We start from the raw sequence: 113,129 nt of genomic DNA on the forward strand, positions 1-113,129 counted from the left end.
CTCTTCATGGCTGGGTAGCAGTTCTAGACAAAACCTATTGAATAAGAAGCAAGGATGGATAGGCATAGCAGCACGCTCCCATGCTCCCTGCATGTATTTTAAGTGGGTCCCGATCATCTAGGTATAATTCAAAGATAATTGAACTCTCCAAGAGCAACTTGTCAAGAAACACCTCACTCACTTGTGGATACCATAACTAACACTGTCAAAACTTACGCCACATCAAGAAGCAGACCTCAACATATTCAGCAAATCTTACCAGAAAAACCTGAGCTGCGCAGATCAGCAAGTGAGGAGTAGGACTGCAAGGGTCTAGCCTTGAGGAGCAGGTGCCCACAGGATCATTTAGATGCCAAAGTGCTTCACAGTTCTGTCCCAGCAAACTGCTTTTGAGATCTCATTCCCTTTCTGCACAATCACAACTGCACCGACTGGAAGTGTAAACTGAAGGAATGGCCATGATATCTACCTTTCCATTCTTATCTAGAGAAATGCATCACATGTAACACTTGGCAAGCTTCCACACTGAAGGAAAGTTACAAGACCAGCTTACTTTAATATGATCTCCATTTGAGCTTTGGCTAAATTGTATCTCCAGTTACCTGGAGCACTCCTGCAGAAGGTGATTTAGTTAGCTTATTTCTTGCTTGGTATAACAGCTTAGATGTTAATTCACACAGAATATTTTGATTGTACAAGGGTATTTTCTTATAGTAATACCAGCTTGAGGCTGTTTTAAGTACAATTTAATCTTGGGCCTAATTTATATGAAGATTTAATTCTGCAACAGCTGACTGGTTACTATTTTTCTACCTGCCTCCATTTCTCAAGGTCTGCTGCTTCTTAGAAAATATAGTCCCAAGCCAAATCTTGGAAGCACACTGTCAAGTTCACACTCATAAACAAGCCAAACGCAGAGGCTGAAAGGTCTGCATACCAAAAACCCCACTGATACAGTAGTGAGCCAGCAAGGCATTACAGACGTGCAGCATCACCTGTAACATGAATTGCCCAGTAATATTGCCTTTAAGCATTAGTGTTCTGCAAGTTGAATTACTCTGATAACTTTTAGCCTACTTGGAAAAAAACACATAGATCAATATGCTCAGCTCCTTGAAGAATTCTGACTTTAAAAACATGCTGTCCCATTCAACAAAACTATCAGTATGCAGGTGAAATACATCAGGTTTACAAAACCTATCATTATGTTGTTTTTGTTTCCCAGGACGTACTTACCTACATAGTGAGAAAACAATAATTTACAGATTGCAAAACCATCACTTGCATATTCACATTTAAATATCCCAAGCATCGATACACAAGGCAGGTATGTGGCATGCAGCCACACGGTGACACGTTGGGGTCACCCCGGCAGGACACCCTGACCAAAGCCAGGCTTCCCGCCCGGTTCTGCTCCCATTTATCCCCACGCACACCCCGAGGCGGCCTCGATCGGCACCGGGATGCCCGCGCTGCAGCGGTTCTCCTGGAGCTAGAGCCCAACGGGACGCTCTGGAGGAGCGAAAAAAATAACCCACCGCCCGCCGGGACCCCCTGCCTTCCCCCTGCCTCCTCGCCGTGCCCCCAGCCGGGTCCCTCTCCTCTCCTCTCCCCTCCCCTCCCCTCTCCGCCGCTCACCTCCCGCCGGGCTCCCCGCGCCCTGCCCGCACCTGCCGCCGCGCTGCCTGCGCCGCCTTCTCCGAGCCCGGGCGGTGGCTGCGGCCCAGCCTGCAGGGGGCGGCCCCCGCTCCCCGCTCCCCCGCTCCCCGCTCCCCGCCCCGGCCCGGCCCTCGCGGCCGTCCCGGTGAGGGCCCAGGGCGCTCCCGTGTCGCGGAGCTGGAGTTCCCCCGCCGGCCGCTCCCCGCCTCAGCGGGACGGGTTTCTCTCCGAGCGGCCGCCGGGTGCCCGTGCTTGTCGCTCGCTGGGCCGTTACGCTGGCAAAGGCGGTGCCAACGCTGTCCCTCGCTTCGCTAAAGCAACATCGGGCCTATGCTTCAGCGAGAAAAGTCATTTTTAAAATGTATATTCTTCTAGCAAATGGCATTGCCAGCTGGGATGTCGATCCCTGTCAAGTTAGGCTTTACACAAGCACACGAGGGAAAGCCCCTGCCACAGCCTGCACAGCCTGCAGGGCAACTTACTGGTCACACGGGGTGGGTTGGCTCAGAAATTGCCCCAGGAATTTCTGGTGCAGAAATCTCCCTGCAGGAAGCAAAGGTTTTGTGAGACTCAGGTGGTTTTGCCTGGCCTCTCCTCTCGAGGCAGGTGTGAGCAGGAAGCAGGGCTGCATTTGTAGGGGAAAAAAAAGGTGTTTTTCCTCCAGTCAATTTTGAATGCTTCAAGGTGCTTTAAAATTACAAGTCAGTTAGTGAGGCGTTGGGATGGTCATCCTAACTGCTCTTGAACTCCAGCCTTTTGGGGATTCCCCATCCCCCAAGAGTGCAGTTTTTCTACAATGACATGTTTTTATTTTCAATTTAACAGCACCATGGGCCTGATGCTAAGAGTTTCGTGCCTGTCATCATGCAGCATAACACAACTACTTGAAACCCCAGAGTCACTGTGAGGAGAGAGCCTTCGCCAAAAGCACAGGCTCAGAATATTTGAACTAACAACGAGTCTCTGTTAGTCTCTGTACAGAGCCAGCAGTACCGCACTGGGATATCACATAGCAGCGCAGTTCTGATTCCTGTTAAGGGAGCTGATGAGATTATGTGTGGTCACTCCTATAAAGCAATTCAAGTAACCTGGTAAGCTTCCAAAATTATCTGAGTTTTTTTGAGGCATACATTAAGCACACATTTCAAGGCATCTCATTGAATTCACTTACGTGAATAAATTACGTGAACAACTTTCTTCCACTGTTCATAAAAGCATGTTGTTTAACTACTGATACAGTCCCTGTATGCAGCTCGCCACTATCAGATTATGTGAACATTTTCAAGCTCAAGGGTTTTTCAGGCTCTCCAGTGATTTCCAGTCCTGCCTGAGTGGCTCTCCAGCTGCTGGAGTTGGCAGCGTGGGAGCAGCCAGCCTTCAGGAATGCAGATCATGTCTCTGATGAAGGAAGGGACATAATAAAGGGTATTTCTGACAAGGAAGTTATAGGGGAAAAAAAATTTGCAAGTCTACCTTCCTTCTTTCTCAAAGCACAGGAAGGGTCATCCTCCACAATTTGAGGGGGCTTCTTCTCACATTCCTGTTTGTGTTTTTTTTTTTTGATGGTTCGGGACACACCTTCCATTCTCCTTTCAGCTGCTTGAAAATTGGATGGTTTGTTTCAATAAACACAAAGTTCAGCTGCACATGGGATGTGGCTGACCTATTTTGCATGGAGGGACAGAACATTATTGTGCTATTTTTTTATTATTACTATTTTTTTAGCTGGGATGGGAACTATAACTCCCATCTCCCTTGGAAGATTTTTGTCCCAATCAAATTAAGCATGAAGATCAGCAATGAAACCAATTTACCACTGTTCTTTGCTGCCTAGACCTCTCTGCCAACTGCAGATACATTCCTCCTTCCTTGCCTGCCTCCTGCCAGTATATAGAGCGCCCCATGCTCTGCTTGAGTCATTGTGAATTTTTCTGTAACTAAAGTTCACTTGAGAAACCCGGTGATGTTCTCATGCTTTACTGATACCTGCTCTCAGCCCTTCTCCTCCATGCCCATCCCAGGACCATCACTGCAACGGCTCATCCTTCCTAGTTTCAGGGGGCTCTGCAGCTGCTCTTGCCCTCTCATGCTGCCTCCAGCCAGGGCACCCCGTTGCTAAGATTGAACAAATAAATTGGGCTGGTTTGGGCTGGCTGAGCCAAACCACAGTGCTCTGAGCTCCAGAAGTGCAGGGCTGAGATTACTTGAGCAGCCCCGGCAGAGCCAGCAGGGAGAATTTATTAGTCTGGGCTACACTTCTCGTCTCATATTCTCCAGCAAGGCCCTTCCCATCTGTTTTGAACCTCTGCACAGCACACTTTTCACTTGTTGCTGAGTCTGTTTAATGCTATTGAATTACAAATTCTCAGTATTGTTTGTTTGTTTGTTTGTTTGTTTTCTTGGTGAAAGAGGAGAAGCCAGAAGAGAAGACCAGAGAAAGGAGCTACAGGCAGGAGAGCATTTTATCCTTCTTTCCTCCTTGGCCCTCATACCTTTCGGAAGTAGACCTGAAACAATAAAAACCCCATGTATAAATACCGACACAAGTGTTCTTGAGTAATTCTCTATGCAAAAGCTTCCAAACAGACTATAACCCTTTTTCTTCACTTTGCACAAGTATGCCAGTGAACAAATTTGTAAGCAGGAATGCTCACAAAGGCTGCTGATTTGCATCAGTCAAGCCTGATAAACTCTCCCTAGTGCTCCTCTGCATCAGAAACCAGATCCCACCACTTGTGTACACTTACTGAATCATGCCAGCTTGATTTTAAATCTCAAGCAGTTCCAAGTTTGCACATCATGTTTGCCCAGAGCACACTGAAAGCTTTCAAGCAGAAAAGTGCATGTCTGTGGAAAACATTATTGCTTAGTAGTTCTTGCCTAGTTTGAAACATATCAAATGCAATTATGCAGTTGAGAGTCCTTTAGAGCAAGTAAGCATCTAACTCTACTGTGTCCAAAGTATTTTCAGAAATTAACATGAAGTGATGTATGATGTACTTATGATTGGATTTAAAATGTAGTGTATACAGTAATACCCAAGTGATGAGCTCAGCTGTCCGGACATTAAAGTAGGGCGTTATCAAGACAAGTCCAGCACACAGCATACAGTGTCTCACAGCCAAACTCCCTGTGTAGCCACTAAATGAAGTTTTCATATGCAGAGGATTTGTGAGAGAGAAAAAAAAGGATTCTGCAACTCAGATTTCAGTGAAATGTCAGAGTCCTTTTCAGCTGAAGTCTAGAAGTGGTTAATACACCTTTGTTATAAACAACTTCTGCAGCCAGAGACTTTTACTACCATGGAAGTTTTTGCAGCAGTAATCTTTATCCCCTGAGGTTTTGCTGGGAGAAACATGAAACTGTATTTCTCATCCTCCCTGTCCTACTCTCGGCTGGAGACTGGCTTTTTCCATTCCCATTACAACCTTTGAGTTTAACTGACACCTTCCCTCCTCTACCACAGATGCTGGGTGGGGTCCACACACTTTGTTACAGAAAGCTGCTATAATTCAGTTGGTGACTATTGTTTTTTGTTTTCTCCTTTTTTCAAATGTACGTTTAATGTCATGCTTTCCTGACATAACCTGTTGTAATTCTGTCCACCATCTGAGATTGCAGCCAGTTGCTTCCTCCCACAGTGCTGTAGAAGAGCAGTTTTATTGCAGCATGTCCAGCATCTTTTGAAAGTGTTGCTAGGATGCCTAAAGGAAAAATTACATGAAGATATTTTGTCGTCCAAATTAAGCCCTCTTTCTCTCATTTAGATTTGATGTACTGTAGATTTGAAAAGAGATTTACTGGCCTGGTTTATCTTGTCTCATGCTATAAGGCAGATTTTCATTGTGCACAAACACATCATTAATACATTTGGTAAATAAGTCCGAGGTGGGCTCATCCTTCATGCACCAGAACACTTTGGTCCTGTATCTCCACAGACAGTCCCTCAGATGTTTGGCTGTGGCATCTGTGCAGGCTGCAACAATTGCTTCTCAGCTACTTGGCAGTCTTCATGTCATAAATAGCCGTCAGCCCAAAACTAGCACAAAGCAAGGTGAGGTTCCTGGCTGGCTAACCGCTGATGGAGGGGGTCTGTGCTAGATCTAAACTGGAGTTTTCGTGCCATCAGCTTCAGCCTGCAGTGACAAACAGGACTGCATGTTTATGCAGGAGCAAAAGGTTCGGTTTCCTTCTCAGGAGACATTTCTTGATGTTGCTACTGTCTAGGAATCCAAGATGATGAATCCAATAAACTCAGGAGACTTTATAAACCTTAATGTACAGCTGACAATAGAACAAAGCAGAGCCAAGCCATGTTCCTGTGAGTGTTTTCCAATTGCGTCTTTTTCTTGTCTGGCTTCATTAAGAGCCAGCTGCTCTTCATACAGGAAATGGTCCCACACAGGTTTGTGAGGACGTTGTCATGTCTGCTGAAAAAAAGATGATAGAATTACATTATCAACACACTGACACCTTCAGAGATTTTCTAGAGCTCTTGCACCTGAAGGCTGTGGGTGGGTGGTACTACCTCAGCTTTAAAATGAACATCTTACATGCAAAAATCTCTTCGATCTGCCATTTGAATCCAAACAATCCCAATAGTTTCATAGTAAATTTGGTGCTTTAAGCTGATATATTTAGCATTTGTTTGGATCCATACAATCTGTTGTTTGAAAACTGAATTTTTAGGGTAAAGGATAAAAGAGAAAGGAAGAACATTATCTGCAGCCGATTTCAGGAAAGGTTTGAAATCTGAGCTATCTTTAACTTCCTGTCTACCTCTCAATGCAGCAGTTGAACTCAATTCAATAACAGGTTTTCAAATTGTTCCCAAAACTTCATTGTTAAGGGACAAAAACAAAACAGGAAAGACCTGTTTCAGGAAGGACTGTTGTATCACTGAAAAAGGCTCTGCAGAGCACCTGACTCTGAAATAAGCTTATTTATTATAAATAATTTCCATGGCGTCACATTAACAAACATAAAAGGTCACGAACTCATGTATTTGAAGCAAATGTGTTTGACATCTGGGATCTGGCAGAGGTTCCTCCTGTGGGATAGACTGTTTGTGCAGAGCTTTATTGAAGAATAATATTAAGAATGAATTACGAAATATTAGTGTAACCTAGTAAGAAAGTATTGTATTTTACAAGCCAGAGACATAATAGATCTCACAGAACTATTTTTGTTCCTCCGATTCAAAAGCATGTCAAAGAGTGATAGCTGTGACCAGCTACAAGTGGAAACCTGTGGTTTTTCAGCACTGCACTTGGAAATAGGTTGGACAGAAAGGTCCAAACACAGGCAAGTGCTTAATTGCACTTACGTATTTGTATTTTCGCTACACCCCCGCTTGCAAGGGGAGGAGGAGGGAGCTGGCAGGGAGCATGGCCGCCAGGCAGCCAGGGGCTGAGGGAGAGCCAGGCCATCCCCACACAGCCCCATGCGAGGACTCGGGCAGCCCCATGCATCAGGCACCTTTGTGGGGACAGGGATGGGACAGGCACTGGGGCCATGGGGAGCTGGAAACAGTCACTCCTACAGTCTGTCCTTCTCACTGCTCTCTGGCCCAGGCCAGTGGAAACCTCGAAGGAGCAGCCATTTCCCAATACCAATACTGACGCAGGGCTATTTGCGAGGCCCTCTCGCCCCAGGCTGGGATAGTATGACCTGCTGGGGTGCTTTGGGGTGACTCCTCAAACACTGTTCCAGGCCTATTGGCTTATCACACTGTCCCAAACCACCTCTTTCAGTGTGGAAAAGGGGACGAGATGCAGCCCTCTGGGTCCTCCAGGTCTCCGCCAGGCCAGGGTACTGGCCAGCCCAAGCAAATGGCGGAGCAGGCAGCCGACCCAGGGGCAGGAGATGTCCAAACGCCTGCCAGCTCCATGCCTCCCCTCCTTTTTCTGGGACCTGGAGGCCAGGTGCCACTGCCCTGCCCGGCGTTTTTTCCGCCATCATCTCACTAGGGCCTGATCAGTGCCTCAGAGCTGGCCTCTCTCCAAAAAAAAAAGACACAGGCCTGTCTGAGGACAAGCAGATGTTCTTCTCCCTGGGACACTGGGGCCAGCCATGTGTCACCTGCGCACTGGAGCACGGGAAGCACACACAAGGTCCTTCCTGAAAGGCACCAAGTCAACAAACAAGTTGTAAAACTTTTTTTTTCCCCCCTCTGTTTTCAGGTGAAAACAAACTTCATTCACCTCACTTAAAAGGGCTGAGGACAAAAAGCCACCCCAGAAATCACACCACTTTAAAGCCTGCCAGCACCATGGAAATAAGGAAGTCTGAGGGGATATCAATGCAGGCCAGTAACAGGTCACCCACAGAAACTGGAAGGCTGCTTCTACAACTAAAATTACTCAGTTCAGTGTGAGAGCACACACTGACCTTCTAGCTAGAGCTTCGGCCACATCATTCAGCGGGAGGCAAGGAGATAAAAACAGGACAGTCTGGCTTAAAACACATAAGCAATAACACAAGCAGAACCAGAGGTTACCATCAGACTTTACCCTAGTTTTAAAGCTTTAACCCAGCTGCAGAGAGTTCAGCCATGTTCCCAGACAAGCACACCAATGCACGGCACCCTTAAGTTACAAGAAATAAGGCAAAGCCAACCTGCTGCCTATCTTCCTGGTAGTTACTTTGCAGGTCCTCTTGCAGCATTCACTGCACCTCACCCAGCAAGCTCCAAGGCATGGGAAAGCAAACGTGCCACAGTCAAAACCTTCACCTATATCACTACTGATTTTAGTGCATGAATAAGGATAGCCTTATATGACCCCTCTCCCCAAGGCAGAGGATTCTGCGTATTTAATTTGTTTGGTTTTATGCATAAACGTTCAGTGAGATTAGAACATGCAGCTCCTTCAGTATCTGCTGTAATGACCAGACTTAAGTGGGTTGTACCTTCTCGGTACATCTTGATCTTACATGCAAGCTGAATGCCACAGGTGTCATGAACCTGTGTTTTAACAGAAGGTTTAATAGCTGCAAACTGCAGGATGTCTGTTCTTCAAAGTATTTTCTAGAAAGATTACTTTCAAGAATCCTGAGTCAGCAGTAATAGCTGTAGGTACAAATATTTATTTGCAGGACATAGTAGCTGTGCCATGTTCCTTACCTGTGCTCCCCAAGACAAAAACATATATGTATGACTAAAGCCTTCCATAATGAACAAATATCCACTCAACTCAAGCATTTGCAGCTGTCACTATTGCTTTAACTTTTAGCTCCATAAGAACTAGATCGTATGGTAGCAAGGAATTCAAGGGTGAAGGGTTAATCATTTCACTGCAGCTCAGGGATTAACTTCACATTAAAAACACGTGCATTTGTATCCAAGTGACATAATGAAAAATGTGGTGGGACATGAAAGGTGCACTCATTCAAGCTAGTAAGGATTTATTGAACTTGTTCTTCAAGATCTTAGAAAACCTAATCAAACATTTCTCAGCTAGTGCACTGGTTGCCACAAACTGCTTGTCCTCCGCTAACCTGATACAGCGATCCTATGCCTGACAAAGAGTTTTATTAGCAGACAGAAGGAGGATGTGTTTCACAACTGTTTTTAAGGGGCCTTGGTGATCATTCTGTAATGATATGTTGACTAAACTGTGCAAAAGTCCAGGAAAAGAAGAATAACACTTGCTAGAGAGAAAAAAAAATGACATTTAACAGCATGAAAATGCTGTTAAAGCACAAAAAATGCTGTTAAAGATCAGCATATCAGCTTGTATTTGGGAGAGTCCTTATGAAGAGTGGTACAGACTATGAACCCTTGCAGTGGAATGAATGAGACACGGATCGTGCATGCTGTCCTAATGAGTTACTAGTGCAAGAAAGTGCTTGTATGAAAATACTCACCTGTATGGGATGTGGAGCTACCATCTGGCTCCCTGGAACAACCATACAGGACTCATTTTTTCTGTCACCAGTGTGGTGATGGCTACATGCTGGCTGACATGGAGGACAGTTTAACAGCATTCAGCAACACCTGTGGGCCCAAGGAGTAACCAGTGCCACCAAAAACAGAGAGGGGAGAAGAAGGCAGAAGCTCTGGTGCACAGAATACAGTCTATGGGACTTCTCAAGGAAACACGGTTCATATCTTACCCTTAAGGAAGTGCAGCAGGAGTTTAAATCCCTGCAGGATATTAGTTTTACAGCCCAGCCAAGCCCTGTTTCTCCAGCAGCACAGTGTCCTTTACCATCTGGCTAGATGGCACTGACAGAAAAGAAAGTGCAAACTGCTTTTCCCGTCCACACTTGCAAGTCATCTCCAGAGGTACCATTACCGCAGAGCTCTGATTTGCACCCCGTGGGAGCTTTTGCTGAGTGGAGGTATCCTTGTCTGCAGGGGCAGTGTAGGAGCAGATTATTCTTGTGTTGTGAAAAGAGCAAAAATAGAGGAAGGAGTGACACTATTCAATCCCACATGCAACCACATCTAAGACAAACACAACAGCACGTGTAATGAAAGCAACCTGTAAAGCAGACTGGAAGCATCTAGAGAGAGAAGGATACAGTGAATTAAGTCTGAAAACCTCAAATTAGGTCACTGGAGCCTTATGCTAACGGTGAAATCTAGGTAGCTTTGTTTCCTAGTGGCCATTTTCTCTCAAGGTGAGCAGAAGACTAGCAGCTCAGGAGCTTGCCTGGTCAGCCCACTTCTACCAAGGCACCCTGCTGGGGATTGAACACCCAGAAAGCTTTGGTCATGGGTCACAGACCTGTTTTCTTATTTCTTTGAGCAGCTCTAGAGACTCAGTTGCTTCTTGGTTGAATTGTTTCAGCCCAGAGTTCCTGCACTCAGCCTCTCATCTTTTGCTTTGCGTATTAGCCGGCTTCCTTTCAGCATAGTATTTCTTGAGCATGTGATGCAGAATTAATGTGTTTGCAGGGCAGTGAAGGGAACTGAAGTGTCCTTGTGAAACTGCAAGTGAGCAGCAGCAGTTCATTTGAGTTCAAAACAGCTATAGAGATCTTTATCAGCTGAGTGCCTTGTAAAACATCAAACACCCAGCGCATGTCGTATTACCTACCTCATCTCTGCAGTGAATTGTGTGATGAGAATGAGAGAGAGCAGCTGTGTGACATAAGTTTATTCACTTCCCACAAAACAAACCAGATCCAGCCTCCTCTGCCCTGGCAATTTGCTGAAATAAGAACATTCCGCCTGTGAAGTATAAACCCAACCAACGAGCACCAAAACTCCATTAGGCATGGGTCATTGAATAGTGTGTGGGTGGAAAAACCTTTCTTGTACTGAAATCACAAGCTATGCAGTGCAGGTGGGAGTGAGAACTAGCTACTAGTTAATGATTTATGTATAAGGAAACCAGTTCAGCCCAAATTACCTTATATTAATGCTACTTGTTAAGGAGACTAACTTATTCTGCAGAGCTAAGCCAAATTCTGCTCATAGGCTCATGCTCACTGCACAGATCCCTGTCTACACTGGTCCAGGCTGATTCTGACAAGAACGCTTACAATGATGCTCTGTGATCACCATTAAACCAGGAAATAATCAAAACAAGCCATAATTCAATTATATTTTTGTTATCAATAATTTTTAATTAAAAAAACAAAGCTTTAAGATAGTCCTTGCTGGCATATTCAATATAAATTGTTCACAAGTCATAAAACAATACAAGAGTTGAAAGCTCATTTTCTGCTGCAAAGAAAAAAAATGGCTGTAGGTTAAAGTGGCAGGATGAGGGTCATAGAAACCGTTCATTTTAAATTACAATATTTCTCTTTTGAAAATAATTATGACTGCAAAATATAACATGCTTATTAATTTGGACAGCCTGCAAGCAGGGATTAGGGAAATGAGTGTTTAAGCAGAAGCAGAAATTCTGTGGAGCATTTGTCAAGCTGGGCAGTGAATCCTTCTCTCTGCACGTGTACTGTTTGCAGGAGGAACTGGTGGTATAAGGTGGTACTGAATGTGCTATACCTTAAATTATACTTATAGGCTTGCAGTGTCCAGTGCATCTCATTGGGTGACAGGTTGGCCAGGCAGCATGGCTTTTTTGAAAACTGATGCTCCATTTAAACAGATGAAAGCTACCTTCCTTTTTTTTTTTATTGAAATGACTGTGAGCAGTTTTCTGTCTTTCAAAGGTCTGAACAAAATTAAAATGCTTCAAGTGCAGCAGGAGAGAGAAGACTTTTCTCAGAGACCCTGCATACTAAGACCATTCCTTAGTGCTTCTACATGATCTTGGTTTATACTTTCCTTGTCTCTGGTCATGCCTGCCTCTTCTGTAGTCCATATGTCAGCCAGCCATTTCATTTGTACATTGGTAAGGCTCATCTCTGCTTAATCCTGCTGGTAGGAGACAAGGATGCTGGATTTCTAGGAGTTAATTCTTCCTTTAGGATAGGATATCTTCCTTTAGGATAGGATGTAGGATATCTTCATTCCAGAGCTATTTATAGGCTACTTGGATGCTTATCTTTCTAAAGACATAATCTCCTGTTTGGTATTTTGGGTTTCTGATTCATTATTTTTGTCCCCAGCAATGATATCATAACCAAAGCACTGAAAGTTAACTAAAGACAAAGCTCTTTTTTTGTTGACTTTCTGGTTCAGTTGCAATTTTATCCCTCACTAATTCTAATTTTTTAATCTATGGGAATGACTGCTGTCACACTGTTGTAACTCACACTGAATGGCAGAGGGTTACGCTAGAGCTCGCTGCAGGTAGTATGCGTGTGGTTGGCCACAGCTTGGGAATGTCACTTAAAATTTTCTGTATACATATAAACACAATGAGAAATTTTATACACGCTAGTAGGTAAATGTCCATTTGGCATCATTAAGAAGTCAATGAAGATCTCTTTCCTCCAGCTAAGGACCGATCTCTACCGGTTTTTTGCCTCATTTACTGACCTGGGGTGCTGGCTAGGGCTGGCAGCTCTTTCTGCTTGCTGTAGGAGTCCCAGGATCTCTGTGGAGCAGCTCCTTTAGGGAGCAGCTGGTTTTTCTGTCCCCCCTTCACTACCCGGATGACATCAGATGTCAAAGTCCAAAGAAATCTTTTAAAATGATTAACTAGATGCAGGTTTGGGGATACTGATTTGAACAACAAATCTGTGTAATCTTGGCATGCCTTCTACCTCTTTGTTTGTATTTCAAATAATCTACAGAATGAGTTTATTGGGTGAAATATTTCTTAAGAACAATGATTTATTATGCATACTGGAGAACTCTGGTGGTGGACTTTTGAATTGTGTTTGTATTATACAGAGGCAGACAGGAAAAACTCCCACCACCATATGTTTTGAGGATTTTGTCAAAACTAACCTTTGTAGCTATGATTTCACTTGTTGAATACAGAACATTTGCAGCAAGTTGTGGATGAACAGTCTCCAGACTGAGGTTCTCATCTTGAAAAACACATGTGCACGCACCACGAACAGTCTTGAGGAAGTCAACGTGATCCCTTACAAACTACAGAGATAACTCAAGGAACAATTTCTATGAACGAGGTATGAGCCATGACTCTGCAAAGGCTTGCGTGTAGATTGATAGTTTGAAAATGTGTAGTCAAGTGTCTGGGTTGACCTTTGAAGACTAGGGGTGAGGAATCATTCATGGAAACACATCAGTGTGTGGCCTGAATACCAGAGAGAATCTTCAAGTGCCAAAGGTTGTCTCAGAAAATCTTGAAGTACCCAAAGATAGTTCCCACAGAGAGATAGTGCAGTCATACTACTATTTATTTACTAGAAACAATCTTTCAACTCTACTGTCAAAATAATACATATCTGTTTACATTTATACCACTGACACTGAGATTCAAGACTTAAAATAAAACTGGGCTAGATCCAGACCTGATGTGAGGTGCTTAGCAATCACTGACTTCAGCACAGTCGTGACCACATTGCACTCTGTCTGGCCAATTACTCCTTGGAAACAGGGAAAACCCCATCCGGAGTGTGAAGATCATTGCATAAACATAGCCTTATCAGGCTTCTTAGAAAGCCATGTGACTGTCAAGACAGCATGATGCAGACCCAATTTCAGGAGAAAAGTGATTCATCAGGACCTAAGAGAGCAGCTGGTACCTTCAGAGTGGGAGGGAAGCATTGTTTATTTTTAAATCCTCTTCATGAAACCAGGCTCTGGCAGCAGGCTGGGCAATCCTTTCAACCATCAGACCTAGTGCTTTGCTGGAAGGGTGCCTGGTGGCATTGCAAAGAGAGGGTACAGAAGCAGCAGGTGGGCCACCATGGTGCCTGCCTTTCCAGCAAAACACTTGAAGAACTTTTACAGATGATGGGTGCAGAGGAACCTTGCAGGGAAATAAAGAATCTGCCTTGGCTGTGAGAAAAGCAACAGAGGTCAGTCAGAGACCAAGAGAGACACATAACCTACAAATGGTCTCCAAAAAGCAAAGTGAAAAATGTTAGGTAGTGCTAGAGAAGAGGTGGGGTGCACACAGCATGTGCTTGCAGTGCATGACCATAATGAGATCACTTGTCCAGGACAAACTCAAAAGGGAGAGAGAGTGATACTGGGACCCTGTAGGGAGTTGAAGGAGATTGAATATTTGGGAAGTTTTTGGTGGCTGAAGTGTTTTCTAAAGATCCCTTTTCTACCCAGCTACATTCCTCAGTTCTTACATCAAGGTTATTGCATCGTTATTCACTTAGCCATGGAAGTGTGTCTGCCTGGTACCCAAACGCTCCCTCATGTGACTTCACTGATACTCCTTGAGTACACAAGGATCAGTTTGGCCAGTGGAAATCACTACAGGGATCTCAGAAGCTTGAACTAATAAAATCTGCAGTGGGTGAGATGTCCACCCCTGATGTGCACACTTACAAACATCAGATGCACTCTGCACTGAAACAGGTGAGGAAAACAACTGCAGGGTCAGAGACAGCCCCGCACAAGTACTCTGGACCATTACACTCCCTACTGTACTGCCTCTTCAGCACAGGTCGCCCTTCTGGGCAGGCTTTCTGCAGAAGGTCTAATGATAACCATCAGCTTCAATTTTCATGCATGGCACCTGCTTTTGGGTTGAGCTAGTCAGAATTGGTTCAAAGATCTAAAACAACAGAATGTGACCGGTTTAAAACACTTATAAGTGCTCATGTCAGATGAAAACACAATTTTCTTGTATCATACTACCTTAAAACGTTTTAACTTCCAAATGCAGAGCCACATTACCACTAGTTTTAGCTTACGTCAATTCTTCGTGTGTACAGAAACATCCACAGTGCTTTACACGCACGCAGGGCAGAGCCTCAGTATACTTTTTATCCTTCCATTGAAAAGCAGCAGTCATGCAAATTAACACCAGCTGAGGGTTTTTCCATCCAGATTTATTTCAACAATGGTACCTTTCAGGCTTAAATAACATTAGGGCATACTTTTATTTCTTTTTTATTCTTGAAACAACCTTGTACTATGGAATTTTCATGAGGTTATAATACAGCTACATGCTACAGAAAAGATTCAGTAGCAAATTTTGTGAATAAGCCAGATTGGAAAACTCGAATGACCACAGACTGTATCGATCCTATTGCTCTGCTTGTTCTAGGTAGAGAGAAATGAATACGTAAGTTGTGCTGATGCAAATACCACATTTCTGAGCCAATGAAAGCTGACTCTTGCAAAGGTTGGGCCAATAGAAGGCAAATATGGCTACAGGCTCCCCAGCTGAAAAAGGGAGAGCCCTACAGGAATGGCAATGAATGCTACCTCGGTGACAGTGGGTGACCAGGCACTCCAAGAAACTTAGCTATTCACACCAAAATTATTGCTATCAGAGAAGCACAAGTTGAAAAGTGATTCTGTGGAATCCAGCAAACTCTTAAAATAATAAACTCTGAAATAATATTCTGTTGTCTGCATTAAAAACTAGCCAGTCCCCTAGAAATATTTCAAAGACAAATATGCTAGGTAGGACCCATCCAACTGTACAGCACTGGGTCATTTGTCTCTTGCCATTCTTCTCCCCCTGGCACCTAGCCCAAATAGCATGAATCACTTGGCTCCTTTCTTGGAATATGGTCTCCCTCCCAGTCGCTGTGATCTGTATCAAGGATTTCTGTCATTTCTGCTCTTATTTACTTTTATTCCAATTATTGCGTTGGCAATAGGTGCTGTACAAACACATACTGAGAGGCAATCCCTTTGCTGAGGACCTGTGTTTACACAGATGTGATGGCCAAGAGGCAGGCGAGGAAGAAAGCCATCCCTCCCCTGCTCTGCCATGGCCCCGTCACCCTGAACTGCACGTACCCAGGCCCAGGTTGGTGCACCTCATCTGGTGTTGGCCAGAACATTGTCTGTGAACCATGTGGTAACATGCCTCATGGTAGAAAATCCTCTAATGGGAATAAACAATCACTTTCTGATGGGACCTGAAGCTGGGATTCTATCTATTTGTAGGGTGGCCCAGCCTTCAAGGAGAACATGTATGCACACAGCAGTTGCAAGCTTGCATTTTTAACTTTAATCCTGTAAAAACCTTACATGCATATTCTTTTTTTTTTTTTTTTTATTTGGTGAGAATTGCTGTAATATATGAGCCTGCGATGGTCTATTGAAAACAGACCCTTGAATAGGAAATGGAGAGTTTAGAGGTTATAAACTGCTAGTAATTTATTATTCTGAGATTGGCATATATTTTGGCGAAGTTAAAGTTGGCTGGAGTGATAGTGAGTGATGAAAGATGTTATGGCAGTTGAGAAGTGGCTGAATTCCTTTGTTTCCAGACTTTTCACTTTTTTTTTTAAAGCACAGAATGTTTATATAGAAAGTGTAATATTGTTTTATGAGTATTTGCTGGACCCTGCTAAAACCAGGCATTCAAGCTTTACTCTTTCAACAAAGTGTTTTGTTATAGAATTCCTCTGTGTTCTTTTTTTTAATGTTTCTGAATTAGGGTTAAACCAGGTTGGTATGTGGGGGCCATGGGAGAACAGCCCAGAAGTGAGGAACTGTCTGATATCTAACGGAGTGCACTTCGTCTCCAGGAGGCGATGTGATGGCAGGAGAGAGGACTCCTCCACTAGACACAAAGAAGCGATAACATGGGCACAAAGCAGGAGAAGAAAGGCTTTTAAGCACTGGGAAAACCCTCAGCACATTGAGAGTTTAATGCCCCTAGTTTAAGATCCTGCCTGCCCCACATCTGCTTTCTGGGCCACCAGAGCCTGCTTGTTTCCCATGTCTCTGTTCCTTCACCTGGGACCCATGCACAGCTTTAGCCCGTGGTTATAAACTGCCATTCCTCCTTCTTGGTTATCTCTATTTTCTCCTCCAAGACAGCGGTGTATGATGAACCTGGACACACTCAGGAAGCACATTGCTGTTTCTGATGTTCCTCTGCACATTTCCTCTACATTTATCTCCTCCAGGTTGGCTTCTCACAAAACTTGTTGGTTTCCTGCTCCTCGCTTGGCCCACTAAAGTCAGTCTCAAGCTGTTTTGTTTTTATAATAAAGGGCAGCCTGTGTACAGAGCTCTGAGCCACAGGACCCTGGGATGTTGCATCAGCAAGGAGGAAACTTTATTAAGGAATGGAAGCTGCTAAAGCACACTCAATTTAGCATTTTGTTGTTGTGGGCCATTGCATCAGGGCTTCCTTCAAGCTAAGTACCAGTAAAAAGAGCAGTCACTTCTACAGCTAGACGAAAAACAACCCCAGGCTAACTTTTAAGCTTTTTGGGAACAAGAGAGTCATTTTTCTGATCGTGCCATGCAGCCTGTGTTGTGATAACTTTCTGAGTCTGTATACTCCCATTTAATACTCCCACTTTAATGAAGACCTCACATAATGCTTCTACTCTGCTCCAGCCTATTCTCATTATAATCTACATAACTCCCTTTCCCAAGTAGCATTAAGAACTTTCAGTCCTCAAAAAGACCAAGCAAAGGATATCTTTCTTGTCCTAGCAATGCTGGAGAGCAAATAAGCCAATAAGGAAAAAGTAGGGGAAAAAAGCAAAAGCCGTTGCTTCAGAGAAATTTAATAACAAAGTATAGGAACCCTTGTTCTCACAAAATAAAACACTGACCTGCCAATGGCTTCAACAAGGTGAGGATTATACCTCCAAACTATACAATTATTTTTATTTTTATTTTCAAACTCCTAAATATCTATATATATATATATTTAGCTTAGCACTGTGAGGCCTCAGCTGGAATACTTTTCACAGTTTTGGGCACTGCGCTTTGAGAAAGATGTGAACCAACTGGAGAGAATCCAGATGAGAGCAACAAGAATGATCAAAGGTCCAGAAAATGTGATGTATGAGGAAAGACCAAAAGAATTGGATTTGTTTAGACTAGAGAGGAACAGTCTGAGGGGAGACATGACAACAGTCTTCAGACATGTTAAAGACTGTTGCATGGGGAAGATAAACTGTTCTCTGTTTCTACTGGAAGTAGGCTGAAAAGAATAGATTTAAATTACAACAGGGGAGATTCAGATTAGACTTTAGGAAAAACTTTCTGTTGGTTACAGCAGTTATACCTGAGAAGCCATTACCTATGGAAAACTGTGGGATCCCATCACTCGAGGTCTGGGTACTGGTATAGCTGGGCCTGCTTTGTGGCAGAGGCATGAACAATACAACCATTCCAAGTCTTTTCCAGCTTGCTTTCCCCAATGTTAGGAATGTAGGAGAAAGACTCTGTGTGAACAGAACATTTTTTTTTTCTCTGAAGGAATTTGGACCTGTCTGAGCCAAGGGATCTTTGAACAGGTCGGCTGCACCCTTAACTACAAAGTTAGTACTGTTACCTTATAACCATTACAAACTGTTTGCAATTATTCCACTGAAAACCAGGTGAAAGTTCTAATTCTCATCTGCTCTGAAGCCCCTGGACACTATTCTGGCAGTGGAGGCCTGGGCCAAAGAATCTGGCTGTAACAAAGCGTAACACCCTAAACATTGTAAAACATGCCATCCAGTGATAGATTTCTATGAACTCTGTTATATAGAAAGATTTAATACAGAAAGGAACCCAAAGATGTGACACTTTGTTAGAAAGTAGAAGATTACATAGTACAACATGTATTTTGGATTGAATTTACAATGAATTTTAAGTATAAAATAGAATCAAAGAAAAACAGGTGAAAGTAAGACAAATGCAGGGTGAATTAAGACAAAGTGCCGGACTGATAATTTCAAAGATAACTGGGAATGTAAATTAGCACTTCTAAGATCCTTTGTTTCAACAGGTGACTTTTTGGGGGGGTGAGGGGAAGGTTCTACTTGTTTGTCTGCTTTCCATTTATAATGAAAAAAAAAAACAAAACAACAAAACGGGCGAGATTGCAAAAGCCAGCTTTTTCCTCAGTTTCTTTGGTGCTTTTTGCTAAGCAGCCTTGGAGCTACGAAGGTTCACAGTCTTTGAAACGTAGACTCATACCCTAGAAGTGTTTACAATGGAAAAATGAGTCCTTAAAATACATGACCGCATAGAGAATCATATGGGATCTGCTGCCGATACACCTCCAGAGGACTGCATCCTGGTAGGGGCTGTGCATGAAGAGGCTCCCTCCTCAGACAGGCATAGGTCGCTGGGTCTGTGGAAATACTGACTTGGTTTTGAGCTGCTATACGTACTGGCTTCTGAGGAGAGAGTTCTGCAGAGGAGGAACCGTGTCTTTTGTTTTAATGTTTACAGGGCACCAACTCAAGGGTTAGAACGAGTACTGTGATACGTATATCCTCAGCCGGATGACAGAGCTTCCCCTGAAGTTGATGACGGTGTTAACAGTGATCATTTCCAAGTCCAACTGAATAGTACGGGGCCCTTTCACGGGACGGGTCATCACCAGGGTAGCACTGATTGGTCCCGTTTGCTGTACGCAAAACAAGAGGAAGCAGGTGAGATTTCCAAAAACAGTTCATGAAAGCTATCATCTCAGGTGAGACCACGTTATGTCCACAGTCCTCGAGCAGCCAAAATAACACTATTTTCTGTTGCATTGTTAGAAGCTACTGCAATTCACAGGAGAGAGAGCTTCATTTCAGCGTTTGGCTCCACCTCAGTGTTTTGTATGAACTATCACCTTCTACAGTTTTTAAAGCCTTTGGGAGCTCTGCACATAAAAGAAGCTATTGTGCATAGAAATTTGCTATTGTCTGAGTAGAAAAAGATGAAAACATGGTTTTGGAGTATGTACAAATAATATCACATTTTTTTGGTCAGATATTATTTGATTTGATACAAAATCTATTATTACTTTGAAGCAGCAGCAAACCCCAAGAAGGGGTTATGTTACCAGAGCTTTGAGAACAGATGTTTCTCTATGAGTGGAATCAGGGTTGGTTGTACAACTGCGTATGTTAACGTTGCAAAACCTCACCCTCTGCAGAGAGCTTTAAATATGTGAAGGCACGTCAGAAAATCTGTCCTTTAGTAAGTGGAAGCAGAGCTTTGAAATATCTGGCCAGAACAGTGGATTATGAGAATTTAAAAATTAGAGTTTCTGAGGTTAAAACCAAATGTAATTTGGTTTCCAACAGAAGCTTATGTACATAAAGTGGGACCTGTTTTACCATGAAAAGGAGCATTTATGTTGTATTTGATAATAGAAACCCAAGAAAATGGTGAGGAGGAACTGACCGGGCTGTCCAGGGCCAGGCTGTGGCCTCGGTACCGCAGCCCACCATGCAGCAGCCGGGGGGCCCTGTGATTCCCAGTGCCCCTTCCCTCTCTGCCTGCTCCTGCTGTTCTCAAAACAAGGAATAGGCACCACCTGCTGGCTACAAACCTGACACACGAACGTGTTGCCAGTGAAGCAGAAGGACGGCTTGTGCAAGCAAAGTAGTCTAGGTGACAAATGAATGGGTATGTGGTAAATAAATACAAAAAAAAAAAAAAGCAGACTTGAGTGGTGAAGCTCATCAGTGGAGTCTTAGGAAGTGCCAGGTCAGCCCAGACAAGGGGAGGTCAGTGGGATCAGTAATGGCTTTACAACAGGAAAGAACTTGTGAGATGTGCATGATCATTCCTGGATCACTTGTCATTTTGGGAATTCCAAAACATTTTTTATTTATATATATGTAGTTTTAACATTGAAAATTTTATACTGAGGCCCGCATGAGGAACATGTTTTGAGATCTATTGAAATCTGTCATGCAACCATTTTCTGTGAAGCATGGGAGCCATCAGTAGCCACCAAACATCACTTAAGGTGAATATCAAAGCCAGACCAGCACAATGACCTGCATGTCTGCATGTAAAAATGCCTCATACTGAAGGTTTGAATGGTATTCAGTGAAAGAAGAGTTCTGCTGTCAGAAAGAAATTCAGCTAACAAGAAGACACTCCAGGTTTTCTCCCAGCCAGCACCAGACTTACCCGCATGTAGAATTCCCTGCCCTCGTTCCCTGATTTGATTTGGAAGATGTAATAGGCTCCAGGGTAGCGAGTTGTTGCTTGCATCTGAAAGATGTCAGAAGGCACTGACCGCCCAGACACAATATCCATGACTCTGTACAAGATGGTGAATGGCTGATCTCGGCAGCCAGGGTTTTCAGCTGGACACATGCAGCGGCTAAAAGGGAGAGAGGATTGTCATCAGTGGTTACAAATTCCTGTATTAATTCATTCTTTACATGCTGATACAGCTGCAAAGAACAATCAATCAATCAATCAAGTTGTCAAACAGCTAAAAGAATCAATGAAAATGTAATGAATTTGCTTATTTTTAGTATCCTCTGTGCTACTCCAGTCTGCTTATATCCCTGCCTTCTTTTTCTTGTCTTCCAGGCTTTGCCAAAATATCTTGGCATCCCATGTCTCCTTAGCTCACTTGAAAATCAGTACTGTCTTTAAGGCAGCTCTGCAGGTGTAGAATACCTTTTACATGTTTGTTCTGATAGTAATTTAAACTGAACTGTCCCCAGAATTAATTATTGGCTCATTTCACTGAAAGTGCTACATAAATATTATATTAGCTGTTTAAGAATCTTTTATATAGTACACGAAAACATACAAGGAGACATCCTGGGTCAAACCAAAGCTCTAGCATCAAATCCAGAGCCCTAAGGAAGAATAGCAAATCAAGCATATGATGCTTCCACCCCAACAGCCTCCAATCATTTGTGACTCAGGAAACTCAGAACGGGTTGCCCAGGGAAGTGGTGGCGTCACTGTTCCTGGGGGTGTTCAAGGAAAGGTTGGATGTGGTGCTTAGGGACATGGGTTAGAGGGTGACATTAGTAGTAGGGTGATGGTTGGACCAGGTGATCTTGAAGGTCTCTTCCAACCTTAATGACTCTACGATTCTATGATTCTATATTGTTAGCCCACAATGCATTTCTTATCCATCAACTTGTCCATCTTCCCTTTGCACCCCCAGGAACATTTGGCATCCGTGGTACCGTGTGGCTCCACAGCCCCTGGCAAGCAGTGCACGGCCCCTTGCTGACTTTGATGCCCTCAGCTCTTGGGAGCAGACCGTCAATCCCTGCTTATACTCCACATGCAACTCAGGTTTTTGTATTTGATCCTGTCATGGCTGAAGAGTCCTAACTTAGTTGCTTCTCACAAGGAATATATTCCATGATTTTGACCATCTTTGTGGCTCTTTATGAACCTTTGTCCAGTTACATTACATTGCTCTTGAAAGGAGGGGATGGAACTGCATGGTCTTGAAGATATGGGTACACAATGGCACGTGTTCTAAGGATATTCCATACCTCAATTTCAGATTGCTTTTCTGACCTCTACTGAGTATGGCGGCCTATGCAACTACCTATAACAGTCCTCAAACCTCACTTGGACTATGATCAGATCAGTGCTCTTCATTTACACAGAATCACACAGAATCGTCTAGGTTGGAAGAGACCTCCAAGATCATCTAGTCCAACCTCTGTCCTAACACTAACAAGACCTCCACTAAACCATATCACTAAGGACTACATCTAAATGTCTTTTAAAGACCTCCAGGGATGGCGACTCAACCACTTCCCTGGGCAGCCCATTCCAATACCTAACAACCCTTTCAGTAAAGAAGTTCTTCCTAATATCCAACCTAAACCTCCCCTGGCGCAACTTGAGCCCATTCCCCCTCGTCCTGTCACCAGGCACGTGGGAGAATAGACCAACCCCCACCTCTCTACAGCCTCCTTTGAAGTTGGCAGTCTTTTTACTTTACATTATTCTGCATTGAATTTCATCTGCCATTTTTGTTGCAGTCATTGAGGCTTTTTCCGCAATTCTCTTCTTATCTTTCAACCTCTTATTCATCTGTGCCAGGGGCTGCTCACTTACTTATGGCTACTTAATTTCCATAGAAGCCTAAAGTAGGGTTCTTTTCAGAAGCCTTTGAAAACCCAAGCAGACCGTATCAGCCTATGCCCTTTAGCCATAAGCTGCTGAATTCTTCAGAGAACTCCAATAAAGTTGTGAGGCAGGATGTCCCTTTATAAAATCCATGTTAGGGAATTTACTGGATGGAAACTAGTTGCTTTTTTTCCCCCCTATTTCTTCTATAACCTCCACTATTGACACCAACTTCAGACAATTCCTCTGGCAAATCCTCCATACAAAAGTTCCTGGCATTACAAACACCCAATCCCTTCCACAGAGAACACAGATGCAAAGAATTTGCTTGTCTTTTATACTGACCACTTCTAGACATATGCCACAAATTAAATGCAGTCACATCTAGATATGAGCCAAAGCCACCAAATACAAAGCTCAGAGATCAAGAGTTTTGGTGGAAGACGATTTGTAAGTACTCCGCAGTTGGGCTCTGAGGAATTTAGATACATAGACTTTAAACATTTCAGCTTCTGGTTTAAGATTCTACCACCTCTGAAGATAGGTAGAGCCAGAACTGGCAGAACAGAACTTGTTCATTCCTCAGCTGTCCTAGTTCAGAAAGCAATGTAAAGACATTAATTCATTGTCATGGGAAGCAGTGGATTCTTCATCTCTTGCTTATCTATAAAATACATTAGGCTACCAAGTAATCCTAAGTAATTGGGTTTAGTGCAAACACTATGGATGAAATTCTATGGCCTGCAATGCTTAGAGACCTAGCTGGAGCTGAAACATTTTGAGCCCCAGGCAGGTACATACAAAAATGTGAAAGAATCAGGCAACTTTTAGAAATGTGCTGCCTTCCCCCTGATTTGTTTGCCCAAATAGTTCCATATTTAAACAGGAACAGTGCTAATAGCCCCATTCAGATATACCCAATTTGCAGACAATGCTAATCAGTCTGTGGACTTTTCAGCACATTTAGCCTTTAAGCAGCAGGAAACTACTTGGACCCTGCGATAAGTAGCATCTAATGTTTTTAAAGTACTTCCTGAACATGAGCTAGTTAATATTTACAGGAAATACTCATATTAACAAATGGGCTGCATTTGAGCATATATGAAGTCAATTAGTAATGTAAGTAAATGTCTCATTACTTTACAAACCTTGCTAGTTTTTCTACTCACTGATAAGTGTTTTTCCAGTCTAACTTCCCACACATCTGAGTATCATATCATATCCCACCTGGTGACCTGGTAAGGAATTGCAATTTCTTATTTGTATAAAGCTTACTAATGGTAAATGCAGCAACAGCACATATCTATAGCTCTTTAGGTACACTTCATGGTTGTGTTGCAAAAATGCAGCTTATTAGGTTCACTAGATATGCTTCACACAGACAGAATTTGCTTTTGTGGCTGTGGGTATGTTACTCACTTCTCGTTAATCTGGATATAAGGATCCTCGCATCTTACTGGGTCTAAACATTTATATTCTCCTGGGATATTGAAACACGTTTGCTGTGGAGTGCAGGTGAAGTTTCTAGTTTCACATTCATTGATATCTAAAACACAAGAAACAAGAGAAAGACAAGCAGGGAAGTATATGCAAGACACAGCTCTTCTACTACTATGTCCATCGTAAGGAATTGCCCCCAAATTCGTAATGCTCTTGCACCATGAGAAGTGGCTTTTTGATAACCGGCCCCTCTTTTAAGACCAGTTTTTACTCCATTCATTTCTCGTTACTGGAGTGATTCCATATGCTAAGTGCTGCAAAAATAAGAAAGAAATTGGCTGCTCAAGCTTTCTGACCTTACAGAATGTGAAAACTAAAGAGAGATGTACAGCAGAGAGGAAAGCATCTGAGGGCTTTACTGTGTAGCTGTTCCTTAGGCAGTAAAGCCTTCCTTACACCAATTGACCTCAGTGGGACTGCTCGTGTGATGGTGTTCTCACCAGAATCACATAATTGGCCCCTACGAGTACGTCACTTATGCAATGCCAAGACCAAGCATCTCAGTCCTTGAAAACCTCTTTCCAGACACAGGACCTATTTTCTAGTCCCTCTGGGTGCTGGAATGTTCTTACCTTGGCAGCTTCTGCTATCATCAAGCAGGTTATAGCCCGAAGGACAGATACAGTAGTAAGAACCAGGCCCGTTCACACATTCGTGCTGGCAGAGGAACTCTGAGAAGCTGCATTCATCCATGTCTGCAATGGTAAAACACAGTTTAGAGTATTTGGCTTCACAGTCAAAAGAGCAGTCCCACAAGCAGGGGCCATCCAGACTACGTGCCTATCACCCCAGCTGGAGTTTGGCACCTTCCAACTCCTTAGAGCTCTGAGGCAGCCTGGCAAAATACTGTTAAACAGGTTCTTGGCTAAACCTCTTTTTTTTTTGTCCTAGGGAAACCAAGGCCGCTGCTCAACACAGTGCATGGCTCTTTTATATTTATTTTTCTTTTTGAATACCTGTCACCAGTTGGCTGGGTTTTCAGTTCTGTTTTACGTCAGAGATAGTGGTACTCCAACAACAAATCCGCAACTGTAATTTGTACGGAGAGACTTGCTGGTGCTTTTCTTTCTTTTTTTTTTTTTTTTTTTTCATTTTCTTTCTTTTTTTTTCTTTTTCTGGAGAGCAAACTTCCCTTTCCCAGGGCCACATGGGTCCCAGCAGAAATCCTGCAGCCAGCCCTGGCTGTTTTATGTTTCTTAGCCTCTAGCCAGTTACTTGCAAGGCATTCCAAGCAAGACTTCAGACCTCATCCCAGCTTGGGTCAGACCTACTGGAAGGCCCAGAGATCTCCCAGATACCCAGGAAGCTAAACAGGCTGTCCAACCTCTGATTAAAAGCAGAAAATGATCTCTTTTCCCCTTTTACTCATGAATTGATCAGTCATCATATTCTGCAGAACTGTGCTCAAGTGAGAAAGATGAACTTCTGAGCTGCACACGGAGGCATGGCTGACTGAGGAGAAAACACATGCAAAGGCGCTAGACTGAGGGAGGCTGCTGTTAATCATTTCCTTATTTCTCCGTTCAGGGGAAGTAAGAAACAAAAGCCAGAGTCCCAGCCAGGAACTCCCAAGTTCGTATTCCCAGCTCTGACATGTTGACTCTCCCAGGCAAATCACTTTTACTCCTCAGACTGAATTTCCCTTTCTTTAAATTGGGCTTAGACCATTTATACACTTCTGTTGTTTTGTACAGATGCACTTGAGAAAGTATTTGAAGTCCAAATATGCTTAAGTGGCTTTATGTCTGCAACCACATAATCAAAAGAGAGATGAAGGGAACTCTACACCTACACAGTCCTGTTAGTGTGTGGCTTGCTCCAGCGAGTTCACTGAGAAAAGCACTCCATAAGGGGACTGGGATATTGTCCACCCCCTCTAGGTTTCCCAGCCCAGCCCTCCGGCACCATCACATTCAAGTAACCTGTGAGTAGCCGCTGTCAAGTGCTGGAGGTACATAAAGCCCCAAGGCCTCACATTGCTGCTGCTGAACCACACGGGCCAGACACATCCAAACCCTTCTGCAGTGCTTCTGGCTACTGCATCTGCAGGGGCCATTCCCTTTGCAAGCCTCAGTGATGTCCAGTGATTGCTTGTGAAGTGAAAGAAGCTCATTCAGAGGAATCTCACCCACTTCCAACAAGTGTTTGCTTGTGCAGAAGGGTCAAGAGATGGTTTTCTGCCCTAAATCTGAGTGGTGGAAAATCCCTTTTGCAGGCTTAACTCTCAGCCACAAATGAGGTTTAAGCATAACCTCTCCTGGCACCATTTTGTAATGGCAATGTTTGTGTGGTATTGCACTCAACTTAGCTGACTCAGGTCCCCGGCTAGCTCAGGAGCATGTAAAAAGGCAGAGAAGTCTAATTTAGAAGCAGAAATTCTACTGGAAAGCAGAACTCTTAAGTTAGGTGTTGCAGCTCTATATGTTAAGACCCTTTAGAGATTTAGGTCTTTGTACTCTCCCTCGTAATAAGGAGATTTGCATGGAGGAACAACTTCAGAAACACTGATCTATATACAGACTGCATATCACATGTCTTCTCTTTCAGAAACAGCATGTTACATCTGTTTACTGTAAATTAAAAAACAAGTATTTTCCAGTGTGTTTTTCCTTCCAAGAAATATTGGCTGGATTCTCTAATTTTATCAGGCTGTGGGAACATTAAGCACAGAAATAAGTTTGGCCTTCAATTAAAATAAAGCAATAAAATAAAAACAAAAACAAGAGAGGGAAAAGTAGAGTGACATAAGCACAGTTTCATCTGCTATGAACTGAACATATCAGCTCTGCTAAGAAACCATATATTACTTCTGAAGTGCAGCCAGAACCATCCAGGGGAAAAGAGGGAATGTTTCAGACAGAAGTGTGCAGTTGTAAGAGCAAGAGGAATACATGCCTTCTACTGGCAAATGGAAAAGTGCTTTATGCATGACTATTTCTTTAATCAGAGAAGAATGTTCTAGGACCGTCCCTAGTTTACTTGCTTTAATAAGGCTCCCATTTATCACTAGAAAGCGTTTTGTATGTTTTGCTGTTATCTTGGAGCTTTTTAATATTTAGCTCTTTTCTTTAAAACTATTTGCAGCCATCCTCCATCGTGCTTTTCTGGGCATTTGCTGTGCAGTTTAACTGGAAGAATCAGATTAGCAGCTATCCTGCTGCTAACCATAGACCAAAGCAGAAGACTTGTAAAAAAGCATGTACAAAACAATACTTCGGGAAAGGAATAGAATTAAAGAAACCAGACCCAATAAATAACTGAAGACAGTTACCACTGCAGTTAACTCCGTCAGCTTCCAGTTCATAGCCAGGTTCACAACGGCAGAGAAAAGAGCCATAGGTATTGACGCAGGACTGAGTGCAAGGGTTTTCGCCTGTGCATTCGTTCACATCTGCGGGAAACCAATGCTCATTGCATCAATGACTTCTCCCCAAACTCTATTTTCAATTCATTACTGTAAAGCATTTGAAAGAGATTATCTGTACAGTAAAAATGGTTTGTTCTGAAAAACATAACCAAGTCAGTAATGTTTATTTTGATTCAAGATGATGTTTGGAAAGAGCATGTTGGAAACACAACATGCATGGAAGTGAAGGATTTGGGGAACATCTTCATTCAAAAGAGTAACATGGAAGATGGAGTGAAAATTTTATTACAAAGACTTCTCTCTTTATCCTGTAATTTTAAAATTGTTGAACTGATTTTGTCATAACAGACCTGAGACAAAATGCAGGAGCATATACCTGAGGAATTAAATGCAATGAGGAATGGTCCTTATGGAAACCTAGGGCTATGACAAAGCCTTTTTTTTTTTTTTTTTTTTCCCTTTTAGGACATTAGCAGCTTCTGGAAGGTCCTCACATAATTAGCACAGACCATTTCCTGGAGAATGTGGGAAGATGCTCTGCATTGCTGCTTAGCTAAGGAGAGGCTTCATGGAGAGGTTGTGTCAGCTTGGATTCAGGTAGCACATCACAGCAAAAGGTGGTCAGGTGCTCAGGACCCTCATGTGGAGCTTGGGAGCCTTGGATCTAATTTTTTCATCTGACAGAGATTCCCTGTCTCAGGTGCGTCACACAGCCTCAGATTTTAAAAATACTTCAGTGCCTAAATCTCAGTAATTTCAGTGAGTGTCTTTAGGGGGGTTTGGCCTTGTGCATATCTCTATGGATGCACTGCTCACGTCACACCTCTATCCCTCCTAGGTACTATGGTGACAAACATATGGTCACATGGGAGCTACAGAAAAATCTCAGACAGACAAACCTGTCAATATTTCAAAAGCGATGTTGGGAAGGTTACCTGTATGCTAAAAAGTAAGCAAGTTTTAAGAGTGTTGCTGGGTTGGAACCAAAGATTTCAGTTACGGTACAGCATACACAGTACCTTGGCATGATCTTCCGTCATCATTGAGGGTAAAGCCTGGGTTGCATGTGCAGGAGTAGGAACCGGGCACATTGGCACAGAGCTGCTGGCAGTAGCCATAGCGACATTCATCTATGTCTACAAATTAGAAAGAGAAAAAGTAGAGTGATCTGCATTTTCATGTGCAGACAAAAAGCATCAAGCACACCGAATCAGTAGTACCAGTAACAGAGAAGTGACCCAGCACAGTGGTTACAGACCTAACAGCCAAACATGTAGGTGTTCAGACCCAATTATAGTTAATCATGTCTCTGCTCAAAAGAATGCAGTAATGCATTTTTTCCACATCTGACGTCTGTCAGTCGGTCCTATAAACTGATTATCATTGATGTAATCTTCAGCTCAACGCTACATCATCGGAAGGCCCAGTCAGTCCCTGTAAGCGTTACCTCAAAGCCTACCTGATAGCCAGTACAGCCCATCAACACAAGTACAGCCAACCTCTTTGAAAAGTTTTGTCAGAATCAAGAGGGAAATATCTTTTATCTCCACATATACCAAAGCTACTCACTAAAAAAGCAAGAAGTATTTATTACTAAATGCAGTTTGTTTGTTTGTTTGTTTTTCCCCAGACAGGGAGTTCTCTAAGACCCTTTTTTCCAACAGTCACATTCACATTTTATATGAATCTTTAACTGACATACTAAAATGTAAACAATAAATTTGCTGCCAAAATGAAATAGCAGTTCGGGCTGAAATGCAGCATTAGAAATACATGCAGTTGACTGTTATAAGCACAAACAAATGCTGTAAGTTATGTGTGATGGAAGCGCTAGAAAAATTTTGTTCCTGGCCTAGGAACTGGAGTAGTTGTCTTGTCCAAGGCTTTACATTTCCTTTGGTATAAACTGGCTTTTGATTTATGGAGATTTTTTTTTTTTATGGCTACTCTGAAAACTTTGCAGCCTTCCAATAATGTTCTAAACATTGAGTTCCTGCTTAGGTTTTTCTTATGGGCAATTCAAATAAGATCACAGAGCACGTCTTACTCCTCATTCAATAACCATCCCTGCTGATCTCTAGAGTCATTGTAATGACAGCAGATGACAAAGCAGGTACTGGAAGACAGTCTTTGTATAAATGCTTTCTGTAAATACGGCCGTGATGGAATGTTTTATCGAAGCAGTGTATTATTTTTTGCCAATTTGAAAACAGAAAAGTGTATGGAAAAACTATAATTATGTAAAAGTCTGGGGATGAGTTGGAAAAATAACAATCCTGTCTGCCGAAAGACTCATGCAAGAAGGGACAGTTTTGAATGTCCATTCCTAAGGCTCTCAGGAGGGTATGAAATAAGGGCATTCAATCAATGAAATGCTAAGCTAGGAAGATGACATCATTCAAATATGTGCTTCCTCAGAGTCCTGCTTCAAGAGAAGGATGCCTGCACTCGTTTTCATTGATGCTGCAACTTCTGTTAGCTAGAAATTGCTTGCACTCCAGACTGAAAGCCAGCTCATACAGCTTTGAGCAATTTCAGAAAGCTGTAGTATCTGAATTAGATCTTCTGCAGCTTTCATACACCTTTCAGCAGATCTGCTGAGTCTAATTCTACTTTCCATTAAACCAGTTTTGCGTGAGTTTAGTTTGAAGCAGTTCTACAGGTGTGAAATAAAGTTTCTGCAGTAGGAAACCAAGTGTATAAATCTGCAGTCAGTTTGCTGTAAATAAGGTTTTGTGATTAAAGTGTGAAGGCACAGCTTTTGGTGAAGTGACCCCTATGAGAGATTCCAATGCATAAGAAAATCAAAATGACAGTATTCTCCCTATGGTTCACATGTATACATATATATCTGCATGAATGCCAGCAGTTCATTATTTGTTAGCTAACTGCTTCCTGTTTTGGTGTTAAATATTAAGAATGTTTTGGGAAAATGAATTCTTGAATGACTGGAATATTTACATGATGCGGTAATACCATAAAAACAACAATGTTGTGAATCTGTTTTATAAGTAGCTACATCCTGTAATTCAAGTTTATTTTGTTGGCCTCGATAGGGCAGTTTTACCATAGGAAGTTTCACAAAGGCTTTCTGAAAATGTCAAAAGTTTTGGACATACTCTCTATGTGTAAAATAACAAGGACAATGGCACTAGGTTTCACTGTTACTAGCTTTTATGTCTCAGTACATTCTTAATTGCAAGATAACCAAAAAGCCAGGGTCAGCTGTGGTATGTACACCAGCACTAGGCTTGGTCCAAATCCTGCAAAAAGTGACAGTGGTTTTAAATAAATTAATATCTCATTTTTCTGGTGTATTACTTTAAATACATGCTTTGGATTTTGCAGGACTGTTATCTCAAGAGCACTACATTTTGAGAATAAGGACTATTTCAAGGCTTCTTCTTGTGGGTGGTTCCTGTGGACACTGCTGTACTGGCTCCTCCTGTGTAAGCATTACGGGGATAATTACATTAGATAGAAGTTTAGCTTTTTGTAACTCTAAAAACTCAGTCCAGACCTCTGATTACATTAAATGGCCTTTTATTGCCTTATGCCAGCACAAATCCCTTCTCCAAGGCCAGTGGAAAGTATGGAAAACTGAGACTCTTTTGACACACTAAAATACAGAGATTTTAAATAAAATTTGCTTCTAGCTCTTTGCATTGGCTTGTAATAATCTACCCCACGCTTACATTAAGTGGACAACACTGGGGTGTTATTGCTTATTCTAAATGCTATAAGCAGATACTCAAATCAGTTCAGCAAAGCAGCCACTTCAGTTCTCTGGTATATCCATCAAGCAGCAAAGTGCTTTAGATCTGTGTCCAAGCCCTGAATGCTGCACACAGTCATTAAGTTTGGGCTGTAACTGGGAGAAGTAAATGGGTAACACAACAGTCAATGTAGAGCAGAATCCCCCTCCCTCATCCCCTCCCTACCACATATGCCAATGCAACCCCAGCCTGGGCTTAACTCAGTGCATCCGCACCCATGAGCTGTTCTCCACCTCCAGTTCCCCTTTATCATGTGATCACTAAGACCTGTGAGGGAGTACAGAGGCTTCCAGGAGAAGAGGAATTACCAGAGATTAAGGTGCAGGGGACTTGGGAGACTTCATATCCCAGGGGAACTACAAGACGCTGACTCCCCAAAGCGGGTACAGCTACGCAGACCCCCATTCGGATGTGGATCAGCTCTGTCCCCACCAGCCACCCCGTGCCTGCCAGGTGAGTTGCACAGCAGCTGCTTGCAGAAGTTAGAAAAGCAGCCACAATGCAGTCCTGCACTGGAATTGGTATTTGGGAGGAGAAATTTGGAAAACAGCTGGAGAAGCTCCAGGACTAAATGGGCAGGGAAACCCTGTTCTCCTTCCAGCTGAGGTGTTGTGACAAGACAGTCCCGCTCCAGAGAGCTGCTAGGCAAACAGCCCACGCCTGGGGGGAAAAAATAAAGAGCAAATACAAAAAGAGCTGTTGTGTCCTGTCTCTCACTCAGAGAGCTGTACCTAACATCAACATCCACTTCATCATCCCATGGGCACATCAAGTGAGGGGAATGGGCTACGGGACAGAGGAGCTGGAAGATTTTCCCATGCTGTTTGTTGAGGGATGTTTTTTCAGAGAGGCTGAGCTAAAAGGATGAACAGGACATTGCTGAAAGGAAAATAAGAAGTCAAAATAAAACTGCTTGGAAGCTGCAGAAATGGCACCCATTTCAGAGTTACATTTTTTATTGCCTCAGGCAAAAGGGTTGGTTGAATCTAGGGATTTTTGGGCCTGTTTCTTGGTATGAAATAGTTATCTCTGCTGGTCTGGACTGTAACTGGGTGGAAAGGACATGTCTGTTTGGGAATAAATCTTTTTGTATGTGTCCTAACAATTGATCTTATATGAAAGGGAATCCTTCAGACTGGGAATATGAAAATCCCCTGTGTAACATGGATGCTGTCATATGGCATTCACATCTACATTTTTGTTCCATGAGGGAGTCTCTCTGCCAGCGTGCTGTTGGCAATTGTGAAGATGAAAGACATTAGTTTCTGTGTAGCCAAAGCTTTAACTCTGTACTTGACAAAGATACTCAGTGAAATTATTCCAGCTATTCAAAGGCACATAAACAGATGCAGATATGCAAATCTTATAAATCTTAGGTTTTTACCTAAACACTGGCCTTCTAGCAGCCAGTAGCCTTCAGTGCAGGAACAGGTATATCCTCCTTCAGTGTTTATGCAGATCTGGGTGGGGTTACATTGGTGAGAATCTGAAGCACACTCATCAATATCTGCAACAGAGAAATAAAGCGATAACGTGTTAGAAATTAGAACAGGAGGCTGTTCAAACTGTACAGGGACTCACAGTCGCAACGTGTACACTGGGTCTATGTGAGGAGCCAGTGTGGCAGAGCAGAGAGAATTACTATAACCTGAAGTAAAATTCATGAAAACAAATGTCTGGGGGCTGTGGGAACTGAGTGTGCTCATCAAATCTCTCCCTTCTGCAGATGACCCAGTGTGTCACAGAGTGCCTCGGGAAAGGGATGCTTTTCATTACTTCCACATTTTCTTTGTCACTGACCTGGGACTTCCATGCTACAGGACAGTGTTCAGCCCTAGGGAATGGCTGCTGAAGGGCTATGCAATCCAGCTGCAGAGTAAGAGACAAGCAGGGGGGCTCAAGAGATGCACAAACACTGTCATGAAATTCAGACATATACAAAATATTACTTCCTACCCCCACCAACACAGACTATCTCACTGCAATTTTTCTGACATAAGGTTAAGTCAATATCAACCTTTACCTGCCAAAGGAAAAAAAAAAAAAAGGTATACTTCCCTGGAATCAATTTCCTGAAAATAAAACTCTTTTTATTTTTTTTTAACCAACCTTATTGTTTTTAATGTCTTTGTTTTTTTATTACAACCCCTTAGGGTGCTTTTGTTGTGGGCTTTCTTTCTTTCTTTCTTTTTTTTTTTTGCAAAGGAGGTGAATAACATTCCTACATTTATATAAGCCAGGACACTGGAACCTAACTGATTAAAAATGCCTTCCAGAGTCATAAGTTCAATTTGAATCCCTCCTTGCTCAGTCTCTTCCCTGATGTTTCTGGCATTGGGCTTGCCTCTAGATGTCAGAAATGGAAATATCAGAAGATAAATTGTGTCGTTTTTTTCAGCCAACTCAGATTTCTATGTTTTATTTATTGATACCTAAACTATTTTTTATTTCAGCATACTATGCACTGGCCTTTGCTGAAGTACTATGTCATCTGAGTAATTCTACTCCCTTGATCCCTCCCTGACTCTTATTAACTCAGACTTTGTAGGGTCATGATTAAAAGTATCTCACAAATGCACTGGGCTGGAGCAGGTGGCAGAGGGCAGGAATTATGTCTCAGTGAGCTGGAAAATCCTAGCAGTCATGAATTAACGGATCCAGTCTAGCAGAGTAGCATATCTAACATGTTCTGATACATAAATAAATACATACATATTATATATATGGGGAGAGTCTAGGGTTCTTATCTTGCCAACATCTGTATCAGTAATTTATGGCAAGTCAAACCTGGTAAGAAAACAAGAGTGGCACAATTAGAGGTAATTAACTCTGTCAGAAATATGTTGGTGGGGGAAGTAGGAAAGTGGTAAGATAAGAAGTCTAGACTATAAAGATACATTGATACGTTGGTCATCTATTGCTTCTGAGATTGGGCTAAAAATTCTGGACCCCCCCTTCGTACAGCATATCACACATAATTGGTACTATTTGAACACAGATATTATCTAACCATAAATTTCATAAGAATGACGTTAATGTTTTCTAAATGAAAAAAATTTCCAATTCGTCATGTTTGCTTATTGTTTGAAGAGCAAAACCTTGGGATCTAGCCAACTCTTCTGTTTCCTGAGTACCCTGAACTTAAAAAAAAAAAAAAAAAAGATTTTCATTTTTAATGCCCACTGCTTTCCATATTATTAATAGGTGAAGCCCAATGGAGACAATATGAGCATCACGGTCTCACCACCAGGTATGGCAGCAATGCTTTTTGAAGACCACAAATCCTCCACTTGGCTGCGGTGCAGAGAAAGCAATGGGTGGCTGTGGGATCAATTTTGTTCCTAAGACATCTTTGTAGCAGTTACATGAGCAACACTCATTCAGTAAAAGTAAGGCATCACTCCTCTTTTCTTTACTATCTACCAAGGCAATTTCTCCCTCCTTGGAAATATTCAAAAGCCATCTGGACACGTTCCTGGGCAAGTGGCTATAGGTGGCTATGCTTGAGCAAGGGGGTCAGACCAGGTGACCTCCTGAGGTCTCTTCCAACCTCAACCATCCCGTGACTCTGTGATTTGATTCTTTGCTTACTCCCAGTCTTCACCTTTCACAGTGGTAGAGGAGACGTTTCCATTTGAACACAAACTTGTGGATTTTCTGCTCCCTAAGAAAACCTAATCAGCTTGACGTCCTCTACGCAGAACACCTTGACTCCCCTCATTTTACACTGAATAATACCTCACTGATGTAATTAATGAAGTTTTATGCAACAGGTATAAACAGCATTGCTGGTAGCATCAGATATGTTTTTACCTGGGCCTGAGTGCATATGCCTAATTCTATATTATGTCTCCACCTTTCTCTAAGATTGCTCTTTACCGTGATGCACAATTAAACTCTGACAGGCCCAGGCAATGCAATCAGGTCAATAATTTTTGGCAAGCAGCCCTCTCAGTTCAAACACAGAGTATAATCCCAGCCTGCCTGCCAGGAGTTATTTACATCACATGGGCTCATTAAGTGAAAGCCAATGTCTGCACACAGAGAAAAATGTCGGTGCAACGATTTGCTAACCATTAGGTATCCTCTTGAAGAATATCAGAGCCGGGAGACAGAGGGTGCCCATTTACACAGTGTGACATACAGCGACAACTGCTGTGGTTAATAAAGTCAAAATTAGACATTTGATGGGAGAAAAAATAAGTTAAATCAAGTGGGTAGAAATCCAGCAATAAAACTTTGAGAGACTGCCTACATTTGATTCACTAGACTTAAGTGCCAGCGTAGAAACTATATCAAAACATTCCCAGGGCATTTTTTGTAGAGTGGAAAATTGCAAATGGAAACAACCTGACAGCTAGTTAATAACGTGCAAATCATTGCTTACTTTGGTTGCACAGCTTATTATTTCTGTCCCATTCAAACACAGATCCTAGATGTGTTCATGCTCTGGAAATACCACTTCAAAGCCCATTCCGACCATCTCTGCCCTCGTCATGGGTGATATATATAAGAGTAGAGTGTGTATATATACATATATACTATATACATATGTATATATATATATGCTCTGATATATATAACAGTAGAGTAAAACTGTGATTCTAAAACTGTGATTCTAAATGCTCATGACACTAAGTTGTCAGTAGGTTCAAAGCAGATAAGACAAATTCATAGAATAAAAAATTATAAGGACTACGTAATACAATTGGCTATTGTATTCAGTTGTATATGGGCACCTGTGGTCAAGAAGTCCCTGAGATACAGTTCTCTGGAGCCTGGAATAATGCCTCTCACCCAGCATAATTTGTGTTGCAGACTTCACCACAGAAAGAAATCCCACAATGACTTGTCTGAGCCCCAGAGTTAGGTATAATCCTCTGGAGAGAAGAACAGTTACTAAAGTGAAGTAAGCAAGCGAGAAACCCTAGAAACCTCACTGTCCCCCATTCAAAATGTTCAGAGATGGTGATATTCAATGATTTCAGCATCAGTACTGTGAAAGCATCAGTTGGTGCCAGCCATCACAGGTATAGAAGGAGGGTTTTCATAATATTGAACCTGCTTTTAGTGCCTTTCATCTCCAAGACCCTTAGAAAACATTACCTGCATCCTAAGAGCCAGTTCATAGTTAGTCCATTTTTATTGGAAGCCTTCTGATCCTAGAACAAATTAAACTGTACTACAAAACCCTGCAATGTCCCACTTAATAATACTTATCAGTGCCCCTGGATTCTAACTGGGAAATTCGAGGCTAAGAAATTAAGGGCCTAGCCTGTGACTGCTCAACAAGACAGAAACCAGAACAGGCCGCAGGTGTTATCTCACTTCTAGGCCTTTGTGTAGCCCAGTACAACCCACCCTTATTGTAAGAATTTCTCAGAAATTTCATGCAGCCTCTACATTGGCTGGTGAGAGCCAAAGTAGAAGATTAATTATCATTCTAGAAGCGTTATGTTCTACCAGGAGACCGCAGGGGCACTACAGGCCCTTTCAGCTAAACTCGTTTCTCCCATGCTTTTCCCAGCCTTACTGCCCTGCCCTAACAACGCATTGATTAACAATTCAGTAGCTTCCAAGTAGCAAATTGAACAAGTTATCTAGCTACTACACCTTTTTTTTTTACCCTTACAGACAAGACTGGGACTGTTGCTGGAAATTACTTATGAAAACAGGACGCTAAAGATAGTCACAATACCAAATCGGTTTGAATAAATCCAAATTTGCCCAAGTGAACAGTGACCCTGGGTGTCTTCTTAAAGGTTCCCAACTTTGAGAGAGCAGCTGTTCAGTGCTTGAAGCCACATTAGGGAACCAAGGCAGGGCAGGGTGGATCCCTGTGCAAAACTTCCCTTGCCTAGGAATGCTTGGCCAACTCTGGTTGATTGTGCTGCTGTGCGCTATCAAATTAGCAGTCATCCATAATCTCTTATTCTCTCATATGACCTTCTAGTTGTTGATATTACTGTTCCCACAGCTAGTTACAAGGGCAGAAGTCCAGACTGAAAATAAAATTTGACCTGAAGTGGAAACAATACACATTGTTACCTCCCAATTGACTACTGAGAACAGACACAAGGCCCCTCCACACCACTGCTCTCTGCTTCTAAAGGATACCACCTAGAATGAACACCGAGCACCATGGCTCAGAGCCACGAGATCTAAAGACCTTTGGTTTACTGATTGAATGGGAGAATAAGTAGGAGGGATCTCCGCATACATTTGTCAGAAATCCCTTGCTGCGAGATCCTGAGCCCAAACACTCCCTAATTAACCACATCCCTCTCCCTTAGCTCAGGGTGTCTGTCTGAATAATTTATGCCTGCGGTGGTTTGGTCTAGCAACCCTGGGGTATGATGTTCTGTTTATTTGACATTTTGACAGAGGTGAGGTGGCTGAGGCACTGGGGTTTCCTTTGGGGATTGGAAGGGTGGAGAGAGTGGTTTCTTACATTTCTGGCTGACTGGCTGTCTTTTGTGGGATGTGATGTGCTGATGCTTTGTTTTTATTGGTACAGATTGTATTTTTAATGGATGGCAAGATGCCTAGTGACTGGATAGATATCATTTGCAATGTCAAAATAAATAAATGAACTAATTGTGTTTAGCATGCAAATTTCTAGCTTTGCAGTTTATCATCTGTAAAAGCGAGCAGTAATCTTCACAGATTCTTTAGAATTTAGTGGCATCATGGAACAATGAATGAAATATTTAATTCACTGTCTGTAAATAAATAATTTAAAAACCATGCATACACAAAATCAAGGCATTGCATAGTCAGAAAGAAAGCCTAGATATCAAACTGCAGGACACCACCACATCTCACCACGGAGGCTAACACGCAGTGCTGTTTTATACCGCCTCATGGCCACAAAGAATGCAGGACTGAGTCCACTCTCATTTATATCAGTACTAATACAAGAAATCACAGCGTAAGAAATAAAACAAAACACCAACCCATTGAATTAAAACCAGACATATTCAATGCTGGTCATATGAAAGAGGCTAAAACCAGACCAGAAATTTCAAGAGAGAATCATATATGTGGAATCATAATGTGAGTGGCTACAAGATACCGAGGATCTGGTTTTGGTCCGCTGCTTTCCACATTTGGAATAAAATGCAGAGGATCACAAATTGGTGGAGTTAAGAACTAAAAAGGGAACAGAACTCATACAAAAGATAATTTGCTGGGTATGGTGGGCATATTTGAAAGTTCATTTCAAGGCAGACAAATGCAAGGTCACATATCAACAGTAAAAATTGTTTGTCATGAAATTAACTCTAGGGTCATGAATGATAATCATTTGAAAATGAACTTTTCCTGACACAGCATTGCTAAAAGGACAAACATAAACATGAGAACACTGAGTAGACACAGGAAATTGTTCTTACCACTGTATATTGCATTAGTAAAATAATTACAGAAATACATTTCTGGTGTCAGCACTTCAAATAGCAATATTGCAAAAAGATCGGGAAATCTCCAAAGAGTACTTCCAAGTCACGAAAGCTTGTCTCATAGCAAGATAACGCTCCATTTATTAATCTATTTAAGAAAAGGTTCATGGTATTTTGACAGTGATCTCTAAACATCTGCATCGAAACAAAATTTGTAGCTGGAGACAGTCACTAAATCTAGCAAAAGACAATGGAGTGAAAAGTTTGGACATTTAGTAGAAAATTTCAAAATAAAAACAAGGTGCAAACTTTAGCAGTACTACTGATTTGGAAAACATAGTAGAGCACATGGTAGATGTTCTATTACTTCAGGGCTTTGTACCTGAATGATGTTTCTTCTCTGAAATGTGCTGTAGCAATAATCATGCACTTGAAACACCAATTGCTGGGGAAGGTTGCATTGCCACAATTACTAAAAACAGGACAGGAATTTGTGAAGTTCTTCCAAATTTTTTCTCCTTTGCAAAGATTTAAATGTACCCATATACAACTTTTCATTAAAAAATTATTTGTAATTTTATTAATACATTGAATTTTGCGTGAGAGATATTATACATCTGATGTTTGTAGCAACTGCAGAAAAAAATATTGATAGCATTCTTATGCTGGAAGTTGTCAGACTACAGATGTTGGGCATGTCGACCACCTTTCCTTCCGGACACGCAGAATGATTACACTGTTATGAAGCATGAAACACGACGAAGAGAAAGAATGCAAGCTATTACCAAGGGTAGTTGAATCAAAGAGGATTCAACTACAGTTTAGAGGAAGTGGACATTCAGGAACTAGGAGCTTTTTTGGCAAGATGAGTGGGTTCAAGAAGTGGAAATACAGCAGGAAAGAGAAGGTGCTTAGGACACACGGCTCTCTGGAAGATGAGGTTCAAAACTGTAAGCAAAGGCACCGTTTGTTTTTCTTGTGCTCAGAAAAACAGGACTTTATGCATTAAAGAATACAGCACAAAATAAAGTCCTAAAGATTTATTGCTAACTGAAATACTGCCCTAAAAATTAGCTAATCAGTTCAGTTGCCATATCAGAGCTCTTCAGGAAAAGACTTTCTTAACAAAAAGCTACTTTTAAAAGAAAAAAAAAAAGTTAAATATGTTGATGAATTTCATTTTGGCCTTTATGAGTGGAGAGCAAGTGGTTACCTACTACCTGACAGAGAACACGAATGTGAAAAGCTTGCAGCTTACTGCAGAAGCTCTACCCCAAGATGATTTGCACCTGCCACTACAGCGACAAGGGAGACCGTTGCCTTGTCCATCCACCTGTGTTGAAAGGTGGTATTGGTGACTACACTTTACCTCTCCACAAGTGAGGTCCATGCTCAGGGTGCTGAGACTGTTCCACTCCCTTTGTGACAGCTCCTTTCCCTGCTGCCTGGCAAGGTGCTAACACCCCGAGCAGAGAGCTCTCAGAGGTGGACATAGACTTCCCATCTCTGAGCTAGAACCACATTCTTGGAGACTTTGGTGATTAGAACAGAAACTTTGCTTGGACACTGTATTCAAGAGGCAAGCCAATGTGGACAGAAGATTTCCAAGACAATATGCTTTTGGCAATGTGCACTGCTTCACAGATGGACTGTTACATTTTGTTCTATTTGGAACATATTTAGCATGCATGACTTCCTTTCTTAAGTAATGAATTCTGATAATCATGCCACAGATTTCTGTGGGTCACAGTAGTAGCTGTGGCTGTGTTGCATTCTGGTGACCAACCATTGAAAAAGCGGACATGTTTTTGCCATCACAATTATTGGAGAGCCGCTAGCACCACAGGTTTCAGTGCAGTAAGGCTGAAGATTAATCCAACAATTGTGATAGCACTGGTCTTGCAGAGCAAAAGGAGTTTGTGATGGAGCTTTTCTTCCCCCTTCTACTAGGAAGGGCTGTTCTGGGGGCCATGCTTCTTTATTTATTCAGTCTGTATTTCTGTCCTGCTGTTGTACCAGCACAACCCCAGGAGCTCATACCACCCTAGAGATACACATTTCTTGCAGAGAGGCTCAAGGCCCTGAGCTCATTCCAGAATCTCTGTCTGCTCAAACACCGGAGCTCATTCAGTCATTTATAACCCTCAGGGCTCCATTTTAAAATAATACAAAGATTGGATGTCTATTTTTTGTAGGAATAATTACAGGCCAGGACTAAACATCCGAGCTCGGTAACATAGGTATCAGTTCCAAAAGTCCCTGGAACAGAGCACTTTCCCCAAAATTCTCCCCCACTCCTTATTTGGACACTAAGAAATAATTTCCTCAGTAGTAGATTTTTACTCAGTGAAATCACATGTTTTTTCAAGTTTCTTTTCTTTTTTTTTCTTGAGATAATTATATTTGATAAGAAAAGGGGAGAAATAACAATGCCACATTCCTAAAGTGCATACTGAAGCCAAACTCAAACTGCTGCTGTGTGGGGTCAGTGTTTTTTTCCAAGGACGACTGACCCTGTGGAGCTTGGACACGATCCCAAATCAACTCCCCAAACACCTGTTTAATTGCATAGTTCAGTGTCTGAGGACTGGCCATTGATTGCTGAATTAATTTCCTACGTGTATCCCACATGCATTATGTTATTGGTCGACTGGTAAACAAGGATTAAATTATTATTATTCTTTTCAAATAGATGGTCAGCCTGGAAGGGGATACTAATGTGAGCCATGAATCTGTACTGCTGCTCATTCTGCCTGGTCTGAAAATTGCTCAACATGTGTCACAGGTTCTAGATCTCCTGCCAGCTATCAGAGCGTTTCCTTAGCTAACACACTTTCAGCATTACTCAAAGATGATAAACAGCAGCTTAACTGTGAAAGGACTTTGCTCTCTGAGCACAGTTCTAGTTCTGCTTTTGTGATTGAGATTTACGGGACAGCAATGCGTATAAGTGTACAGCAAGGGGACAGAAGGGCGGCAGCCTCTTCCTCTTCTGCTCACAACAGTGCTGTGCATGGTTCATCGGCTCAGCATCAGCTTGCACAATCCCAGCTCCACACCTCCAGCAATTCCCAGTGCTCCCTGTTGGTATAAGATCATGTCTGGTTGCATGGACTGTTCCCAGTATTCCCTGAGTGCCTCCACACAAATACACGGTCTGCGTGTTAATTTTGGCATCAGAAATGAGACAAACTAGTACTTGCAATTAAAAGCTTTGCTTAAACGTGGGAAGTCCGTGCATTTATTCTCTGTATTTACGACTTTTTTGATTGAATCATAGAATCGTTTAGGTTGGAAAAGACCCCTAAGATCACCAAGTCCAACCATATTGACCATTAGTTGCACAGAACATGTTTTGTGGGAATCTCAGTTATTTCCCTCTGCACTAAAGCTATTCCAAGTAGCTGCGGTGCAGCAGAACAAGAGTACCTGAGTATCCTGAGGAGCAGGGTAAAGAATTGCCAGCATTCCAATGCTTACACCGAACCCACTGCATTAGGAGGTACCAAGCAGCTGCTGCTCACATCGTTGGTTTCGTCTTCACTGGGAGCAAATATTTTTCAGCTGAATAAATGGAATGTTAGTGGTGTATTATCCATTTCTCAAAGTGACCTGTTTCATACGATCATATGCTATGCTGAGATCTGCTGGTATAGTGGTGAGAGGAGCCAATGAGCATGCACTGAGAACACTCCCAGCTGCTGGGAGATTATGTAAGTGACACTTTCTATTGCAATGGAAAAAAAAAAGGCGTGCAGTCAGAGCAAGCAAATGCACAGGCAACTGAGACTTTAAAACATACTTCTAGCAAAAAGTCCTTACAGTACTCCTATGCTGCGTTGTTTCAAATAGTCTCACACAGAAACCTCTAGAGAAGGCTAACAAAATTTCACGGCAGTTGAACCATTAACACTGAAAAGGGAAATTTTTCTATGGCTGAATTGTATATTTTCTCTGCAATTCTATGAGATAATTTTTAAAGATCCTGTAAGAAGGATTATACTGAAACTATAGGAGTTTCAAACAGTATTTATAAAGCCTTTAAACATCTCTGAAATTCTATTGGCTTTTCCTCCAATGAATTATTTCAAAGACTTTCCTGTAAAGGAACAAAACATGAGAGAACTAAAAGAAGAGAATGCTATTCCTGCTTTCGCTCCCCAGGGAGCTTTGAGAAATCACTAGCACAAACAGTCCAGCCAGCTGGTTTAGCCAATTGGTGGTCAGTTTACATTTCCTCTAATAAGTGAACTTCTTGACCGTACATTTTAACTGAGTCATTAAGAGCTCCTTTTCCAAGTGTTTTGGCAGACTGAATAGGTCTGAGACTGCAAGTAGACCACAATAACCAGTAAAGAGGAGAACAGCCTTATTTTTAATACAGCAAAAGAAATCGATCCAAATGGATTCAGAAATTAAAGCCACAATGAAAATAGAGGGATGCAAATATCCACCTGCAAGGTATAATGACAACTTTTATTGGAAGGGTTGTTTCTTCTATTAAAACGCAGCCTCTTCTGACAAATCACATGTCAAAAGCTTTAACTACTGCTCAAACACGTTGTGCAGACAACTGTGGAAGTATTGTAGACCTGAAAATGCAAGGGATCTCCTTTATAGGGAACAGGAATAGAGGTATGAGATTCATCACTTGCCGATCTGTCACTAAACTTCAGCAACCATCACCAGCATCTCCTTCAGGAATGGACTGGATTCAAAGCTCTTTGGCTTGGGGATACAAGGAGGTTCCTGCTGGAGGTGGCATGGTCTCATTCCACTTAAACTATGTGAGTCAAAAGCACACACAATGAAGACTGCAGTGTTTTGTCTTCCTCCAGCAATCAAAGACCTCATCCCCCGTTCCCTGAACCTAGCTGATAAAACCAGGAAAAATTACCCAGCCACACACCTGGTGCTTACAGCATGTGCCTCTGGAGCAGTTTTGTCTTTACTTTAGAGGCTCTGTAGAGCTGACCAGCTACACCTGACTCAAATCACATCACTTGTCTGCCCAAACTCAGCCCCGAGCTCTGCAGGCAGGGTTAGAAGCTGTGCTCTCCTTGGGAGGGAGAGCTTCCCATCCCGGCCCATGGCAGTGGCCCTTGCCAGCTGCTCTGAGAGCCACGGCGATTGACTGTGAAGGGAGTGTTATGCTTGGCACTGAGGGAGCAGAGGAGCTTATCAGAGGAGAAGACTGTTTTTCATATTTCATCTGAGTTTCAAATCTGTCCATGTGTCAGCACGCTTTATAACAATCTCAAAAGTGCCGCAAAGCCAAGGTAATTCTTGTATAAATGTTAGGGTCCTTTGGGGCTCTTTCGTACACAAAGAATGGGTAGTGGACAAAAGCCAGCGGAGAAGAAAAATCCTTGAGAATTATCCTTTGCAAGTACTGGCTTCCAGGCTCAGACAGCTGTGTCCTCATTACTGTTAATAGCAAAGAGCTATGCATGTTGGGCAATGTTCCCCTTTGAGTGTATACATAGCAAGCCATCTATTTATTTATTTCTGCGGCGGTGATCATTGGAAAATGCCTATAATCCCTGCTCAAATAACTGGTTTTAACTCAGATTTGGCATCGACTGTTTTATAATGATTGAGCCACATTTGCTTGGAATTCTTCCTTGCAATGTTCCAAAAATTGCTGTCGGCCAACTGGGTTGCAGACCTTCCTGGATAAGGGAAAACTGTGTGGATATGGGAGGTTTGGTTCGTTCCAATCAGTGTGTGATGTGGATGTCTACTGGCAGTTCTCCTGCCCTCCTTACACTCAGTTCATGGCTCACTGGAAAAAGAGGTGTTTCATCTCAAAGGGCTTTTTCCCTTCCTCTTTCTCTCTCTGTTTTAAAACCCATTCAGTTACCTTTAAAGCATAAATAAAGACAAGCTTTCAACATTTGTAAAATCGTGAGATAAGAGCTCAAAGCAGATCTGCTCAGCTTTTAGAGGCAGAGAAAGTTGTGTTTTGTTTAATCCCAAAAAATTCAAATTGTGAGCAGGGACATAACAGGTTCTGGGTGGTTGTGAAACTCCCAGGCAGGCCAAGATGTAAGGCTGAAACTGCAGCAAATTAAACATCTAATAAAAATTACTTCACACTTGCAGGAATCCTGGCCCTGACCTGTCAATCACTAAATAAATCAAGATAAGCGCAGATCTTCTTGCCCTGAGAAGCCGTGGATGCCCCATCCCTGGAGGTGTTCAAGGCCAGGCTGGATGGGGCTTTGGGCAACCTGGTCTGGTGGGAGGTGTCCCTGCCCATGGCAGGGGGTGGAACCAGGTGGGCTTTAAGAGGCCCCTTTCAACTCAAACCATTCTGTGATTCTGTATGACTCTTTTCTTCTACTGATTCTGCCACAAACCAGTTGTGTTGATCTGGATGGCCTTGACTGGATTTGCACTCAGTGAAACCAAGGATTCACTCCACTGAGAAGCTGATATTCCTTTGCTTATCATTGCTTGTATTTCACTATGCCAGCTTCCACCCAAAGATCTCTCAGGACTTTAAAATCAATTATAAAGCTCAAAGCCTGTGCTAAATCAACGCTACAGCTCAAAGTCTATCGGAGTCTAAGGCACAGGTAAATTAAAGGCTAACTCCAATACCAGACACAGTGGCCTGCACTTCAGGCACTGCATTCACAGAGCCATTGCACAAGGCATGTCACAGGTGACCTAAGGAAGTTGTCCGGTCCCAGGCTCCTCTTAAAGCAGGAGCAACTCAGTCAGGTTGCTTGGGGCCTTCTCCAGCTGAGTTTTCAATTTCTCCAAAAGTACAACCTTTAGCCACAAGCTTTATGAGCCTCTGTTCCAGTGTTTGACCACCTTCACAGTGAAAGTGTTTCCCCTTATGTCCAAAAAGGATTTCCTGTGTTGCAGCTTTTGCCTGTTCCTGTCCATGTGCACCGCTGACATGGATCAGGCTTCATCATCTTCTTCCCAGACTCACACAAGATGGTTGAAGGCAGCAAGCAGTAAGATCCTCTCGCCAGCTAAGAGAAAATACTAAGCAAACAGACATGACTCCTCAGTACCCTGAGCTACCTCACGGCTTCAGACAAGCATCTTCATTTAACTGAGGACAGCACCACATTCTTTTACCACAATAAAATCTTTATCTGTAAAAAATCCAAATTCTACTGCAGACTGAGATCAAAGTTCATTTTCTGCAAGCCTTTGTTTCCAGTAAATTCAAGAGAACAACTTCTGATTTAATCTGTCCTAACATAAACATGTGTCTTAACGTAAACATTAACTTTGATGTTAGAAAGCTTGTACACAGCTCAGTTGTAAACCTTGTTATCAGCATGGTTCATATTGGCAATATTTTGTGCATCTCTGCTTAAATTACCAGAAACTGTTAAGGTGGAAAACCCATTTCAATGGGTGCTGTACAGCTACAGCTAGAATAGGTACTGCCCTACTCACACATACAGATCTGAGTGATTTTTTCCCCCCAAAGCCTCAAGGTAAGTCTTTTTGCACCAGAATTCAGAAATTTCCAGTGAGCACTGAGGGCTGGACACTGTGGCTGGCCGTATTACGAAGCGGCTGGTCGTATTGCCAACATCACAGGAAGTCCCCACAGCTCTCACAGGCCCTACAAGAGCTCAGAAAGATGTTTGCTCACACTGAGCTTTCTCAAGCCAAAATGGTTCAATTCCAAGTGACCTGGCCTGAAAAAAAAAACACGTGTTCCGTTCATATAATTAAAAAAAAAGTAAACAAAAAAAGGTGATGTTCCCAACTAGATGGAACATGTCTGTGGCTATTCCTGGAGCAAACTCCTCCTCTTACTCTTCAGAAGGCACATCCCGGTGAGTTTTCCATCATGAGGACCTGCTCTAGTGAAAAGCTAAATCCTGTTTTTTCACCCTTACTGTACTACCTGCCTTCATTAGCCCCTTACTAGCACAAGAACTCTGGTCATACCTAGTCATACAAGAGAGCAGACATTTTAAAAGGCACAATCTCCAGCACAGACCACACTTAGCAAATCCTTAGCATGACTTGAGTTTTACCATTTGTGGTTTTCTTATCTCCAACCAAATACCGCAGACAGGGTTAATTCAGCATTCCAGGGCCCTCTCAGGTCAGAGGTAACGAACTACCGATGGATCGTGCATTTCTGCAGTGGTTTTAACGTCTCAAGCTTCTAGCAGGGACCAGTGGAGCAGTGCGTGGTGGTATTTTGTATCTTGTGATGATATAATTCCCTCATCAGCTTCAGAATGCACATGACCGGCTGGATCATTAATGGATGCAAAGCACATTGCCAGCTGCTAATTACATTTACTGGTGGTATATGACACTTCGGTGCCATAGCTCTTTGGGCTCAAATCTACACGCAGGTTTTGAAAATTGCCCAGGGAATACGGTGATAAAAATTTCACTTTTCCAATTAAAATTTCAGGTTAGCAGAAAAGGACCTCAGGATTCTGGCAGGCACCAGCTCAAATAGGAGCCAGCAAAGTGCCCTTGCTGCAAAGACTAACGGCACTCGGGGCTGCATTAGGCAAAGAATTGCCAGCGAGCGGAGGGAGGGGAGCCTTCCCCTCTGTTCAGGGCTGGTGAAGCCACAGCTGGAGTGCTGCGACCAGTTCTGGGCTCCCCAGGACATGGACATACTGGAAAGAGTCCGGTGAAGGGCCACAAAGGTGGTGAAGGGACTGGAGCATCTCTCCTATAAGGAAAGGCTGAGAGAGCTGGGACTGTTCAGCCTGGAGAAGGCTTCTGGGGTGACCTCGCCAGTGTATACAAGCACAAAGTGTAACCCTGTACAAGCCTATTATTGTTCTCTTACTCCACTTTTCATCTACAACTAGTTAAACCTCTTGAAAATGCTCAAGAGCCAAACTGTAATGTTGCAAGCGAAACAAAACAAACAAGAAAAGCAAACCCATGCTTATTTTACCGAGAATTTTGCCCCAAAATGCTGCTTACTAGCTGAATAACGTAAAACAGATTTGCAAAAACACACCTTCAAATAGGACTGCTTTAACAGGGAAGAACACCGCCTTCCTAAAGCTGGCACACTGCCGTCTGTTGGGAAGGCTTCATGAAACCCACCGATAGCAGTCAATATGGGCTGCTCCATCACAGAGTAGGCCCTGCTTTTGATTAAAATAATTCCAGTCTGCTTCTGGGTTAAAGCTCAGATGCAATGCTTAGTGATTCGCTGGCAACCAGTGGTGTATGTATTGCTGAATTCTGCCTCTGAAACAAACGAGAGATCCAAGGCCGCCCCGGCCTATGCCTGGTTTGGGATTCCCCAAAGGGGCTGCAATAGCAGGAAACCAGCAGTGCTCCACAGCTCTGGGACCACACCTCCCCTCCCTGGCCCCGTTCCTGCTCCAGGAGTAAGGAGTGGCAGTCTGGCAATCCCACTTTGCGCTGCTCCAAGATTCCTCCTTCTGAAAGGAGACCTCAGGCTACTCCTCCGAACTATCTCAGCTTTGCATTCCTCCACCATGGTGACAGTAACTTATGTAATGGGTGGAGGCCCTTACCCATGCTAACAAACCTCACAGGGCTTGATAAAGCAGGCAGCTTTCTTCTGTACCTCCATGCACACTGAAAGCTGGAAATGCATCAAAGGACTAAAAAATACAGCAACTTAAAGATACCCGTTAACATGTGTCCCACCCTCACTGGTGCAAGAGAACTTTCTCTTTAACAATTTTTTCAGGCAGTATTTAAGTGTTCCTGCTGACACATTTAGTACCATCCCACCCCGTAACATACCTTGTGTGTTCCTGTATAACCTGACCCATCTCTGTATCCTAAGGGATTTTACTATGTTCAGTCTAAAAGCAATTTCCCTGCATTTCAGCGAATTACGCCATGCTCAGGAATATGCATTCTTTTGTACTACCCACCACAAACAACTTTTGCTTCTCTGACACTTGCAGTTCCTATTGCTGCCATCCTACCCTCAGCTTTACGCTATACTTAACTGCTTTAATCACAGTCAGCCTCAGTAATGCTCCCCAATTTACTGCTGCTCTGTACTGATATTTCCATAAACTTATCTACATTTATCTGGTAGTATTTATGCTTTATGTCAGTAGTTTGGATCCATTCTTAGAACCATATCAAAGGACTATTCCCTCTTTGTTTTGAGATGAGAAGCCTTATAACACTGGGAAACTGCCCAGTGCTACACTGCTCTTGATATTACTGCCTCCCACCAGACAGCCCAGCATTTGCTTATTTTTTCACCTACTGCTGGGTTTCCAGTCCCTTAATTTCCTGAGCACAACCATAGCTTTTGTGGACTTCTGTGTATTACTGGGTGTTCAGTCTCCCCATTCTGTGTCACCTACAGGTGTGTTGGGGTTGTACCACAAAAACAGTCTTTGATCCAACAAGCCATTTACTGGCTCACCAGCTAATGATTCACATGCTCAGGCTGGCTTGAAAACAAGAACTTCACAAAACAAAACAAAATGTTAGAAAATCAGAGCTCAAAATATTAGGGAAAAATAGCCTTATGATTATTTTTTGTGGGGGGGGAAAAAAAAAGAACAAAAACCAGTGTCAGCTCAGACAGCAGAGCATGGATTCACTTACATTCACTTGGACCTGGCAAGTTTACAACGACCTCCTCTCCCCCTCCTCCTAGGCTCTCTGTTTAGCTGAAGTACTTCTTGCATTTTCAGTACCTGAATGCCTTGTGAACACGAGTGGATTTATGCTCCCTGTAGTGGCATGTTATCAATGTAGAGATGGGCAATAGCACAGCTAAGGAAAATTTCCAGAAGGAATCGTGCTTTTGTATACATACACTGCCAGGTGCCCAGATGAAGACTCCATACACACCCTACGTTTCAGAAAGGACTGAATGCTCCTGCCTGAAAATCTGGAACCACCTGAGATAAATGATCAATGTTGAAAAAAATAGTGAGCAACAAGGTCAGAAGTTGTACCAGCAGCCTGTGGCAAAGGACTGTAGGCTAGAATAAAGGGCATTTACATATCAAACTTCCATCAAGGATGGAGGTCAGTGAGATCAAGGGGCCTACCCAAGCCTTGAGAACCCAGCTCTTCATTTCAGCTGTCCCGTGACCTGTACCTCAACCCATCAACCGGACCATCTTTCTCCTTACGCTGCAGCACAGCCTTCTACCACAGGGCACCTGCAACAGTAAATTATGTCTGAGATGAACTAAAAACAGAGGGGGTTTTGCTGGTATCAAAACTGAAGAGGAACTCAGCCCTTCTCATCATCCCCAGAGGCCACCACACCCCAGGCACGAGGCAGAACACCAAAACTTCTCCCCTGAGCCAGGCTGGCGAAGTGTAACTTCCATTCACCTCCCAGTAGCTCTTTCCTTTGAGAAATTCTCTCATGTCACTGAAGTACTAAAAAGGGAAGCCAGTCAACTGGCAGATGGAGGGGTCAGAACATGTTAAACTGCACACAACATCAGGCAGCTCTCACATTTCTGCATGGCAGCTCTGCCATTCATCCAGTGTCCTGGGGACAAGACAAAAGAGCAATGCCAGCACGTTACCTCCGTCTATAGAGTCTGGCAAAGCATACCACCCATCTGGCTGATTTCTACAGGTAAGGGAGCCAATACATATTTGCTATATATTTTGGCTTTATGTCTTGATTGTGACATAAAACCACGGCCAGTTTCAGGCTGGAACCAAGTGAAAAGAAACAAAGCTGACCCAAGAAATATAAGGGAGAGGCCAAGAAAAATGGTGATTTGTAAGCCATTGAGAACGCTGCCATCTCTAGGCACTGTGGATGCTGCTAACGCGTGCAACAATTAACATGGGCCTGAGCAGAGTGCTGGTGCCATTAACAGGACCAAAAATAAATAAGCCTTCCAGTTAAAGAAGGACACTCTGTTGTGGAAGGACACAGCGAGCTCTACATGCCGTACCAAAGGGAGGGAGAGAAGGAGGCATTCCTGCAAGCAGCATCCCCGAGGTTCCCAGCAGACCGCTAGGCATGGGCCGTCACCCACAGCCATCACCCACAGCCAAAACAGACTCTGAAAGGAAACGAGAGGGGAGCAAGCCACAAGGCCAGTGGCTTGAGGAAGGGTACTTGTGAAGTCTGTCAGTCTTCCAGCACCATCAAGTGACTTGATTTTCCTTAAGCCCTGTAACTGTCTGGTTGGCGGGTCTGCCTCGCGTGACAGCTATCCACAAAGGAAAGCTCTCGCTCAATCTGCTCCAGAGCAGACAGAGCTAATCGGTACATGGTGGCTTTAACTGATCTGGCACTGCTGAAATCCCTGGAAGTAAGACATAATAAAGGCAAAGCAGCCACAAAGCCCCACGTATCAAACCGTTTTTAGCAGTTAGTCTAAAGAATCATTCAGAGATTAACAGCAGGGGTCAGAGCCCTGCCCTGGCCAGCACATGCCTGGGGATATGGCAGGCTGGGCACGAGTACTGCTCCTCTGAAATGAGTCACATAGAGCCTCCTGCCAACTGGCTCTTGCTGACAGCTGAAGGCTATGTATTGTCTGGCTCAGAGCCAGTGACCAATAACCCCCAATTCAGAGACACCAAGCTTTACTGAGGCCATTAAACCAACCACAACCCAGTGAATAGGCTAAACCTCTTTCTCTTGGACGCTCTTTTCCCCTGCAGTCTTCAAAGCACAAGGGAGATGGGATTTCTGGGTTCTTGCCACCTTGGATACCGAAGATATCACCCAGCCCCAAGGAAAAGAGAAAGCTGAAGCACATCACGACAGAGAGAGGACAGTCTACAGGAATGTCAACCTTCCTGAGCCTGGATTGCTGCCTGGCCATCCAACACGCCATGGACACTATCCTTTCTGTGCCCATGCCCCCTCTCTGCATATGACCCAGGTACGTTTTGCAGCGTGACCCTTTCTCGTTCTGCTGTCCCCCTCCACATATCACTGTGCTTCCCTCCCAGTCTCACTACAGAAAAAACAGTAAGCTTTCAGTGACCGCCTAATAATAAGCAGGTGAAGACACATCCACAGACAGAAACAGCTGAGTTCAAGCTGAAGTTGGAAGCAAATGAAAACGGTTCTGTCTGCCACAGTTTTTAAGGCGACCAGTTCTCTGCTCTTCTCCCACAATGTCTAAGAAACCCTTATCATGGTATCAGGAATCAGGCAGAAGGAAGCATGGTACCAGACGCCCTGTCCATAAGCCGATTCAGCTTGCTCTGAGGGGGTTCAGTGCCTTAGGCTCAGACAGATTAAACTAAACCTACTGAATTCGCTGCAAGAACTTCTGCTCCAAGATCCTAAGATCTGCAAAGTCAATGGGGGCCGTAACCACAGGGCTGAGAGGAGTTTTGGTCTCCAGTTGACTATGCAGCTATTTAACCAGTCTGATTGCAGTTCAGTTGGGACTATACCATAGCCATGCCTATTTTATTTTCCCTTCTCACATCATTGCACACTAATACAGCCAACGATGCCTGAAAGGCACTGACGTGCAGACCAATAAGACTTGCATTTACTGTTACATTTTGCCACACCCAGGAGCCTGTTTTTTTCACTCCACATAGAGATGCCAGTTTTCTTAATAACATGCCAGCTTTCTTGGCTTGCATGTTATATTTCTTGGTTCAGCTTTATCCATTTCTGTGTGAGTAGTAGAAGTTTCACAAATAAACGAAGCACTTGCCTGTGCTTTAACCACCAGACCGTGCTCCTCCTACTTAGCAAGGAATGACAGAAGGAATAATCCAAGCCACAGAAGGCTCAGTTTACCCGGCTACAGACACGTACAGCAACCTTCTCTATCAAGCCAATCCCTCCACCACAAACACATTTCGTTCAGTGAAAAGCAGCGTTTGCACCCTCATTCTCCTTTGTAAATTCTGCTGGGGTAGGATACGCTTGGTGGTGGTGAGGTCAAGGGGTCAAGGAACGTAGGAATGACCCTGCTGATGGACACTGCTGTAGAGACAGGCTGAGCCTTACCTTTCCTCAGCCCCAACCCCTCCTCTGTGCTGGTGCAATGGTTTCCTGAGGGAGGAAGGAGCTCTGAGTGGTTTCAGATGTACCTTTTCATCCATGAACATTTTACGGTCAACTCACAATTACCTTTAGGCAGACTGGTGGGCTTGTGAATAGACCAAGCCATCAGATCAGAAGCACTGAGGCTCTGGACCCAAAAGAATTATAACTGTGCTTGTCTGGAGCTGAATGATGTGGGTTTATCCAGTGGGACAGGGCTATGTTAAGTACATCTATACAACATTAATATCATAGATGTTCATACAGAGCACATATCATATCCATCAGTCCCCTGGCATATGGTCCTGTCTTAGAGCACACAGTTTGTATTCTCCACATCTTTATTTTACCTGGCTTGTCTTTTCTCATCATTACTTGAGATGATCAAGGGACAACCATCAAGAATTTTGCTAGAACTTGAAATGATCACAGAATAAGTAGATGGTGACTGAAAAACAACAGGATCAAATAACCACCAAAAGCTTTTGTAGCACAGGTATTCTTGAAGTGAACGGGAAATACTGGTGAAGTTCTGGCACTTCTTCTCTCCTCTGGTCTATGCAGAAACAGATAAAAATGCCCCATGATATCGAACCAATTTGATGCACTAGGGAAGTAAGTTCCCCACACCTTATTTCGAGTTTCGCTGTTGCCGGATAATTAAACTGGGCCTTTTTTTCTCTTGATTATTATTTTTTAAATGATAGCAGTCAGAAATCTACCTCAGCAGCTGTCATCCACTCCTGAAATGATTCTTGTACAACCCTGAAAAAGATTTTTTTTCAGTTTAAACATCATGAGCCAGAGTCCCAAAATACACAGCATGTTTGTCTATGGCAGTCAGGAACCAAGTCCAAAATCCTCCAGCCCAAGTCCTCGCTACCAACTACAGCTCCTTCTTGAGAGGCAACTCTCTTGTTACAATGGCAGCACGAGGTCCAAATTTATATTTCCCCGTACAAAAGCTGTCAAGAAAACTGGTTTAGCAATAAAGGCAACATATCATGACCCTTAATTTAATCAGATGTCACCAGTTCTTTGTCCTATCAAGAGGCTGCCCTGAACTTCCTGCAGAACCTATTCTCACGCAATCGCTTTGTTTCCGGTTAATTTGGACGTGATCGCAGTGCTGTCTAACAGGGACCACATAAAAACCTCCGGGAACTTGCCCTCTGAAACAGCAAGAGATTGTCTCAGATCAAGAAGAAAAGGGGAGGACACAGAGCTGAGCCAACTGGGGTTAAAAAAAGACAATGGCAGGAGCAGATTCCATTTGTTTTCTCCTTTATACAGTCCCTTCCAGGGCACAGTCACTGTGCTGCACTTCCCTCCTTTTCTTCCTCCTGTTTCTAATAGGACAGAGCTCACTGCAGAAAGGTTACTATTAAAAGACAGCCTGGCCTAGTGGCTAAGGCACACCTCTGGACTTTATCCCTGGCACAGCCATTGTTCTGCCACAAGATCTGGGCACCTCATTTCACTTTCTTGCATCTTCATTTCCCTCTCCTCTCCCCAGATGTACACATCTGGTTCCTTTATTTTGCTTGAAAACTCATCTAGGCTGTTCTTCGTGAGGTTGAGTGGAGGTCAGGTCAGTACGATTGCAGGCTTGGATGTGGGTTTTAGGTATGCTAGCAATATAAATGATAATGATCTAAAACCCATCTGTGCTAAGGTAATGCTTTGAAGGAAGGAGTTTCACTCCATGAATGAAGGGCTGGGGATCTGTAGGTGTGGAATGTCGGGAGTCCTGGCAGTTGCTGGGAAGTGAGGAAAGGTAAAGCAATGACTGCTGCACAGAGGAGGCCTTGAAGAACAATTCTGACTTACGCTAGGAAAGAGCATCTTTCCATTTCCCCCTGTTTTTGTGCTTCTTCTTTCTAGCCTTTGTTTCAAAAATAAAGATTTAAAAAAAAAAATATTACCTCCTCTACTGGACTCCTCCCTTTCCATCTCTAGGTCATACTCATCTTGCCTTACACTTACACCCTTCCTAACACGTAGTTCTCTGTCTCTGCAGTCTGATTGCTTGCTCAAATTCCTCCATTCAGCCCTCTTAAGATGCCTCCCCATCCGCATCATCTCCTCATATTATGCATCTGTATTAACAGGATAAAAAGCAAAAATAAGAGTCCACCCGTTACAGTTCGCTCCACAATGCCCAGAAGGATCTGTGCTTGAGGCATGTTTTAAAAATCATTGTAAATCAGGAAACAGCAAGGTGGAGCGAAGGGAAATTGGAAAGAACTCTCGGCTTACGAATGTATAATGCAAGACCATGGGCCCTCGCTCCACTTTAATCTTGCCAGCAGTTACGAGAGCAAGTGCCACGAACAAAAAGTCATTATTATGGCTAAACATTCAGTATTTATAGAGAAGTAGCATTGGAAGACAAACAGTTCAAGCAGTGCTCTTCGGCTGGTTGTTCATTGCTTTTTCCTGAATGTGGTCTTTTATTCCAGCATTAATTGTGGCTGTAAATCATTCCCAACCTGCTTTGGAATGAATTTACACATGCAGTTGAAAGCACAGTACATTTATACATACAAGCCATAAGGCATTCAGCAACTCCAGGGGTAAAAATACCCATCCATCCATCAAGAATCAAACCCACAGAAGATTTTAAAACAATTATCACTGAAGTATTTCTCTGCCTGCTGCCAGAAGTGGCTACAGCTGCTTCTGCACCATGTGGAGGACACTGGAGTGGGCAAAGTGGTCACTGACAGGTGTCCTTGAGACACCTCACCGTGTCAGGCACTTGTGCCAGGAAAGGTTTTGTTTCACAAGGGACAAGACCTGGAGATCTTGAAAAGATCTCCAGAAAAGATTCTTGGTAAGGTTGAGCAGTGAACATGATGGGGAAGGAACATGGACACCTAACCCCTGTCTGTGACCATCCAGGTCAAAAAGGTAGAAGCCAAAAAAGCTGGAAAGGGAGAAAAATTGCTTGTACTTCTTTTTTGCTATGTTGCAATATATCAGCCCTCAAGAGTAGAATGTTATTTGAAACACCTGGGGTGCACATTCTTCTGAGAGCCAGGGACCGTCTCACAGCCTTCCCCTGTTTCTGTCAGCTCTAGCAATGAGGAGGTTTAAAAAAAAAAAAAAAAAAAGAGAGCTAGAGCTTGTTAAGTCTTATACTGCTTCCAGATCAAATTTTTATCCTGTTTCACTTTGGAAGTCTCTTGACCAAGCTCAGTGTTTCAAAGCTGAGGCTGCAAATCTCCCAGGGCAGGTTCCTGTGTTTAATAAACTGTTTTGACTGGAATTCAAAGAGAAAGTAAAGATTTCTGTTGGCCTAGCCATAGAAAATGTGGCCCAGACCTGTAACCCCATATCTGACCAGACAAAAAAAAAAAAAGAAAAGGATATTTCTCAGAAACATTGGCATGAGAATAGCTCTGCTTCCCCTGAAGTCAATAGAAAAAAGTCTCATCACCTTTAATGGAAATACCTGTGACTAATTTTTTATTTGGAAAGAAGGTGCTGGAAGGAGGTGCCAGAACACCAGCATAACAAACCTGTAAGTTATATAGTGGTTCAGCTACTGGGCAGAAGAGCTTCCAGTTTACTCTTTTCAACCATTCCACCACAAAATTAACCCTTTAAGTGCTTCATATCCTAAGAGCATGCTGAATGCTGACAAGCAGGGAAGCACACAGTGACCGAAATACCACTACCATGAGCAATGCTTATAATTTGCTTAGTGTAAGACGTGACTCATGTGGATTCAGCCTTTCTTGAATGACCTGGGTGAAATTCCGGTGCTGCCTGGGGACCCTCTCAAGGTCCCCTGGTGCCTCACCTCCACAGCCTTCATGCACGAGTCTGCACATTGACCCCGCTAACAGTGCCAGAAGTCCTGGAAACGGGACGAGACCTTTCTCCTGCCACTGCAGTGAGACATGCGGTACTTCACACCATTCTCTTGGTGCCTACACTTTCCATCCTAAGGCACACAGACACAAAAATAAATAGTGCATCAAGACAGTGAACATCCCCCGGGATTTCACTAAATGAAAAATGAAATCTAAGCTTGGCAGAGACCTTTTCGATCTGACAGGTCTTGTTTTCTTTAAGTTTCATTTTTCTTCCTCTAATACAAATATGACCTACCATCTGCCCAAATTCAAACCTGATGTAGATTTTCAAAAACTGTTTCCAGCTAACTGTGATACTCAAATAGCAGTCTGTCTTTTCCCATCTATTCTTGTTAATGTCTTTATTCACCAAACTTTCCCTCACAATTAAATTCCCATATCTGAAAGTTACAGTGACAGAAGCGAACAACCCTGATTTAAGAATTAGTCCTCACATTTCTGCCAGCATGGATAGAAACAGACATAGCCTTTACAGGCTGGAAGTTACACTGTCAAAGTTTCCAAAATCCACCTGTTTTGATTTGTATGGTTTGTGTGCAGCAGGCCAGACAGTAAATATAGGGGTTTCCTTTCCCCTTTGATTTCAGCACTTCTTTTCTATTAACTGTCCCATTTCCTGATTCATCTACATCAAAGTTAGCAAAATGAAAACACTCCCGAAAGCCTACAAATCAATACATAACTTAAGATGATCTATTTGCTAACACCAGAAGGACTAGCTGCAATTTTTAAAGGATTGGATAGCATACATGGTTATTTTTACAGCAAACACAACATCTCAGGCTTTCAAAACTCTTTGTAAAAAAAAAAAAATTAAACAGGTGTTTATTTATTAAATTTTACAGTATATATTACTAGTGCTAGTTAGAAAATGCATTTCTGCTATCTTGGAACATAATGAGAGCAATAATTCAAATATAGAAAAATGTGCCCCAAAGAATCTGAATTGAAATCTACACTTCTGCATCTCCTGTAACACGTCATGGTCTCCTCACATAGGGAAGCAAATGAAGTACATCATCGGAAACCAAGTCTTGCCAGAAATTCCAGACAAGAGGGCAAAATCTGCCCAAAAGACGAGTCAGTTTCAGCTCGTGTTGTTCTGCAGCAGCATTCAAATAGAAAAGTTCTGAGTTAAATGCCATTCCTTAGTTTACAGACAGACAAAATTCTCTACTGAAAGCGTGCATCTCCTGTGCTTTGGGCTTTTTTACTTGTCAGAGACCAATTCTATTTAAAACAACAAGAACAACCACCACCCAAACTTTTATAGAAGTTAGCTACACACAATAACAAATAGAAAAGTAACTTTATCATTAGGACAACTGAGACACAGAAGCAGTGGTTATAGACAAACTTTGTGAAAGATCTGTGAGCTACATCTCCAGCGTTTACCCTGAGCAGTCACCAGTGATTGGGCTGATTCTGACCTCTTGTAGCCAAGTTTGGCATCAAAATGAATATCCTGGCCAGTGGAATTTCCTTTGATTTAGTTCAGAAATTTTCTCTCCACTCCCTCGTAACATGACATCATCAAAAGCAAGCAAACCAAAGGGATTTATTCCAAATCTCCTTTAAATTTGCATAACACAGAACCAGCTTAGATACAAGGTAAACCTGGTATAAAATGGAGTAAGTGAAATCAAAATCTAGCCAAAAGTTGCAATAGAAAAACTACCAACACAAGAACAGAGTTATTTATTTTATTATTATTGGAGACTGGGGAACACCAAGGTCCTAAGAAAATGTCAAAGGTCTGCTGGGGAAGCAATTCTTTCTCTGTGTGTTCGTGCAGTGCCTAGAACAAGAGATTTCCAGTCTCAGCTGAAGAAGTCTATAGTCACAATGGTAGTAGTACTAAGAGTTGTGTAATACCCTCTAGATAAGACATACTCCAAAGGCATCACAGTCTAAGTGAAGAACACAAAGCATGGGAGAAAACAACTCTTTTATACCATCTACAGCTGAAAGACGTAGGTCCAGAAATCTGGACAGGGTCACATACAACCAAGAACTGAATCAGTATTTTCTCAGTCCCAGCCTAATACTTCAAACGCAGGCTATGTTCTCTCTCAAGAACAGAATCATAAGCGTAAAAGGCATCCTTTTGATTAACTAACAAATCACCTACCATCAGATGGCTTTTTATGTCACAAAAAGTTCATTTCTCTCATAGAAGTGGGTTTCCTGATTAAATAATCAGACTAAAATATCTTAGCTTGCACTGAGTTATGACTATATGGAATGTACAGCTCACACCCTTTAAAATAAGGTTCAGCATCTTGGGCTTCAGTAACACAAGAATAACCAAAGGACAATTGCAGGACAATTGTTTCTTCAATGTCAGACAAGCTTTAATAGAAATAGAATACAGAATAAAGATTTCTACTACTTACCAGCACACTGGTTGTTTTCATCCAACTGATACCCAAATCGACAGATCAGAGGTCTTGTAACAGTAGGGTAGTTAGGAACTGGGCCTGGTGCTGGGGGCGGTGGATAAATATTTGAGTAAGGGTTCAGATATGGTGATCGATACACTGGGTTTGTTCGGGGTACACATAAATAGCCACCATTCTGGTTGACACACACCATATCTCCTCTACAGGCCTCAGGAATAGTCCGACATTCATCAATATCTGGAAGGAAATTGCAAAAGTTAAATGAGTGACTGCTTCTTAGCGTGAGCTATCCAAAAAACAGTTAACATTTTTTTTTCCTCATGACTTTACTAAAAATTTGATACTCTCTTTGAACGGCAGGGCTAATCTTCCTTTGTGGAGCCTTGCTTTGAAGCGAGATTGCACTAAATCAGGAAACATCCCATATATTCCATATATCCTGTGTTCTACTTGTTTTAATTCAGCATTAAAGGGAGAGGGGAAAGCCTGCTTTGTTATTCTATAAATGTTCGGTTTAAACACTGATTTACACATGGCTACAGCATGCTACCGCCTATTCCTGCTAGTGGGTCTGTCCAAACCACAACATGCAGATCAGGATTTCAAACACTGGTGGTTTGGTTTGCCCAGCTGTGAAACTTGGATCCTGATTTGGAACTCCCGAGCTCCCTCCCACAGAAAAAGTTAGGGATGTTCAGATCTGGGGACGTGGTTCAGGCCTCTTTCTTGTTCCAATTGAGATTGTTGCTGAATCAAATTTAGAAAGATAAAAGTGGTTTACCCAAACTGAACATTTGTTTGGTTCTCAGAGCACAGAAGCATTCGGCTGCCATGACAGAGCAGGCAGCCTGCTGCTGTTTTTCCCCCTCATTGTTTGAGGGGCTTTAATTCATGCAGAAGATGCTGCCCTAGAGACTGAGGGCCTCTCTTCACAGTCATTTATGAAAAGATGCTATAGGGTAAAGCATGTGTTTCCCTACACCTGCCTCAATGGTTGTCCTGGAGTTTCAACATGGAGCAGTACAGACTTTATCTGGGGCCTCCAGGTGGAGAATACTGAGTTTGGAGGAGAAAGAGAAAGAGGGTGTACAGCCCTTGTTATTTGGCAACTGGACTGAGCTCCCAAACTCATCTCAGTGCATCACATACATTTGAGAAGCACCGACAACCAATTAGTATCCCAATGTCACAGACTGATATATCCTTGGGCTATGTAAATGCACAGACACATTTATATATATACACGTGCATTTATTCACACACACACATTATCACACAGCAAGGACTTTTCACCTAAAACATACCAACAGCAGCATAAAGTTAACAAAGTCTGCGTTTCTGAACCCCTATTTAAATTCATTGATGTAATTAAAATCCTACCTAAGCATTGCCCAGAGGCACGGTCCAGGTCAAACCCATTAGTGCATTGTTGCTAAAAGGAGAAAACAAAGGACACTCAGTGACTGTGAAATGAGAGGGTTGCGAGTCAAATGCTCACCTGGATTATTACGCTTAGTAAAACCGTTCAGCACTACGCCAAAATGTTCAGTACACCAAAATAAAGTCCCTTCCCCAAAGGCAGCAAGGAGTGAACCTGAGACCTCCACCACCTGATAGCCCCTTAACTCAGAAGGCAATTCCCACAGGTGGTGATGGTTACAGGCTGTTACTCTCTGCTGGGATAGCCAACACCTGATGTGCCACACACTCTGTACCAGGAATTAACACAGAAGCTGCATTCTTCTATTCTGGAATATTGTTTTTGCCAGAACAAGGGGGAATCAGTCCAAAGGCACTAGCTAACTTCTCTAACATGCTTTGAAACTCCACATGTAGACAATTCAGTACATACCTCTCAAGAAGCTAGCCAGCTGACCTGAAGCCATAGTTAAAACACAAACTTAAAAAAGTAAGGCTTTTAGTTCGCACAAAACATTTAGATTTTTAGAGGATAAATCTGTGCACTACATGTGTTCTATACATACAAAGTCACTGGAAACCTTGTTCCTTCCTATCCTATGCTGCTGGTCTTTATCAGGGCTGGAACCTGGAGTCTTCAGCACCTAATCCGTGTTCCTCAGCATTTCTAACTAGTGACTTTTGTCAAAACCCATTAAAATGATTCGCTGCTCTCCCTAGTTTTTGACAGAGGTTTCAGCCGTGTGGCAGTGGGCCATGCAGTTGACACAAGGGGATCCTTCCAGTGAGTGGGTTATGGTAAGGCAGGTGAGCAAGAGACATCCAGAAAACAAAAAGCACTGAAGGAACCAGAGGGCACAGGGTTGGAGTATATTCAGGATTCCTCCTTTTTTTGTTGTTGTTAAATGCTAAAGACACTCATTTTGGACTTTGTGGAAGAAATCAATGGAAAACCTTAAAGTACTTTGCATGTGTTTGGAGAAGTAGCAAATTGTAGGTCAGAAACAAGGCATGAGACAGATAGTCAATGGAAGTGGGCCATTGCAGTAGCTGGGAGGGGACATGAAACGAAATACATGGCACTATTGGAACTGCTCCTGCCGTTTGCATGCCCAAATACACAGAACCACTGCTAATAGTGTCAAACATGTGAGAAGGAATTCTGCCTTCATTTATTTTGGCATTACAAGGTACTTTGATATCATGGTGGGGAAAGTCAAGATATTCTGATGGGTGAACGTATAATCAGCCTCATGTTTTAGAGAACATACATATCCAACCTTTTCCTATTTTCTTCTGTGCTGTACTGCATGCACTCACCCAGGTTAGTTGGAAAAGTTAGGTTAGTTTTTAACAAAATTATTTTTTCCACAGTAAACCATGATTCAGAAACACTTAGACTACTGTAGAAGTGGTTTCAACAACTTTCTTGAGCTTTATTCTAGAAAAGTTTCCAATATCGAAATGACCAGTTTCAATATCTTCAGAAAGAATTTGTTGCTATCATTTTGGTTTCAAGTTGCTTTTTTTTGCTTGGACTTCAAAATTAATTTATGGTACAAGATGTTTCTATTAAAAAAACACTGGAAATAATATTTTTTAAATTATAAAAACAAACCCTTAAAGACATCTCAAAAATTCTCGAGGGGCATGAAAAGCATTTCCCATACAGATCCAATTTTCACAAAAATATCAGTAAGCACGCCACATGCAGGAAATTTTCAACCTAACAGAAGAAAAACACAACTACTTTTCAAAGTCTTTTGGCAAAGGTATTTAGAAACACAGCTCCGGACATTGAGCATATCTGGATTATCAACTAGGAATCCAAGCTTAACATGCCTTTGGGAACTGTTTTTCCTAATTTAAAGTCCACTTGGAGCCGAAGAACACAAAGAACTAATGCTTCTGCTATTTCAAGAACTGGACCGCTCTACTTCCATCCACCCTCAAAAGCCTTGCATCTCGAACAAAAATGGCTTTGGGCACAAATTAAAGTGAAGCCCTAGCTAGGATGCAGTCATTCAGGCTCGCAGTCCAAAAACAAAGTCTTAAGACAAGGTTCTGCTAGACTGCTATGCACAGAACATGCCTGTTTATGTGACTAAGTTTTCCAAACATTGGTGTTCCCCATCACAGAACTGAACTGTCCTTGCTCTTGTGGGATGACTTTTCTTATTTCCTTTTTCAGACATGTTCAGTTCAGAAGCAGAATCAGGTTTTTAGTGAGGTCCAGGTTTCTGCAGGGATATTTTGCTGAGCTGGCAAGGATGAGTCAAAAAGCTAAGTCCATGTTCAACTCCAGAATCCTGTTGGCTCCAAGTCCTCCCCTCTAAACCCTTAGACCACACAGCTTCCTTTTCATGCAAACCCCAGACCACAGAGCTTCCTATTCACCTGCTAGCCAGTTAAGTCTCATGCCATATAGTGCTTCGGTATAAAACAGTACAGAGATCTCTCTGTGCACCTCTCACCTGTGCTCTTCCAGGGTTCGAAAGGCAGACGGCCAGTGTGAAAGCAGTCAGTATCCTGTAATGTATATAGAAAATAGGCTGAAAACCTTCCGATATCCAGGCTCATTATACAGAATTAAATACACACGGACAAGTTAATCTCTAGTGACACTTCAGTGCATTCCAGAGTTTTGTCAACATGAATTTGGCCTCTGGAGAGAGAACAATACAATTGTGGGCCAGATTCAGATCTCAGAGTCATTAATTTTGCTATGGTTTTATGAAATCAGGACCAGAATTGATTTGTACATAACTATTTACTAATATTTTCTTTTAATGCCACCCCACGCAGTAGCTGCTTAATGAACAAATGCACAATATTCAGTAAAGCATTTCTGCCTCTCTCTGACACCTTTCTTTCGACAATATCCAAGTTCTTCATTCACACTGTGCACATTTTACAGATGGGTAAACCAGCACATGGGCCCTGCCTAACCTCATAGAGCAACTCATTGGCAGGACTGCAGGCTTGTCATGCAGGAGGTCCTGAATCCATGCCAGTTGCGCTAGCTGCTAAACCACACTTCATCCCCAGGAGGCTATATCTGAGATTAATCCATTTTCTTAGGGCCAGATTCTGTCCCTTTCCTCAGTCTTCAGTACTACATTGCTCTGCAAGTAGACACACTGTGCCAGGTCATCAGCTACTAGAAGCTGCTGTCTTCACTGGAGACTTCCCCAGTCATCTTAGCATCTAGTGGGACTTGCTGGGTCTCTTCACTGCAGCTGAAAGAAGAGGGTCCCTCGCTAACAGAGCTCTGTGGCTGTATAGGGGACTCTTCACCTGGAGCATGAAAGTTCTCTGGTCAACCAACCCCCCACCTCCAAGTATCTACTGACAGGAAAGCAGGAAAGGACAGCAAGAAATATCTTTTTTTCTCTGTACTACGGATTTCAGTGTTTTGCCTCTGCCTTATAGAAAATTTCTTCTCAAGACTATTAAAACCCCACCTTGCTTAGCTTGGATTCTAGTTCTGAATGGCAATTGTATACATTTCCCACAAAACCAGCACAGGAAACGCAGGATATTTTAGGTAGTCTCAGTTCTGCTACTCCACTAAGCTGCCAACTGTCTCTCTTAGAGCTGTCTCTGATTTCCAGTGCAAACTGAGCCGCTGAACAAGACCTACAAATGCATCAGACAAAACCATGCACAAGCAGAGACCGACACATTTGGACACATTTGCTTGAATTATGGAAACAGGCACAAGCTCTGAAAAGTAAACACAAACCCTAAAATGGTTGTTCGTAGTGCTGCGGAGACAGATCGTGCTTGTTGGCAGCTTCTGAGTGACAAGGAAAAGCAAATTCTACACAGACTTTTCCTTAAGAGTCGGATGCAAAGCATTCAAAGTGCAGCGTTATCCATTTAGGCTTGCACTTCACCTATTGATTCTTTAAATCTTTTTGAAGACGTTTTAAAGCAGGCACTGGGTGTAAAGTCTGCACACTCGCTTTGTGCATAGCAAGAGCAGCACTAGAAGGAAATACAACAGGTTATAGCTGCATGTTAACATATGTAGCAACACGGGTGCACTTCACACTGTTGCAGAGCAGCACACACTAGCAAAATCTGCCATAAAATCAGTCAGACAGAACTCGTACTTTTCTAGGCGGTCTTTAGTTTCCGCTGTTACAAGATGATATATTCTTCCCTCCTGGGGTGGGGGTGACCTTATTGCCTCATATGTGTTCTGTCTGCAGCCACCATCGCAGTTTGCCCGTTATTTGAGATCTCAAATCTGCTCAAGGATTATTAGCAGACATACAACACAGCCTATCAATGCTTTATTCAGCTGGTCACAGTAGCTCGTCCAGCAGGCAGAGGATTTTAAACTAGTAATTAACTTCTGCAATAGTAACTAATTAGCTTCAAATCAATCACTGCAGCCAGGGGGCTTGTTTGCTGTTGCAATTCAGCACTCCCACCGATATCGGGGTTCTTAAAGTGTAGGATATAAGCACAGATTAAGAAGAAAATCGTCAGAGACAGCACAGTTTTAATAACAGACAGATTGTCTTTCCCCAGCTCTGACCATCGAGATTCCATCTCTTTGCAAATGGCTTTAGCAAGTGGATTGGCATACTGAATCCTTGCCACAGATATTTTCCACAAGTAGGTTTCCCTTCGGTAAGTAAAGAAGTTTCATGCATAGCACTTACCTTTTTAATCCTTGCATGTCCAAAACCGTTGGGGAAAGGTGGAAAAAAACCAGAGCCTGTGCTGATGAATAACTAGAAAGTGTTTCCAAACATTACCCTCTGCTAGCACTTCAGTTCCTCAGTCATTTATAGTCCAAAGAATGAAATAGCAAGTAATGGAGAAGATCGGGAGCAGTCTGTACCTCCTCAGACACTGGAGAGAATACAGAGAAAGCACCTGGTTTTGCTTAGTTCTCTTCTGTAATTCAGCATTAAACCAATTGGAGGAGGAATGTTAAAAATGAACACTTCATTTTCTAAGTATGTTAAACAATGCAAATGGGGGCCTCAGCCTGGGACAGCTGGTTTAGATTACAAAGCTCACCAACTGGCTAGACTCCTCACAACAATCTCGAGGAGCCTGCCAGGATAAAACACTAACAGCTTGAAGGAAAACCTCTCCCGCTGCAAACTTCACAGTTAAATGTGCCTCAGAGCAGAGAGCACCGTTATTGGACAGAAACTCTTATCAAGGGACCGGAGAAGGGAAGGGATTGTTTTCCTTGTTCTGAGAACAAAAAAGTCAGGCTTTTTTGAGGCCCTCTAGCCGGTGTCTCGGACGATGAATATGCAACAATCGCTGCTTCATGCCAATGGCATAGCGATGAAAGTTCTGACCCTCTGGGAGGTGAATAACTTGAATTCATAACCATCACAGCTACAGGAACTATATTGCTTAGGGATTACTTGAAAACAGGAATAAACAAATTAAACATTCAAACAAAAGCAAATGGTTTGTCTACAAACACTGGCCCTTTTTAAGTTGACCCCGTGCTTAAGGGAGCTTGTGAAATGAAATTTCTCAGGAAAGACAATTCCTGCAGATCTCCAGTTATGACTGAAGAGGAAGGAAGTAAAGTACTTTTTCAGGTGTTTTGCAACTTTGCCACAGGCAGATATTTAGCAGATCAAGCAGAATACTTGTGAGATGTGAACAATCAGATGCTGCAAAGATTATGCTAGATCCACAGATGAACACTGAAATTAAATGCAGACATAGACATGAAGTGAATACTTACAGTTTTTGTAGAGGCTTCAATCTGAGGAAACCCTTTATTCCCAAGGAACGTGAAAGGTCCAACAAGATAAAATCTATCACACGTCCCTCTGTTATGGACTGAGAAACTAAGAAACAGAGTTGTTAGAATAGATATTCATAAAACTGGCTTTTAAATGTGGATAAACAGCTTTACATACAAAAATATAGCTTCTTCAGGGCTGCTGAGCACCCACAAGTCACATTTGTGCCAATGGAAAGCACAAGAGCTCTGTATCTCACTAAGTGGTTGTAATTGTCCAAATGATTTTTCAAAAATTACAGCACCAGAAGCTCAGTGCCACTTTTGACAGCTTGTCTCTTGGTGACTTCCTTACATCACTTGCGTTGCGTGGAAAGTTAAACATTCTCCTAGAGCGTCAATACATTAACAGATAGACAAGAACCAATTAATTTATTTTGAATAGACTTCCCAAAAGCTTACCAAAAACCCACAGAAAATACTTCCGAATCTAGCTGGGCACATTAAGAGTAAAGTTTTGTCATGGATCAGAAAACCAACAGAAGTTGGAAAGGAAGTACTGGGCAAGTTTTCCTTGTGGTAAAGGTTAACTGTTAGTCATGCCATTGTTCCATCTTAGGTCTAGTGTTGCTCAACACACTCAGTGATCTGGATAGTTAGCAAGCCTAAAAGTAGAACACTTTCTGTATTTTATGTGTATGAAGATCTACTGAAACTATTAGAAACAGCTCTACAGCAAAGCAGATGTTCTGAGGATCCATACTTCTGGATGAAGGTCTTTCTTACACTTACTGATGCTTCACTTCCTGATCCACTGAATTTTTCTCACCTTACGTGGCAAAATCATAGTATGCATGCCAGAATCCCTGTATGGGTGCAGCACAAATCTGCTCCCAAAGAAGTGCCCCAGACTAAAGATTCCTGATTCATCAGCCAACTGGAAGAGGTGCTCCAGTGCTGGAGAGAGGAGATGAATCCGGAGTTGATCACCTAAACGGCTCCCTTAAGAATGTTTTGCTTTTTCCTGCCTCCATCAGACAGCTGGAGTGGATAAAACTGAGTATAAAAAGCATATGAAACCACAGCTTGGGCTAGTTCACAGTGTGGTGGGTTTTATTTGTATAATTTTTCCTAAATAAAAGGATTTAATATTATGGCTAAGTGCAATTCTTGCAGTACCTTTCTGTAACTATGATCAGCCACAAAATAATGAGGTATAGCCACACCCTTCTCACTTCTCCCTTTGATATGAAAAGTTGCAGAAAGGGAGACATTTGTGGTACACAACCTCTTCCATTCTCCCCATAAATGGACGGACTATTCAATATATCTTTCAACACCATCTACTGACATCTTCACCATTTATGCTTAGGTTGGTGGCTTGACTTAGGTGGAGCAGCCCTCTCACTTCAGCGGTCAACTGCTTCCCCATGTTCTAAAATCCACCAATTTATTTAGATTACCCTGACTTTTTCTTTGTCTTCATGACGAGGTGTTCACAATACGAAATGGGGTTCTGGTAAGTAACTGAATATGGTCTTGAAAGCTTGCTTGGTGCATAGCTAAGGTTGAAACTATAGCTCTAATTATGTTTAAGACTTGGATTTTGAAAATGTTAATATATAAACATAAAGGACACCCAAGCTATGTAGCATAACCTTAACTCTACCCCCCACAAAATGCATGAATTGCACCATGCTCCTGTAGATAATGCAGAACACTTGGTAAACTGTGACCCTAAGCAACAGAAAATGTAATTTAACAGCTTCTGAATGCAAGGACAAAAGCTTGTATTTAGGCCAGGGAACTCAGGGAGAGTTAATTACACACAGCATTCCTGATCAAAAAGTCTGCTTCACAAATATAAGTTGTCATCTACTAACTTTTACAACACTTCATCTTCTTTTTAAGTTCTGGTATTATATTTACTTCTGCAGAACTATATATGCCAAACACCCTTCTTAGATCTTGCATTTTTTTCAAGTTCACCCTCTCTGAACATTCCCAAGGACACTGTCAAACTGTGAGAGCAGAGTCAAATTACACAGATGTGTAGGGTGATAAATGTGCAAGCCCAAAGTCATTGAAAGTGACAAGTCATAGACATCTTTTACACAGTCATGCAGACCTGAATTCAGTAAATTCAAAAAAAAAAAAGTAACTGACACTTTGAAGGCCTATGTCCAAACTTTAGATGCTTAAAACATCCATTTTGCTCTACCAAACCTCATGGGACCAAATTTTCTATCACAAAAACTGGTAAAACACTTAAAGCACAACTGCGGGGCATTTGCAGAATCGATTGCATTTTGACTGCACCCAAGCACCAATGAGATTCACAGGCTGGGCTGAATCTGACTCTGGAGATTGATCAAAGTGTTCCTGGAGACTGCCAAATAAGCAAGCTTTTGATATTGTCATGTGTCAATATAATACACAACAGGCAACAATTCTCACCCTGCTGCCATCTGAATAGCACTAAGCACATGTGGAACTTGGTCTCAAACCTGGGTTCTGTCTGAAGGATTTGGGCTTGTTTCTTCCAGCTCCTAGCACAGAATGCCAACTGCAAACTCTTGGTGTTTGGGAAGGGTTCCCGCTCCTTTTCCACAGACAGACTAACCTTACGCTATTAGCTGAGGTCGGCTTCACTCAGTGGCTGACTTCTAAATGCTATCTCATAACACAAGCAGCTCAATAACCTGTTCCAGATGGCTCCGGCCAGAAGCTCAAAAGCACATTCCCCAACATATTTTCCTTTCCTAGCCAAACATAACACAATAATAATTAACAATGAAAATTAACATAATGCATAACTTTGAAAACATCACTGGTGCTAACTAAAACCTACTGGCAGTGTAGAGTCTTTAAGATGTCTTGTCATGTATTGCTGATCTGCTGATTACGCTACTGTCTTTAGGAAGGAGAAAACATAAAAGCTGCTGTTGTGCTGCTACCTCTTTGGGTTCAGTTGTCTCAGTATGGTAAAGCTACCACCTGTGTGAGTTATCCACAGAAAAATGAGCCAATATGGTATCCCTTCCTTCCCTTTTGCATGGGGATATCATCTGTCTGTCTGAAGCATGCATTCTTTTGGGTTGACAACGGTGTATGATGCAGTACTGCTGCTGCTTCTGTCACTGCTCCCCAGGGACAAAAAGCAGAGTGCCATTTTAATGTTTGCACCAAATGTTCTCTGAGCACCACGTCATGGTTTTTGTTTTTCTCTATATAATTACAGGTCTGTGGTCACTCCAATACTGGTTGCTAATAGAGCATTTACTTTAAGATAAAAAGTAATCAACGGAGAACCCAGGCATTTCTGGCTCCATTCTGAAACGCAGCAATGCTAAACATGGACTGGTACCTGACTGAAGTTCATTATTTTAAGAACATTTTAATCATCCCATGAAATGAGGAATAGTAGGGTCTAGCAGGTGCATGCCAAAACCCAAACAGCTTAAAACAATGCCCAGCGAACTGCATCATCTACAAGACAAAACTATTTCAGGTGTATTACCTTTAGTGAGATCAAGTTTGACATTCATGATCATCTGTTTAGCTGTAATTTTTTCTAAGCAGGCCTCTTTCACTAGGCAAGAAAAAAAAAAAAAAAAAGCAATCAAAGCTTTTGATAACTGTCCCAGGAAAAATACAGGGTCTTTCACAGCAATTTTAATGCATGTGACAATCCTCAGCAGGTCCCAAAATATTGTCATTTGCAACAGCATACAACATTCGTTCTTTTTCTTGCTGATTTTTAATATATATATTTGACTGACCTTCATTTATGCTTTTAAAACTGTATTTCTGTTAAAAGCGAATAGAAAATCATCCTGTACCTAAGGACAAAGTATCTCCTTAAGAACTGACAGCTTCCCCTTCAGCTGTTGGTATCTGAGAGTACAATGCCCAAGCCTACGTCCCAGGCATCAGGACATGGCTACCTTTTCACTTTTAAATCTCATGCTTAAGCATAGCTCTGGCAACTGCAGCTCACATTTTGCCCGAAACTAGACAGACATTTCAGTTTATTATTTATTTTATAAGATTGGCATGTAAAAAATCTAGGTTGTAATCTTTTCTCCTCTGCATTTTTGTCAAACATTCTAGACAGCATGGTTGAAAACAATGCTCTTCAATCTTGTGACAAGATGTTTACCAGCCCCCTTTGGAAGCATTAATCCTTTATGACCAGTTTCAGCCTATAATGACCTCCCATAAATAAGGACATAAAGCTGTTAATACCTCTGGACCAATTCTAAAGTTTATTTCCCTATCTGAGCAAGCCAACATTCAGTCTTTTCAAGTGTCTGCAATACGTAAGCCACCGGTCTCCAACTATGACCAGACAATTCGAAATATGTACTAAAACCTCCCTTAGAAATACAGGACAAACTTGTTTTATATTTTAGTGTCTGAAGACTGCACCATTTTTTGTGGTTTCTCAGGTTCTTTACTAACTTGTGCACCACGCTGTACATACTGGGTCTGTCTGTTCACCACAGCATCAGGGTGCACGTTAGGGCAGCAGACTTGAGACAGCAGTGGAAGCATTCCACTACCTGCTTCCATACCCTGGAAGCATTCCCTGCCTACTGGGGCACGTGTGCTGGTAAAGGATCAGTTCACCTCTGCTCCCTCCTCTCCCAGGTGCATTATTTCCATCACATGAAATGTACGTATTTTGTTTCCCTCAGATTTAGTTGAGGATCCTTTCTCCTTTTTTAATTTTTCTTTTAGTCTGCTTAAGCAATTCTTTTTTATCCAGAGCAAAACGTTACCCTCTGTAGCATCAAGCATGCACTGCATTTTCCATTAAGACACTTCAGGTTCAGAGCAAACCCAAACAAGTCTGTAGAAATGCCATCTCCCAAAGGGGGTGTTTGAACGTTCACAAGTATGTGCACTATTTTGGTAAGGGCACCTGCCAGAACCCTGCTGATGAAACCAGAGTAGAAAAACATTTGACATCATAGCTCTCTTCCAGAGCTTCTCTCTTTCCAAGCAGTGGAAAACATGCCCCTTTTAAACATGCTTCATTCTTATGGATGAATATAAGCAAAAACTTCTGGTTTCTTTTTCCAAGAAAACAATCAGCAAGGATGCCTACATTTTTGGATCTTTTCCTTATCTAATAGTTTCATGAGATATACTCATCCATTACTGTTTTAGACAAATACAGAACTGGCAGAAAGTTTCCTTATGAGGAGAGGGCTAATTTTGACTTGTTTTATACTTAATTGTTTTCCTAACCACAGAAGACAGTTTAAAATTCTCTTTAATGATTTTGGATTTAGTTTTGGAGTGAGTGGTCTACTAGGTGAGATGTATAGTAAAACAGCTTTTTTTTTAAAAAAAAAATCACACAATTTTCTACCCCATTGTTAGAAATTGTCTTTCAATTTCATTTTGAAACCCTTACACTTTACTACACTTAATTTACCTATTCCCATAGCAAGGATTACACCATTTCATAATTTACCTATTACAATGGGGCTTCATAAGTTAACCATACCATTTGGAAATAAATTGGCTACGGAACTGGGTGACAAAACCTCTAAGTGTCACTTAATTATTTTCAGGCTCATTATTTGCTACTCTGCAGCAATGAGGACTCCTGTCCAAAAGCAATTCATACAGCTATAGGTGTCATTGCTGCGAGGAATCCTGCTGAGCAGGGATGTTCCTATTATTCGTTAGTTCTGCTGAGCATGCGCTGCAGTGCTTACAAACGCCTTGCAAAGGATGCAGCTTACTGCACAGGCTGTTTCTTTCCTTTATCTGCTGTCCTGTGCTTTGACTTGTGCTGGTCGCCACAGCAAAAGGAGCTCAGCAGGACTGGCGTTTCCTCCTGCAGAAGCAGCCTGGCTGTTCTGGGCAGCCCCACTCCATACTGATGCTGCTGGGGCCCAGAACCCCAAGCAGCCATACCAAAACTTGGAAATGGACTCTTCTCCCTACAGAGGTGCTTGCATGGCTAACAGACTCCACTGCTCGAGCCTGATAAAGCAGTCAAGTCCCCATTTTGTCCACTGTTTCAGAGCAAAATTCAAGAAGCTGAAGTTGTGCCAGGTAAGGAAAATAGAAAGGAACAAAAACTCTGACAGGTTAAGTGTAAAAAGCACTGAAAAGCAGGCCAAGAAAGTTTGAGAAACAAATCACAAGAGGCATAAAAGCTAATAATAAATTATTTTTCAGACGCACCAAGAGCAGGAAAACTGCCAAGCAGTCTGCAAAGCCAGAAGATGAATGAGGTATAAAAATAGCACTTAGAAAAGATAAAAGCACAGAAGAAAATTAAGTTATTCTTCTTCATCTGTATTTGCTAGAGAAACCTCAAGATGTTCCCATCATGGAATTAAAAATACAAAACAAACCATTAAGGGTTTTAAAAAAATAGAAGGAAAAGGATGATGATACTTGGGGGAACCTGCCTAAAACTGAAGTGCCGGCAGAAGAGACTGGAGAACAAATCAACAAAATGAAGAGTAACAATTCATCAGAGCTCACCTGACACAAATAAGTGTTCTGAATTAAATCTGAACATATGTAACAGCCGAATTACCCTAAGTGTAAAATCTTACAAAATTGTCCTAATACTACAAGAACAAAAGGTACCAAGATACGATACTGTATTTAATAGGTTTCCATATAGTGTGTAATAAAATACAGAACAGTAAATCCACCACATCAGGCAAACTGGTATTGAATTAGAAATAAAAATAGAATCATTGAACACAAGCCCACTGGGAGCTGAGTAGAAGCCATTGTGACAATCATTATAGGAAGCCACAGCTCACAGATCTCCCTGAGCTTTCTGAAGGAGTTGGTGGGTAAGCAGACGAGAAATTGAAGTAATATAATTTACTAAGATTTCCAAAGGACATTCAAAAATTCCTTGTCAGATGCTGCTAAAGAAACCACAGTGCTGCATAATTAGAAGGGAAGGCCTCACATCATCACGTGCTGAGTTGATGATGTTCAACATCTTTGAAGCTGTTAGTACTCTGATTCCATTAGCACAAAATGATTTCAACACAATAGGCCTGATCTCAAAGCTGCTGCTCATTAACAAAAGTATGCTGATGAAGACACTCGCCAGAGTGACTGGTCCTGGACAGCCCAACAGGGTTTCTGGTGAGCTGATAAAGCCTGGCTCTGGCTGGACATTGTCCTTAACAGCTACGTATCTCCTAAAACAAGTTCTGATCCATGGTTTATATTTACCTTGCTACTCCATGCAACAAACTGGCTCCAACCATCTCCTAACTGGTACCTATATATAGGAAGCAAATTTCCCAGCAAAAACCTGGGAATTTGAGTGTAAGAGTTACCATTTCTTTCTAAGCCTAGATTTTAATCTACTGCCTTTGTAACCACCCCACGAAAAGGACCAGGGAGTGGGCACTGACACTACTAGAAGTGGCTAAGGCTCCCAGGGTCTTGTCACTGGGACATGCAATTAGGTCTGCTGACAGAGTGGGAACAAGGGAAGGACCCAAGGCAAGGCAAGTCCAACTGCTTTTTGAAACGGAACTTCAAATCCATCTTCTCTCCTCCGTGCTCTATTTTCAGTAGCAGCCAGATGCATCAGTACAATGGACAACTGGGGGTCTAAGTGCCAAGCAAAGTCAAAACTGCATCACTATGACAGTGTGTGTATAAGCTTCTTCTGTGAGTTACAGGCTTGACTCAGACCAGTTTGACCTCTCATCAGGGTTTAGTTTATCCTTCCAGAACTGTAAGGTTGGCCCTTCAGGTTTTGATCAGTTGTAATGATTTCTGATATTTCCCTTCTAATGGAAATTTTTATTTCCCTTTATTTCCCTTTTCAAATGGAAATCTTTTCTTTCACGCAGATAGATTTACTAGGCACTTTTGGCCAGGGTGGTGCAGGCTTCAGGATGCCTGCAAAGCATCTGACTATTAAAAAGGGCCAAACAAAGAAGCTGGAGCTGCTGCTTGAGTTCAGGAGAAGAACGTCACAGCCAGAGTCCTGGGGGCTCCCTGAATCCCCAGTCAAGGTAAGCAGGCTCTGGGCAGCACACCACAGCCATTGCTCTGTCAAAGTCCCATAAAGACAAAGGAACCCTCTCCAAGATCTCTGCTTGCAGGTAGCACTCTGTAGGTCCTTGACCCTGAGTACTCTGCAGACACTGTACTATTCAGAGGCTACATTTGGGTCCAGACAGATCTGGCAAGTCCAGTTATGACTCATTTGTTTTATTTAGAATCCTGTACTCCACTTTTTTTTTTTTTTAGTTTCATAATAGGCCTCCTTTAAGTTAACCGAAAACTGTTAAACACATCTGTTCCTGCTCCTATTGTCACAAATAAGGCAATCTCCTGTTTGCCTACATTTTTACTGGCACCCACTACTTGAGCATACAGAGCAAAGTGCAGTCTAAATATTTTCCAATTGTACTTCCAGAAAAAGCTTCAGTTTTGATGAGTATTTTTTAGTACTGTAATATACCACTTCAAGCCACTTGCTTTATTGTATTTTTACTCCTGGTACAATTTAGCATTGGATCCATGATATGGCACATAAACTGAAACATATGGGTGAATCAAAATCAACTTGGTGATTTGCTTGTAATTCTGAAAAAAAACCCTTTCCTTACAACCAACTTTGACTCAAGAGAGAGTACTTGTAACACCTTGTAAGAGTACTGTTGCAGCCAAATATTTCTACATAAAGGACAATTTTCCAGAATTTCATGAGGTTGGATCCCCTCATGACCAAGTGAATGTTGAATCCTTCATTTCCCTTCCTATATGCAGTATCTCAGACACCTGCACCTGAAATTATTCAGGATCACTCTCATGGTCATTACAAATTCTCTCAAGAAATGATGTTACAACTCTCATGTTTTCTAGATGTTCCCATTTAAGAAAGGCAAGTTGGATAAGAAAGCCATTATCTGCTCAAAACCACTATCACCTCTTGCTGTTGTGCTATTTATATATTTGCCACTTTGTTATTTAAGCTAAAAATATTTTTATTGATAATACTGTTTATTGTTCAGGAACCATGTGGATTCTGGGTACCGAAGTTGTATAAAGCAGGTTACTTTTATTTGCTCGTATTAATCCTGCAGCATTGGTCCCCTAGACTGTCTCTCTGGGCAGCGTATGAACGTCAAATTCTCAATACTTTAGGGAGTATGGAGCTAAATGCACGCTAATTTACAAAAGTTTAGAATTGAAGCTTTGTAACTCTTGGCTTCCTGTTCTCACAGGGTTATGTTTAGCAGTTCTTCCGATTCTAGGAATTCATGAGCTACCAATGATATGCTTTTACTAGGTCACAATCATTCATCTGACTTTGCTTGCTTGGTAGAATAGCCTTCACAGAAAGCTGCCAAACAATAAAATACACACTGTTCTGAGTGTGTTATGTGCTTCTTTTCCCTGGCTGCTTAGACTATTAAATAGTCCATCAACAAACATTAGAAATGAAGTGGCTGTGCTACAGTGATGGCATTTACTATTTTCATAATGACATAAAAGAAATGCTACCTAGCTGCCTTAAAACCTCTTTGGTCTATGCACCAAACCTGGCCACATTGCAATTCAACCTGCATGACCATCCTGACATTCAATGGGGTGAAACACAGACAAATTTTGCAAATGAAAAATTTAGGATTAACCACACAGAAGTACTGCCAGGATTTCCCTTACCTTGATGATACTGGTTGATATTCAAACTGTATCCAGACAGCTCTCAGAAGATTTAGGTTTCATTTACACTAAAAAGCTACAGCCATCTCCTCCTTTCTTTGTCAACTTAGGGCAAAATCCACCCCTCTGAACCAAAACAGAATACCATGACTGAACCTTGGTGCAGCAACTACCACTGGTGACCACAAAACAGCTCTAGAAGGCATAAGCTTAGTTTCCTTATTTATGTGTTCAGCCAAATTCCGTCAAGCTTCAGATGTTGAGTTCATTTAAAAAAAAAAAAAGGGGGGGGAGGAAGCTCTGATCTCTAGCGACAGGGATTGTTCTTGCATCTTAGTGTGAGCATAATGAACAGTTTTGAATTTGCCAAAATAACATGATCAAATTTAACAGTATTAATTTACCAGATTCACTTCACTCACAAGTCTTCTGAGACTATGCTACTACCTGCATTATGTTTTTCTTGATCACTGCCACATTTTCTAGTTCAACTAATAAATGACAACAGAAATGCGACAAGAGAGTAGTCTGTGATGTCCTCCCCCCTTATTTTTTACCTTGAACTTTTGACTTGGTGCGAGTCTGCATCTCTCTAGCTTCTACCTGTTTCAGGTGCCACTCCATTTTCATCCCTGAACTCCACATCTACATGCAAACATTTGAAAGATAATAATTTTTGTTTAATTAGGTGATCTGGAAGCATACACACTCAGTTTTTGTAACCACAACAGTTATGCCAACTGTGGTACTATGACACTTCTAAGAATTTACAGTTACGGGAGGAAGTATAAATCATGTAAATTCACATGGAAAGAAAATATTACTGTGGCAATAGGAATGAAACAGAATTACCAGAAAAGGAATTTTTAAAAGGGGCACTTCCTATCTGAGTGTAACATTCCATATACCTGAGAGCTATGAGTAGCAAGGGAGCTACATCATGTTTCTTCAAAGGAAACACTCGGATATGGTTCCCAATGAGAACAAACAAAATACATATAGTGTAAGAGAACTCAAATCAAAATGGCTACAAACAGAGAAAAAGGGTGTTTTCAGTCCATTTGTTTAGGAGGCCTGGGAAGTATTTTTGGTGATATGGTGAATATTCACAGTAACAGTTATTAGCCAACCATTACAGACCCAGAGGGTAACCTTTTCAAAGGCAGTTCGGCACAGATTGCCAGAAACTCAAGTGCAAGTGATATTAATTTTAAAATCTGGTCTGTGAGAAGTTGTCTAATGGGAACCATAACACAAGGGTGGAGAAAAGATTAATTTACTGTCAGTGCTCAAGGATGATGTATAACATCTGTTAATACTTAAAAAAGAAATCAGATTTAACGAGCAATGCCACAAGCTCAATAAGAAGGTACAGAAGGACCCCAAATTACTTAACATCAGCACTTAGTGAATGAAAAGTGACCTTTTTAATGTATTAAGCAATTAACTGTTATCTTCTAATTATTATTTCCTACAAGGAAAATAAGCCTTTAATCACTTGACACATTTTTCTTCTGCTTGACAAAGTATTTGAGAGTTTTAGTGGCATGGCTGAGCTCCTGATTTGGAATAAATTCATCTAAATTAGCCTTGCAATAGATCTAATACAACCAGCAAACAAAGGCACAATTCTTCGCACAATTCTTACACACTTAATGCTGATAATACCCTTTAAACATTAATTGCTACAAAATATATTTCAGTGTTAGATATACGATGCTTTCAGATACTGTAATTTATAATGTCATGCTGTTCTATAAGCTTAGGACAAATACACCAGACCAAGGTTCAGTGTTGCTACTGCTGTAAACAACATGCTATGTACAAATTATTTTTCCTCTTTAAATAAGAAGCCAGCAGCTATCTGTTCCTTTTTTTTTTTTAAATTGCAGATTGGTTTCCATATTTAAGTTTTGCAGGGCTGCAAACAAATTCAGCAGTATATAATGGCACAAACCAAAAAAACAAAAATGGTAGGCTGCTCATCCTTACAGTTTATTTCCAAGAATGTTAATTAGAAGCTTTCCATCTGAAAGACAGCTACTTAAGGAAACAAACTATGAATTTACTGAAAGGGGGCAAAAAGGTAAAAAAAAGCAAATGCATACAATATTTTTTAATTCCTCAAGCCTTACTCTTAGCACTGCCATATCTATGGCACACACAGGAAGATATGTTTTAGATATTTATCTTTTTAAACATGGACAAAAGTGTTTTGATGCAGACTACTTTGATTTGAATATATAAAAATCAAAAACTTATGTTTAAAAGAGTGCATGAAGCCATTATTCCTGCTATTCCCACAGTATACTAATGCCTCTCCATATTAAAACAAATGTTTGTCTTTTTTTCCTCCATATTAAAACAAATGTTTGTCTTTTTTTCCTCCATATTAAAACAAACGTTTGTCTTTTTTTCCTCAAATACACGACAAAGTAAGAATTTAATTTTATTCCAGTTAAATCTGCTCCTAAACTAGGATTTTCTGGGAGGAAGCAACATCGAATTTACAAGTATGTCTGATTAAGCCAGTTGAGAAAATTACTCTTGAACTTCTACAATGTAATGTGGCAATAAACTCATCAAAACCAGCAGTAATAAGACATCATGGCTTAAAATTGTAAGGCTTTCATGAGGTAGGGGATAATGAAATATTTACAAAGCAGTACCTTCCACTGTCTCTTCAGCCTTTTTCAGTCATTGCTCTACGTTTTCCTTGTAGCTTTGCATTAATAGTTACTATTAATGTGAAATGTGTAAGAACATGAATAGGAAGGAATAATAAAATGGAAGTCGGGAACCAACATCGTAAAAAAAAAAAAAGTTTTCTTCACTGGTCATTATATGTTGTATGTCTGTGACTAAATGGAATAATTTAGGAGATTTTTAATTAAAAGGTACCTCATTCTACAGTAATAATTACAACGGTCAGTTACTTCCTTCTCTTTGTGTGGAATGCCTGAATGCAGGATGATGTGTATTCATGATGGAAGATGAAATGATGAAACAATCTACAATAGAATAGAAAATCCCAACCCTTATTTTTCCCTTAACAGCAAATTTGTTATATCCATTCCTTACTAGAATTCTGTTACCTTTACACTAAAGATATCCAACAGCCCGTTAGACCAATAATAGGAGGACCACACCCTTTTTCCTTGCAAAAAGGAGATGAAAACAACTGATAAGGAAAAATTTCCAGCTACCGCACCTGCTCATAAATTCTACAAAGTTTTTTTTCCCCTTGCTCTGTGTGAAAGACCTGCACAATTAACAGGATAGACTACATGAGTCACGAACTTACACGTGGGAAACTGGCAAATATATACAAAACAGTTGTCAAGCACAGAGTAAACGCAGAAGAAAAATCAGAGGAAAAAAATATTTCCACTAATCTTTCAGTAAAAACAACTCTTGAAGGTTTATTATAATAGTCTGTGAGACAGCTTAAGAAAAAGAATCAAGGGTATGTAGTTTACACTTTTCAGTGTGAAAGCCCTGGCTGGAACACAGAGTACATTTGATCTCTAGCATAGCAACAACACCCACTGATGCAATTGTAGAATAAGCCCTAGAGCAGGAACCTCCAAGCAAGGTGGATTTTATCGTTCGTTCAACAGTTCTCTTAGGACTTACGCCTCTTCTATCCCTCCTATAGAGGATTTTCTCCTCTCCAAAGCAGCCTAAAAAGGAACTCTGAAGTTCTTCAATACTTTTGCTTGGTTTTAGATTGCACTCCTCAAACTGTTATAACTTACTGTATAAATGGAGCTGATTTACAGCATCCTGAAACAATCAGTCTCACCATGTTTTATTTACCGGCACTTATAAAGCTTCCTAGAAGAGAAACATATTAAGTTCTCTGCAATTAAATTAAAAAAATACACTAAAGTTATTAAGATCTGCTCAGTTGTTATATTCAGAGGATAGTTATCAGCACGAGTCCATTTGCAGTTTATAGTATGTAATCCACATGATTTTTAAATGTGAACATTTCTTTGTGCTTTCGCTCACCAAAAGGCAATTTTATTCTGAAGCAGCTGCATATCCTCAAATAAACATGACTACAAGAACAAGACTGCATAGAAGCCATCCGATTTCAGTTTTCTTTATATTTGTTATAGAAAAAGTTTACCCATTCCAGTCCAATAGTTTAAATGAAGATGTACATTTGAAGTACCAAACTGAAATGTTCCCAGCAGACGCAATTTTAAATTCTCGTTACATTTATTACATAATGCAGAATATACTTTGGTACACTACTTGTGGCTGCTATTCTATCAGAAGTCAAACTGACAAATTTATTACCTTGTCTGTAAGGGAGCAAAAGCTTTTAAATAAAAATTCAATATGGTCAATCTACTTTTCCAAGTTTGCATAAATCTTCCATGAAGCACTGACATACTGGAGAAAAGGAACTCAAGCAGTTCTCAAGGTAAATACTGTAATTAAAACAAACTTTACTAGATTTCAAGGCAACAAAAGAAATTCACTATTTGACCTCTATATAAATAACTGCAGATTTCTTGCATTACTTGGTTTGATTCTGTACAAGTTTCAGTGATAAATTTTATTTAAATATAAGTCTTACAACAATTTAATCCAGGATCTCAATGAAGATGAGAAGGTTGACAGTTCTAATATAGAACTTGCACAACAGTTATCTTTTAACACTGACTAAACATGGAATGGCATATAAAAAGGTTTAGAAATTACACATTTTAAAATGAAGATGTTTTACCTCAGATTCACTACTTTTGCAAGATGATTTGTATCCTTTAGTACGCACTTCATCCTTTACCTGCCAACAATGTGTACAAGTTATCACAGCAAAATTTACAGAATAATTGACTTTGGCCTTGGTCTTACAAAGACCTATTTACACATTTGGGATAAGTAAGCATGTTCTTGCCTTTAAATTTTATACATATCTTCAAGCTTTAAGCCTGTATTTGAATCTACAAATTCCAGCAAGTTAAAAAGTCTGTCAAATATACATCTTAGAGCATTAAAGTACAGTATCTTTATATATATGAATCTATCTTTTGCTAAATTATCCACTCTTCATCACACAGACACCACTAGAAATGAAGCACTCACTTCCACAGTCAACTCCTTGGTGCTGATGAGTTTGACTACTGAAAGCAGTTGTTAGGCTGGGAGAAAAAACATCTAATCTTTGTGCAAAGAAGATTAATATGCCTCAAATGCCCCCAAGCATGATCAATACTGTAAATAAGAGATAAATATCTTAATGTAACCAAATGTAAGAAATTGTGTAGTGTGCGGGCGAACTGCAGCTACTCAATAACCACACTCCCATATATTCACTGCCTCACTGTTTGGAGTTTATATGATTCATTCAGCACCTCAAATAAGATCAGTTTTGGCTAGGTGTTTTTATTTATTCATTTTTAATTCTGGTTCTTGAAGGTCCACTGCCAATGGCAGATTATTTTAATGGAAAAACGGACCTCAACACCAAAAAAGTAATGCTTTCTATATACGGATAACTGAAATGACTCAGAGTGTAACTAAGGGTTGAAAATCCTTCAATTTATCTTGTGGCAGTCTAGCAACAAAATCTAACCCCCACCCAAAATGAATACCTGCTACCAAGAACGCAGCTCTGCATGCGATCCTTCAATTTCCAAAGCACTGGTTAGTTTGTAATTAAAAGAAAGAAAAACAAGACAATTGCAAACAAGTATACGACTTTTTACAGAAGGCCTCACTGTGGTAAATTATATACAGCATAGTGTTCTCATTTTCCTTAAAGTGCTATCATCATATTGATTCAATATCATTTATTGTTTTAGGAGGTCTTTTAGTACAGCACCAGCACTGGCATCAGGGGACACTGGCAGTGGTGTAAAAGTAGGCAAGGCATCAGAGATAGGTTTCATAAGCAGGTGTCCAGAACTAGTAGCAGGAGTTATGAGAGGCACTGCTGCAGATCGAGGTGCTAGAAATGGATTTGCATCTGGTCTTCTGCTGATTCCTGAGACTGCAGAATCTGAAATGTAAAACAAACAAAAAAGCCACCACTTCATTAGAAAGTTTTAATAAGCCTACCTAATTTCAGAGCACTTACCATGAAACAAATCTTACAACTGCATATTAGTTTTGCAAACACGAAAATCTTTTCTTCTTTCTGTGGACTGCAGATGCTCTCATATACTTATTTCTCTCTATCTTCCCTCACCTTGAATCACATCTGCCATTGCTTCTGTTGCTCACCATTTCCTACACCTACACTTCAGGTCACCAGTTACACAAAGGCACTTCCAGGACCTGTGCTTGTTGGCAGCTGAAATTTTGCAGCACCTCATGCTATGCAAAAGAAAACCAAGACACTTGCTCTGTGACACGGAACACAAACACCCTGTGCAGAGAGGTTCCCTTACCCCATGCAAAACCAGACACGAAGTATCTGTCACATTGGCTCCAGCACTATGCAAAGACATTAGGGCCCTTGTACATGCACTACAACACAGCATGCAGGTTGGTTCCCCACTCCATGTGTACAGGGGAAGCTGCCTCAGGGTCAGGTAGAAGCAAGAACTTAACCTATCTTTACAAGGGCTAAGTCACAAGTGAGTCTTGACATATCTTTATCATCTTATTTGTCAAAATTTCACTTTTATTATCTTTGTTCCTAAATGATTTTAATCTAATAATCAACTTGCCCCTTCTCACCTTCCCCCATCAAACTCCTGTCTTCCAGATGTAACCTGTTCTCAAGATTCCTACATCAGACAGACAGCAGAAATTGAACTTAAATTCCCTTGTCATAATGAATAGTTGGATGGGTGACTTTATTCAGATTTTTGGTTTTAAGAGATCTACAATCATGTAAACATCATAACTCTCATAAATGTGTTTGTGTGTAGATACTTAAAACCACTACCATATGGTTTATTTCCAGGAACCAAAAACTTAAAACACATCAACAAGCCAGAAGGTTTGGCTCATATAGGTAAAATACAAGTACTTCTATAGCTTAAAAACGTACTTTACCAATATTACTCTTAAACTACAAGGAAGAAGAGTAAAAAGAAAATTAAATTAAATTTTGGTTTATTAGAAAAGTAAACACTGCTTTCAGAGATAAATTGGTATTTCACAGTAGATGCTTATACTTTGTAACATCCAACTACTTTATGTGAAATAAAATGTATTTTTAAAGCATATATATATATGTTATATATATATATATATTACATATAGGCTTGGGGATACACGTCATGCATCATTCACCACCCCCCCACCCCCCCGTGAGTACAGCTGTTACAAGGTTCAAGCAAAAAAAGCTTCTGCAAATCAGCAGGACTGTATTAAAGTCTAGAATGCATGTGAAAAATTCAGCACAACCTGGTCCATTTCAACTGATTATTTCGATCCTATATTACTTATACGAAGTACACAGTTCCTTATAGAATCAGAATGAGAGCCAAAAACTATAAATTTCACCATGCAAAATAAAAGCATAATTGTTATCGGCCTCAGAAAAATTAAAGTTAAGGACTCATGCACAGCTTAGAAAGATTTCAAATCACGCCAGGTACTTAGCTGATTTTACTTCAGTCCTCTCTGAGTGACCAGGTTCTACATACAAGAGAGGCACTACAAGGCTGGTATTACTTGCATTTTTCACTCAGTGAGACCCAAACTGATCAACAGGGATGTTGAAAATCAGGACTGGGTTCACCAGTACAACATATGAAGTTGTCTGTTTAGCTTTAAAATGTGCTGTTAAAGCTTTCCGTATCAAAGGGAATTTGGTCCTTCCAGTCTTCTGCATTAAGTTTTTAGGAAACGGGGTATGGTGTGAAGAGAGAGGGGGACCAGGACAGGAAAAGAAATAGAGAGAAAGAAGAGAGAGTAGAACATTGTGGGGGAAGGCACAATGGAAAAAAAATTAAAAAATCATACTTCACAGATGAGGAATCACGGAAACATTTAAGTCCTCTCAAAAATTCTACCTTTAGTTATTTATATCTGTGTAAAGTTTCAATCTTTCTTTAGATCTTACCTTGTATCTGACTGCTGGATGGAATGCTGCCAGCTTTACCAGTTCCTGCTGCTCCTAAAGGTTTCATATCATGAACAGAGAGCTTGGGTGGAGGAAGGCTTGGGCAAGATTCTGTTTCAAGGAATTTCACAAACAACTCTGAAAAAGACTACAAGATGCTACAAGTTATTAGATTTTACATGCTTTTCAACAGAACTTAAGTTAAAAATAAATACATAAAAAAAAGCTGTCAGCAGGCTCCAAAGAACTCTGTACTGGTATTTTAGTACTACTTAGTGAGGGACAATGTAAATTATTTTCAAAACACAAAGTTTTTGTTGTCTCAGTGAATGGCATTTATGTGGCATACATTCTAAAGATACATCCTCTAAATTCATACACTTCCACCATGGTTCCATTATTGATTTAAGTCAATTGTTTCAAGAAACCTGTGATGCTACACACATCATAAGTACTTCCTGTGTCCACACTCAAGCAAATCACTCCTCCAACAATGCTTTCGTTTGGCAAAATGTCTTGAATAAATGAAGCATGAACTGGTTAAGGTGCAATTGCATCACAAGATAAGATTTTGCTAAGTAGAGCTTATCCTATACATACCAAAATATTAGTTTTTCTCTTTTCCATCCATAGTTAATAAGACCACAATACTGTGGTGGCCTAAATGCCTGCATTATTTTTGTGGGCAAAAAAATCATCCCTACAGTTCAAGGTAATTTACAGGAGTCAATTCTAAGCATCATTCTCTAGCTCCAGGACCAAAAAAACCACAGTTAATCCAAACTGCCCCGTTTTCTCAGTGCTTAATCCTTGAGTGCACTACTTAGAGGTCTGCAAAATGGAAAGTTCCATAGATTAACTGTTCACATGGGCCATACTATAAGAACTGTGGCTTTACAGTATTTGGAAGCTTAAACATCAACTTTATATTCTATACATAAGAGACACTAGCTGCAGCAGCTGAGAAAGCTTTTCAAGTGAAATTTAAAGAACAAATGGGAACATTGTCATCAAAATATGATATTATAGTATATAGTCCATACTGGAAGAAGTCACTGGTCCCAGGAGCCAGTGGAACAGTAATCAGAGTTTTGTATTAGCTCAACACTTAGGACTGCAATTTTCATCAAGGCCTACATATTTATTTAGGTGGTGGTGGAAGTGGGGGAACAACATGCCAAAGCAGCTGCACAAAGCAAATAAATAATGGAAGATAAAGCAGAATCAGTACATTAAGCTCAATACACTTAGGAACCAAACATAATGCAACTGCTCCAGTTCTTTACTCAAACGCAGGGAATACATGATTGATTCTTACACTATTAAAAACATTCTGATGAGTTGGCCTTAAAGGTGTATTAGGGACACTCTTTGACCCAGTTCCTCCACCAAGCCAGCCAGTCACCCATCTTGTAACTCCTCTTTGTTCTTCAGATAGTAACTAGAAGGTTTAAAAAAAAAGTTAGGAAACAAAAAATAAAGCAGCAGATCAAAAACTGCAAAACTGTGCTCATTTTATGTTTATCCACTACCAATCATGTGGGAATCCCACAGAATCCTACAGATAAATAAAAACTTCAAGTACTATCAAAACCTTACTCTCTTCCTCCTGAAAACTGGCAGTCTAAAATCCTAGCTCTTTGTGTAAAAATATAAAAGCCATATTCTTCACAATACCTAGTGGTACATATAAAAATGTCTTATTTTTCTTTAACCAACATATTACAGATATTATGTGCAACACCACAAAGTTAAATTCTTTCCTTTCTGCATTAGTGTTCCTCAGGAAGATGAAATCCATATTAAATGCAGTTATCATGAGATTCCATTAAGAACAGCATGTCCCACATAAAAAACACACTTCTCCCCCCCCAGGAAGTACCAGGACAGTCACATTTAGTTTAGCAGCAAGTCGTTCTATTTTCAGGTAAGCATACTGCAAATGAAGGAAGCCTAGTTTTCAGTAAGCATTACCTGATCAAGTTCTTCCTTTTTTATTCCCAAGATACTTCCCATTAACCTTAACACTTCAGGACGTTTATTTTTTGGAGTATGAAAATGTCCAACAAAGAGATTTCTCATCAGGAGCCTGCAGAACAAAGGAAGCTTGTTACACTGCCTGCTCTGAAGTAGCAGTTGATAAGGAAACACTGATGCATTTATTCCTCATACTTTTACCTAATTTACAATAACCCAAATAAACAAGCCAGTACAAAGAACTAAAAGGAAACCTCACAAATTTCTCTACTCTCCAAGTTAGAACACTTTTTAGAGCAAAGAGCTGCAATTTGGACAACATTAGAAATATTCTAAGGCAGTAATTTGAAACTGAGTCGTACATTACCAAGTTTTGATGCAAGTGACACGATGCAGGAAAATATATATTCTCAAATCTTGACTCAGAACCTTTAAACAGATACTTATGTACAGTCCCAAAACAAGACCTAAGAAGAGGGCAGGGGAACTCATTTGCCTATCCTAGGTTCAGGTCTAACACAGGGAGAGAGAACAAAAAGACCAAGAAAGAAATCAAATTGCACAGCATCCTAGTGATGCCGTTCACACCTTGGATACTTTATAACAGATGTTCACTAAGAACTCTCCATTTTCAGAGCTCATGCTATTGAAGTGTAATGCTACTTAAACACATCAATAATATAAATTTATACACATTGGTTTTAATAATAAGATTACTATTCACAATCACCAAGCAATTGAAAAACGTCGAGATAACGAGAGTATATTACAAGCTTACATACAAAAGCTCAGTTCTGCACCACTCTTACAACGGTTACGTTATCTGCACATCATGAGCAAAAACAGAAATGTACAATAACATAATGAGAGACTTACTTATCCACTTTTCCTTCTGTGCTGTTGATGAGATTCATTAGTTTATTTTGTACATCTTCTAACATTTCTTTTCTGATCTCTCCTATAAAACGTTAGGTCAAAGCAAATAAATTTGCAGACTGCTTCAAAATGTTATTAATAATACACACTTACCAAGACATGCTAACATATTTTTTTAGACAGCATCAACATGATTTCTTAAAAATAGTGTCAACTTAGTAAGTGATTATTACTTGAATTCATAAGCTAGGATTTCCAGAACAATACTCAAAGCTACAGTACAGAAACACCCAGAATATAAAATCAACTGCATAAGGTCTGATGAACTGCTGTGTTCCACTGAGATCACACAGAACTGGAAAGATGTTCTTGGTAAAAGTGTATATCCTATGGTGGCAATCCTTAATCCTTTTTATAACCTGATTATAAATCACATGTTGTTATTGGGCCTTTGGATCTCAGTACTTAACCTCAAATATATTCACTCTCGTCCAATAATTCCATAGCACAAATTTCTCTACAACTTCCCTAAAATTTCACTAACACAAATTATTTGATAGTTTTAATACAGGATACACCTGATTACCCAAATAATTCTCTGTCAATAACTCAGGCTTCCCCTGACCTCCCATTAAACTCAAAAAGTAAAGATCATAATGAAGCAAAAGATTCTCCTAAAGGTTTTACTTGCCACAAGTATTTTACAACATCCTGACTCTAAAGATACAAGACCCAAAGTTTTGTCTTTATAAAAGCTGGCTATGTTAGAAATTGGATAAAAATATCTGACATTCAGGTCTACACAAATTTATGCAGAAAGCACAGAGTGAAAACTGACAGGAAAAAAGCTATCCCCGAACACAGGATTTAAGGACACTAATAACAAAACGTCCACAGACAAGAAAACAGATAGTTACAAGGTACAAAGAATTCTTTGAAGATAAGCTTCAAAACAGCAAAAATAGATTTTTTCACCAAACTCTGGTTCTGCAAGATGATATCTTTGAAGTTACTTTTTCCTAATAAAAGTGCAAGTCTAAACAACAAACACAAGCCGAACAACATAATATGGACCCTCAATGTGAAGACAAACTCTACCCTGCAGTTGCATAAGCTGCAGTTGCATGAGCTTTCTTCCCTCCCTTCATAATGCTGAATCCTTCAAATGTTTTCAAACCCTATGGAAAAGTTGCTGAGTGACTTAATCTTCCTACTATTTCAAAACCTCTTGGGTTCATGTTCATTAAAAGTAAATGCTTCATAAAAAAGTATACTTTTATTGCATCTGTCTTGTAGTTTATTTCTAAAAAGCCTCAACGTCTTTGTAGAAATGAGTGGATATCTTATAGCTATTTAAAAGAATTATGTTTTTCTTGAGAGAATATGGAGACAAGGGAAGATGAAAGGTGACTTTGGGGATTTTTTTCTAAGTTTCAGATCACCTGGGATGTATGAAAAACATTCCACTCTAATTTCTACATGACTTTCAACCTTTAATAAATGCATGCCACAACTACGCTGACACGACATTGTTCCCAATTAACACTCGTAACTCCATGAGAACCTGTATGGAGTTTTGGTATATATGCACAAAGAGCTAGGCTGTGAAATGGATACAAACTAATGTGTCCTGTTCAAATACTCCGGATATTTAAACAAACTCTTTACTTCACAAACACGAACTCTATAAAGAGTAGAACAAACTAACTAGTGTCATGCTGGGAATGTTACTTAAAATTAGGCTACTTTGTAACATGGTTAAGCAGGTCCCCAAATTTGAATGAAAAAAATTCCCATATGTTTATGGAATAACAACAGTTGCAGGAGCATACATGGAGTTTGAGTTGTTACTTAGGTCTCCACAGAATTAAAAGGAATAGAAGCTAAACTACTAATACCATTAACTTAACAACATGGCACCAGCACCAAAAAAACTCAAAGAAACAGCATGTGAAAAAGAGGTTTAAATAAATCTCATGACATTGCTACTGCTTTACAGAGCAAGATAAGTGGTTTTTTTTTCCAATTTTTATCTACAAAATTATTTTTAAAAAAAGCAATTAATAATTTTGAAGTGAAATGTTAATTCTAAGACTTTTCTATTTTTTTCCTGAGATTTTTTTTTTTTTTTAAATCAAAGAGGACTGTCTTTTAAGGACAGTTACGTGGCTACATTCACCCACAGAGATTACACAACTTTAAATTAAACAGTTTTTAAATGGAATATTTCCTTTTAAAACAGCATCTTACAGTTGAAAAGGACTTAAACGCGTACTTTCAGTGTGTGAAGAGACTGAATAACAAAAAAGACTTGAGCCAAAATTCAGCACGGGCTGCTGTAAACCAGACATTTACAGCAGTCTCCAATAATTTGTTAACCATTTATGGCAATCTAGAAAACTGCATCTGGTACATCTTATACTTTTCCATTAAAATCACTTCTCCTGCCAAAAAATCCATAAAGAAATCCTTCAAAAGATTTGGCCAACAGAACTCTGTCTGGGAATGCATTTGGCCAATTTTCAATAAGACACTATATGTTTTCTTGTGTAAATACAGAAAACGGAGTGGTCTTTTTTTCAATAAAAATTATGATTTATTCTACAACAACATTAAAGTGCTGTTTCCTTTACACAACAATCCTGTTTCACATTTTTTAAACAAGTAAATTGCTTGCCAATACAGCATGGTTTGATAGAATACTGAGACCCAATTTTCTCTCGCAGTTCAAACCCATTAACATGTTAACCCCCTGCTTTAATTCAGTTTAGCTTTTAAAATTAACCACTAGGGTAGAGCTACCCATTTAATGGTACCATATTTGCCTATGTCAACATTATTTTCAATCCAGGGTATTTGAAAACTTTCACTGTGATGTCTTTAGCAAGACAGAAATATAAAGATTGGTAAATTAAAAAATAAGTCTACTGATTCGGTACATGATTTATGCAGCAGCTTGAAATTTAATTCAAGTTGTAAAATTCACATGTGAACTCAGATCATTGCTATGATGTCCGCTGGGATGCTAAACTGTACTTAGACACAACGACATTTAAGTAAACGCCCTTTCAATTGTGTAGTATATAAGTGGTAACTTTTTATAGAGCTCTTGGTGAAACTGCAATGGCTTTCAAATGACTTTTTACACTAATTACAATACCACAAACAAGTTTCCTGAACGAAAATATTATATATTTCAAGAAAAAATGAATACCAATAATTAGTTGAATATGGTCTAAACAAAAAAAGTTACCGCTGCATCCACCAGAGATGACTTTACAGGCACCTTCCCACAGCAAGCCTTAATTAAAGGATTTTACCCCCGTATTTCCTACAGACATGGGGGGAAAAATATGAAAGTAAGAGCAGTTAAGTGACCTGCGAGTGAACAAACCTCTGCCCTTCAAACTCCCATTTGAGAGCCCGCTACAGGGCGCAATCACAAGTTTTCCTCTGGCTTCATATTTATCCAACGCGTGCAAGTGACAGCTGGACCCTAACAGAGGATGCTGCAGTAACAGCAAACTGCAGTGACCCACAGAAAGATAGGAAAAGAGAAAGTGGGATTCAGCTAGGAAAATGGAGGAGGAAAATACAATAAACAAAGAAACAAGAAGGAAAACAATAAAGAGCTTAATACTCCCTCGACAATTGGTACTGTTAGTAAGTTCACCCATATCAGAACTATCATGGAACTAGACAGAGGTAACTTTCCCTCTTGGTTTAAGGAAATATTCCAGACAGAATACAGAACAGGGCTGAGATTTATGTACAGAAATCCAGCAAAATTATTAGTTCTAAGTCCTGCTTTACCTAATGCTACAACCCCTTTCTCATGAAAACTAAATTAATGCAGTAAGAAAAAACAGCAATCTATATTATTTGTATACCTATTGTATCATCTCCAATCGAGTCTGAGCTTATAAATCTTACTGATGTTTGGTATTCAAATACATTGTACAGAAATTACCCTTAACTTTTTTTGATTAGAATAAAGTTTAAGGCCACAAAACAGAAATATGTTGAAATGGTATCAGTTTTTACTAGTAGGTTATTCTGCCTTTTTATGCTTTCCTATACAGCTTTAATGCTAGAGGTATTTACAAAAGAGAAGACTATGTATCTATCATGGATTTTATGTTTCAGTGATGTCATCGTTTTCTTTTTCCCTTTCATTCACAGCATCACAAAGCCACAGAATCATTTATGTTGGAAGGGACTTCTATAGGTTATCCAGTCCAGCCCCTCTGCTTAAGCAGAGTCAGAGAGAGCAGGTTGTCCTGGATTGTGTGCAAGTGGGTTTTGAGTATCTCCATGGCTGGACACACCTCTCTGAGCAACCTATTCCTTTGTCTGACCACCCTCGCTGTAAATATTCTTCCTTCTCAAAACTGTTTCTCCTGTCAAAGTTCTTTACTGTCTGGCCAAGCTTTGTCTTCATATCCAAAGCAATGAAGTTCATCAAATGTTGGAGTACTTAATCTTAGAACAGTATGAAAGGCATCTTTCTAAATATGAGCCGTTAGGAAGCTTATTTGAAATGAGATCTAAAAATACAATCTAAAGATGTGTCCAAGGCCTTCCACGTAATCTCTTCAGTCAGTCTCATACCTGTGCAAGAACTGCTCTCTCTGCATCTCAACAGCATACACTTTCTCTCTACCTCACAGTAACTATCTCTACGTGAAATATGGTAGTTATTTTGGAAAATGTGACAGCATTTCATATTTCACAAACTTTTTAAAGAGACACTGAACTAAATCAAGGGCTTTGGTACCTAGAGAGAAGAAAGCCAGGCCTTCTCTTGAGAGAGATCACTAACAGAAGGCACACATCTTTTTAAAAAATGTTTTATAAACTTAGTAAATGCTCAAAAGGTGGCACAGAATTACTCTTTTCCCTCATTAAGGACATTTTGGTAAATTTCTAAGAACACTATATTGTCTCCCCATCTACCTGGAATATTTTAAGCAGAGGAAAAAAAATAGTTACCTTCTTTCTTAAGCTCTTCAATCTGCTCCTCTTTAACATCAAGTTGCTCAGTAAGCCTTGATGCTGCATCCAGTGCAGCATTTGCCTCTCCTAAACTTTCCTGAAGAGAGGGTAGAAAAGGACAGAGAGAGAAGCATGAGTTCACTATCACGATTATTTCGATACAACATACATCAAACACAACAGACACAAAGGCTTCAATCGCTTATACTCTAGAATAACTGGATTGTAAACATCCTCAGAAATAGGATAGTCAGAGGTACGCTACCTTGCTGGCCCTTCTTTCAGTCTCATCCCGTTCCCAACCCCTCAACCAGAGAAGACAAAATAATTATATAACTCTATATACTCTGAGACAGTAAGACTTAACACAACAGCTCAAAAAAAAATTAGTCAAAATTTGCATTAAATTTGTGTTCAACTTCATTATTCAACCCACCTGCAGTGATACAACTTTTTCTTCTAAGTTCTCGGCTTTTTTTTTCCATTCTGCAGTCTGTTTTTGGTGTTTTTCTAACTCTGCTGAATACATGGCTTTTTCCTCTAATGGGTTAAAATACAAAAAGAAAAAAAAAGATCTCAATTCATAATAAGTCTCTCTCTTTAGGGGGATACACCTTAGCATTATCACATCTGGTTTTCACAAGGTAGAGGTGGAATTCTAGTTTCATATACAGGATAACGACCGTCGGTTTTCACAGGGCCAGAATTTTACTAAAGTTTTTCAAAAGACAAAATCTTCTGAAATTCAAGCTACCAAAACGAAAACCAATTAACTACATGCTTTTAAAAGCACCAAAATATGGTAACTATCCCATCTGAAAAATGCGTGTTGCGATCTTCGGTATTTCTTGACAAAACTTACCCTGTTGGAATTGCTCTAGCACCATCTGCAGGTTGGCCAGTGACAATGCATACTGTTTCACTTGGTCCTGTGAGATGGTGAGCTGTAGCACAGTTTCATCTCTCTGCTTGGAAACCAAGTTTAATTGCTCTTGCAAAGATTCGACCTGCAGGCTAGCTTGATGACTTAATGAAAACAAATTATTTACTAAGATAACGAAGGAAGTCATCATAGAGAAAATTAAACCACAGCAAAACTTAATCTACCTTTAATTTTCACTTAAATTTATAAAAATGAAGTCATTTTTCCCCAAATTCTTCTTAAAAACAAACAAACAAACAAACAACTAAAACCCTAGTGACACATTTTAAATATGCCTGGAAATAAAATTTTGGCAATCCAAAAATAAGAACAAACTTCTGTCTGAAGTGCATTAGAAAATGACAAAAATAATCTTTTAATCAATTTTTGCAGAAGTATGTTTAACAACAACAAAAAAAACACCAAAAAACAAAACATACACACACACCTTGCCTGATTCAATTACTGCATGTATCAACAGCTCTTTCTATCAACTATTACTTTTAAGGCCAGTCTCCAAGAACTCAATATATCCATCCTGACCACCACTGAATATCCATTTAACTTCCCATTATGCAGAAATATCACAGACCTGATTTACTCCCATTTCAGTCTTTCTTAACAGTGCATACTAGGTAGGAAATAGGCTACATTTCTTGGAAGACATTTGACAAGTGTTGGTGAAGAATTAAGAAACATTCTGCCAGTTTTTATGTAGCCTTCTCCCAGCTCTTCAACTTCCTCCACAATTTTCCACAACAGTCTGCTCAGCTCAGAAATCTCTTTGCTGACAATGTTGAGCAGAGCTCATTTTGGGCACTTAAGAAGTAGGAAAAACTGAAGCTACATAGATATATTTGATTAAAATCCTTGTTCATTTGGACAACAGCACTAAAATAAAAAGTAATCTTTTGCTCAAAGTAACCAACAAGCCTACATTAGAGTCAAGACAGGTGTTGAGTAATTTTAATACTGGGGTTTTCATTGTTCTAGCTGAAAAATGTGATTATGGTAAATAAAAAAAACCACCATAATTGGCGCTCACCTCTCCAATTGTGCTACCTATGAGAACATCTATGCATCTTGCTTTATATGTATGTTGAAAAAGGTTTACAGCAGTGTACACCTTTCTATGCTATAATGTATAAAGTACAGATGGGTACTCCTCTCAAAAGCAATGCACAAAGTAACACAAGCACACCTGTGCATCCAACTGTATAAAACACTTTCAAATGCACTTTCAAAGTGAATGAAGCCTTGACGTTGGAGGCAATTAAGTTAATCTTTTATGCTCTGACATATTCAATTATTCAATTATATTTAATTGATGGGTTGAGGGATTTTTGTTGTTTCTAGTTCTAAGCACTGTCAAAGATCCAAGATTTCTATAGTTGCTTCAAAAATGACAAATAACTTCTTAGTTCACAACAGTTGCCAAGGAAATTTCAAATTACCTTCCTGATTTAGAATAACAGTAATTCATATAGTTTTGTTTTCTCAATTGCCTAGCATGCTCTAGAATGCAAATTCAACAAAATAAAGCTATCAGTATCACTCCAGAAAACTGTAAAATTCACAGTGCCACTGCTGGATAGATGAAAAGATCACCTGGCGTTCTCCACTGCAGTAGATGAGGACACGAGTTTTTCTTCCAAAACTGAAACTTTTTTTCTTAGCTTGGCCTCTCTGTCTTCTGCAGCTAACGCTTCTCGCGTGTAGGAGTCCTCCATTTCCAGAAGGTGACTACGCAACCTCTCCAGTTCCTGATTTAGGCGCTGCTCCTTCTCACGTAAATGCTGTATCTGTGTAGAACATACCTTAAGTTGCTTGTACTATCAGTTTTCATAAATAATGTAAGCAAACAAAACATCCTTTGAAGCATATTGCCTGCATATTGATTTCAAATGCTTTTCACAAGTTACTGCTAACAAAAATAATGCAGAAAATATTGTAAGACGCAATTTTTTACTCTTTTATTTCTTACAACTCTAAGTTATTTGGTGGTATACCTCACTCTGCAGGGCACTGCTCTCCATTTGCTTCTGTTTGAGTGCTACCATGACTTGGTCTCTCTCTTGCTGAAAAGTAACAGCCTTTTCTTGCATTGATTTAACTTCATTTAGCAGTTGATTCAATTCCCCTGTCTTGCCCTGTCAAAGACATAAAGGATTTCAAACACAGCAGTCTTACTGAAGGAGATGTAGTCTTTGTCCAAAAGAATGGAAAGAAAATACTAATTTAACACGGAGAAGTGCGAGACACCCACAGCCCTATAGCACAGAAAAACTTCAAAATACTATTTTCCCTGAATGTGATTTCCCTCACAGACGAACTAAAAGTTATTCCTAAAAGACACTACAGACGCTTGAATACTTCAAAGTTTCAGGTTTTCTGCTACGGGTGGAATGTTTTCTTTGTTGTATCTGTTCATTAGGACATGGACGTACGAAGCACCTGCCTACGCATGTCAACTTGCCTGAAGTTAAGATGACTGAACACATGAAGTAATCCTTAAAAACAAGCCATAAGGTGACTTCAGTTGTAGAGATCAGCCTTCAAAGAATCACAGCAACATACATCACATTTTCACCTGTCATATTTCAATGAATGAATTTCCCTTTATAAGCAATTTGCTACAACTTTACATAAAGGAGAAACACATGAAGAAATTGGTCTGTTACCTCCAATTCACACATACACAGCCTGAATAAATGCATGCATTTGCAGTTACTTGAAGCTTTCCAACATCCTTTTTACCATTAGTATCATATTATTTTGAGAGCAGATATTTTTATTGAATATGTTGGTAAAAAGTAAACCAATCTTTGCTTTCACCATTAGTGCTTATAAGCTTCAATTATTTATTAATGAAACTGAATACAGTATTTTTTTTCAGTAGAGCTGCAAACCTGCACGCAAATCTGCTGTCTATGCTGTGTTATCATCTGACATGCACACAAAATACATTTGAACACTATTTTTCATAGTTCTCCATGGTGAACATGAAGTCTGCAAAAGGAACTTCTCTGATTTGTGAAGAAAAAGAAGTCCAGACAATTGTTGCATGCTTACGCAACTGAAAGCCTAAGCTGTCAGTGAGTGAAGAGGTCTGCAGGCCAAAGAGGTGCAACACAAAGGACCTAACCAGACAATGCAGGCTTCCAGGAGCAGCAGCTACTGGAGTTAGAATAATGAAAAAAAATAGTAAAAAGGTAAGAGGGTGTATATTTTGTATCGGCACAACTGATGAACATTAGTCCCAATGGTAATTCAAAGCTTTTTTTTTTTTTTTTAATAAAAAATAATGTAACTGTACTTTGATACCATAAAGACTCTATTCTTAATTCCATAGTATTTATTCAGAGGAGGATAGGGAAACCACCACTAGGAACACACAGAGCTAAAGATTTGTCCTACACATCTAACTTAAAAAAAAAAAAAATCCCCATTTTTCACATATATCAAAGTTGGGACTTACAAATGATAAGCTTCTGTATATATTACACTGCAGATTTATTTGGTAGTTTGAAAGTGCTTTGAAGTGATGTGAAATTTTCTATTATAGTGGGGATAAAACAAATGCCAGGTTATATTGTAATGGTTTACATGAACATCACTCTCTGATAACTGGCAATGCTCAGAATTTTGGAAAATAAAAAAGGATGTTAAATGCAGCAAGAAGAAGAACATGGCAGGGGGACATTTCTGAGAGAAGACTGAATAATGGAAACCAGAGCCACCAGGATGAAAAGAATGGGGACCTGAAGAGAAAAGAGTGAGCACTGTGGAAAGAAAGATGACATATTTGGAAGCAATTACCAGAAAAGACTGCCCACTAGGACAGATTAAGTTTCAGAGACTACAAAGCAAACAAAAAAAATCTATATCCTGGAGTTCTGTTGTCTTCCTGTAGTTTTGATAAATGTTTTCTTTTGCATTGTACTTAACTCCTATGTTTCAAAAATAATGGTGATTCACATATTGCTTCCTTAATGCCAGCAGTAGCAGTTCAAACAACATGCTGTTGACCTGAGTATCAACAATGCCACGTAATTCTTTGGCTCCTTTAAAAGATTCTTACTCACATTACTTACACAGTAATTCATAAGCCACTGCAACTTTTCTCTGAACACGCTTCAAAAAAAAGTACCTACTTTTCCATATATCAAATTGGGAAGAGAAAACATTAATTTAGTTTGTCCAATGTTTTTATCTTTCTTTTTTTTTCACCGAAGCTTCTCCAGCTATAAAAGATGATGTGTGAACCCATTCATCTCATAGCGATGCTGTGAAGCAACCAAATCAGAATGACACTTGAAGAAAACACATTGAGAAATTAGTCTTTGCCACCTCCGCAAGTTTGAGCAACGTACAGTAAAAACAATGTAGTATACTTAATGAACAACAGGAAAAAGCCAAAATATTGAGCAGCTGTTCAGTAAATGAGAATTTTTCAAACGAACGGAAAACATGGGTTATGAATACAAAATTAATAGATACAATTGCAAGCCACTCACCTGCTGATTTTTCATTTAACTTTGTGGGGAGGGATTTTTGTTGTAATGCAAAGCAGTAAGGAGTCACAAACAGATTTCAGGCAAATACTTGATGTCTACATATACATGAAAACGCACTACCAAGCAACTAATTTCAAGATAATAAATGTGAACACACATACCTGTTCTTTTTCTTTCAACAACTTCTCAAAAGTGAGAGCTTTTTCCTTCATTGAGTGGGACTCAAACTCTTTCTCCTTCAGCATCATTGAAAATTGCATATTAGTCTCCTGAAGTGCTCGGAATTCTGTTTCTTTTTCCCTACAACTTGCAACTATTTTTTCATTTTCTTCTTTCAGTTTTCGAATATCCATTTCTAAAATTAGATTTCTTTCTTTAAGGTTAGTCACAGCTTGCTTTAAAAGTTCATTTTCGTTTTCTTTGTTACTAAGATTTTCACTCACAGAAAGTAACTGATCACTTTTAGATTTAATCAGTATGTCTTTTTCTCTAAGTGATTTCTGTAAGACATCATGTTTTTCTTTGATCTGCCTTATCTCTGAATCAGTCCCCTCTTGACCCTTTCTTTCAACCTCTGACGCTGTAGCCACAGAATCAGATAATCGTTGATTGTTTTCCTGAAGAGTCCTAATAGTTGAATCTTTTTCTTGCAACTTTTTTTTCAGTTGTTCCAATTCCTTTTGAAGGAGTTTAGTTTCATCACTGAGCACTTCAGGAGCACTGCTTTGAATGACTGGAGGCTGCGAAACGATGGAAGCCATTGCTACAGATGGTGTTACCAAATCAAGTTTACCCAGGAGAAGATCCTTGGTGTTATGAAGCTGTCCTATGGTGTGTTGAACTTGTGCTAATTCCTGACTAAAACTTTTCAGCTTTTTCTCATTCTGTTCATAACTCTGAATCAAGCCATTATAATCTACCTGTAATTTTGAATTACTATCGCTTTCAACTGAAATCTGTGCTTGAAGTTTATGTAGCTCTTCTTGAAGGTGAGCTGACTCATGCTGCATGTTCTGAACCGTGGTTATTACCTGTTGCTTCCACTCTTCCATCTTCTTTACTTGCTGTTTTAGTTTGTCACGTTCTTGTAGAAGTTCCTCAAACTGGTTACTGTTAACACCTCCTGAACCGCTGTCAGTACCTGTACTGGACGTCTGCAAGACAGTCAATAAGGTTTGGCATTTTTGACTTAGAGCATCTATTTCAATATCTTTTTCTCGAATGATACGGGATAAATTCTGAATAGTTTCTCTAAACATGTCTTGACTGCTATTTTCAAATCTATTAGATAACTTTTGATTCTCTTCTTGCAACCTTACCAAAGCTGCTTCTTTAGCAGCCACCATATCCATGATCTTATGATACTCTGTTTTTAACTGACTGTTCTCTCTTGTCTTTTCACTTAGAACTGCTAGTACTTGTTCTCTTTCCATGACATAAGCTTGCAGCTGCTGCTGAAGGCAAAGAACATCCTGCCGATAGGAAGCTGAGGAAACTCTAGCATTGAGGGCCTGTATTTCTAAGTCTTTCTCTTGAATGATCCGAGTAAGTTTGCCAACTTCATCTTTAGACAACTGATCAATTTGTTGACTCAGAGAAACATTCTTTTCATTTAGAAGCTTAATCTCCATCTCCCTTTCTTTGATACCTTTTACTAGTCTTTCAATTTCAGCTTTAGATAAGTCATGTTTTTCATTTCCATTTTCTCCATTAAGTGGCTGAACTTTGGTTACCTGAAAAAGATCAGAGGAATCAGTCTGAATAACCTGTCTCTCTTTGTGTAACTGAGTCTTAATTTGCTCAATTGTCTTCTGTAAATTTTTAATTTCCTCATCCTTCTCTAAAGAAAGTCTTTCATGTGTGACATTCATTTGTTCACACTGAACTTTAGACTCATCTATTTGCTTTCTTTGCTCTTGCAAAGACTGCTGAAGTTGCACTGTTTTTTGATTCTGATCTTCTATTGTTTTTTTGAGAACTTCTATTTCTTCTTCAAGATTATTCTTTATCACTTTTAACTGTGTTACCTCACTTTCAAGTTCAATAATAATATCTAGAGTCTTAGGCTCAACCATAGGTGCAGATCTACTTTGTTGATCCTTAAGACGTTCAATTTCTTCTTTCAAATGATTATTTTCTTCCTTCATGATGGCAAGACTTTTGTCTTTTTCTTCTAAATTTTGTTTTAAGACATCCTGCTTTTTTGAAGCTTTCTTATATTCCTCAAGTTCCTGCTTTACCTGTAAGGCTTGATTTTTAAATTTTTCAATAAATTCCTCTTTTTCTTTTATGAGTTCTGTCAACTGCTTTTGCCCTCCTAAGCTAGTAGTCAACATCTCTTTTGTTTCTTGATGGTCAATTTCCATCTGCTCCATGTTCCTTTTGAATTCTGCAATCTTAAAGTCTTTCTCTTGATTCAGTTTAACTAGGCGTTCATGTTCAAGCTGCAATGCACTGGTATCCATACTACGTGCATTTGATAATTCCTGAATAGTTTGCTCATACTTCTGTGCTTGCTCAAAAAGCCGTTTTTCAGTCTGGTTTAATTCAGTTTCCAAATGCTTTTTTTCCATTTTCAAGGCCTCCACAACAGAGTCTTTTTCTAAGTAAACTTTATTCTTCTCAGAAATGGCATCATTTAATTCCTGTTTTATTTCTTCAAAGGCTGTTACTAGCTTTCCATTTTCTACTTTGAGATCAGATAGAGATTTCTCCAAGTCTTCATTTCTTTGTTTATTTTCCAAAACGTTATTCTGTAGTTTTGCAATTTCTACTTCTCGTTCTTTCAGAATCAGATCTTGACAACTGTAGTTAGCTTCCTGATTACTTTTTTCTGTTAACTTGCTCAAGGATACAGAAAGATCCTCCTCTCTTTCTTTTAGTCTCTGCTGCAATTCTTTAATTTCTTTCTTGTTATGCAAGTTACGGTCCTGGGACTTCTTTAATTGTTCCTGAAGATCTTTAATAGTATTTTGAAGCTGCTGTTTACTTATATGCAAATCATTAAGTGCATATGAACATTGGCTTAGTTTTTCCTTCTGACTATCTAACTCCTTAATAGCTTCCATCTTCTCCATTTCCAGTTTTGCTACTTTCTTTCTTTCAAGATCTATGTCAATTTGCAGCTGTTTGGTGATACTATCACCTTGTGTGTGTTGTTTTGACAGCTGCTCTTTCAGTGTAATCACATGCTGAAATGAACACAAACAAGAATTCATTAGGAAAGGAGAACAAGCAGACTTATGTATTTTGTTTTTATCAACTGAACAATAAAAAAATTGCCTGGAAACAATGTTTCCTACTTTAAAAACTAAGTTGGCAAGTAGTATCAAGTAGTCAGTACTAAATAAATTAAAAACAAATATAAAAGAAATAGATTGTCTTTCACTGAAAACAAAAATACCATCTCTCCCCCAAAAGCACCCTAACTACCTAAACCAAGGAAATCAGAGAGAACTATCTATGGAAAAGAACTAAGAGCCAGAACTTTTCAAAGAAGTTGAAACTGGTATTCAGTAAACACCCATTACTTAAAAACAAATAGGTTTTAAATGAGAAAAAAAAAAACAACGAAACAAAACAAAAAACAAACCACAACTAAGTATATATCTGTATAGCCAATTTTCAATTCCTTGCTTGACTATGTTTTAACACAATTGCTGGGATTCATTTCATAGAAAAATATTTTACCTGTTCAATACTACAAAGTAAACTGATAATGGAAAAACATGTTTTGCTACTACATATTTAAAGGTCAAATATATCAGGACAGTCACAAAAAGGTATTATTTCATTCTGCTTACATATAATCTGTGGCCTTTTCTCCACATGCAAAGAAAAATTAAGTGGTATTTAACCAGCCTCTGGAAAGTAAAACCCATTCTGGACATGCCATATTTGTTTGTTCATAACAAGTGGGTTTCCTGCACTTCAGAATTTCACATCAATATGGTAGATATGGTGAAACACTGATCCTGACTTTTTTTTTTGCCAGAGGTTAATTTATCTGTGTGTGAAGATCAGCTTAAAAAATAAACACACAAATTTAAGTATCTATTTTCCAAATTCAGTAGGTAGTTTCCATGTTTATTACCTGAGTAGCTTCTTGATTCTGCTTGTCTAGTTCTTCCAATTCTGCTACTAATGTTTCTCTTTCAGCAATACTTTCATTTAATTCATGTTCTTTCCTTTCCAAATCTTGCCTTAACTGATTTAGCTCTGAATTCTGATCCTCAGAATACGTAGAAAGAATATTCTTATTTTCATGTTGTGCATGTAGCAGTTCCTTCTCAAGTCCCTCCTTAATTCAAACAAAAAGTATTAAATATTAGCCCTTGCCTTGACAAAATTTGTAAACTGTTTAGATTCAAAATGGTTTCTTTTTTTCCTCAACAGTAAAAACAAAGCATGCATTTTTATGTTGGGATCTCTAGGTGTACACAAGTAATATACAAGTATATACAATAATAATACAGTAATATACAATCCACAAGTACTGGATAAGTGGTATTTACACTACGTGCATTTGATAATTCCTCAAAAGTTTACTCATGCTTCTGTGCAATAAAAAAGTTATGCAATATTAAAAATGGAGAAACTTAAAATAGTTGTATGCTGAGATGTTATGCTTGACCGGTGTGTTCATCCAACTACAACAATCAATCTAATATTAACAACATTTAAATGAAAAATAAAACAGTACTATATGCTAAAAAGGTGTTTGAATATTTTAATATTTTTTTCTATACAGCATGAAATAGCTAAACAACACTGTCCAGAAAATCTAACATACACACCTTTTCTTTTTTAAGTTTAATGTTTTCTTCTTTAAGAACCTGTAGATCTTGTGTAAATGCCTGAGTATCTTTCCCTGTATGAGTGAAACTGTCAGCCTACAAAAATACAGAGAGTATTTAAATAGTGGAATACTCCACGTAAGGATCCAGAACATTTAAAAAATACAACCTCTAATTAGTCTTTACTTATAAATATTTATCAGTGGAGGAACATGGATGAATAAATACCTCTGTGATATGAACACAGTTTTACACTAAAATATTATCCATCTAATAATTCAAAGGGAAGTTAATGTAAAATTAATACTTGAAAGGTATGATATAGAAGCCTAAGTAACAACGTGATAGGTTGAACTTTACTAGTTTTCTTCAACAGAGCATGCTGTGGAGTTTCACAAATCAAAATGTATTGCTTCTGATTTCCACATGCAATTATAAATATAATTTAAAACCACTGCTTCCATTACAAGATTATAAATAAGTGTGAATGCTCCAAAAACATATACTGACAAGAACATGTGTTTTCCATCAGTTACTATTGCTATGAACCTTTTTGGTTTCTTAATTTAGAAATTACTTTACCTGATTTAAACTTGAAAGTCTTGCTATTTCCTTTTCTGCTTCTATAAAGGAAGACAAAAATAATAAAGTTTTACTACTTTCTAAACAATAACAACACAACCCAAATCCTCCTCCTACATTTCCCCAGCAGAACTCTGCTGCTCAAAAGAGAATAGTTTCACAGCATTTTGTGACCAGATTGTATTTTTTTTTTTTTTTTAAGAAACAGTGCTGTAAAATTTTCAACTGCAGTATCAATCAACAATGCAATGTAGGGCATTACTTATACAACTGAATCCACTCAGGACAACTTTCAGTATTGCCTAAGTGCTACACTGTGGTACCGAAGATTTTCTACATAAATACATGATTCTAAAACAGATAACCTACAGTGTTTCTTTAAAGACAGTAACATCAGACTACTTTATGCAGAAGAAGTATACTTTTACAATTTAAACAAAACTTCTATTTAGGATTACTTTAAAAGAAAGAAAAATCCTATCAGCTGGCATACATGATTACTATTGGAAACAGAAACCCGTACGCAAATCATGCTAATCCTAATTACATTCTCTTTTCTGCTTGCCTTTATCTCAGTGGACAACCTTTATTTAAAGCAGCAGCTTTTAAAGGTACATATTCACTTATTCAATTCCAAATCCTTGAAACAAATTCTGAGCATTAAAGTTGGAAATATGTGAAGATATATTAAAAACACAAACAACAAAATAAACCCACATCATCTTTGTACCTAACAGTGCTTGTTGCAATCTGACGACATCTTCTGGTAGCATTGTCGTGGACTGGAACTTCTTCTCCTGTTCTTTCAAGAGAGCATCTTGCTCTGTGACAGAACTTTGAAGCATGCTAAAGTCAGATTTTAGACTTTCATATTCCTGGGTTATTTGGATTTTTTCTACCTTTAACAACTCTTGATCTTTCAGAAGAATTTTGTTTTCTTCTTTGGCAGAAGATAATTTCTGATTTAATCTTCTTATTTCATCCTCTAGGTCTTTTATAATTTGCAAGTCTTCTGCTTTTCCTCCTTCTAGATTCTGAACATTCTTTTTCTGTTCACTAATTTTAGAGTCATCCACAGCATCAGTGCGTACACCATCTAAAAAGCAAAAGAGATCAGGTTTGCAATACTAACCAACTAGTAACTCTTAAGTAAATTCCACTCTTTCTATAGTCTCAAACAAAGACATGATCACCATCAACAGAAAACTAACTTAAATAGAATTAACATTTGAAGCAGTATCATGCATATGAATGATCTGATAAACAGCCCTTCAAATACTTACAAACTCCTTGCTCTAAACGGTTTTAAAAGGTGTTGCAAGACACATAATTCAAGATTTAATTAACATATACATATACTTGACCAGGAAGGGTGGGTAAGATTAAGGACACTAATTTATTAGGACATGGAATCTGTCAGTTTTCTAAGATTAATTTAAGAGACTCTAACTGACCTAACTTTTTTGGGAATATGAAGTACCTTCAAGATGTAATGAAGGCTCCCCATGAAAACTACTGGGCTTCTTCTACAATCTAATCATACCACAGACACATGTGTGGTCCTTACAGCAACCTTCAAGCTTTTAATCTAGTAACCCAACTGGCACATAGTACTTCTCAAAAACAATTCTGGCATTCAACCCAACCACACTGCATTTAACATACTAGGACACATGCCACCTTAAGCATAAGACTGAACTGTAGTTGAAATTCAAATTTCTAAATACAATCTACTTAATATTTATTACACTGTTGCTACATACACATATTCGATACTTTAACCAAAATTCACTGCATATTAAATCAGAAAGCAATCTCAAAAAGTAAGCACATGGTAACAAAGACCTTGCTGTAACTGATTCTCAAGTTCTTCAATTCGCTCTTCATATTCACTCAGCTCTTCTCGATGTCGACGAGTTATCTCTATTAGCTTTTGTCTGTGTGCATCCTGCAATACTGAAAGTTCATGTTGATGGTCATCTATTTCTTGACTTAAATTCTGTTTAAGCTCCTAAAAATATCGTTAGAAAAACAGAACGGTAAAATACAGTACAGAAACTTCAGAAAGAAAAAACACAAAAGAAACAGAAGTTTTCCCTAGTAAATCAAAAGATTTATTAAGGGATTTCTCATAGAAAAGGCCAAGTTTTTTTTTTTGAAACATTTAAAAAGTCATTTGTTTAAAAATATATTTATGCAAACAATATGCTCTAGACAACTACACAATAGCAAATGTTAAAAAAGAATAGTATAAAGATTACAGTATAAGAAGTGGATACAGCAGGACATTTCTAGTAACTTTCATGGAAGACTTGAAGATTTGTTTTTTGCATCTTCAATGAAAAAAGAGCAGGTGTTTATGAGAAGGGAGGAAAAATTACTTGGCGTATCTAAAATTCAGTCTCACGTCATCAACAGCTTATAAAAGCGATTTGCCCTCATAAATGCTAATGGCATTCTTGTAAGCTTAGATACTATATACATCAAATTATACAAACACCCTCACTTTCTCAGAATACTTGGCCATGTTTTGAAATTTAGTACAGCAACATTTCAGTCAGTAATACAAATACATGTCCACATGCATTTTTAAACAGAGAAGACGTAAGTGCTAGTGTTATAAATATGTTTAACTTTACTCACATCATGTGCCCATACACAAAACCATCATAACCTAGCATAAGCTAGGAACAGTTTGTCAAAGTTGTCACCTTACCTTAATGGTATTTTGAAGCTTGCATATTTCACTTTGTTCAGCAACATTTGTCCCTTGCACTTTGGAAGACTGAGAAAAGAAGGATCATACCTCCATGTGGTAATTGTGATTAATACACATATTTTTCAAGTAAGCACATCCTCATTTGGTAATCAACGGTAGAAAACAACAAAGGTAACGTGAAGCAAATACAAAGCTTCTAACATGAAACAAAGTTCAAATCTATGGTGAAAATGCACTCAGAAAAGTGTATTTAAAAAAAATCAATTTTCCATTGATTTTTTTTTTATTAGATGCACATCCATAATGGTTGGTGGGGGCATGACACTATTGCACCTAGTTACACAAAGCAACAGGATTGCTTAATTTTACTCCTGTATTTCCATGTAGAGGAAGTAGTATCTCTGAAATCAGGCTATAGTTGAGAAATGATGACTCACATCAACAACAGCCTGAAAGCCTTTCTTGCATCCACAGACCATAAAGTACAACTGACGTATCAAGCAAGCACTGTGATACTATCTAGCACTTTTGATAGTATCGTGTTGTCAATAAGCAGTCGATATCACAGCTAGATAGAAGAAAAGTGTTTTTTGAAAGGCTCCATAAAAATGAAACCCTGAAGTAGTATTAATATTTTAGCTGAACGTTTATGACAAGCTTTTCCTTGCTTGACAAATCACACTTAAAAGCATCACAAAAAGGCATTGGGAAAACAATTACTGAATGTGTCCCTAGTCATGTAATGGCAAAAAAAAATGACTAAGATCATTAGGTTTCAGCTCTTCCATCAAATCATGTTGCTTCTATAAATTTTACAGCATGAAGTTATAAAGACCCACTTCCAAAACACCAAATGCAATGAAAATGCTAATTTGGAGGGGAGGGGAAGACAGAGGGGAAATCACTCACCTGTGCAATCTGCTTCCAGTGGTCCACCTCAGATTCAAGCCTAGAAACTTGATTGGACAATCTGTTTATTTCCTGTTGAGACCAGATTAGATCTCCAAAATCCATGTCATCTCCTTCAAAACCTGAGGAATGTCTAACCACTGGAACAAAGGAAGCTGACGTAGTAGCTGGTTGCAAACCAGCAGCTGACTGTGATGACCTAGCAGCCGTCTGTACTTTCTGCAATTGTTCCTGCAGTGCATTCTGTCTAGCCTTCAGATGGCTGATTTCCACCTGAACATACAGAATACAATGCATTGTTTCAGTAAGAATATCAAAATATACTCTATTTGTTCTCTTACGAAATATTAACCAACCAAACAACTCCCTCCCAGCATAAATTACTGGTCACTTCCACTAAAAAAATAAAAGAAGAAAAACCCTCGAACACTCTCCTAATGGAGAAAAGCAGTCTTAGCTGATGTGTTACAAATCATCTCACACAAGGTACATATTAAAAGTGTTAATACTTTTTAGTTAAGTATTTCAACACCTACTTCCATAGAGGTTTTTACTGATTTTTTTCAGCAGTCTAGATACCTATGTACTACATCAAGATTCAAGCTAATAGGTTGTCCAAAAACAACAAAAAGATGTTTAAAGAGTTTGTTCAAATATGGAAATTAAACATGGCATTATATATGTTATTTACGTTATATTTGATTTATTTTATGCTTGACATTTCAATATATTGCAAATTTACTTACGTTAAGCTCAAATTAGCTGCATGCAATACTCCCATAACTACTCTGTTATATTTTCTGAGCAGAATTCTACACATCTCAAAGTTCTGCTTCCTCTAGTTCCCCCATGTGTTTACAAATAAAATAGAAATAAAACTCATTTTGTGTAGTATTCTAGGCATAGTTACCCAGTGGGTGATAAAATTGGTGTGTTTACAGTGAAGGTGCACTTTCTCAAATTATGAAAGGTAGCTCTGTTTCCTTTAATTGTATACTTTAAGATAAATAATTACAATATCCGCAGACAATGTAACTTTTTCAAATGAGAGTTTGCTCCCACCGTCTTCCTTAAAAAAGGCAATTGACCTAGAAATGCAAAGCAGTTGAAGTACCATTTCTCAGAGATTACAGGAACAAAAATTCTGACACACACATGACATTCCCAGTTTTCTCTTTCTGCACTTATCTCCCGGCAGCTCTGCTTACTTTACGTGATTCAATGAAATTCATGTCTTGGTCTCTCAGCGTCTATATTAATAAACAAGCAATCCGTAACAGTATATTTACAACTCTGACACTTCAACTGAAAGGCCACAGACACTATAACAGCAAAAAAAAAAAATAACATAATGCATATTGGACATACTTACATACTTTACTCTGTATCATACCTCTTTCTGTTGCAGCTGATTTCGGTACTCTATAGATAACTGCTTTACTTGAAGCTCTGCTGCTTCATGCTTTTCTTCTAAATCACTACAGATTTTTTTCAGCCTCTCATTCTAGCAAAAATGAGAAATGCATGTTAGTAAATTCTGAACGGTTCTTATAGAACTAGAAAAGCAGAAACCTGCTGAACAGTGGAAAAAAAATCATTTAAATAGTATAGATTTCTCACGTTATTTGACTCAAAATACACAGTAGCTCTAACTTCCATGTGTGGTCCCAAAATCAAGTTCACACACAAGCTTTCCATTTTTGTATGACATGGTGGTTTGCAGTGGTCAGAAGTAAATGCCAAGAAGAAAAATTCAAGGCTGAACTACACGTGGAACTTAAAAATAGCCACAGAGCATAAACGGTGGCTAAGATCCATACAGACCGTTATTCTGACATTGGTCAACAGCAGATATCAAGAATCTAAAAAAAGAAGTAGGAAACTGTTACTTCCCCAAAATACTATCTAGCATTTCAACGCTCTTGAGAGCAGATGACATCCATGGAGTGGCTGGTTTACAGACGAACAGTCACAAGGCCAACAAGCCCTTTGAAGGGCACATGGGATTTTTAAGCAGCCTTGGAAGAGCACAAGCATCTGCAGCTATGTCAAAATGACTATACTGGCAACAGAAAGAGAATTGCATCAGGGCAAGGGGGAACACGTACACCCATCTTTGATGCCTGCAGCAGACGACACGCTGCCAAGCATGACCAGGCATCGTGTAGATCTGTGGTCATATATATATGTACTGGGTCTGGCTGGGACGGAGTTTGCTTCCCCTGTGGTGGCCCATACAGTGCTGTGCTCTGCACCTGCAGCTACAACAGCCCTGATACAGCACCAACGCTTTGTCTCTTGCTGGGCAGGGCTGGCACAGGAACAAGATTTTCTCCAAAGCCCCCAGAGCCAGCAGGCTGGCGGTGGGCAAGAGGTGGAGAGGGGACATCGCCAGGGCAGCTGACCTAAACTGACCAAAGGGATATTCCATGTCATATGGTGTCACACTCAGCAATAAAAGGTGGGAAAGAGGAAGAAGGGGGAGCAGTCTCGTTATCAAGACATCTGTCCTCCCGAACAACCGCTACATGTATTGAGGCCCTGCTTCCTGGGACGTGGACAAACATTGCTCATTGATGGGAAGTAGAGAATAATTGCTTTTTTTCTCCCCGCTCTTTGCTTCCACACAGCCTTTGCTTGTTTTTCCCCTCTTTCTTTTCCCTTTAATCAAATTATCCTTATCTCAACCTGTGAGCCTTTTTCTTTCCATCATACTTTCTTTTCCCCCTCTTCTTTTGAGGAGTGGGAGTAAGAGTGGTTGTGGAGTTTAGCTGCCCGGCAGGGTAAAACCACCACAATATGAAATACTACAAACCAATTAACCCTTTACCAGCTAAAATTTACCAAAACTTACAAGAATTTTGCATTTGCAAGTTTTTCACAGCCAAAGTCTACTGCTATAGTACAAGGCCCCACAACGAGCAGGAACAGTTGCAGAATACACAAGTGAGCACAAGATGAAAACTCACGCCACATGCATATTCCTATAAATATATTTGTCCCCCTGACTGTGGTGGCAGTTAGTCAGCAAAGAAAAGAGATGTTACCCTTGTTTTCCAGATTTTCCTGAAGCTGAGGAACTTTGATGCAACATTTCATCTTTACCAGAAAAAAATCATACTAATTGGTTTTAATTACGGTAATGTTCCAAAATTTCTTACTTCAGACTTCTGTGCTGCATTAATACTTTCTATTTCTCTGAGTCTAGAATTGGACACATGGAGCTCTGTTGCTGCATCTGAAAGAAAAGGGAAAATTTTCAGTTTTATTAACCAACTCTTAATCTGTTGAGAAGACATTAGTTAAGAGCACAGCTATTAATAAGTATTTTTTCTTTAGACTGCTTTAATGTTCATTCCTATGTAAATATCAATAGCTGCTTTTATCTGAACACATTATTTTTCAGACCAGAATCTTTCTGAACCTTATTTAGTTCTCCCTCACCTAGTCTTCAAGTTGGATCACAAAACTAATGGCAAAAGTATGAAATTAAGCTTTAAAATAAGTGAATTGAAAAAGTTTTCACTTGACTGTTACGTGTCACACAATCAGTTTTTCATTTAGGACTTTCCTCCTGACACGATTGTTGTGCGTGACTATTTCTCAATAATTTCATGTGAAGGTTCAAAAAAGGAACTAGCTCCACAAGGTACATACAACAGTGACTAACTAAATTTAGTCAGGAAAACAAACAAACAAAAAATAACAAAAATGCCCACACAACAAAACACCAGTCCTGCCCCCTCCATATAACGGGGAAAAATGCCTGTAAAACTCACTTTTGTTTAGAAAGACAAAACAATCTGACCATACCAATTTATTTAACACAATAAGCACATTATTCTCCCCCTGGATCCTTGTCCTCTAATGATCAATTTTCTTCAAATAATCTATGTTTACTTCTCCCATGTCCCAATTTTAATGGGTAGAAATAGAACATTTCCTTTTATTAACAAAACATAAAAATTTATTGGCCATAATGCAACCCTGACATTTTTTTCAAAACTTGAAATAAATAGACTTGTGCAACTAAATACTGTATTTTATAATTTCCTATGTGATGCTTAACATTGATGCTGCTTAAGTGCTGCAGAGGCTGCGTTACGCCCATAAAAACTTTAATTGAAGATGCGAGCGTCTGCAATCCACAAACACCTTCATTAGTTTGGCTGGCAAAGCAGCGAATGTAAGAGATAACATTAAAAATTAAGATAAAAAGGAAGGAAAAGAACTACTTGAGAAGTGTTCTTTAGGCCACGTGGTATTTGAAAGTCTTTAGGGAGCAGAACACTTAGATGCCATTGGATTTTTACATCCCCAGGTCAGTAAGCCTAGTACCCCATAACAACATACTCTACCCTAAAATTGTTAAGAAATGGAAGTTGTTCACAGCAGCATCTAGCAGTATCTTCCAGCACATCTGGAAGCAGCTACTGAACACCAGCTCTCTCCTGCACAAACCGAAGCACAGATCTGCGTATCGGAATCACAATTCAGATTTTAAAACCTGAAAACAAAGACACTAGATGACTACAGGGTTTATCAGTGTAAAGTTAAGTTTCCAAACTAAACCAATACGGATTTTGGAATTTAAAATAATTCAAAGTATATACTTCAGAAAAGTGGGAAAAGGTAACTTCTCGATTAGAATAAATCTCTCTCTTCTAAGCATTTTACACATATATCAAAACACCCATTTATATCAGACCACTGGTGTCACACTGCTATCAAGATTTATACAATATTTTCACGATATTTCGCAGCTGTGGAGCTGCAGACAAGGCACAGTTGTTTAAATCCACGTTCTAAGGGGAGCGTTCACAAGTTCTCTGTGGTTGGTATTCTTAACACTTATTTTAGAATACTTGCTTTTTCCAATAAATTGTAGTTTTAGGATGGCAAATACTTGTGATTTTAACCTATTGATACTTAATTGCCATTTTATACAATTGCTTTACCATAAAAATCAGAAGTTTTACTCAAATATTCCTATTAGAAAAGTATTACTACAAAGAGAAAGAAAACACTATAGTCTAGAACAAATTTATTATGACTTTATTATTCTCTGATGCCTCATCTGTTTTGACTGTTGTTTTGGTTGCTTGTTTTTTTAATACCAGTCATTCTAGCCTCTAATCTCTATACAACAAGGCCCATGATCCCCTGCTTAGCTGTACAAAACAGTAGATGTTGACTGCCCTACCGAAATCTAAATAACAAAACCTCAGAAGCCCTGGACCTTTGCCTGTGTGACACGTCAGACTTCAGATAACACCAGTGGCAGAAGTTTTATGGAACCACTCGGCAAGCAGCTAATAAAAACGGAGACTCAGATAAACCAGACAAACACGACGATGACCGCCGTGTGTTGTCATTAGTGCTGAGCACTCCACGCCATTCACGCTTCAGAATAATAAACCTACGACAGGCTCGCCTCTCGTGTTATACCCTGGGAATGCGTTTGTTTACCCTGCGGATCCCGAGGGGGGAACAAAACGCAAACAAAGCGAGCCCAGGCACCGGGCCGGCAGCTCGGGGGGCTCCCTGCGGGCACGGCGGCTCCCCGAGGGGCGGCCCCAGGAGCGCTGTGACCCCCCCCGTCCCGCCCCGTCCCCTCTTACCGCCCACTTCCTCGGCGCCCTCCAGCAGGATGTCCTTGGTGAAGCTGGAGAGCTGCCCGGTGAGCGAGGACAGGCTGCCGCCCACCTGCCCCAGCGACTGGCCCAGCCCCGAGCCCAGCCCGCCCAGCCACGACGCCATGGCCGGGTCCGCTCCGGGCCTCCTCCCTCAGCAGGACCGCGGCCCGGCAGCCGCCTCGCCGGGAGAGAAGGGAGGCGGCCGCCTGCTCCCCCCGGGGGCCGAGGCTCCCTCAGCGGGCTCGGCGGAGCGCTGCCGCCGCCCCCCCTTGTCTCAGCGGCTCCTCCCGGCCGCCGCCGGCGCTGCCACCTCGACGGCCGCCATCACGGCTCCGCCCCCAGCACCAGCGAGGCGGCCGCAGGCGGCTACAGCGCCCCCGGGCGGCCTGGCGGGGCCCTGACGGCTGCCCGCCCTGTGAGGGACGGGGCCAGGCGGGCGGGGTGCTGTAGCCCCAACCCTGACTGCTGTATAAATCGCAGCTTTTTTAGTTTGATGTTTACCACCTTCGTAGTTATCCATAATGAAAATCGAGTAGTCAGCCACTATTTCTATCTCCAGTAAAACATACACAGAATTAGAGTACCCAATTAGAACACCTTCTACACGAAATTCGGGAAGGTATTAGTGCTGTGTTACAGTATAAAATGTAAACACAACTTAATTGGTTTTGCTAATTTAAAACATTGCTTTTAATGGAGAACTAATTTTCCCTTCTTAGGAGAAATGCCAAAAGGAGAGAGCCAAACACGCCATCCAGCATTTCCTGCAGTTTGCAGTGCTCAGAACATCCTTTAACATAGCTCATCCTAAAATAAAATGCCTGTATGACATAAACGATCCTTCTTTTCCAATCTTCTATGGTTAATTCCTTTTCAGAGAAAACTTTTAACACATTTTAAATAAGATCAGGGATGTCACCCAAACTTAAAAATATTTAGAGATGATATAAACACCTCCTGTCACCATTCATTTTATAAAGCCAAAGAGGGAAAGAAGTCAACAAAGTAGCACGGAGTTGTTTGTTTTTTCCCCCACTTCTTAAAATTGTTACTCTTGAAAAACTGGAAACTGATTACTGAGCAGTGCAACC

The 113,129-nt window shown here is 40.3% G+C and overlaps 2 protein-coding genes across 3 annotated transcripts; both read right to left on the bottom strand.

Moving 5' to 3' along the window:
• Window positions 1-18,478: 18,478 nt before the first annotated feature.
• FBLN5 (fibulin 5) lies at window positions 18,479-65,346 on the bottom strand. The gene is made up of 11 exons (XM_035539563.2): window positions 65,330-65,346; window positions 63,128-63,182; window positions 60,615-60,666; window positions 59,229-59,471; window positions 32,964-33,086; window positions 28,823-28,939; window positions 27,708-27,827; window positions 25,009-25,131; window positions 24,356-24,482; window positions 21,008-21,203; window positions 18,479-19,502 (listed from the first exon to the last, which is right to left on the bottom strand). The coding sequence occupies exons 1-11, from the start codon at window positions 65,344-65,346 to the stop codon at window positions 19,341-19,343; spliced, it is 1,335 nt and encodes a 444-aa protein (XP_035395456.2). The 3' UTR covers window positions 18,479-19,340.
• A 15,168-nt stretch (window positions 65,347-80,514) lies between these two features.
• Window positions 80,515-112,392, bottom strand: TRIP11 (thyroid hormone receptor interactor 11). Of its 2 annotated transcripts, XM_035539531.2 has the most exons (21): window positions 112,024-112,392; window positions 109,564-109,640; window positions 107,796-107,906; window positions 106,403-106,675; window positions 105,491-105,559; window positions 104,620-104,785; window positions 103,505-103,870; window positions 102,775-102,815; window positions 102,193-102,288; window positions 101,490-101,696; window positions 97,558-100,587; window positions 94,889-95,029; window positions 94,488-94,681; window positions 92,820-92,983; window positions 92,394-92,497; window positions 91,955-92,054; window positions 86,963-87,044; window positions 86,084-86,198; window positions 85,428-85,550; window positions 84,110-84,257; window positions 80,515-82,090 (listed from the first exon to the last, which is right to left on the bottom strand). In XM_035539531.2, exons 1-21 carry the CDS (start codon window positions 112,160-112,162, stop codon window positions 81,882-81,884), a joined length of 5,955 nt encoding a protein of 1,984 aa, XP_035395424.1. In that variant the 5' UTR covers window positions 112,163-112,392; the 3' UTR covers window positions 80,515-81,881. The 2 variants fall into 2 exon arrangements, with proteins under 2 accessions (XP_035395424.1, XP_035395425.1); XM_035539532.2 differs by lacking the exon at window positions 102,193-102,288 and having other exon boundaries at window positions 112,024-112,386.
• Window positions 112,393-113,129: the final 737 nt, after the last annotated feature.

The sequence above is a fragment of the Cygnus atratus genome, chromosome 5, assembly GCF_013377495.2.
Source record: "Cygnus atratus isolate AKBS03 ecotype Queensland, Australia chromosome 5, CAtr_DNAZoo_HiC_assembly, whole genome shotgun sequence".
NCBI classification, from domain to species: domain Eukaryota; kingdom Metazoa; phylum Chordata; class Aves; order Anseriformes; family Anatidae; genus Cygnus; species Cygnus atratus.

Bases quoted from the DNA above. Each gene is read 5' to 3' on its own strand.
- FBLN5 (XM_035539563.2), bottom strand. The intron at 33,087-59,228 runs GTAAGTAGTAGA...TCTCTGTTGCAG, and splicing joins TGAAAACAACCAGTGTGCTG to ATATTGATGAGTGTGCTTCA. The intron at 28,940-32,963 runs GTAAAAACCTAA...TCTAATTTGTAG, and splicing joins GCTAGAAGGCCAGTGTTTAG to ACATAGATGAATGTCGCTAT.
- TRIP11 (XM_035539531.2), bottom strand. From the start codon at position 112,162: ATGGCGTCGTGGCTGGGCGGGCTGGGCTCGGGGCTGGGCCAGTCGCTG. The intron at 102,289-102,774 runs GTAAAGTAATTT...GTATTTTTGTAG, and splicing joins GACTTTCAAGTTTAAATCAG to GCTGACAGTTTCACTCATAC. The intron at 82,091-84,109 runs GTAAGATCTAAA...TTTACATTTCAG, and splicing joins ATCCAGCAGTCAGATACAAG to ATTCTGCAGTCTCAGGAATC.